General features: G+C 41.1%; 4 protein-coding genes and 2 long non-coding RNA genes across 11 annotated transcripts in view; 2 read left to right on the forward strand and 4 right to left on the reverse strand.

Moving 5' to 3' along the window:
* Positions 1-281: 281 nt before the first annotated feature.
* On the reverse strand, positions 282-36,703 carry DDX46 (DEAD-box helicase 46). 4 transcript variants are annotated; one of them, XM_081185491.1, is made up of 24 exons: positions 36,589-36,703; positions 34,153-34,185; positions 32,637-32,825; positions 32,193-32,360; positions 27,530-27,626; positions 26,847-27,012; positions 25,616-25,773; positions 25,330-25,443; positions 23,668-23,833; positions 23,055-23,175; positions 22,360-22,535; positions 21,418-21,539; positions 20,233-20,311; positions 17,815-17,897; positions 16,337-16,501; positions 15,512-15,674; positions 15,222-15,415; positions 13,660-13,797; positions 12,164-12,313; positions 10,930-11,106; positions 6,720-6,938; positions 5,771-5,915; positions 3,515-3,588; positions 282-1,889 (listed from the first exon to the last, which is right to left on the reverse strand). In XM_081185491.1, exons 1-24 carry the CDS (start codon positions 36,603-36,605, stop codon positions 1,842-1,844), a joined length of 3,162 nt encoding a protein of 1,053 aa, XP_081041617.1. In that variant the 5' UTR covers positions 36,606-36,703; the 3' UTR covers positions 282-1,841. The 4 variants fall into 4 exon arrangements, with proteins under 4 accessions (XP_081041617.1, XP_081041619.1, XP_081041618.1 ...); XM_081185493.1 differs by having other exon boundaries at positions 32,193-32,333; positions 36,589-36,702; XM_081185492.1 differs by having other exon boundaries at positions 10,906-11,106; positions 32,193-32,333; positions 36,589-36,702.
* Positions 36,704-40,722: 4,019 nt separating this feature from the next.
* On the reverse strand, positions 40,723-50,700 carry CAMLG (calcium modulating ligand). 2 transcript variants are annotated; one of them, XR_014005693.1, is made up of 5 exons: positions 50,155-50,700; positions 46,382-46,833; positions 45,039-45,104; positions 42,943-43,973; positions 40,723-42,903 (listed from the first exon to the last, which is right to left on the reverse strand). XR_014005693.1 is itself a non-coding variant. In XM_081185684.1 (4 exons), the coding sequence occupies exons 1-4, from the start codon at positions 50,330-50,332 to the stop codon at positions 43,791-43,793; spliced, it is 879 nt and encodes a 292-aa protein (XP_081041810.1). In that variant the 5' UTR covers positions 50,333-50,700; the 3' UTR covers positions 40,723-43,790. The 2 variants fall into 2 exon arrangements, 1 of the variants encoding a protein (XP_081041810.1); XM_081185684.1 differs by having other exon boundaries at positions 40,723-43,973.
* A 3,325-nt stretch (positions 50,701-54,025) lies between these two features.
* SEC24A (SEC24 homolog A, COPII coat complex component) lies at positions 54,026-87,035 on the reverse strand. Of its 2 annotated transcripts, none has more exons than XM_081185489.1 (23): positions 86,830-87,035; positions 76,853-77,371; positions 75,682-75,819; positions 74,253-74,330; positions 72,849-73,000; positions 72,141-72,313; positions 71,638-71,740; positions 70,035-70,161; positions 69,642-69,751; positions 67,833-67,945; positions 66,921-67,039; positions 66,045-66,100; positions 64,493-64,699; positions 64,162-64,282; positions 63,651-63,809; positions 62,221-62,394; positions 61,582-61,692; positions 61,002-61,177; positions 60,104-60,241; positions 59,408-59,512; positions 59,167-59,259; positions 57,768-57,871; positions 54,026-57,149 (listed from the first exon to the last, which is right to left on the reverse strand). In XM_081185489.1, exons 1-23 carry the CDS (start codon positions 86,909-86,911, stop codon positions 57,035-57,037), a joined length of 3,273 nt encoding a protein of 1,090 aa, XP_081041615.1. In that variant the 5' UTR covers positions 86,912-87,035; the 3' UTR covers positions 54,026-57,034. The 2 variants fall into 2 exon arrangements, with proteins under 2 accessions (XP_081041615.1, XP_081041614.1); XM_081185488.1 differs by having other exon boundaries at positions 75,682-75,837; positions 86,830-87,034.
* Positions 87,036-92,676: 5,641 nt separating this feature from the next.
* On the forward strand, positions 92,677-123,702 carry SAR1B (secretion associated Ras related GTPase 1B). Its single transcript, XM_081185688.1, has 7 exons — positions 92,677-92,836; positions 105,292-105,367; positions 113,743-113,862; positions 114,561-114,626; positions 116,233-116,336; positions 118,208-118,339; positions 119,832-123,702. The coding sequence occupies exons 2-7, from the start codon at positions 105,310-105,312 to the stop codon at positions 119,946-119,948; spliced, it is 597 nt and encodes a 198-aa protein (XP_081041814.1). The 5' UTR covers positions 92,677-92,836; positions 105,292-105,309; the 3' UTR covers positions 119,949-123,702.
* On the reverse strand, positions 121,488-129,160 carry LOC308582511. Its single transcript, XR_014005720.1, has 2 exons — positions 127,886-129,160; positions 121,488-127,834 (listed from the first exon to the last, which is right to left on the reverse strand). It is a non-coding gene; the product is annotated as an uncharacterized lncRNA (long non-coding RNA).
* Positions 129,161-140,703: 11,543 nt separating this feature from the next.
* LOC308582505 overlaps positions 140,704-144,179 on the forward strand; it is an 8,370-nt gene continuing 4,894 nt past the window's right edge. Inside the window, exon 1 of the long non-coding RNA XR_014005714.1 lies at positions 140,704-141,064. This is a non-coding gene — a long non-coding RNA (uncharacterized lncRNA). The remainder of the gene's footprint in view (positions 141,065-144,179) is intronic.

Genomic DNA, 144,179 nt, shown 5'->3' on the forward strand with positions numbered 1-144,179 from the left:
ATGTCTACAAATATGCACGTACTTTTCTTTTAGCAGAAGCTGGCTGACTCAAGAAAACATCCACGTCTCAAACCAAAATAAGCTCAGATCCAGATGAGAAAAATTCAACCTTAGTTTTAAAGCATTTCAATGTTTCTAGATTTGAAACTGTAGTTCTTGTGACCTGTTGCTTATCACAGAGAGCTCCTGACAGTTAACCTTCCTTTTAAAAATGTAGCTGAACTGCTGGAGTGAAATACCAAGTCTGAGCCAAGTAAGGAAAAAACCTTAGCTATTCAATATTTTCAGAAAAGGAATACACAATGACGTTTTGTTTTATTTTATGAGGAAGTTAGAAAACACACATATAATGAAATTTTCTTTACAAAGACCTTGTATTCATTCTAAAACTGAAAATGACAGGTATAGAAAGAATTAAGTATCTTCTCAAATGAAATGTTTCCAATAGCATGGCTTCTCAAAGTAGTTCCCATTGCAAAGTATTTAACAGCACAATCGTGCCCCTGCTAATCTCCTCACCTTCCCATGAATTCTTACAGCCCAGTGAAAGTGTTTTAGATTTTCTTTTAAAAACAAAACAGCTACAGTCCTACCACATGGCAAGTCAAAGCTGTTGAATAGTGAAGCATAAAATCAGTACAACACATGTCATTAATCTGGCAAAATATTTTGGGAAGTCCAACACAGTTAAAGGCAATTCATGCTTTGAAAAACACATGAGCTTGTTTTGGTGTTCCAGTTTATTAAATTTAGAGCCTGATTTATTTAGATCAATGTACATTTTACATATTAAAATTAGATTTTGCCCCATAGCATCACACTCTTCTACAAGACAGACATTTCAAAACTGGACTAATTTTCAGCTCCAATTATTACTGCCATTGTTTACACAGTGACGCAATAATAAAGGCAAAATTACAAGAATTTGAGAAAAGTTCTCTCATAAATGTTAATGTGATAAGAAGTGGAAAACAGAACAGCTTTGGAACCAGGCAGAGTTAGACCAAGTTCTCAGTTAAGTGTCTACAGGTCAGAGACTGTCTCAAGTAGGCTACCATATTCTGATACAATAGCTACCAACATTGGAGGTGATTGACAAACTATTTTCTCATATGCCGACACAGAAAAATGGGGGGAAATAATTAAAGAATATATATACACACACATTCACAATAAGCTTGACTAATTCTGTACTTCCCTTTCTCATGTAATGGAAGTACGATTTCTCTCATTAAATAATAAGTTCAATTTTTTAAAAAAACTTTTTTTGCTAATTCCTAAAACCAGACATGTATAGAAAACTTATTTAAATCTTCCAAATTTCTCATTTTGCAGGAAAATATACAGACACTACTTTTGTTATCCTTATGCATCGAAGTCCATTAAGAGTTTAAGTACTCACAATTTCCAGGCCATTTATATGGGTCTAGAAGTTCACATGCCTCTCACTGATCTATCTTGGAATGGGAGGAAGATGGGCAAGGGAGGTTTTTTCTATGCGAGGTGGGAAACTTCAACCTTTGTTGAAGTACAACTACCACCCCCTGTTTAAGATTTTTCAAGCTGAGCTTATACTAGTTGTCCATAAAAGTTGTAACTGACTTTATTCTGTATACTTAGAAGCACACAATTTTTTTAAAAAAACTTTAATTATGCCCTCCTGAAACTGTTGTAAACTGCGCAGAAAAGGACCCCCTGACAAAAGTAATATTGATCTTTAAAAAAATCCAGCATGACTACATTAAAAAATGTAATTTACAATAAGCAGTGTAAATAGCAAAGATAAACAGAAACGACAAGTTTCACAAATGAAAACTGGCAGACATATTTACTCCAAATATTTATAAAACTTTGTATCTTCCTTTGTTGGTTGGTTGGTATGAATTTTGCTGTAAGAGAAGAAAGCAGTATACGATTAATCAGACATGTAGTTAGCATACTTTCTAAGCCAACTCAACTATAAAAACAGTAACAAAAGTATATTACAGTGTAGCAAAACAAGAGTGTCTAAGGGCAAGGAAACACATAATGGAAAGCTCAATAAAGCATTTGATTGTGAGCTTAAGTGTCTGAAGTCAGCTCACCATGGAATAAACAAAGAATCCCAAATCCGAATCCAAAAGCAACACGATACAGAGCAGAAAATTATTAACATTGGTTTTGGAAAAAAAGAAAGCTTCAATTTACAAAAGGAAATAAATCAGTTGTCTTCTATGGAAAGGTAAGAGATGTTTCCAAAGAAGCACATATGCAACCCTCTTAATTTTTTTAATGTACAAGGATATGTTTGTTAACCCCTTGGAGAGATGTCTCTAATAGCAAAATCCTCACAGTATTCTGTCTCTATCTGTTGCTATAACAGACTAGCAAGAACACTGGGGGGCTGACTGGTCCAGTATTTCTGGATTTGAGGTATTAAGTATAAATAGCTTAAGGGAGCAACCCTATGCTTCTGTGGAGGGCGCCTGGGAGGCTGCTGAATAACTTGAACCTTCCTCTCCATGACTAGAAGGGGAGGACCATGCTCAGAGGCCTCGCTGGTTCAGCAGCACAAAGCCACAGCTTATTTGTCCTCTGCTCAGAAGGCAGTAAAACAAAGCGAGTCATTACAGGAGCATGTCAGGGCAGATTGGGGGAGGCACTGGCTCTCCTGGATCCAAAGCTCCTCCATTTCCCAGAAATGCCTCGAGAACGCAGGAGTAACTATACCAGTTCTGGAGCTGGTATAGGTTATTTCCCCTCCCACTGGAAACAATGGGAGGGTTTTTCAAACAAAGGAATTGGTGAGGAAGCATTAGGTAAGAAGCCACCCACACAACTATGTTTTGCCCTGTCTGGCATAAACCTGGTAGGGCTTTGGAAGTGGAGGCTGCTTCACCCCTGAGTCTCCCCCGCCCTCCATGAACTTCGTAGGATTAATCTGTCCAAATAGTATTGCGGAATTATAGCACAAGTGGCAAACTGCACCTGGCTAATCCAGAATTCCTTCATGCTCCTTGAGCAGTTTCTACACATGGGTGGGGCTGCCCACCTGTCATATGGCATCAGGTGATTTTCCTTTGAATCTCTAAGCATGCTCCTGATTTTTCCTTTGCAGCTCTAGCTTAATACACTTCTAAGATCAAAAGGAAAACCCCAGAATTCAAGTTGTTGCTGCAAAAGAAGAAATGCATTCCCGATTCTTCCTTTAATCTGGTGCTTTTTTTTAATTTGGCAGGGCAACAGAAAAAGATACCAAAGTGCCAAATTCTATCAGTGGCTGGAAAGGATGAATTGGCTGCTCTCCTATTTATTCCTTTACATTTTAGCCATGTGAATTTACCTGCCCCTCACCTGCTGTCACACGATGTCAGGTGTCGGAGAGGTGGGCATGGTTTAGACCAAACTCATGCCACATGTCAAAAGGAGAAGCCTGAAAGGCCTAATTAAGCCTGTGGGTGAGCTGCTCCCCACCGCTGATAACTGCTATGAAATACCTGGAATTTCAGACAAAAAATATGACTACTTCACCTACCAGTCTGATAAGCTCTTCTTTGATAAGCCTGGTGATTTCTGCCTTTGCTTTCTGCACAGCCAATTCATTGGCACCTGAAAGCAGAAAATAAACAAAAATTAAATCATCAAGGACGAAGCATGCCAACAGAAGAATCACATTGTGCTGGTAACCATGAAAGTGCTTCAGTAATCCAATAATTTGTATATTGTGACATTAAACCTACATTAAGTTTCAAAATGTGCTTTCTGCACATATTCACATTACCAAGAAATTCAGCAAAAACAGAAAGAAGAAATTAGTGAACAATGGAACAAGCACCCTCATGTCGCCTTAAATCCATGGGGTTTGCATGGAGTTCCCACCAAAATTAATAACAAGGATATACGTATGGGAATGTGCTTGCCAGGGTTACATATTTAGTGAGTTTTGTATGTCTGAATAGCTATGTAGAAGTGATACACTCCTCTCTTTCTATAACATTACACCAAATTTAAAAGCCATTAAAATAGTTTAGGTCTCAAACAGTGGCTTCCCATATGAAACTGCCTGCAAACTTTGATTAAATAAAGGAAACCCTGCTCTTCACTTCCTTCAAATTATCAGCTCTATCTTGTATAATTCTGATCAGTATGTGCATTTTGTGATTGATGGTGGGACTCGACTCACTTTTTCCAGCCCTGTGGGTGGTGATCTGAAAGGAGGCCTACTCGATGATGGGCTGCAAATGCCCCCAAAGAAAAGAGTGAGATGTGCCTGTAACTAAGAATTCAACATCCTGAAGTTACACTGGCAGCATCTTATGGCTATGGCTGACGGTGGTTAGATAAGAGGTAGGAAAAGAGGCTTGTAGAATCTTTTTTACCATCCTCCTAAAAAACCAAAAAGGTAAAGGACCCCTGACAGTTAAGTCTAATTGTGAACGACTCTGGGGTTGCAGCGCTCATCTCGCTTTACTGGCTGAGGGAGCCGACGTTTGTCCACAGACAGGTCATGTGACCGAGCAACGGGAGCTCACTCTGTTGTGGGGATTCAAACTGCTGACCTTCTGATCGACAAGCCCAAGGCTCAGTGGTTTAGACCACAGCGCCACCCGTGTCCCTTACCATCCTCCTAGCTGGAGCCAAAAGTAAAATGGTGGCTGATGTGCAGAGGCAATTACCTGCTGCATCCCAAGAGCCCCATTTGCTGAGATGACCTGTACATGCAAGATGTGATACAAATTTGTATATCCCTTAGAGCTTTTAATTTATTGGAGCTGGCCCTAATGTGGCTCCCCTCCCCATCACATGGAAACATCTGACAATATGGAAGATTCCTGCTCCAATAACTGAGGCTGCCAGGAGTGTCTGGTGTTGGTCTTAGAACTAGAACAATGCAATGGAGTGTGCTCACCCCCCCTTCAGTTGAGAGAAAGACAGGGAACAGGCCCTGTCTACCACTGACATTTCATCCTGCTACTGTATGGGCATTTCTGGTTGGGGAGGACAAACCTGAATCTACTCTGGTGTGTTACCCTGATCAAGACTGGGTACTTGTTTTGCTCCAGCTTAAAAATGCCACCACTAGAAGCCCTGCACTTCCCCTTGCTTTTGACAAATCCTTGCAAATATCTTTAGAAGGTCAAGTCGCTGGCTGGTTGATGGGAAAGGTGGCTTGTAATGAGCTGGCAGCTTGTTTGAACTCCATGCACCTTCACAGTAACCACTGTAACCGGAACACACATCCATTGTCCTTCATCTCCAGGTGAACCAATGGGAAGTCCAGATGGCAGTATTTAAAAATGTAAAAGCTACTATTGTTCAACTTGCTCCTTTAATTTCTTCTTGTCAGCAATTTTGGACACTCTGGTCAACAGTGAGCCCTCTGCTGGTGTGGGCACACAGGGAAATGTCAGACCATGTTGACTCTTGAAACTGCTCAATATTGCTGGTTTTCCACACCTCGTTGCAGATGTACCCTCCTGAATACTGGCTTGTGTCAAATCGACTGTGTGGTTAATCACTACAGCCAAGCGAGAGATAACTAGAGCATGCACCACTCTGGCGAGAGAGTCTGTGGGCAGATAGAGTCTTAGCCTGCGTACCAGATAGAGCTGGTAAACAGCTGCCCTGGACACAGAATTGTTAGCCTAGTTAGCTGCAATGCTTGCTAAAAACACGCCCTATGTGGCATTCATTTTACATTCACCAGACGGCTGTAATGGGAGTTTTCCCATAACAATTGTTAGACTGTACTAAATATATTGTTTTAGTGGAAATGATTAGCAATACTCACTCTCAATGGCCAAGTAAATTTTTCGTTCTCCCTCCTTGGGCTCTTTGCCTGGAGGAAAGTATGTTCCTCTGATTGTAATGGCAGCTTCAGAATATTCACTTATTCTGTGCAGGGCTTCCTTTGATGTTACTTTCCACCTGGCAGTCTGTAAAACAAAAGAAGCAAAGAAAAGGAAAGATGCTAAGTATTAAATCTAAAAAGGCTAAGTGGATTTCTAAACAAAGGGACTTCACAGTAAGTAGCGTAACAGAATGACTGGAAACCAGAAATGGGGAGATAGTGTAAGTGATTAATGCTTTGATATTTAAATTTTTTAAAAAATATTATAAATAACACTTTATAAAAAATACAATAAGCACCATTTAATAGTTCTTTTCTCTCATCACTATGCAGGACAATTTTGAAAAGCTAAACACTTCTTAATGTATCAGAAATAGTCTATATAAAACATTATCAGAAGATAATATATGTGCAAGCTTTCCTCAGATAATCTCTTATTTAAAAACCACCCTGGTGGAAGTATAGTTTTGTTCATGAATGAAGTCTCTGCGGTGAGCTTCTGAAGTGCCTTTATGAGTTGGAAAGAAAAATTATTTGGCAGAATGTCAATGGATTATTAAGTGTGAATATAGTTGACATATTTTTAAAGTAATTTTCAAGACAACAAAAAATATATTGGTCAGAAAACAAAAAGTAAGGAAATCTTATTCAGTGGAAGAATATCTTTTCCAGTGTGAAAGTTTCAATCCTTCATTAAACCACAAATGCTGCTGACTAGTGAGAAAGTCCATAGTTGCACAGCAGCAGTTAAACAGTTGATAATATTAAGGATGGATATGGCAATTAAGAAACTACGCTAGCAAGAAACTGTATACTAGATTCCCAGCTAGAGACCTGAGCTATCCAACCACCATTGCAATATGAAGAATCCACCACCACAAAATCTTGCCTGTGGGAAATCATTGATCTCCAGTTCTTCCTCATATCTTTTAAAAGATTCATTTTGTCCGCCTTCCTGTTTTTCCTCCTCTTGTTTCTCTATGGGCACGTAATTCAGCTTGGCATTGATCTTCTCAGCCAGTTGTTCTGCAATGGTCTTTGCAGATACGGTTGGAGCCTGAATGGTGCCACCCCTCAGGATAGCATTTGTAGCTTGCTGCATCACATCCTGTAATAAGGTATTTTTTTAATAAAACAAAACAAATTTCAGAAACATACCACAGCACAAGGTAGTACAAGAATTTTATCAGCATATGAATGTTGTTTCATAACCATCTGTGCATATATATTCTAAACCTGCACAAATGAGACGTCCCTATCACTGACTAATCCCAAGCCCCCTTGGATGTACAAGCAAAACAAATGTTGAATTGAAACAAAGACAATATTATCCCAGGATAACTAATCTCCTAAATTCCCAGATGGGTAGCCATGCGAGCCTGTTGCAGCAAAATCAGTTAAAAAGACTGGAAACAAAAATGCTTGTGGTACCTTAAAGGCTAACCAGTTTATTATTGAATAAGCTTTCATGGATGATGAACCATAAAAGTTTATGCCATAATAAATTTCTTAATTTTAAAAGTGCCATAAACTGCTATTTTTAATCATAAAAACGGGCCTTCAGACAGTCTTTGCATTCTAGTAGCAACTATATATATATATAAGCCCAGCACACCTCACATAAAAAATTGATACAATTATGAGCAGAACCATGCGGTCTTGGTGTTCAAAGTTAAGCCTGAAATCAAACACAGTGTAGTCAGAAATGCACTAGCTATAATCCAGGTTACAGCAGATGTGATGTGCCCAGGTTTTGGAAGGAACTGCCAGAATAAATAATGCAGGCTAGGGCCACTGCTGTGACAATCTATAGATCTGCAATACTGGATATATCTTTTATTTAGATAATAAACAACACAGTTTATTTTCCAAGAGTGATCTTGTTCATGTATCATTAGACCCTGAAATTTTAACAGTGGAGCTGCTCTCATTACAGACTTAAACTCATCAATACATTATCAACTGGGCAGGTCAGCTATGGGCCAAATTATAAGTGACTGGAGCAGCTACATGCATTCAAGTATGAAGCAGAACATCTGTCCTTTTTGAATTTTTATTTTATTTTATTTTTTGCACCTAGGAGTATATGCCAGTGAGGAGAGCTATTCTTTCCTTTGCCCGACACGGCTGGCTTCCTCTGCTGCAAGCATTTTTCTCTCCACTTCCGATATTAGAGTTGGCTGAGAGTGTTTTGAAGCAATGGAGCACAAAGCAAAGTAAGGGATGGCCTAGCTTCCCTCATCCATGTACTGTTTTTTATGTCTGCCCAATTAAGGCATGAAAGTGAGACATATTCCTAAATAAACATGGCTGCCCCATCACATCAAGTTTGGCCTAACAGAACTAAAACAGCATTTTGCTACCAATTATGCTTTTAAATGGAAATGCTGAAAAGCATTAGCAGGCTCTTGTCCAATTTTGCACGGGTTTACATACAGGTATGTCTAAAAACATGGCCTAAACTGTATTGTGTTGGCTTGTTTGCAGAATGAGCTTGGACTAACAGCTTTATAATAAGAGGAAAAGAATCTGGAACAGGATTAAGCACATTCTCAAAACAGCTGCCCCCAAGTTATGACTCCCTTTCCTAGGTTGCAACTCTGTATAAGCAACCAAGTGGTGGGGATCCAAAAAGCCCAAGGGTTTCAGGATGCTTTTGTTATACAAAAGAAAACAATGCTAGGCAAAAAACTGTATTTGTAACTCCTCTGTTCCAAACACTGCTTTTCCAGGAATCCACACCTGCATTTTCTGCATGCAATTAGTTGCATGCATCTTTGGATTCTGGCCTAAGTTTTGAATGGGGTTTTATCCTAGTATAGTGGTACCTCGGGTTAAGAACTTAATTCATTCCAGAGGTCCATTCTGAACCTGAAACTGTTCTTAACCTGAAGTACCACTTTAGCTAATGGGGCCTCCCCTTGCCGCTGCAACGCGATTTCTGTTCTCATCCTGAAGCAAAGTTTTTAACCCAAGGTACTATTTCTGGGTTAGCGGAGTCTGTAACCTGAAGCATCTGTAACCTGAGGTACCACTGTACCATGAAATACCTTCTATGAGAAAAACCCTCCGCTTCTTAGCAAAATGAATTCACCCCAAACATAAAATCCAAGGACAAATAGGATTGAATAGATTACACCCAAAAGTAATATAAAATTAGTATGGTGATGTCTTTCACTTGCTAGTGATAATCTGAATGGCATGCTATTTATTCTCTGAATGATCCCAACCAGTCACTGATCATTCAACTAGCTGCTATAACTGGTTGCTCTTTTTTTTGCTGTGACAGGAGGCTTTTCATATGGTTTTACTGCTCTACTACATTTATTTATTTATGATTGTAACTAAATTTTTACTGTTTAGTTTTATGTTATGACCGTTAGTTGCTCTGAGAGTCTGTGCTGAAAGAGCAGCAAATAAATTCTGTAGCATTTTAATGCCTCCTGTTACCAAGACAACTGAGCCAACACACTCTCTTGCCATGGAATGAAATTACCTCAGCATGCCAAGATAGAAAAAAGTGACTGAGGTGCTTCAGCAATGGAAATGCTCCCGATTTTACTGCACTGTGACAGTTTCACTGCCGCACAGCAAGGCAGGGAGCGTCCACACAGCTGCCTCAACAACCAGGGCATGTGTCCTACTCCCTTCCCTGACAGTACTGCGGTGGCATGGCCAACACTAGCCATGATAGTATGATTCCCTCTATGTTCCTTGACCGGTTAGAGTAAGTCAGAGGAGAAGATAGCTCAGACCCAAAAAATAAGTGCCAAAATACCTACAGAGGAAGAAACGAGAGTTGTGAATTGTTGCAGAGAAAAGAGATCCTGTTTAAGGTTTTCCGGGAACTTTGCATTAACTCATGATTCTGACATGTTCTCCACATTGCACACAAATAGTGGGGAAAATACTGCTCACCTAGGAAGTGGCTCATGCAGAGCAAAAAGTATATGAACAGTAACCCATTTTCAGATTTAAAAAAATCCTTCTAGTAGCACCTTAAGAGACCAACTAAGTTTGTTATTGGTATGAGCTTACGTGTGCATGCACACTTCTTCAGATACACTGAAACAGAAGTCACCAGACCCTTATATTTTCAGATATTAACTTTATGGCTGAAGTGTTGGGCCTGTTTAGCATTACTACATACATATTTATACTACTGGTGCACTTTTTGCTTATATTTTATTTTCCCTTTTCTATTTCCCTTGTTTTTTGGTCAACAAACATATTACTTAATTTTATTTAATGTCCTCTGGGACCAAATAGGCACCTATTTTTTTGCTATCTATCCCAAACTGGGTCTGAAGTGTTCATAAAAAAAAGAGAGAATTATTGACAAAAATAAGAAAATTCTTATTCGGTAATCACTGTTACTGAGCATGCTAACAGCCAACCACAAAAAACTGTTCATGCAGAAATACCATTCTACAAAGAACTTTTGTTAAAAAAGGCATATTTGCATATCAAATATGGTTAATGACTTTTTTTAGGGACCTTAAAAAATTATTAAGGTATTTATAACTTTCATAGTTGGCACAGTTATTGGCACTAATACTTTGAATTTCTGCATCAACAGTCACATCAAAAACACTTCAGATATTGCCAACATATATGCAGTGGAACTTTTGGTTATCTGGACCTCCCATATATGAATTCCTTTTCATGCCCTGTGCCCCTCTGCTCTGCTAACCAAGTCATCAAATTCCTAGACTGCCCAGCAACATCTGGTTCTTCATCCCTGCTGTAGTGGCTATTCAAAATAAATACTTCACTCCTCACTTCTGGGATAGTTACATATATAGAACTACAGAAAGGCATTAAAAGGGAATTTGAATTTTTTTACTCCTTTTTCAATAGTACTTAACTTGGACTGTATGGTTTTGTGTCAATCAAAACTGAGCATTTATTAACACAGAACTCTGTAAACAATGTCTACACCATTTTTTACCCCAGTGTAAATGTGTGTGTCTCTTAGGGTTGTCCAGATAATGAGAATTCTGCTGGATGCAGTCGGCAACATATAACATATTCAATAAAAGTTTAGAAATGTTTGCTTTGTAAAGGAGGGTGACCTTAAATTGAAAAGAGACCAATACTTGTGCCTCGGCTCCAAGATTCTTCTGTGCATTGATTCTCAATGCCAATCTCTTAGCAATTTCTAACTTTTCTGCATTTCCTGCTGTTGGGGCAGGGACGTTAGATGTCCCGCCAGATGATGCCATGTCCTTTACTCTTTTCTTTGAATTGAACATACTTTCAATCTGCTCGTCAATCTATTGAAAAAGAAAAAAACAATGTAATTTCAAGTTTCTGGAAATTATGGTCAACTCCATCAATGGAAGCCCAGTGCAAGGGCTTTTCCTTGTGTAATGGGGCTTCTCCCATCTCCTCCCCCTGTGTGACCCCTACAATTGGCTCTGGGGGAGGTCAGAACCCCCCGGAAAAGCACACAGTGGAGGCAGGATTGTTCCATCTGATGTGTGTAACTCTGAATTCCACCTATTATATGAATAAAAGCAAGAATCAGTCTCTGAAATAATTCGGCCTGGGGTGTTGACAGTCTCACTTTGAGTGAAAGGCAATAGAAAAATTATCAAAACTTGAAAACCATGCCTGACCTTCATTATAAACAGTTTCAAGAAAGGCAGATAAATTAGTTCATTGCAGGAAAAAACCAATGAGGAGCCCTGTGACTCCTTGAAGTGTAACAAATTTCTTATGACATACAGCTGTCATGGACCAAAATCTACTCCCTCAAATGCATCTGATGAAGTGGACTGGACTTTAGCCCACAAAGGTTTATGTATAATAAATTTGTTAGTCTTCAAGGTCTCACAAGGTTCTTTGTTATAAACAGCGGGTAACGTCCAGTGATGTCTGCCGAACTCTGCAAGGGACTTCACTTGTGTAACATGACTTCCCTTCCTTTCCTCAACCCTGAAGCCCCCCACATGTCCCCAAATCTGATCCAGCGGATCTGTCAATCTTCTGGAGTGAAGCCTGAGAGCTCCCAGGGGCCTACAAAAGGTGAAGACAGGAAACTCCTGCTGCACAAGGGGATATCCACTTGTGCAAGGTTGGATTCCACCCAGTACTCGGTTTCCATTTAATGTAAAGAGTATGAAGCATCTGAATGCCAAAAATCCTTTTAATTGTATATAAAAAGGAAATTCAGCTAACAAGCATGTTTTTGTGAAATCAATCAGAACAGAAGCAGAAAAAGTGAGTCACAATTCTGTAGTTACTATGTGTATATATATATATATATATATATATATATATATATATATGAAGAAAATGCTATACTAAATAGTAAATTTAAATACTTACTGAAACTGCTGTATCTTCATCATCTGAATCTTGCAAGCCAAGTGCAGCTTTTTGTAATTTCTTCCGCTCATTAGCCAAAGCCTCCTCAGTTTCATCAAACTTGAATCCTTTCCCAGAAAACCCGCTGCTCTTCTTAATTGTTTTCCCCTCCTAAAAGGCAAATCTCCTTGTTCAGAAGTCACTTCCACAATATAAAAATTCCAACTTAGCTTTTAACATGACTATTGCAAATATTTCAATACTTGTTTATGTTAATGAATGGGGGAGCTGATCCTGCTAAAGTGCTGCTAAGCACTCACAATACATAATGCAGGTAGAAAAATTCCATATACAGAAAAAGTCCAAACGTAGAAACAAAAAAGCAGATTTAACAGGTATCACACATAAAATAGAAATATATTTCACCTTAAAAAATAACTACATGGCACCTGTGGAACAAAAAGAACAAATCCACTGAACCCTTATTCTTTTTTAGATATTTCCATGCACACCCAAGCAGCATTTTAACAAAAAACTAAAAAATGAAACTGCAGTGCTTTTCAGCGTATAAATCAAGGCATGATCTACATATGCATATGTACACCACTTCAAGCTGCAGGTAGGGGGTGGGCGCTGTTTTTTACTGCTCCTTATGTATAAAATTTCCTAGATGTAAAAACAAAAACACAAGGCAGAAAGGTCAAACACAGGCCACTCCCTTTTCTAGGTTTCTACTAGTGGGAAGTTGTTGCACAAAATAGCACTCAAAAATGCCATCACCAAACCAACAATCTGAAATAAGCTACATTCTTTTACCTCCTTCTCATTATATTATTACCAAGCCTAACTCTACAGCATGGCATCCAAACTTTAAAAGTACAGCTTGGATTCAAAAAGCAAGAGGAACAACGCTCCTGCAAACAAGGACACACAGTGCTCAAGTAGGCAGGCTCTATGGCAGACCTCAAGCTACTGTTTGCTTTCTCAGAAAAGCATACAGTGGTGCCTCGCAAGACGAAAAGAATCCGTTCTGTGATTCTCTTCGTCTAGCGGTTTTTTCGTCTTGCGAAGCAAGCCCATTGAAGGATTAGCGGATTAGCGTTATTAGCGGCTTTTAGCGGCTTATCTGCTGATCGGATCAGCTGATAAGCGGCTTAGCGGCTTAGAAAAGGGGGGGGAGGGAAAAAAACCAGCAGGAACTCGCAAGACATTGTCGTCTTGCAAAGCAAGCCCATTGGAAATCCGTTTTGCGAAGCACCTCCAAAACGGAAAACTCTTTCGTCTAGCGAGTTTTCCGTCTTGCGAGGCATTCGTCTTGCCACTGTATTTGGATTAGTTTCACTTTTCTCTCCCAACACTCAAAGTGGGAGGTGTTCTTGAGCAGAAGACACTTTGGCTCCAACCCCATAAAAGCCACGTTAAAACTATGTCCCAACAAGTGCCCATCTGAAGCCTATTTAACAACTGTTTTGTCTTTGCACAAACATTATCAGACAACGGAAAAGTGGATTACTTACAGCTTTCTGCTGATCTTTGAAGTCAGTCCAAAGCTTTTCCAGCTCAGGAGGAACTGGATTACTTGACAACTCCAAAGCTTTAATTATATCACCAGCATACCGTGCTTGATCTTCAGTAATGAAGGTATATGCATAACCCTGTTAATAAAATATTTATAAACTTTGGGGGCAGTTATATTTTAGGACACAACAATCCACCAAGCTAATGTGAAGAACTTAATTCACTGTTTGGGGGCAACCAAATATATAACAAATAGGGTGACAGGTAAGAAGAGCAATCACAAGACACCAGTCTGTTTTAATCTTGTGGTGACTTCTTGACCCACAGGTGAACCAATGGGAATGTAGTCACTGACTTCCGTGGTATCACAGTTCTTTTGCTAAGGTTTCCACCGGATTCCAGGTTTGACTTTTAGCTTTTTTAAAAAGTAAGAGACGGGGGCAGCATCCAGCAAGTCAACTACACTGATGCAAGAAACCTTTGTGTGTGCAACAGCCCACTCATCAAGTCCAGACAGTTGGGGTACTCTGGAGAAGATTTTTTTTGGGGGGGGGGGGGGAGAAAGAGAACAGAAGATCTGTTGCACCAGCAGAATCCCACTGGCATAGCACTGGAAGCAACCCAGAATTTACATTTTTAAGACTTAATTTTATCTTTCTACATTTCAGTTATAAAAAGGTCTTCTTTAAAAAATAACCTCATTTAAAAAGAAACTGGAACAATGCAAACATATGCTGTACATACACATTAACCATAGTTCAGTGCAACATGAATTAGCATGCTAATTTGTTCCAGGACCGCAGTGATCTTACTGTACCTGCATATGAATATGGTTGCCGTGAAGCAAACGTAATTCTACAGTACAAAACTGGTGTGGGATGCATGGCCAAAAGAATCTGAATTATGCCTTGAGGTTACACAATGGCTTTATATGGTTACAAACCAATATAAGATTATTATCATTATCATCTTCTGATCTAACTGAGTGATCAGTTAGAACGCATGCTTGTTCAGAAAACATGAATGTCAAAATGAACTTCCTGCTGATTTAAATCATGACTTAGATCAGATTTAATATAGGTAAAGGGACCCCTGACCATTAGGTCCAGTCGTGCCCGACTCTGGGGTTGCGGCGCTCATCTCACTTTACTGGCCGAGGGAGCCGGCGTACAGCTTCCGGATCATGTGGCCAGCATGACTAAGCCGCTTCTGGCGAATCAGAGCAGTGCACGGAAACGCCGTTTACCTTCCCGCCAGAGCGCTACCTATTTATCTACTTGCACTTTGACGTGCTTTCGAACTGCTAGGTTGGCAGGAGCAGGGACCGAGCAATGGGAGCTCACCCCATCGTGGGGATTCAAACCGCCGACCTTCTGATTGGCAAGTCCTAGGCTCTGTGGTTTAACCCACAGCACCACCCGCATTCCTAGATTTAAAATACCTTTATTTAAAACTGATCCACCTGCAGTGTTCTACAAATTCTCTACCTCCAGCAAACAAAATCATCTTTATCAGAGTACTGTTTTTAGCAATTTATTTATAAAACATATTGCATACATACTTTGTTGCCTGCTCGTCCAGTTCTGCCTGCTCTGTGCACATAATCCTCATAATGATTGGGGCAGCTGTAGTTGACTACAAGCATAAGATGTTTTACATCAAGACCTCGGGCTGCCACGGATGTGGCCACAAGAAGCTTGCACACTCCACTCTTAAAATCATTGATTATGCTATCTCTGTCATACTGGTCAATACCTGTGGAGGACACATAATACAGATGTTGAGAAATGACATTATTCAGGTTTCATTACTCTAGTTATATAGCTGTAATGACTGAATAATGTCCATTACCTCCATGAAGAGACAGGCAGGGATAAGAGGCTCTCATTAAGTCTTTCAGCAATCCATCAGCATGTTCTTGTTTATCTACAAATATAATGACAGCTCCTTGTTCCTGATAATGTCCCAATAATTCAAGTAACTTCAAAAACTTGTTCTCCTCCTCTATGACAATCTGAAAGAACAACATAGTTTAAGCAGACAGCATCTCATGGATAATTGCTTAAACTGGCTTCCAGTCATATTGGAAGTAAAAATCAAGTAAGTCAATATACAGTTCTCTTCCATCTCAACTCTATGATTCTTGCTTTAATTTTGATAGTGCAAATTGCTAATTTTTGCAAGAAAAACTACAGCTGCATCTAAGCAAGTGGGCCAAGGCTCTTCTCTTCTCTTGCTTTTGGGAGTTGGGGAGTCACCCTGCTTTGAAAGAAGTACAAGAAAGAGCTGTGCTGCTAGGATTTAAAGAGCTGGTCAGAATCATGCAAAGGAAGCCACCATTAAATATAAGCTTCCTGGCACAACAGCTCATAGACTGTGCATACAAATAATAACCTTGGCGGAAAGAAAAATAAATATCCTTGGTATAAGGAAAAATAAATTTCACTACTGTAAGATATTTTTGTCAGTCTCGCCAAAGCCATGTAAGACAAGGATAAACATAATCACTATCCCCTACTTTGTAAAGTGAATGTATTTTAGAAGTCTGTTTTTTTAAAATAATCCAGAGCTGAAGCCATCTTGGATGTATAGTTTTGTATGTACAACTGAGTTTTGAGCAGTTTGTTGCAAACAAACAGATATATTCCTGAAAGCATATATATTCCTAAAACTTACCACTTTTTGTTCCACATCGGAACAGACGACACTTCTACCACCAACTTGGACTTCTATTGGCTTGCTTAATATTCGACGAGCTAAAGCCTCCATGGCTCTAGGGAAGGTAGCAGAGAACATAACAGTCTGGCGATCAGGTCTCACATTGTCTACAATGCGCATAACCTAGAGCAAATTCAAAGGGAAGGTTAACACCACAATTCTCCAAATCAAATTACCGTATTTTTCGCTCTATAACACGCACCCGACCATAACACGCACGTAGTTTTTAGAGGAAAATCTGTAGGCATGCCACCCGTAGGCATTCCCTCCATAACACGCACAGACATTTCCCCTTACTTTCTAGGAGGAAAAAAGTGAGTGTTATGGTGCAAAAAATACGGTACTTGCATCTTAGCTCATGCAATACAATGCAAAACCTTACATAGACAGTTCTGGGAAACATTTTAGTAACCAAACGTTTTTGCAAAAGCCTATGGAACATAGCAGGCATAGGCAAACTCAGCCCTCCAGATGTTTTGGAACTACAACTCCCATGATCACTAGCTAACAGGATCAATGGTCAGAGATGATGGGAATTGTAGTCCCAAAACATCTGGAGGGCCGAGATTGCCTATGCCTGGTTTACCCCAACACTTTACAGTGGTTGTACAAATACTCAAATAGCAATATGCTCTCAGTGCTTTTTCATTTAGTGAAAGAAAATCGTAATTGGAAAGCAAGTGAACATTGGGGACATTGTTTACTGTTGGGCATGGGACAATCTCCTATAAGGATTATTTTTGCAGGTCTACTTCTGTACAAATTCTGCAACAAAAAGTGCAGAACAACCCTCCTGCATTCTACAGGAAAGAAACTTCAGTGTCTACAATAGTGGTGGCTAATCTTTCTGATAAGTTTGCCACAAGCATAAGCCTTCTAGAGTTTCTTAAATACATCCCTTTTGTTGTTGCCTGATGCTATTTTGAATATAGTCTACTGAACTGGGGAGCAGGCAGCACTAAAGGGCTAAGTATGTGCCAGCCAAGCCTGTGAACTTTCCAGGCACCCATTTCAGATTAATCACATATGTTCTAAACAATGGATGGAAGAACTATTTTTGTCCTGGGAGCTGCAATCACTTTTAGGCATCTTTCAGAGGCCACGTGGGCAAGGGTTGAGGCAAGAATGGGCAGAACAAATATTAATTTTGCTTTGTACAGCAAGCTAGTTTCTACACCTGTTTAAACATCCCTCTCTATCTTCCATCCAGCCAAGCAAGTAGCATTATTAGTGTTCAAGGACCAATTGACACTAGGCAAAACACTCAAGGATGGTGCAAAGCAGGGCCAGGATGTGGTTTAGGGAGAGTCCCAAGGAGCAGATAGAAAGACCTGGAGGGTTGCAATACGGCCCAAGGTCTGAACTAAAAAGACACACATAACTTCTTCCAACTCTACAATACAATTATTCTAAGTCTGGTAGTTTCCCATTCTCACCTGAGGCTCAAAGCCCATATCAAACATTCTATCAGCTTCATCAAGGACAACGTATGTCACTCTCCGAAGATTTGTCACTCGACCTATGAAAAGGCGAGAGAAAAATAAAGAGAAACAAGAATAAATCTAAAGGCCGTTTTTTCTTCAACAGCAAATGTAAATAAAATGGTACACATTCTGACTACTGGCTAAACAAACATTAAATGTTATATTTATTTTAGAAAAGCAGTTTGCTAAATGCCTTATCTCTTGCTCCATTGACATTTTGGCAATTGTGTACTGATGCACAAGGCCCATTATTTTGTCAAACTCCTCTCTTGCATACCAGTACAGGGCCAGAAGAACCTGTAAAATTCAGAAAACAGCCCTCACCAAAACACATCATAAAACTAAGACTGAGGTGAAGCAACGAGCCACATCAGCCACTATCTGTGAGCGCCACCTAGAAAAAAACATATTAGAGATTACAGCGCATGTGTGGAAGGCAAAGTTCAAGAGCTAACTGAAGAAGCCCCACAAAAGCCTCTACATAGATTATTATTTGAAATATTTATGATGGGTGAAAGTAACCACAAAGAAGACAAGAGTTTTGTCACTGTTTTCGTCAGAAGCAGCACCTCTCACACTGATTTGAAGATAAGGAGAATCATCTAGACAGCAGCTAACAGCAAGAATTGTATAAGCCACATTTCCCATACCTTCAGACACACCTTAACACTTATAATTCAGTCTTTAAAAAGCTACCCCAATTGTAGTGGCAAATGGGCCTATGCATAGTATGTCTTTTGTCTTATTTTACGGTCTAAACTCAAAGAGTTTGTCTTTAAAAATAAATCACAACAGATTCTTTCAGAAGTGCCAATACAAAAGGCACTTAAATCTAAACTTAAAGGTTGTACACAGTAGCAATTCTACATTATATCATTGAACTGAAGAACCCCCATATGTAAGTAGAACACACTTCCCTACACACACTGCAAATGCAATTTGTGGGTTCCCCCCTCCATCAGCAGCAACATCTAAAGCCCTCCCCCCACCACTCTAGGGGGTCATGAATCAGTGTGAAGCACAGGGTGTGGATGAAAAAATAAGGGGTGGGGGTCAGAAGAACACATACACACCCTGCATTTGTGATAGTGCTTTCCACTTGGGATTTTAGGATCTAATCTCATGTGATTTGGAATTACACAGGAGCAGATTGAGTTTTAACAACAAAACCCTTGAACGCTTAAAACTAGGGAAGAATTGAAATGTCTAAAACCCACAGGTATTGCTGCTTCTATATGCTGTAAAGGGAATGGGTAAGGCAGGAAAAACCCTACCCAACCTCCTCTGAACATGGGAAGAGCAGAAACCTGACATGAAGTTTGGGGTACATTAAAATCTAAGAAAGCATGGAGCTTTCTCCACAGCATAGGGGTTATGCACTCCACCACAAGCTCCCTTTAATTCTGCAGATCCCTAGGTTACTTCCACCCCAATCATCAATTACGATCTGAATTTCTCAACTACTTATTTGGATGCTGGACTGAGTTACACACAAGGGGAGGAACACACAATTTAGCTATTTTGAAGCAAGGATATTGCTTTAAAGAAAAGGAAGAGGAAAAGCTGTTTTAATGTGGCTTTTAAGGTAGCTAATTTAAAGCGGATAAAAGGTAAATCTCCTTCTTCAGGACTAAATACATATGTTATTATCCCATTTTAATTGGCAGAATTTTCATTATTTATTCAGCTCCTAAAAGTATACATTGCTTGGGAACTGCAATGATGTACCTACCTTTGATGGCTTAAGTCTTGGAAGCCCAGTTCTATAATTCTTGAAGGAACTTTTCCCACAGAAGTCAAATGTCAACAGTTTAGTAGAGGTTTTGAAGTACAATATTTAAGCAAATCAAACATTATTTGACAAGCATGCAATACGGAAATAAAAAGCATTTTAAAGCTGCAATATCTCTGTTTAGTATATTGATTTGTACTAAGAAGGAAAACTTATGATATATGAGAGAAATTTCATGTTTTTGTTGAAAAAGAATTGTGGATTTACTTCAATTTAGAAATGTGCAGCTATATTTCCTTCAACTAAAGTTAATTACTATGTTGCATTAATGTCAACAAGCATCAGACAGGCAGCATAACTTCAAATTAAAAAACAATAATCCTAAGTAAGCCAATTTTGAAGTTGAGATATAAATCTAAAATGCATGTACTTGTTCTAAGAAATTCTTAAGAGTTACTGTCCTTCACTTATAAGACCCACATCTAAAAGTTATTGGAAAGAACCATTTTTATGACTATGTTCACGATATCTGATATCACAGCTTCAAGAAATACATAACTTCCAGAATTCCATTTATGAATAAAATGTTCCATTTATTTATCATTAAAGAAAATCATTAAATGAAAGTCTCTTCTTACCATTGTTAGCTGCTAACATGTCAATCATGCGGCCAGGTGTGCAAACGATTATTTCAGCACCCCTTTTCAGTTCAGCAATCTGGTAATAAAATAAGTTGAGGAAAATTATAACACTTATGGTATTATCAGCAATCCTTAAGCAATTATTCTACTCATCAGTGATTCAGTACCAATTCCCTCAGCTGTAAACATTAAAGGTTGGGGGTACTATTCCCCTGCAACATCTGATTAGCTCATTTTTTGTCAGTTAAAACAAATCAAAACATAGTAAGATGCTTGCAAACACCTTACTTACTATGGTGTCCCACAAAGATTAATCTGCAGTTGGCTAGCTCAGGGCGGCCTTTTGTTTGTAGAAGGCAAAGTCTGCATCCAACCTATTGTAATTTAAATTACCTTGGGTGGTATCCAGCTTTTACTGTAGACCCAGTGAAATTAATGGAGCTAACTTAGCCATGTTGATTAATTTCAATGGGTCTATTCCAAATAAAACTTAGCTGAATACTGCGCTCTTGTTTTGTGGCAGAGTTTAGACTCACTACATTCCATTTCTTGTGAATTACTAAGTGTGGGATGTCTCAAATATGCAACTGGGAAACTCCCAATTACTATCTGAATTGTGAAAGCAACTCTGCAGTCAAAACAACAGCTGTGGGTTCAACAACAAAACTGAAAGTTCATAAAATTTTACCAGAATAGGAACATATTCATTTTCATAGATCTGTAGAGTTGGAAGAGACTACATGGGTCATCTAGTCCAACCCCTTGCAAGCAATGCAAGAATCTTTTGCCCAATCTTTTGCTTGAAACCATGACCCAGAGATTAAGAGTCTCATGTTCTACCTACTGAGCTACTAAGATGGTGATTTTGCTGAATCCTTCAGCAAAAAGCCCCCTTTGCTAATGTATGCATCAGAGAAAAAATAGGAACCCCCCCCAATGGGTGTCCTGTCCCTCTTAGGGTGGGTGTAGTGTGGAATAGCCATGGAAGGCTGTTGCAAGAGGAGAGCCCAGCTCATGCCTCTCTGGATCCAAAATAGTAACCTTCGCATTCTCTCTAAATTAAACAACTGTTACAGAGAAGCTACTTGAAACCTAAAAAAGAAAAAGGATTCCAAACAAATTCTGCAGCGATAGCAACACAAATCAAGATGCTATGAATAGAGAGACAAGATTTATATGTACCTGTTCACTTATTCCTGTTCCTCCATATACACATACAACTCTAACCCCAAGTGTCTTTGAGAACTTCTTACACTCCTTTGTAATCTGTAAAGCCAGCTCTCGCGTGGGAGTCATAATAACAGCTGAAAAGAACAAAGCAGTGTAATTACAAAAATCCTGACTCTTTACTCATAAACAAATCTCACCATTTTCAGCACCTTACTTCCAACACATGCTTAAAAAGTAATGAGATTTCCTTCCACAAAAGAAATCCAATTTCTAGAATGACACAATTTTCTTTTGTGAGAGAAATCTAATATGTCATAGTAATAGGTATCTTATAGATGTATAGGATTTTATGTACAATGTAAAAGTGTGTAAAGAAACAAGGTAAATATGAATTTCATCCAATTTCTTCCCATTAAGCCAAGAACTTGCTTTTTTTAGATAACAAATTGGCAAAGCTCTAGCTTGGTGGCTTACAGGCACATTCAGACAACCATCCTTTGCATTTTGTTTCAGTTTTGTTCCTCATTTTGCTGCACAATTCCTGCTGTGCTCCATTCTCCTTTGAACTGCAACCTGGTGCTTTTCCTTAGTAAATCCTGAAGTTGCTTAGTAGCACCCAGTACCTCAATATATATGAGGCAGTGTTTGGGAAGAAAGATTGGGGAGGGAAGGAAACTTGAGGATGGCTCCATAAACTAATCCACACATGCTCTGCTAGAAGAAATTAACATTTAAGATACACCTGCAACACAGAAGCAAAGCATATCCTGTATTGTCTTCCCCTCCGCCTGGCAAGGAGAACAGCTACCAAATTTAATAGTGACATTATAACTATATAGCACAAGCAGGCATTTCCTTTCATAGTTCACTTCCAGTTCATGGTTGATCCATTAAATTAATTATTAACCTGCACACAAACAGCAAGGCATTAAAAAGAATGTCGCCATCATGTACCTATTGGACCCTCTCCTTCCTCTAGTGGTCTCTGATCCATGATGTGCCTGAACATGGGCAACAGAAAAGCAATAGTCTTTCCACTTCCTGTTTTAGCAATGCCAATCAAATCACGTCCACCCATAATTGCAGGTATAGCCTGGGCTTGGATAGGGGTGGGCTTCTCATAGCCATGCCTTAAAGGAAATCAAAGATTGTATGTTAAGAACCTGAACATTCGATTAAGCACATTTTTTAAAAAAAATTACAGAGTCAAAATTATTAATTGAAATTAAAATACATCACAACAAAAAAATGATTAGTGAACAAGTGACACTAAATAATTAAGTTACCTGTAGCTGCTAAATAATTAAGTTACCTGTAGCTACCCTGAAATCTTGAATTTGCATGGCTTTGTTAGATAATTTCTTTTACACAGACCCACATGGTAACTGTGTGCTGCAAACAAATAACTACCAAACTTTTAGAAGACATCTGAAGGCAGCCCTGTTTAGGGGAGCTTTTAATGTTTAATAGGTTATTGTATTTTAGTGTTTTGTTGGAAGCCGCCCAGAGAAATTATTATTATTATTATTATTATTATTATTATTATTATTATTATTATTATTAACAGCACAAGTCAGAAAGCAAAGACACAAGGAGAATTCATATACACTTCAAGACATGCATGCTTCATTTTGCTGTTGTTCACTTACTTTTTCATGGAATTCAGGATTTTCATAGAAATACCACACTGTACCCAGGTTTTAATTGGCTTAGGACATCCTTTACCCTTGACTATAATTCCTTCCATTTCCAGCCTATATGCATTCACCTCTGAAACACAATCCAGATTAGCATACTGATTAACTTATCCACATAAATCAATGCCCTCTTGTAAGATATTCTCTGTACATGTGATATTATTGACCTCTGCAGCAATGTTTTTGATAAAGCATATTGAGATTTTCAATAAGCTTTCTATGTTGTAAGCATGACTACAAAACACAGTAAGCCCACAACTTATGCGTAATTAACTTGTGTACATTCAGCTTTAAGCTCTTGGAGAAAACAAAAAAAATTAAAAAGGGATAGGAAGCGTGTGGGTGTTCAGGAGAAATGAATTTGGCAATCCCACCAACATTGTACCCAATGCATTTAGACTATATACAAAATTGGCTTTAGTGCAATCCCCAGAATGTAGCCCCCATGTAAGCGTGAATGCTTACTGTATGCCAGTTGTCTCCCAACCTATTTTTATCCATGGTCATCTGAAATGCAACAGCTCTGAAACTAGAGTTACTACTCTACTTTGACGATTGTTATTACCTTCCTGAGTCATCTTAGCCAGCTCTGGGACTTCAACATAGAAGTTTTTCCTGTAGGGCTCATATTCAATCTTCCCATGATCCACTGGTTCCAGCAATTTCCTATGTTTGGTCTGGTACCCTGTCAGTGCAGTCTGGAGATCTACTTCCTCCTCTTCAGAAGAATACTGTTGAGTTATAAAATAAAAAAGCCAAACATTCAGGCAAAGTAATATTCAGGCAAAATCTGCTTTCTGCAGAGCATGTTTACCTTACCTTGCTAACTGAAAGTTATACTAAGAGCAGACGAGGGCTGGGCAATAACTGCTTTCCAATATAGCGATACATCACCAGCTAAACATCATGGTACAGTGGTACCTCTGGTTAAGTACTTAATTTGTTCTGGAGGTCCGTTCTTAACCTGAAACTGTTCTTAACCTGAAGCACCACTTTAGCTAATGGGTCCTCCCTCTGCTGCCATGCTGCCACCACACGATTTCTGTTCTCATCCTGAAGCAAAGTTCTTAACCCGAGGTACTATTTCTGGGTTAGCGGAGTCTGTAACCTGAAGCATCTGTAACCTGAAGTGTATGTAACCCGAGGTAACACTGTATATCACAATATCTGATATCTGAAATAAGGAAGGAAATATGCAGAGGCGAACAGGACAATGTCCTAGCAACTGCTACTACTTACAGGTCTAAAACTGATAAATGATGATATTATCAATCACCTCATGGCCACTTTCAGCAGCAGGAAAGCCAAAATTCATCCAAATGAGACTTTTGGTCTGGGACTTGGCCAATGGTGGTACTCAGGACAATCCAAAGTATGGTGATGAGTCATAGTGAATGGAAATAATCTGGGACTCCTAGACTGCCAGCAGGCCTGCTAGATGGCAGAGGCAGCAGCAGCAGCAGCAGCCTGGCAGTGGCAAAATCAACAAGGGGGGGGAGGGGCAGTAGCCACGGCAGCCTGGCAGCAGTGGCACAATAATCAGAAGGCTGAGAAGCCTTGTCATGGCAGTGGACAGCAGCGGCAGCAGCCTGCACGGCCTTGTTGTGGTGGCGTCAGTAGTGGTGGCCTTCAAGGCCTTGCCACAGTAGTAAAAGTGGCAATGGACTGCAAGCCTTTCTCATGGCGGAGGCGGCAGTAGCCACCTGTAAGGCCTTGTAGTGGTGGCAGGAGAGCTAGCAGAAGCAGAGGTGGCTGCAAGGCCTTGCTGAGGCAGGCTGACACAGCTTCTACCACCACCTCCCACTACCGCCAGGAGGATTTGCAGGCTGCCGCCACTTCTTTCCACCATGCAAGCCCCACTGCTTATGTCACCATGAGGCCTCATAGGCTGCCACTACTATTGCTGCCCTCTTCTGTTGCCACGATAAGGCCTCGCAAGCTGCTTATCCTAATCCTTCTCACTTCTAATTATTATCAGTGACTCTGCAGTTCTGAAAGTATAAATCTCAAAAGGAAGGTATTAAGTATAGGCAAATGCCATTATATTTCACAATGCCTATTACAACTCTTCATTTTTTCTGTGGGAAATATACAATTTTGCATATAGATTGGTGAACATCACTAAACTGGGTTACATACATGGTTAAAACAAACTGTTTTATAAAATCTATAAACTTGATAGGGGATTTCATATGGCAAAATAAACAATTTGGCATGCTGTAATTACCTCCATTGCATCTTGGTCATTCACCATAAGTTCTCCTTTCTTCTTTTCTGTTTCTGGAGATGCTTTTTTGGTTTTCACCACTGTTACTACTTTAGTAACTGTTGGCCCAGATTTCTTTAAAAAGAAAAGGTCATAAACATTAGAAATTTTACAAGCCATCCTACTAGCAAACTCTATATACTAGTTTTGATTTCATATATTTCAGATTTAATACACAAAAAACTATTTTAAGACCTGTACATCATCATCATCATCATTATTATTATTATTATTATTATTAATTTACCTTTTCACTTCCACCTCCACCTCCACCTTTAACACTTCTCATATTGAACTTCTTAACCTCTTCTTTCACTTCTTCCATATATGCATCTAATGGATCAAGTTCTTCATCTTCAATCTCATTACCTTCCTTTTCCCCTTCTGCAGTTTCTTCATCATCATCTAATGCGAAAAGAGATTTTAGTAGTATTTAATACCATTTTGGGATACAAGTAGTTTGTACAATTACAATTCATGCTTTTATAAACAAATGAATCAAATTGTTTCTTCTTGCCAAACAACTTGGAAAACTCTTAACACTTGCATGCATCCATTTATCATCATCGTATTTGTATACTGCATTCATCCAAAGATCACGGGGCGGTTCACAACATAAAAATAGAAAATGAGAACACAAATACATAATAAAATAAAAACAAATTCCCTCCCACAAACACGTTTAAGAGGCCATAGAATATTTAATCAGGCAAAGGCCTGCTTATAGAGAAACATTTACACCTCGTACCTAAAAATATGCAATGAGGGCACCAGGCAAGCTGCCCTTGGGACAGCATTCCACAAACAGGGAGCCACCACAAAAAGGCCCCCATGGAGGGGGCACACAAAGGACCTCAGATGATGATCACAGGGTCTGGGTCAGTTCATACAGGCTCAGAAGCTTAACATGGGCCCAACCCAATGGCCCGGTTTGCACATCACTGTAAACCAAAGAATGATTTATCATGACAATGCAAAAATGCTGGTTCCCAACAAGGAGCTTGCACCTATTTTGCTCCTCCCCAGGATGGGATGGCAGCTAAGCCAAGGTTTGGCTTAGTGTGTTGTCCGAATATGGGATTGTGGCTAATGTCTCTCCTACCCAACCAGGACCCGTAACTGCAAACCTTGGCTACATATCATAGTTCAGGAGAGACCTTAACCATGATCCTGGGTTCAGACAACACACTGAACCAAACCTTGACTTAGCTGCTACATAGCAGCAAAGTCTGGGAAGGAGTAAAGCGGGTGTTATTTCCTCCTCAGGAGTTTGCATATTTGCATACTATCAGCCATGGTTTGGGCTTAGCATGACATGCAAATGAAGCCTATATCTTCCCCTCTCCCTTAACCACTTTGAAAGCAAAAAAGTAAAGTACATATGACATTGTACAGCACGTGATCTTCCACATCTGCACATGTTCAACAGCAACAAAAAGGCTTCCCTCCCCACAGTTAGTTACATAAGAAGTTAATACCATCATCATCTTCTAAGCTCCATTTTTTCCCCTGCTTCATTTCTTCAATTTCTTTCTTTAGTTCTCCTATATTTTCCATAGCTTTTTTTCGCTGTTCTTCTCTCCATTTCTCTACTCTTTCTTTTCGCTTCCTCATTTCCTCTTCTAGTTTGTTCTGATCAAAATTCTGAGGGAGAAAAAGCAACCGTATGCAGTTACTGATCACTGACATGAACTGTTTTTCCAAAAGGAGATGAAAGACATTGCCAGTCACATCCAACATAAAATCTTGGGAAACTCATGTGTAACAATACAAGTTCACTCTCTTGGAGAATTAAGTACTGTCATTCTGTGCCTTGGACAGCTACTGTGTTTCATTCACTAATGAAGCAAAACATAAGTAGCAGAACATAGGAAAAAGCAAGCAGGTTCCAGCTGCACGGCTGTAATTACAAGAGACTGTTGTTACAGCAGCAGTAAGTAAATGCCCACAGTCACAACACAAATGTAGCTTATGTTCTACTTGTTAGAAGTCCTCTATTGAGCCACTACATTCTGTCCAGAAGGATGATTTAGAACAGATGTTTGTGCTACATGCAGAGAAACAAGACTTTATACAGCATTAGAAACACTATCAAGTGCATAAACTACAGTATTGTGCCTATTATTGAATAATGAAACTTTACAATAGTTACTATACATACATTTACATCTTGACCCTTTTCTTCTTCTTTGTCCTCTTTCTCTTTTTTCTTTTCTTTGTTAACTTCCACACCTTCTACTTTTTCTTTAGATCGTGATCTGAAAGACAGTATCAAGAGTTGCATATGACTGATGGTGAATGCCAGCTTCCCTTAAGAAGTTTTAGGTGTAGTGAAGGAAACAAAAATGGTATTGCACATAAGTAATAATAAACTATGGTAAATTATTATTTAACACTGGAATCCCCAACATGGCACCCACAGACACAGTCTTTGCACCTGTCAAGGCCCCCTGCCTCTCTCAATTTTTGCTGGGTGTGAGCTGCCTGCTTCTTTCGTGTGCATTCTGTTTGTTTTGTCAAATGTGCAGGTGCTTTGCCTTTTTTGAGAGGGGGGTTCTGAGCACTGCTGGTTTTTCTTACATGAAGTGGGATATTTTGTGCTGAAAGTAATAGTTTTACTTTCCTAAATGTGCTCCGAAACGCAAAAGGTTTGGGAATAATGTTATTGCACTCGCAGAATGACTTCCATTCACACAACAGAAATTCCCATCCCTCTCTTTTCCCAGATTAGGAGAAGATTAGGAGATTTGCACTGTAGAATCCTAAGAGCAGATTTGGAGGGGCACACAGGGGGAAGAGAGGGAGAAGTTCCATTGAACAAGTAGAATTTGTTCAATAAGCATGCTAATTTGATGGATACAAACCCGTTTATTAAAAAATAAGACTACCATGTTCAACAGGATTCACACCCAAGTAGGTGTGCAAAACATTACAACCATAAAATATAATCTAAAGCACCCTCCCCCAACCTTGAAATCCCATCTACCTTGATGGACTACAACCCCATCATCCCTAACTACTGTCATGCTGACTGGAGAGGATTACTTACTTATTTGGCGCATTTATTACCTGCCCTGCACCACAAGGTCACAGAACAGGCTACACAGCAAAAGGACAGTACAATATAAAATAATGACAGCTAAACTCAGTTCACCATAACCAGTATACAATCACAAACAACCAAACACTCCCAAAAGCTGTACTTTAGCATGCCTTCAAAATATATGTAGAGTTGCCATTGGCCACACATCTAAAAATAGGTATTTCCAAAATGTAGAAGCTTCCACTGAAAAGGCCCTACTGCATAGCACTACCCCACACACTGGTGCTTTTTAACTTGTTCAAAAGCAATCTAGAGTACAAGTATAAAGTGATGCATTTCACATATATGCTCCTGGGGTCTGAACTAGCAGTGACTGACCAGGAATGAGACCTTGGGGTTATAGTGGATAGTTCAATTAAGGTGTTGATCCAGTGTGTGGCAGCTGTAAAGATCATTAGGAAAGAAGCTGGAAATAAAACTACTGATATCATAGCAGCATTACACAAAGCTATGGTATGAAGACATTAGGAACACTGTGTACAGTTCTAGTGACCGCACATCAAAAAGAATACTTTAGAGTTGGATAAGGTTCAGAAAACGGCAACCAAAATGATCAAGAGGATGGAAAAACTCCCCTAAAAGGAAAAGTTGCAGTATTTGGATTTTTTTTTTAATTCAGAGAAATGGAAAGTAAGAGGCGGCATGACAGAAGTTTATAAAAGTATGCATATCAAGAAGAAAGTGGATAGACAAGCTTTTCTTTCTGTCTCATAACACCCAATGAAGCTGAATTTTGGAATATTCAAGACACAATAAAGAGTCTTCCTTACACAGTTCAACTATGGAATTTGCTTTCACAGGAAGGTGTAATGGCCACCAACTTGGATGATTCTGAAAGAAGCTCAGACAAATTCATGGAAGTGAAAAATAAAAACAACCATTGGCTACTAACCATGATGGCTCTGCTTTGCCTTCACAATTACAGGCAGTATGCTTTGGAATATCAGTTACTAGAAACCATAGGGAGGGAAGAGTGCTCTTGCACATGCCCTGCTTGTGGGCTTCCCATAGGCATATGGCTGCTACGGTGAGAGCAGGACACTGAACAAGATGGCCTGCTCCACCAGGCCCTTCTTATCCCCATGTGACTCAAGGGGCTTCAAAAGGAAAAGAAAACTGTCTGCATCGCTCTGTATTTGCCTCTTTAGATCCTGGCCTTAATCTCATCATGCACATAATTTCAGACATTGACAATTTATAGGCATATACCAAGTGTTAGGCTCCATTTTGATCTTTTCTTACTTTCTTTCTTTTTCTCTCTTTCTTTCTTTTTGAAAGCAAACACTTATTGAAAATTTAATTTCCAGAATACCTACGCGTAACTAATAGTCCCAGTGTTTATTTTACACCTCCTTGAAGGAAACAGCTTGTGCAAATCAACTAAAAATGAATGCTTGTTTCACTTAGTGATTTAGCACTTGCTTTGGAATTGTTAGTGTCCTCCAAGGAGTCACTGCTGGCTAAAATGAATGTTTTAAAACACACACCTTCCCTCAGAATCTGACAGACTTGGCTTCAATATGAAAGCCATTTATCATGTTTATTATGGATTTTTATTATTCCCACCTCTTCTCCCACAAAAAGGACAAATCCAATTCAAACATGTGCTAACCCTTGGCTATAAATGTAGAAATCATTTTGGTTGGTAAAATCTTATAAAGTTCTCTTTAGAGCCCACTGAAAGGTTTTAACAAAAACCATATGCTTATCTTAAACAACAGTTTATGTCACTGAACTTTCAAGACATTATCTTTGTGACTTTAGAATAAGGTTGATAAAGCTAGATGGATATATTTCTGAAATGGCTTACATATTTTTATTGTATACCTTGACCACATGCTTGCTTAATACTTTTCATTTAACACACCTGTTTTTAATTTTGAGAAAGCAGATCTGTAGAACAAAGAGGACTCCTTCAGGTTTTCTAAACGTAGTGATAGCAGCACAGAGGCCCCAAAGGAACAAGTTATAAAGAATGGTTTGATTTTCTAAGAGGCCAGAGAATCACCAATGCCATTTTCTTGCAGCCCAGCATACCAAAACAGCAGATAAACACAGTGCCCAGCAATGAGAGCACCAAGATCATTCACTAGGTGGAGCATGCACACAACTCTCTCTATAAAGAGCAGCTACTCAACAAACAACAGAACTAAACCTTTTCTTACATAGTATTATTTACAGAAAAATAAAAATAAAGGGCTCCCTATCATAACGGTTGGGGACGAGGGTGGTACTGTGGGTTAAATAACAGAGCCTAGGACTTGCCAATCATAAGGTCAGCGGTTCGAATCCCCGCGACAGGGTGAGCTCCCGTTACTCGGTCCCTGCTCTTCCCAACCTAGCAGATCGAAAGCACGTCAAAGTGCAAGTAGATAAATAGGTACCGCTCCGGCGGGAAGGTAAACGGCGTTTCCGTGCGCTGCTCTGGTTCGCCAGAAGCGACTTAGTCATGCTGCCACATGACCCGGAAGCTGTACGCCGGCTCCCTTGGCCAATAAAATGAGATGAGCGCTGCAACCCCAGAGTCGGCCAGGACTTAACCTAATGATCAGGGGTCCTTTATCTACCTAATGATCAGGGGTCCTTTATCTACCTTTATCATAATGGTACAGGTAACAACACCGGAGTACACAGATTAGAGTGTATGCAACACCAACCCCCTGTCAGGAAGGATGAAGGGAGGTTTTTGGATACAAGTTAAGAACCTCAACAAAAAGAAATGGTTCCCTCATTATGAAGCCAGATACAAAAAGTACTCTGCATTACATGTCCCTCACAATACTCAACATTTCCTGTTTTGTGTCTTTGCTGACTCTCTGCAATGCTGTGTACATGAACACTGCCCATACATGCTCTTCCATTTTTATTGGGATTGCTTTAAAAATGTGTGGATACAGCTTAGGAATTTGGGGGGGGGGAGAGGGAGAGAATACAGAACTGAAGTGTATGAGGTAAATAAAAGTTCTAAAAGGAGAAAGTCCACCAAAGTGGAACAGCAGGTCAAACCTAAGAAGTAGGCAAATGCAAAACATCTGTCCTGGATCTCAGCAAAATTTTAAGTTGTTATTATCATGATAGTTTCTGCTGCAATTATGCCAAGTTCAGATGAGACAAACATATGTTAAAAAATGTGGAGCTCTTCCTTTTTGGCACTGTGATGGTGGTGGTGGTGAAGCAGATTTCAAAGCAGTCAAATGAAATACTGTAATAAAACTTGATAAAGGAAAGGACTCTATAATGTAGTATTTCCCAACAATTAATCTTCTAATGTCAGACTCTGAATTTTCAGAACCTCGGCATTTCATCTCTAGCACTAATGGTTGCAGCAAAAGCATTAGAAATTTACTTGCAGTTCACACCAGGACAGAGGGAAGGGAGAAAAAAACTTATTAACTGGATACCATACAGAAGCAACTAGGCATAGTTCCCCAAAGCTCTTCCCTAATCACTTCATTTACTCACTTGTTTCTTCATATTCAATCTCTTGTCCCTATTCCTCACAAATGCAATACAATCCTCCTTATTTTTTATTCTACCATGCTTATCTCCATGCCTTCCTATATGTTGCTCTCTACCCAGGGACATTCTTCTTCTCTCATTGGTATTTATCAATGAGGTTTTTTTCCTTCCCAAAGTCTATAGAAAGTTGACCATAATTATAGCTATTCTATTAAAGTATTCAAATATTTAACAAAATGGCATGCATTAGTATGCCAATTACCTGTTTTCTACTTTCTTGTTCTTGCCAGGGCTAGAAGATCGGGACCGTCGCCCTCTACTTCGGCTTCTGGATCTTCTTCTTTCTCGACTGCGTGATCGTCTCCTTTCTCTGCTCCGTTCCCGCTCTCTGCTTCGTGAACGCCTACGCACAAGCAGATTTTGGGTAATACTGTGTAAACAAAATATTATTTCTAGTTTAATCATTAAAAAGAGAGATAGTAGAAAATATTCATTAGTAATCTAAAAAGATTTCATTAGTAATCTAAAAAGAAAACAGGACAAGCATTAATACCAATGATTACAGCTTTTCAAGGAAAATGACCAACTGAGAACACTTCCTACTGAACACACCGTCTAGTTAGAGGCAACCTCTTTCACCAGAACACACCCAGTATCTCCCAGGGGAGGAATGTTTTAATAAGTTATTCAATTTTCCATTGCTTACCTCACACGCTTTCGATCACGTGACCGAGATCTCCTCTTGTCCCTGCTCCGTGATCTTTCACGCCTACGTTCTCTGTCCCTGCTTCTAGAACGTCTATCTTCTCCACGTTTTGCTCTTTTGTCAGATGGAGAGCGACTCTTAGAACGGCTACCAGAACGCCCTCGTGATGAGGAGCGCTTCCGATAATGCCTGTGGTAGCAACAGAATGGTCAAGATATACAACACCAAAATTGGAGTTTAGCGTACACAATCACAAATGTTTTCAAAGAATACAATCTTTAGAGCTTTTAAAAAGGTTAAAAATTAGCTCTTGACTTATCTTCACATGCTGGACAAGGACTGAGGAGGCACAGCTGCAAATCCCACTCAACCATGCATGAGCCAGTCTCTCTTAGTCTAATCTACTTTTACAGGCGGGTGAGCGATTGTTGATAATTCCCCCCCCCCAAAAAAAAGCTCAACACGTCTGGGCAATACCCCCCCCCATTTCCTCAATTTGGAGTCTCAAAAAATAGGGGTCGTGTTACACATGGAAAAATACGGTAAATAAGATAAAATTCAGAACTCATAAGAGGGGCTGACAATGTCATTTTGGTTATTCGAGCTCTATTATTTTGTATTTAAAGTATTTCCTTTTCAAATGGAAGCATGGCTCAGAGCAAAGAAGCATAACAATAATAGAAGGAAAGCAGTTTAGGAGTTAATAAAACAGTGAGTAAAAGCAAAAATAAATGATAAACTAACATCCTTTGAACCATTTCCAGGCAACTAACTATTAACACTGTTAATTTCTAGGGCTGTAATGTCCTGTAGATTATAAATTAGGACAGAAGATAACATTAGCCAGTTGTTGGCAGCTTGATCAAGCAATCCAATCTCTGGATAATTGTATACTCAGCCCCTAAATTACAATGGGACAGCCATTCATGTCAGCGTTGCCTATTGTTTAATTTTTAGATGGGGTAGACAGAAATAATGCAGTAGAAACAGTAGTATTTTTATGCCCAAAATGTTAAGAATTGTACTTTCCCTCTCCCATATATCATAAATTAGAAGTATTGGGTTAATATCCAAAATACATGCCAAACATTCTCAAGAGAGCCACTAGCACCCTATAACACAGTTAAAGCTGCTAAGCAAATCATACCAAGAAAATGAAACATAGGGTGAAAAGAGTAAAGTAGTACTTAAAACACTGCAACCTAAATAAATATCTTGCTAAAACCTTTTGTGGAACTGAAAATATAGAAAAATTAAAGAACTGTATCTTGTAGTACTATGAAAAACTGGCAGGTCCCAGCACTGTTTTCTTCCTTTGCAACAAATGCACTTCATCTTGAGCAGGAAGAACCCACAGATGTTAGAAAAGAATAGGGGCCCTGTGAATATCCAAATTGGGCCCCATAGAGATATACTGAAAAAGGATGAGAACTTTACTAACACAATCATTAACATAGTACATCTGAGCTTAGAAAGTGTGAGATCAAAAAGTATTATTTTAAATAGGGTAACTCACTGTTTTTGTTTGGACACCTGTTGCTTTGTTGATCTAAGGAAATGAGAGAGATTAAGATAAGCAAGGTGAAACCACCTACTAAACCAGCATGAAACCTTTCACACTATGTGACATAAATGGTCCAGACTCATGCCATGCAATGCTGGGATTTTCCCTAATGTCATGAAACCATGTGTTACTGTGAAAGTCATTACAAGCTTATTACATAAGTCTTCAAATCATGTTCCATGCCAGTCAAGAGTTTTCTTTCATTTGGTCCAAGAAGCATTACACTGGTTTTTAAGAAATGGCTAATATGGGAATCCATTTGCCTTGAGGCCAAGCTTCACCTGTACAAGACAACCAATCTGCAGAAATTGTTCCAAGAGTATAAATAATTTCCAGGGCAAACCATAGAGATGTTGGAAAAGAGAGAGGTCCAAATATTATAAGAATTGTCAGTAATCAGCTATGAATTCCCAAGCACAAAATACACACGTTGTCCATTAAAACATATACACATATATATATGCATACACACACTATTTCAATTCAACATACATGCAGGTAGAGACACAATCACCTGTTGTATTTTTTTTTTTTAGTATGGAACACAGTTAAAAACACACACATGCACAATTCATACTTGTTGGATAATGTGCATTTTAAACTCACGGAGTGGGATTGACCTAATGAGGCTTCCCCCTGCACCCACCCCCCAATTAGCTTAAGGGGAGTCAGGAGAACCTTCAGAACAGTGTGCAGGTGAAAGAAGGGAGATCATTCTAGCTGATGATGGTTGTGCAGATGGAACATTTGTCATAGTACAACACTGAATTTCCTTATGTATTCGTGTCCATGTACTACAACAAAAATCGTAAGAAGCAGCCTTGTGTTATTGTTACTGGTTCAGTGAACAGTCCGAGAGCCTCCAAGGCTGTAATGATGTTAAGCAGGGATGGATTAGATCAGTGCCTAACAGACTACTGTGGGCCCCACAAAAGTTGCCCTGAGCTTCCTAAAATAAGAATGAGATATAACCAAGAAAAATAAAAATATGCAATCTGCCAAGTCACTATTAAGGCTCTCTCTTCAAATTATTTTGGATCAGGTATACTACAACCATTCATTGCTAGCCTTGGTTCAGCCTAGCTACCATAAACCTGCAAATCTGTTTCATCCCAATATTGATTAACAGCAGTAACACAGTGGCAGCTAATGGCATATTTAACTTTTAAAAATGAACGAAGTTGACCTTGCCACAGGGTCTTCTCAGTAGTGGCGCCCACCCTGTGGAACGCCCTCCCATCAGATGTCAAAGAAATGAACAACTATATGACATTTAGAAGACATCTGAAGGCAGCCCTGTTTAGGGAAGTTTTTAATAACTGATGTTTTCATGTATTTTTAATTTTTTGTTGGAAGCAGCCCAGAGTGGCTGGGGAAACCCAGCCAGATAGACAGGGTAGAAATAATAAATTATTATTATTATAATTACTATTATTATTCTGTACTCTTAAAGTCTGTTAGAACCTCTCTCATAACAGTCACATCGAGTTTGCTGTTCATAAGCACAGGTCATCCCAATTTGCAGAGGATTATGACCAGTCTGGATAACTAATGGCCTGGTACAGGTGAGAAGCAGCAACAAATTAGAAATCAAACAATTGAGTACAGTGGTACCTCGGGTTGAGTACAGTGGTACCTCGGGTTAAGTACTTAATTTGTTCTGGAGGTCCGTTCTTAACCTGAAACTGTTCATAACCTGAAGCACCACTTTAGCTAATGGGGCCTCCTGCCGCCACCACACCGCCGGAGCATGATTTCTGTTCTCATCCTGAAGCAAAGTTCTTAACCTGATGTACTATTTCTGGGTTAGCGGAGTCTGTAACCTGAAGCGTCTGTAACCCGAGGTACCACTGTATTACAATTGATCTCATGGACATCAAAATTAATCCAACCTTGCACGGGAAATAAGTGGCATTGCCCTTTCTGGATGAAATTCATATTTAGAAGACCATTCTGTTGGGTCGTTGAAGCTACTGCTATGGACCCCCGGCCTGGGGATGAGGTGGGTTCAAAAACAGGGACAGAAACATTCCTGCCCTGGGGTAGGACGGGAGAGAAGGGTGGCCATCAGCCGCCTCAAACACACAAGAGAGAAGCAGAGCGAAAAATGGCCCCGATGATGCCCCGTCGAAAGTTGTAACTCACTGTAATATAGAAAAATAATGGCGGACTCTATGAAAGTGTCTGAAATAAAATCCCGGCCCGTTTGGCAGTTGCGACACTCCCGACGGCGAGAAGCTCGTGGAGAAACTCGCGACCCCCGAACGGCCTTCCTCCCGCGCGGCTCCCCCTGAGGCGGCCCCGCGAACGGCCGGCCACTTTTGTCCCGTGCGGAAAGGCCGACGCGGGCAGGGCCCGACCCGCTCCCGCAAAGGCCTCCCGGCTCACCTGGACTCGCGGCCCATAGCGGCTTCTTCCTCCTCCTTCCTGACTTGATCCCTCAAGGCTTAGCGGCAGCGGCAGCAGCGGCAGCCATTTCCGAAGGAATAAGCGAAGCGGAAATGAACCCGCGCTACGCAGAAAGCGGAAGGAAGGGGCCTTCACCCGCGTTTCCGCCAGCCGGGCACAGCGACCCCTAGCGTCCGGAGGGCCGAGCTTTCACAGGCTCTGGCCGGGACCTTCCTCTCTCCTGCGTGTTTGTGTGGAAGAGGCGGCAGGTGGATGAGATCGGAAGAAAAGCCCCTTCTGGATGGGTCCCAAAGCCCATCTAGTCCAACATCTCGTTCTCATAGTGACCAGACGGATGTCCATGGCAAGCTGATGTTCAACCTACGGATTGCAATTGTAATTGAGCAAATTGTAATCTCTTCTGACACGGGGACATTCCCAGGGGAACCGAAGGAAGCAGTGGTGTGTCCACTCTTAAAGAAAACTTCATTAGATGCCTTAGATCTATCCAATTACCGCCCAGTTTCAAATCTTCCATACCTGGGTAAGGTAATTGAGAGAGCGGTTGCTGAACAGCTTGGTAGGTTTCTGGAGGAAACATCGGCATTAGATCCATTTCAGTACAGTTTCCGTCCTGGTTTTGGGACGGAGACGGCTCTGGTTGCCCTAACAGATGATCTCCGTAGACAACTGGATCGAGGCGAGTCAGGACTGCTGATCCTTTTAGATTTGTCAGCAGCCTTTGACATGGTTGATCATGATCTTCTGGACCACCGCCTCGCAGACGTGGGGATACAGGGCATAGCCCGTAACTGGTTGTGCTCTTTTATCTCTGGTCGGGGACAGAGGGTGGCACTAGGGAGGGAAATGTTGTCGCGCCACTCCTTGGTGTGTGGAGTGCCGCAGGGCGCAATTCTCTCCCCAATGCTTTTTAACATCTTTATGCGCCCCCTTGCCCAGATTATCCGGAGCTTTGGGCTGGGCTGTCACCAATATGCTGATGACACTCAGCTCTATCTGCTGATGGATGGCCACACCGACTCGGCCCCGAACACACTGACCAGATGCTTGGAAGCTGTGGCTGGATGGTTTCGTGGGAGCCGATTGAAACTAAATCCTTCGAAGACAGAGGTCCTATGGCTAGGTCGGGACTCCCTTCTCTTGCGGGGGCCCAATTAGTGCCATTGCCTTCCATTAAGAGTTTGGGTGTAATCCTTGACGCCTCCCTTTCCATGGAGGCACAAGTTACAGCAACAGCCAAGGCGACATTTTTCCACCTTCACCGCATCAAGCAGTTGGTCCCTTACCTTTCCCGCCCTGACCTGGCCACAGTGATCCATGCGACGGTCATCTCCAGGCTTGACTACTGTAATTCGCTCTATGCGGGGCTGCCCTTGAAGCTGTCCCAGAAACTCCAGCGGGTACAGAATGCTGCAGCGAGGCTCCTCACGGGGTCTCTGCCATGGGAGCATATTCACCCAGTGCTTTTCAAGCTGCACTGGCTCCCGGTGGAGTACAGGGTCAGATTTAAGGTGCTGCTTTTGATCTTTAAAGCCCTTCACGGCCTAGGACCCGCGTACCTACGGGACCCCACAGAGAGCCTCAAGGTCCATAAATAGCAACACCCTAGGAAGTTAGATTGGCTTCAACTAGAGCCAGGGCCTTTTCAACTCTGGCTCCGGCCTGGTGGAACGCTCTGCCTCATGAGATCAGGGCCCTGCAGGATCTGATTTCTTTCCGCAGGGCCTGTAAGACAGAGTTGTTCCACCTGGCCTTTGGCTTGGAGCCAATTTGATTCCCTCCCTCCCTCTCTTTCTTTTTTCTTTTCCTTCTCCTCCTGCGATGAGGCTACATTTTAATATTTTAATGTTCCATTATTTTCATGTTGTATTTTATTTTTGTTTTTAAGTTGTAATCATTCATTCATCTTGTTTTTATTATTGCTTGTAAGCCGCTCTGAGCCCGGCCTTGGCTGGGGAGGGCAGGGTATAAATAAAAAATTATTATTATTATTATTATTCTGTAATGGACGGTGCTGAGCTAGGAGACACGTTCCATTTATCAGCTGCTTCGTGATGTTTGCATTTAATACTGACTTGTCTGTGATTCCGTTCTGATTTCTCAGCCACCTTGATAAAAAATAAAATTCACGAATTCTCTTTTTAGCTACAATACGGTTTGATGCCAGAGACAGAAAATGCGGGTGTTACCTCCAGGAGAACAGAAAAGTAATACACCCAATAAATTTATAATGTATTTAATGCATTGGTCTTCAGCTGGTGAGGAGGGACACACTATCATGGCCTGATCTAAGTTGGGTTGCGAAAGCAGCACTACCACCCCAGAAATTAAGAAATTGTTCCCCAAAATGTATGCCTGGGTGCTGGGTTGGAAAAAGCTGAAGGCAATTGCTACAATGCCCTGTGTACAACCATCTAGTATTAATATTAACATACACAAATACCCAAAACTAGCTAATATGATGCGATAGCAAATACTTCCTACTTACAACTTGGATTCATGTCTAACACAGACCAGGTATGCAACTATTTATCTTAATGGAGATGGTAAGAGTATTGCTATAGGATTGGGTGGCTTGTTTGGCTAATGCCTGTGGATCCCAGCCAAGTCTGTGATATTTTTTTATCTATAAGACTGTAGTCTGTGGTAGAAGGAACTGCTGAACTGGCCAAACCAGTTTATATTTTTTTTAAGTTAACAGCCTAGCTGGGCTGCTAAGCACCTTTTTTGTCATAAGAATAGAGAGTTGGCCATGTTGCAATAGGAACAAGAAGCTAATGGTGCTTCCAGGAAGAGAGATGACATATTGTAGGTAGGAGACTAGCCAAGAGCTAGTCACAATTTTTAGTCTGGGCTGAAGCTGCAAAAAAACAGGAGGCCTGACTTTCCCTGTGTGCTTAATCCAGAGCTATGGGTTTGGAGATCTCCCTATAAACTTAATGGGGAAGCAAGATCTATTCATGAGTTAATACCCTGTTTAGTGAAATGTTTGATGTTCTGTGCTTTTGATTCTGTTAGGAGCCACCCAGAGTGGCTGGGGAAACCCAGACAGGTGGGCAGGGTATAAATAATAAGTTGTTATTTTGTTATACTAAATCATATATCCTAAAATCACCAGTCTCCAGTGACCTTCACTGCAAGGAAACTGAATTGAGGTGTGTGCAACAGTATTACAGTGAGCAGAATCATGGGATGAGGAGACCTGGGATAGCAAGTTCTTTAATTGTATGGAATTATTGCTATTTCATGCTGCTTTCAGTGACTTTAAATGCAGAGACATGCTACATCAATCTGCTTTAATTCGTGTGTCTATAGATATACTTTTTTAACACAGTCACTGCTTAAGCATCTTACAAATATGCTAAGATGCTCCAGTACACCATGTGACTAATGGATGTAGATATAAATAAATAAAACAAACCACCAAATCTGGAGAGAGACTGGACAACTGTTGACCTAGTAGTAGTGCATTGGTATAGCCTACAGTAAAAAGCTACTTCGTGGTTGTGATGGAACTGGGTGGGTGAGACGGGAGCAGGATTGGCAGAGAAGCATGCTCAGTTTGTTAGTATGACAAAGGGTGAAATAATCTTCCTTTTTTACAGATGTCCAAACACAGTGTTCCGTAGTTCTCCAGATGTTCTTTCAGGGTGGAATTGCACAGTACAGTACCACAGTGTACATTTTTCACAATTGTAAATAGAAATATGACATTTCTTTAATTCTCTCATTAGTTCCTGTGTTCATTTTTCTAGAAGGGTGACATGCAATGCTTGTTGCTACCAGCTGTTCAGCATAACTCCCATTCTGGTCTTTCTACACATTATTGTCCTTGTTCAGCTGGTAGATGGCATGTTGCTATTGTGGTGTGTAAACAGATTCAACAGAGCTAGCTGCAGTGTTTAATTCTTTCCTTTCTAAATCATGCTTGTCCATAAGTTACATGAACATATATTCTATAGTTGGAAATGAAAATAACATTGGAAAGGTATTAGTAAAACACTTGACAACCCAAGTAGTCTTTAAAAATGAATTACAAAGGCATGCCAACAAATAAATGGTTAACAGACTTCATAGAAGCAGTCTAGAAATAATTACACTGGAGGACATACATGACCACATGAGGTTTATTGGATTTTGCAAAATGAGGTTTTTGCAAAAGGAACCACATACAAAACACCTTTTTACTATTCACCTGCTATCCCACCCTATACATCACTTTTCATAGCGGAAGTGGGCAATATGGGAAAATTCTATATTCTACCCATTAAATTTTAGACTTGATACTGATTTATCACTGTTGAAAAGTCCAGCTTGGCAAATATGAATTAAAGAAATTCAGAAACACCAGCTGAAAGGTGTTTTAATGGTTAAGTCTATCAGCTTTCTGAAACTATTAGTTGGGAATGATGAAAACTTCAAAGCATTTTGAAGGTGTGACACAGATACAGTATTTCTGCAACAGTCACTCCTTACAGATAGAATTATTAATGCCAGCTCAATTTCAGCCCTCACTTGCAAAGCAATTGTTCTGAATCTTTTGTATTACATCCATTAGCTTCAAATAGAACCTTTCAACATGTCGACAGAGATATAGTCAGACCTTAGCATATACAATTAGATGCTGAGAGTTTATCGTAGTGCAAAGTCTACTGAACACAATAGAATATATCATGGCCCGATTCTAGGGAGGAAAGAAATACATGCCCAGGAAAGAACTCGGATACAAACAGGGCTTTGCTTGCTGTTTTTGCCACAACCGTTCCTACTGCTAAAGAGTAAAGTTGGTTTTTTAAACTGAGCAGAATCATGTCCTCAGCGCGGGAAACTGCCATGGCAAACACCTCAATCCAAGTGCACAGATGTCTCCAGTGCATCCATATTTACTCTAAAAACTCTTTTCTTCATATAACAGATACAATTATAACAATGAACCTTGGGTCAATGAATGCAGTCTTAAAACTGTAACGGAGGAAAGAAGCAAAATAAGGAAAACAGCTTATTTTTATTATTCAAAACAAAAACAAAGAAGTGACCGCCTCTAAAAAGAGAAGCTACATTAGCCTCTATAATCACAGAATGATTTCAGTAACTTAGGGGATCACAGCTACATGGGTAACACCTATTGTTTACGATGGCCACTGTACCTCCAGAACATTTAATCCCATTAATTCTTAAGGTCCCAGGCAAATATCCACTCATCCTTCAGCATAAAGGGAACTATTACATAATAGCCTGATTTCTCCCAGCCTAATTTCTCACTGAATACCTAAGCCTGGTGCCAATTACATGTCAGGGTGGCAGGTTCAGAAGTGAACCAGGGATCGCAAACATTGCACACAGCACTGAAGCAGAGCAGAGAAAGATGGGGAGGGAGAAAGGAAGGTTGGGTGTGCATGCTCTCTTAATCTGGGCTTCCTCTGAACCAGCCTTTAAATATTATAGGGTTCTTAATTTATTTTTATGTATATTTTAGTAATAAAATCTGTTTTTAATGGTAAACAACAACTGTGATTTACTGAAGGAACTTAACTCTAAATAAATAAATAAATATGAAGGACCAGCAGCTAAAACCAAGTAAAGACTTGTTTTATGGTACTGACCAATAGAACGGAATCTTTCAGAAATGAACCAATCAAGAGCATTTACCTAGAATTGCCCTAATGATTTTGATGGAAGACGCTTCAAGTATCTGTTTCAGATGGGTTATAAAAACTTACTTGTGAGTCAGCATTCCCATGTGAAATGAACATGTAAGCAACTGTACAAACTAATAATTTGATTAAAATTGTGGTTAAAATCTGGTCTGTACTCTTACAAGTCACATTTCCCCCCTGCTACTGATAAATGTAATGATCCCTTGAATCTCCAGACAGAAGAGGCTGGACTCCACATGCAATATTCTTGCAACGGAAGATATAGGAAATAGGAAGCAGAAACCTGTGTTAGTTTACACTACAATGAACAAAAAAAAGCACTTGTCAAGTCAGAGGAATGAGCAAAACTTGTGACATTTTTAGGTACGAAAGTATAGTTACCCAAGAGAGCAGCTTTTAAATCTGCACTAATGCTGTATATTGCATTAGATCATGTAAACACAAGTAATTAAGATTCCTAGTCAGGTTAAAAAAAGATAACAGGCAATATCCAATGGAAGTCAAACTCAAGAGTAGGCTGACTGAAATGAAGGACTAAAATCCACTGATTTTAATGAGTCTACTTTGAGTAAGATTAATGTTTGATATCACCCAATGAATGCTTAATGGGAACACATAAAGAAGCTGAATTTCACTGCTTCGTCTTAGCTCTTGCATTCACATCCTAAAATCAAACCTCCCTAACTACAAGAAAGCAAAGAGAATACTACCCCATTTAAGGAAGACATAAAATGATGACTTATATCCAGCCTAATTCTATTGTAGAATCAATCTTGGCGCTGGCTGTATTTTGATAAGACTATCCTGACTGCTAAAATGCATGAATTGAGGGATATAAGCTAATAAAATAGGATATTCCTATGATAAGCTTGTATTCAGAGCTTTCCTTCCATGAACAGAAAGATCCATTTGGAGGAAAAGAGACCCGTCAGAGACTCCTGCTGGGAAAAGGGAGAGGGTAACAATTTTTCTGATCTCCATTTCCTCCTGTGCCACCCCCGCAAGTTCTGGAGAATCCCCAGCCCTCTGGTATAGGAGGAACACAAAAATCCTCTCCCCCACCTTTCCTCCAGCAGGAGCGTCTGATGAGTTGAGTTTTGCTCATGGAATCCTTGGATTCACCCATAAAGACTAACATAATTCTATTCAAGTAGGAGACCTCAGCTGCACTGTGCTCTCAAATCATAGAGCCAAAGGGAAAGGTTACAGTTTCAGGGTGATTCTTTTTAATTGGGGTGGTGGACAGAAAGGACACATTTCAGTTTTACAGAAAAGTGTATCATTGGACCGTTGACCAATATTTGCATTTGACCGTCCATATCTGAGATCACTCTGTACTGTACTCAAAATCTACCAATTCAGCTTCAAAGCCAGGACTTCAAAGCTCTTCGCTATCAAAGCTGCACTGAACCAAGTATTGGATATAGGGTTAACACTGTTTATATATCCAGAGACATGTATGAAATCAAGAGTGACGCAGTCCAGCTGAAGTATTACACCAGGTTCCACAGCTATCATGGCACTTCAGGAACCAAAAAACACAAGCAGTTCATGGCAGAAGATGAAAGTAAAGAAATAGACACAAAGGTCTGTAAAAACATCCCCCATTTTGCTGTAAGTGTCCATGGAACGACTAATCACTTCTGCAGGGATCCCAGACAGTAAAAGAGCAGCAGTCAATACCGTGGTCTTCGTTTTCTTTTCACTCTGTATAAGAAATAAAAATTACTTCGTTTTTCACAGCTTTCATCTTTAAGCACCTTATCAGAGCTTTAATACATTTATTTTTTATTTTTATTAGGTATTTTGTGGTTTTATAACTTGATTTTATTCTGTGAACTGCCCTGAGGCACCCGGGTATAGGGAGGTATATACATTCAAATAATAATAATAATAATAATAATAACAATAATAATAATAATACATTTCATAATATTACCTAATATTTTACGATACACTTCTCAAAGTGCATTTAAAAATGCATCTCAAAGGTATTTTCCTGTAATCTTGGTTGCTTGTTTCTATTATGATGAGCTCTTTCTGTTCACAAATAGCAGCTGGAGCTATTCTCTTACATTCATCAGGCAAGGGCAGAGGCTTCAGTGATGAAGTAATAACTTTGGGACTTGGAAACAGTGTTATCACACTGGAAATTGTTCCTTTCTTCAAAGTTCCATTACATTCGCTTGCCAGTTGTCTATACTAAAAGGGACTTTTGTCCACTGATTGTTACTTAATAAGTCCCTTGTCATCCACATTTGGTAATTCTCATGTTTCACTCAATACTGTCACAAAAACAATGATGACAGCAAAGGAAAGTTAGCTGAAAACGTCACCAGTTTGAAAGAAAAGTAAGATATTTGATCAATACACTAAAAGGTGAGAAGACATGAGGCTGTGCATCAATCCCTGGGCAAAAATGTAAAGCAAAGGGGACAGAAACCTCATGCCAGGGCTACAAATTCAAGGCCTTTAAAATTTACTCAGAAGTAAGGTATTCTATATTTGAATGTAACTTACACCCATGAAGATCCTCAGTACTGAAGAGTTTATGCATTGTCTCTGTAGCTGACTACTCTCAAGTATTCAAAATGTATATACACAAAATGCAAACAATTGCTGATAAACCTAAATTAGCATTGTACTGTATTGTCATTATCTGCTATACTGCATAAAAGCTAAGAAAATTCTAACACGGAGCTTTCTCCATCATATCTTTTTTTAAGTTAACACATTTTGATAATCCGTTTATCCTTAAAAAAAAGGTCTTACCTTTGGGAAATATTTCGACAACCCCATGTATGCAAGCTGTAAGGTAAGAAATGGAGCAAATATTGACTGTGGGGGGGGAAAAACAAAGAAGTTAAATGAAACAGAAAGTAGTAACAAGAAATTCACATTGCTACATTATTTCAAGGAAATAGTCTATGAAGTGTTTCAGCCAATTGATTGGAAAATATAGAGAAGAGAACCAAATTTGAAAGCACCACTGTCAAAACAGACTGAATTTATATTTAAGGAAGATCCAGAGAAGTCACTAACATATATCTAACGTACTGGTACAGACCTATAGGGTTAGAGTGCTATAGTAATGTCTAGGAACATGTCCATTCAAAAAGTCCCCAAGGAAAACTTTCATATGAATCATTCAGTAAATAATCATCCTTGCACATAATTAAACACTAACATTCAAATTTACTTTTGAATAATTTAAAGCCACTTGATAGTAGAAATGATTAGGCATTGCACTTTATATAGTTAGGAAATGCTTTTCTGCTGATTACCCAGTTCCCATAAAAATGAGCCTGGGAATCTCCAAATGGTTTGGATAGTTTTGTATGATTTTTGACAGATGATTAAGTAATTTAAGATAGCAGTCTTCTTCATTTTTGATGTCTAGAAATTTGTGTCCATATCTTGCCAACTTGACCTCAGTCCTAAAATCAGACGGTTACATCTTCCTTAGGGGTTCTGATGGCAAGAAAACTTTAGTCCAATTGCTTTGGAGAGGCTGATTCATGTGATTAGCTCACAACAGGATTAAGACAAGGTGAAATCTAGGCATATTTTGTAGTTAAGCTTCATGCATAAGGCCACGTTTGTTCCACTATTAAATGTTATCACTGGCTAGTAAATTGTCAGCTGTGTTTTAGCACACAGTAGTCAGCAGTACTTGGCACAGCCTGAAAAGCAAACAACACTGCTGGCAATCCTGGGCTTCCAGGACTACCCATAGCTTAATTATTGCCAATACAGAAGAGCGCCAAAGTACAGTAATTTCTTGATGCTTTTGCTAGGCCAGGGCTTACAATTTCTTGTGGTTCTGATCCTCTTGCCAAACACCATGTGTCTTAAAATAATCATTGCTCAATCATCACTACTTAGGGCAAGCCACTGTTGAAGAGTGGACAGAATTATGGATTTGGGCTTAAATCCAAATCTCTACTTAACTATGAACTTGATGGGTGGGCCTAGGGAAAGTTATTACTTTTCTCAGCATAAATTCCTTATCTGTCAAATGCAAATTCCACTGTCAAACTTTCTGGGCTAATCAGTAAGGCAACCAGGTCAAATAAACAAGAAGAACTAAGTTACTAAGACTTTTCTTTACTCACCAAGTATTTGCAGACAAAAGCTCTAACTCCAATGGCAAGTAGCGCACACCCCACTAATCTAAAAATGCGGAAGGAATCAAATTCCTCCACCACATTTCCATTTTCCTGGCTTGGCTTCTCACTGATAAGTTGGTTTCTTAGCTTCATCGCTTCATCAAACCTCGAGAGATACTGGTCTAACCCGTGGCGAGGTGCTCTCTGCGGAACCTCCATCAGATCCCCTCTGCTGCGCTGTCGGAGCTCGCCAGTGCCATCATTTCCAACCTCGGGAGTTATGCTAAACAAGTCCTTTTTCTCTCCCTTGTGCTCTATTGCACTGCTTGCGTGGTCGGCTGTTCCTGCCAAACTGCAAACAGTGTCACCTAGCACAACCCGTTTGGAAACAGGAGTGGGAAGAGTGCTTGGTTTATCTTGTTCCAGCTGAAGTTTTGATTCTGAATGGCTGTCATCATCTAAAGAGGAGGTAAAGAAGAAAAGAGTCACTATGCTAAATATTGTAGGTTACTCTACAAGACCTAGGCTAGTAGTCTTCCATGTTTTCAAACCTGGGACCCACTTTAAACCAAAACATGCATCTGTGGAACATTTTCTTCTTATTTTTTTTTAACCATATATTTGTACAGCAGTAGGGCTGCTGTTGTGACCATCTGAGATCAGGTCATAAACTGGTAGTGGATCCCTAGAGACTAAGGTCCTAGGCCATGCAGCTGTGGAACTAAGCACTGTAAGGGAAACAGGGGTCAAACAAGAATGGCATATACTTTTCACATTGAGCCTAATAACACTCCCCCTTCCTGCCCCAGCTAAATACCTGCTGCTTCTTTCATGTCTTTGCGCATTAAGGAAGTGGCCTGTGCAGTGATACACTGACAGATAGCCAAGGCTTTAGTTATTTATACTGATTGTTTTATGAGTTTGAAGTACTGGTTGCTTTATGTGTTTTATTGCAGTAACCTGTCCTGGAGAGTCATAGGGCAAAGGGGAAGGGCATAATTTTATTAAATAAATAAAAATGAAGCATAATACCATTTCAAAAAGATACTAAGAGTTGGTGCCCTTTCCCTTGCAGACCTCAGCCTACAAAACAGCTCCCTTCAAAAGGACACAGGACAAGTTACTTGCTGGCTTTTGAAAGCAACACAAGGACTAGGTGTTCAGTGGTAATTTTAAAAAGGATTGCACTGCTTGCGTTTTATTGCTGGTTTAATTTTCATACTATGTGGACAGCAGCAGAATTTTTTTAAAAGTCAGATAGAAGCCAACTTTCACAATCAGAGCTCATGTCTCCACCTAATTTGGGGGATCCCCTCTCCCACCTTCATCCCCCTGCACTACAGCCCACTCCAACCAAAAGTATTCCCTAATCCTCAAGAGCAGGTTTTCATGAAGCTAGAGTGGTTACTTCTACCAACTCCATTCCATGTGCTTTCCTCTGGTTCCATTCCAGTTACAGTAGTTTATCGAGGCCAAATAACCAAATAATAAATTTTCCACACATATTTTTTTCCTGAGTCAAATAGATTGATTGCAGAGAGACTTTTTGCCAAAGCTCTTTAAATAACTCATTTTGCATATAACAGTGGTTTGGAGAGAAACAAGTCATACCAAGATGGATTTGTGACTACAAACTGTAGAAGGAAGAACAAAAGTACAAACCAGAAATGCAATCTTTAATCTTTTAAAAGTGTAAACATTTCATGCCTATTTTTTCCAAGAACTGTGACAGAATAATTAAAAACACCATTCTATAGGCTTTCCAAAACTGCTTTATAGCACATATATGAAAAGTCACAAAGCCTGCCAAGGAGAAAGCTGACCATAATGGGTTAGTTTGGACAGAACACTAACCCACAGTTTAGCGTTGCGAAAGCAAGTCTATATTTCTCCCAGGCTCACATGCTTTCACCCAACCTCTCCCAGAGCTTTCAATTTTTTATTAGTCACAGCTTCTCATGTCATCCAAGCTCAGTCAAACTGTGTTAGGATAGTTAACCATAGTTAAGATTAGCCATAGTTCAGGGTTTGGACAGCAAACTAAAGTGGTTAATCTAAAATGAAGCATCTGTTCCCCTTAGTGTTGACCAGGAAGAAGAGAAGGAAGGAGGGCATGTTTGTGGGGAGGAAGCAGTGCTAAACCCTCATTTAGCACAGGGGTGGCTGCCCCCCAGGCCAGCTTTGGTTTCCCCTAAAAAAAGCTCAACTAAAAAAAAAGTGGGTGTTCCTGCAACTCTTTTTCCAGAAAAAAATTACTGGTAATGGTGCTACAATGATAGAAAGCTGTAAACCTGATGGGGATGAAAATCACCCTCTCCCTGGACTTCAGACCAATACTTTGATGACCAAGAGTTGAGGGCAAAGTATACACATGCAAGTGTGCATGAGTGAGGGTATGGGGTGGTCACATCCAGTGCTGACCTGCAGCCTCTAGAGGTTTGGCCAATACTGAATGTGACCCATGGGACAAAAAAGCTTTAGCAACACCTGGTTCAGGGACTCTTAAGTGCTTCAAGTTGTCATCTTTCTTCAGAGGATTACTAGCACCCTTAAACTAGAAAGAAACGATTTCAATCTCCAATATTTCAAACACACTAGAAGGAAGAGAATGACACCAATACATACTGTGGAGTCTCAGCTCTGAAAATATTAAAGAGTACTGTAAGGACACAGAAAGAATCAAAGCACGTAAACACCTGCAAGCTCTAATGATTTCCACAACTCTCTTCCTCCTCTTCTTGACCAAAAAGTACTAAAAGCAGGAGCTACTGTACAGCTTCCCCACCTAAGTGTTAAGCTACATTCTCTGCTTTTAAATGCAGCCAGAAGCACAGCACATTAATAAAACTATCTACATATTCAATAGGAAATCAAGGAACATGACAAAGATTCATTATGCAAGCAGTAGGCAAATCACCATGGTCTCAGTTCCACATTTAAAAATGGCAACACAAGGCAAACAAGTGTTACAAGTTATATTGTGAACTGGAAACATTATCTAAATGATAAATAACAGGAAAGAGACCAGTCTGCGTGTTATACCGGTTAGGGTTAAAGGAGTAGAAAGATTCAGATTCCTGTACTCTCAAAGTTCTCTCACATAAAGCTCTTGCGCAGTCAGACGCAAGCTTATTGCAAGGATACACCCACCCAGGGCTTCTTGGTGGTAATAGCTGTTTTAAACCCATATGTCATCCCAAAAAACTAATACATTGAGTGAATAAATAAGCAACAGGTGGGATAAAAACGATTCAGAGAATAGAATTATGAAAAAAATACTGATTTCATTCAGTAATAAGTATTGAAATGATTCAGCATGGTTTGTTGGCACTTTCGCGTCAAATATAAGAGCGTTCAGCATTCTCCATTGCAAATGGAAGCACAAATCCTGAACGAAACACACTTTAGTTTATAAATTGTGCATGATCTGTTCTTCCCAAAGGACGTAGAGGCAGGTGTGACCATTTTCAATGCTGAAACAGCCATCCTTGGATCGCATGAAAGAACTTGATTTATCTTCAAACAAAGCACCTTTACCTCAAATAAGACGAATGCGATATATCACTCGGGGAGGAGGGGCAGCGTCATTTTGAGCTATCAGATTAGCTTGTTAATATACGGACTATGTTAACCCATTGTTCGGGAAGGAGAGGAGGACTTGACGAGGAAAGAGGGGCGCGTGTTGAGCTCCCACCCCCGACAAGGAAGGAAGGAGGTCGTTCATAAGCGCCCAGCGCAGTCAAAAACCGCCCCCCCCCAAAGCCACGCTCCGTCCTCACCCGCCTTTGGCCGGTGGAAGCCCATGATCCGGTTGATCCGATCCTCCGAGTTCATCAGCAGTTTCCTCCGGCGAATCTCGGCCCGGCGCTGAGAGGCCGTGAGTCCGGGGGCCGTGGCCGAAGTCGTCTTAGGCCCCTCATGGCCGCCGCCGTCTCCTTCCAGAGGCTCCGTTTCCATCCCTAGCAGCACCGAGGCGGCGGCGGCAGCGAAAAGCCCTCGAGCTTCCTCTCCGCAGCAGGCACACAATGGGGAACGGCCAGGCTCCGCTCTGACAACCCTTCGCTAACGCGCATGCGCCGCCGGCGCCGCCATTTTAGGTACCGCCTCCAACCGGTGGGACGAGCGGCGCCATCTTGGATGCGGGTTGTGGGGACAGGCTTTTACTTGTAACCGCGAGAGCTTACGGCAACCCCCCTCGACGGGCTCGTAACCTGAGGCTGTTTTCGCTGGAGGATGGCGCCCTTCGCAAAGATGGCGAAAGCAGCCTCGCGAAGAAGTGCTTGCGCATGCGCGCTGGAGGGACAGGCATTGATAGCGCCGGGGCGGGGATGAGGAGTATGCAATGACCTCATACAGCAAAGGGTGGGTGGGTGTCACAATCGCTCCACGCTGTAGCATTTGTCCTAATGCAGGAGATGGTGGCATCTTCAAACCTGACTCTACAAATGTATTTGGGGGAGTGACACAGAAAAATACGACAGTTACTCGAGGAAATGTAGTCTGCAAATCCTATGCACTTGGGAGTAAGCACCGGAGGTCCACAATCGGATTTATTTTTGGAGTTAACATTTATTAGCCCAGCCTGATCTCGATTTATGAACGAACAACTGCCAACATCTATTGTATATCGATTTTTACTTTTGCCTTTCTCATTGAAACACAAATTTTAGTGTTAATTTTTTTCGTTTTTTAAACAGCCTTTGTTTTCTTTAAAGAAAAATCATCAGGCACCCATTTTGCTCCTTTAAAACTAATATTCCCTTTTAAGAAATTTTGAGCAACGTGCACCTTGTGGTCTTTTATGGAAACATATATTAAACAGAGCAGTAAGTACACACACACAAGGTTTTATCTCCCTCTCCTATCATGGGTGTCTAAAAACACCTGGATGTCTGGGGGACTTCTCCAAGATAAAAGCAGGAAGAGCTGTATTTAGTTAAGGAATCTAAGATTGTTCCAAGGCTCAAAGTGTAAACTGACTCAGCTATGCAATGCATACAAAGATATTTCACATGCACAAAATTACAAAATATACATTAATCTCTTTACTCTTTCACAACCTTAACAAAATCTGAAGTAGACCCGCCAGAATTTGGCATGTGAAATCATAAACATGAGCAGTTAAAATATAATAAAGTGTTCCTTGCTATGGAGTGTTAAAAATGACACTGTTAGAATTAAACCATGCTTTCTGTCATCTTGCTTGAAGTTCCAAACCTAAGAGCTGTTTTGCAAACAGACAAAGTGCTCTGATGGTAAGAGCTATTTGACAGTGGAACAGACTACCTGGGAAGGTGGTAGACCAAAACCTCAAATGTAGTAAGCAGGTTGGATGGCCATCTGTCAGGAATTCTTTAGCAGTGATTCCTGCATTGCAGGGAGCTGGACTCAATGACCCTTTGTGTCCCTTCCAACTCTACAATTCTATACAGCCATACCTCGGTTTAAGAACAGCCCTGTTTATGAACTATTCAGTTTATGAACTCCGCAAAACCAGAAGTAGTGTCCCAGTTTGCGACCTTTACCTCACTCTAAGAACAGTGGAAGGGCCTCATTAGGGAAAGCACGCCTCGGTTTAAGAACGGACTTCTGGAACAGATTAAGTGCGTAAACCGAGGTACCACTGTACTAATAAACTTACTACAGCATCAGTCTTCCTAGTACTGTTAAGAGAAATATTTTTCTATGGTTTATATTCTCCCTCCTCAGGCAGAACCATGAATTCCCTCTGCTTACAAAAAGACTAGCACATACACATTTACAGGAACACTTAACTACAACAGTGAAGTCATTTACAGACAGTGTCGTCATATGGATAAAAGAAAAAAGTCTAGCAGGTGAGATCATTTGGTCCAGCTAATAACTTAGAAGTTAAAATATTAGTGCCCATTTCAAAACCCTACTGTTGCAATAAAACATGTCACACTTAGACACCTCTTCTGTGGCTTAAATTTGTTTTGTCACACCTTTGTAATTGCAATATTTTGATTTAGAGATCACCATATTTTTGTCTGAATATAAAAGGGACTGCACCATTCTTACTGGAATTCTTGAAGGGTGATTTTAGAAGTTCTAAAGCCTTGTCAAGTAATTTGAGAAAGTGACTGTGTCATTGTGTTAATGTGTTCCAAAGATAACACAAAAAGACATACTCAGGCACCTTCCATTTAATTCCATGTGTTCCCATTCTACTTTCTTTCCACTGCTCTCTAGATCCTCAAAACCAATTAGGGGTTGTTTTTGTTTGCTGCACTCAGCATCCCCACCAGCAATCTCTGCATAAACACCCAAGTCTTCTACTCACACTTCTATGGTTACACAAGTAAGGAATGGTGTCGCATCCTGCTATGCTATTATAGACTGGTTGTTTCCTAAATATAGAAATCCTTACAGCTAGAGGATAATATTCATGAATTGCATTAAACCTATGCTTTTCAATTAAACAAAAGACAGCAGTAGAGTCGTTATACATTAATTATAGGCATCAAATGGGTGCCAAGGATGTCATGACGTGTCTTTTTGTGGGGGTCATATATACCTGATAGTTTCTGGTTGTTTTTAAAGTTTTGGTGAAATATACCTTGCCATTGTAAATGCTCTTTCCTGAGATTTTGTCAGATTCATGCACCCCCAAATCTTATGCATGTTTACATTATATTCTGTGGCTGTAATCCAAATAAGCAAGCAGAGGATTACAGCATTAATATTTGTACAACATATGAAGCAATTATGCTTTTACTTGCCAATTTTTTTGTCCTTCATTCCTCCCCTCCTTCTAAGTAAGTGTTGTGCCAATGCCCATACCACCCCCTGAACAAACTTTTAGTTTTTCCTGGTTTCTGTGTGTTATATAATGAAGACACTTGCTTTTAAGCTCCTTTTTGTGCACTAATGACTCTCTACTTGTAACTTGTGAATAGGGTGGTAGGCAGTATCCTCATGGGAACACTAAGTCCAACAAAGGCATCTGGAGCACTGGATCAGTTTAGATTATTGCAACCTAAGGGTGTGGGCAAGCTGCTTAGAGAAGTGTAGCTGACCACAGGTCTCATTGTCCCTTGCTGATTCTGGATTCTTAGAGCTAGCTGCAGGGAGTTGATTAGGTGGGTTCAAGAAGTGATTAATTCTTCAATAGAGAGTGAGGAGTACCATCTGTCATAGATGAGGCAGTGATGCATCTCCTCAAGAAAACCTACTTGGACCCAGAAGTGTTAATCTATTGCACAATGGTGAATATTTCCTTTTGGGGCAAGGTGGCCAGGAAGGTGATGGCAGTCCAGCTTCAGGCATACAATGGTACCTCGGGTTACAGATGCTTCAGTTTATAGATGCTTCAGGTTAGACTCCACTAACCCAGAAATAGTACCTCAGGTTAAGAACTTTGCTTCAGGATGAGAACAAATTGTGCAGTGGTGGTGCAGTGGCAGTGGGAGGCCCCATTAGCTAAAGTGGTACCTCAGGTTAAGAACAGTTTCAGGTTAAGAACAGACCTCCAGAACAAATTAAGTACTTAACCCGAGGTACCACTGTACTTGGTAGGAAACTGATTCCTTTGATCCATTCCAGTCTGGCTTCAAGCCTGGCTATGGCACTAACACTGCCAAGTTTCCTGTGGCGTCCAACTTCTGTTTGTAAAAAGGACTGATGAAGTTCTGTGTGAGCTCTTTCAATTAATTTTATTGAGTAGCCAAATTTGATAAATTAGCACAGCTAAAATAAGCATTTGCATGTGTTACAAATGACTTTATACAGGAATAAAACAGTGAAAATTACAAACTGTAAAAAGGGGAACAAGTAAAACCTTGCCTCCAATTTCAGAAGAGCATGGTTTACAATTTCACACCGAATATCAATGTCTGAGTTCAGAAAACAAGGATTAATATTACAATATTTTACACTACTTTACAAAATCAAATTTACTACGTAAGGATTTAATCTGTAACTGGTGGACAGAAGCTTTATGTCACATTTGATGGTCCCTTCACATTCTGTATGATTATATATTCTGTTAAATTAATTTTGAATAAAAATAAACCTCATCATTATTGCAAATTATGAAATTACAGAAATGCAAAGGCTAATTAAAATGGATGGTTTTGATGCTGACTGAATTTAACATATCCATCAATCATACTAAATTGTTTAAAAATCTTAAAACTAGAAAAATAGAGAACATCTGTTGTGAACTGCCATGCTAAGATGGAAGCATCAGGGCCATTCTTGCCTAGTTAAGTTGTGACAGATCTTAAAAGAGACAGTTGTAAGTAAAAGTATAGCATAGGCAATTTTACACATGGGTCTGCCCTGCAATCCCTATTATTAAAAAAGGAGTACAACTTGAAGCAGATGTAGTTTTGTCCATCATGAGGAAAATTAGAAAATTCAATATTGCAAAAAAGAGTATGAACATTCTAAAAAGCATTCCTATCCAGACAGTATAATGTGCTCACCATCCTTTTTATTTTTGTTAAAGAGGTGGAGATTAGGGATTTATTCTTGAAATCATTTTCTCCCTCAGTTAGGCTAGTTCAGTCAAGGCCTATCATCCTGCCTTACATGAAGTGAAACCACGTTTGAAATATACACACCCCATGACACACTCTTCAAACTAAGTATTTTTGTGCACAGGAGATAGCTGGGCATGGTGCTACAATTAAGGGCTCCCACCACCCCAAGGAGTGCAGTCAAGCCTGGCGACACCAGTTATCTGTTCAAAATATTATGCGTGCAGCACAGGGAGCAGTTATTCACCCAAGGGGTGCTGGATGCATTTGTTATCCATGCACAGTACCTGTGCCTGAACCAGAAAAATAATCTAAGCACACAATCTATGCACCAATTGTTCTTGGTATATTTTGTACACTTTTGTTTAGAAGAGTCCATGGAACTATGGTCAAAATAATAATATTCAGGTTTTGATTTCCAGTACTCACAAGCACGCACTGCATTATGATCACATGCTGAAAATGTGCATATCATTCTCGATAGCAACTTCCATAACTGGATTACCACTTTAAAAAAAGAATGACACCAGCAATAAGGAACTTCTCTTTTGCAGATTTCAACAGGTATTTTAATCCCTTTTGAAGAGGGAGATTCACCCCCCCACCTGTAACATGAAAGTAAGCAATTCTATAAGCAACTTTTTATAGACCACTCTGACACACTGGATAGATTAGCAGACAATGTTGTTAGAAGTAGATAAGAGTTGGTATTCCGATTCGAAATGCTGGTTTATAAACACCACAGTTCTTTAGAGAACCTTAGTGGCTTTTTGTGCATGTAATGCTTACCCATGCCCATCACTGAGGACATTTCAGTTAATCTTCTATAACTGAACAAAAGCAACGGTCTGAAAAAATGGCTGCAAAGTATCATTCCACAAAAGGAACACCAAAGAAGAAGTGCAATGGAAATATATTTCCGATCCACTTTTCTTGGGAGAGGAGAAGAGGTGTGAGAGAAAATAGAAATCCAAGACAGCTACAAGTTGAAGTTCTACCATGGATGAAGGATGATACTAATGCTGGCTGCTTGTGTGGTAATCTACATAAAAACACTAATGCTGTTTGCCATGATTTATTTCACAGTAGTTTCCTGGGTATGAGTAAAACTAACATTTATTATTCTTGCTTATACTATGCAGAACTTGGGATTCTTGCCTATTAAGTGGGATTTCTGAAATCTTTTTCCATTGTAGCCACAAAAATTCTTCCCTGCATTTTTCAATTTTAAATGGCAGCATGTTAGATGCTCATCTGGATTTTAGACAAGTTACTCGACACTGTTTTTAACGTGATGATTATGGCTTAGTGTCACCATTAAGCACTCGTATTAAAAATCTTAACTGAATATAAAAATGTGACTTTATATTTAATCAAATGCAACCCATGACTTTTGGTTGAACAGTCTGTTCCCCTATTTACTTTCAATTAATGAATTAAGACTTACACACATCATGTTACTATCAAAGACAAGAATCCATGGTCACCATTTTTGTAGCCGATTCAGGCCATGTGATTATAATTCTCAATGGACATAGTGCAAGTTCATGGTTCTTTCAGGTACTAGAATACTGGTGCATCTTAAAGCTTTTTAAATGAATTGTTTCATATTCATTTAAATCCAGCCAGATCCCTTCACGTTTACTCTGCCTTGCTTATCATAATCCATTTTGAAAAGCACTAGAAACTAAATATTTTGTTCACCACAAATTGTTTCATTGCTTCTTTAAAAATGTATTTTTAAAAAAATTAGTGATACATATTGTATAAATCAAGACAATATAGTTTCCCTGCAACTCAGTCTTGGGAGGTTTGAAATATAGCAGCAAAACAAAGCAGAAAAACAAAACAAAAAGTTAGAAACATAGTATTTTGAACAAAAAAAAATCTTGTATAAAGGTTCAGCTCTTCAATATTGCCTTTATAATGCTACTTACAGTGAAACATTCTGCAGCAAATTAAAAAGGCATCCAACATGTTCAAATGGATTTTAATTGTTTGAAGTACAAGATTTGGTGGTCCTTTATTTGCTTTGTTTTTCCTTTCTTTCTGAAAATCACAGTGAGATTCTCATCAACTGGATCAGGCCAAAAACTTTATAGGAGCATTACTAGCACAAGTGTTCTGTATGCAGGAACGGTCCTTCGAAAGGGACTCATTTATTCACTTGCTGCTGAATATGCAAAAGGAACTCATAGTACGATAATGCAGATTCTGTTCTGTCTTCTATCATATTTTGCAGGAAACTTGGTTTCCATGGACTTTCATCCCTTAAAAATAAAAGCAAACAGAATTTCATGAGCATCAACACTTTTTAATGCTTCATTCCTAGAAAATATTTACAATGTGAATTGTCTGATAAAAGCAAAATCTATTTTGTTAACATGTCGGGAATCTACAGCATTAAAGATACTCATGCTGTTTGCATGGGCACAAACTCTGATACGTACATGGACCAGAGGAAGCAAATACTTCATTCATGGCAGCACTTGGGACAGCCCTGTAGCTGTTCTTCCTATTGAAATGGAAGGGAACTACTGGCTTGTGTGGGAATTCCATGCATGCCACAAGACTGGCCATTTCAGGTAATTACTTAAGGGTCTGAGCATCCCTCCATTTGTACATTCCTTAACATTCCATATGCCACCAAATATCAGTGTTGCCACCCCTTTTTACTTTCGTTGAATGTGGTCTCACTCTATCTCTGCCAGAAGCAAGCAGGCAGAGAATGTTCCTCTTTTTAATAGGCGGGGGGCATGCAACAGAGGAAGTTTGTAACTAAGCTGTTCACAGAGAGCCAGTTGCTACCTGTCCCAGGTGAGCAGCAAGCTGCACGGCTACCAGGTCTGTATGCTGATGTAGTCTTCTCATATAAAAATGCCACTTACCTTAAAATATACAATATAGGAAAGAAGGGCCTTTGCTCCCTCAGCCAAGAGATAAAAGCAAGCATTCTAGAAGACTCAGCCGTATCAAGTTCTGGAAGTTGTGTCTGTTACAAAAAGAGCTACTGTGAATACCAGTCAAAAATAATATCTAAAGTACTCAGGTTATTTATATTCAGATCTATTCAGGTTGATATTGGCCCCCAGACACCTTCAAGAATATGCATAACCCCCATTTGTTTGAAGAAGGCAAAAACTGTCCCCACTGCATTTTTTCAGGCACTGCTGCTCAAGTAAACCTGCGTTGTGCAAAATGCCATTAGCAGTCTGTCAGCAACCCACTATCAATCAACCATGGTGCAAGAGCAGCCCTTCTGAAACTTAAAAGATTTAGTCAGCAGTAGGATTCGCTCTCTGCACTGTTCCTTTATCTTCAGCTCCTGGCTAATTTGTAGTGAACAATGTGTATACCTAAACAAAGAGGCATTCAATGGGGTTCACTTGCATGTGCAATAGAAATTCGCTTGTGTAACAGGATTCCCACCCCAACGCTCTGGAAGCTCCTCCAACTCTCCAGCGCAAATATTGGGGTGCACGGGACAGGAGGAGAGGGGAAAGCTGCAGCGCACACCTGCTTGCACTCCACTGGATCCTATCCCAAATGTCTCCTTCAGGACTGGAAGTGGATCCCTCAATCACCTGACACCATTGTGACATTATGTGACAACGTCAAAGGGACTTGCCTCTAAAGTCCCTATGCAAGCAAGTTCTGTACCATCCACTTGCAAACAGCCTTAAAAATGATGGCAAATCACAGAGTCTGGAGATTCCCTACCCTCAGGCCTACATAGTGGAAAATCTTTGAGGAAACATTTTTGTTCCCCTAAATAAGGAAATACAGGGTGTATTCAACATTGTGTTAAGCGGATCATTCTATAAGTGTAAGGGTTTCTTCTCATGCAATGGAACCATCTCCCCTTCTCCTCTGCCTGCACAACTCTTAAATCTGCTCTGGGGGCTTTCTCAACTCTCTGGAGCCAATCTGGAGGAAAAACATCCCTCTGCACTAATGCAACTATTTCACTGAATGCTGCCCATAAATTCAGACACTTGTGATGGATATCTAAAGATTAGAACAGGTAAAGTGAGCTGCCTGTAAGCCAATCCTTAAAAATACAATAGTTTGCACAGCAGGAATTTTAATTGTGTAGCTTAACTTTTTTATGTAGTTCTAAGGAGCCAGAGGTTCTTCTGAATTACAGAGGAATCCTCACTTACGTGGGGGTTCCATTCTGGGATGTGCAGAAGTCCATTCTGACCCTGTTCTGCCCCCTGCACCCTTTCGGCACTGTGCACCCTTGTGCAGAGTTTTGCGAGTTGGGAGTTGCCTGCACATTCTTACCATATTGTGTGGTATTGATGCATAGTGTTGAACTCCAAGGACACGGCTGATAAAGTTCTGTCCACAATTCTTTCCAACCCACAAAAACATCACCTGTAAAGACAGACATGGATAACCAGAAAACATTACTCTGTGCATTTTACTCCTCTCATACACTTTCTGGCAAATGACAGCTATGAAGCTTCAAAGAGAATGAGCCACATTTTGCACACAATACGAATATTAGCAGAATGTAACTTACAGAGCCAGCATCCATAAGGTAGGCACCATCTCTATTTATCTTTTCCACAGACAGCTGGAGAATGGGAGGCTGAGGTATTGTTTTGTCATTGACGTTGAGGGCTCCCTAAAGAAATATGCATATAATTGATAAGATATGAAGAGGCTACAGGTCAGATCGTGATTAACAATAGGAATAAAGACCTTTATTGTGTAAAAAGGCACAATGTACCGACCCGTATGTTCCAACTGCATTTTACCCTTCAGTATGATTAACCTTAAGGGACGTGGGTGGCACTGTGGGTGAAACCACAGAACCTAGGGCTTGCCGATCAGAAGGTTGGCGGTTCGAATCCCCGCGAGGGGGTGAGCTCCCATCGCTTGGTCCCTGCTCCTGCCAACCTAGCAGTTCAAAAGCACATCAAAGTGCAAGTAGATAAATAGGTACCGCTCCGGCGGGAAGGTAAACGGCGTTTCCATGTGCTGCTCTGGTTCGCCAGAAGCAGCTTAGTCATGCTGGCCACATGACCTGGAAGCTGTACGCCGGCTCCCTCGGCCAATAAACTGAGATGAGCGCCTCAACCCCAGTCGTCCGTGACTGGACCTAACGGTCAGGGGTCCCTTTACCTTTACCTATGATTAACCTTAATCATGGCAAAACCTTATCGGGCCTAAGAGGTGGTGTTTACAGGCACAATTTAGAGAAAAATGACCATACCTCGTCTGTGAGATTGTCAATTCGGTATAAATTAGGATGCATCATAAGCATGAGGTACACTAAAGGTTGGTTCTTCACTTGACACATGGTAAAGATGCGATCATCTAAACGTATGTTTGTCCCGGTTTGGAATGCTTTCTGTAAATAAAAGTAGCATCATTACCACATCCATTACTCAGGAAGTAAACATACACAGCATAGCATACAATTTATATCCCATTTGGTAACATATGTAAGAGAGGAAGATGAAAGGACATCTCAGAGGGCAACACACCAAGAGCTATGGGTTGCAGGCAAGCCTGCACTCAGAATCTAGAGTTTCAGAATATCCAACAAAATTGTTCTGTTAGCACCTGTGCAATGAGACTTTTTCTCCTCACACACATAAAGCCATCTGCTCCAGAGGATTGGGGGAAACCCCTGGAATAGATTTAGGGAGGCACGGGGACACAGGGAGAAGCAGTCTGTTGTACAGGCATAAGTCTTTGCAGTGGATAGGACAACTTTGCTGGCAAATCTGTGCTCTGCTTATTTGTTTGTATAAAATTCATGTTGTGTTTGATACAGTCTGATTTAAATACAGTTAATATATTTGAAAGTGCAACAGCAACAAACACTAATCAGTCTGGAAGGTAGGATTCATTAGTCTAAATCCAGAGGGCCAGTTTCTCCTCACACACCAGGACTTGAGGAACAACCTCCTATCATAACCTGCTGTCAAAAAGCTTTAACCACAACTTGTAAAGTTTCAGGGAAGCCAAAATGGAACACTGAAAAACCACTGGAGCTGCAGTGGACAGAGGAAATGGCAAAAGCCAGTGTTTCCATGTATTTTGGTGCACATCTCGGGACCTTCATATCCTGGATATTATGTTTTCAATTTCACTTTTGTCCTTACCTGCTTTAAGAGAGCCAGCACATACAATGGGAAGAGACGTAATGAAATTGGAGCCATGAGTCCAGGCTGCTGAATGGTTAGAACAGAGGACCGGTACGCAGACAGGGAATCTATTACAGCATTCACCAGTGCATCTCGAGCATCACTCAGGCTAGCAGTAACTGACCGGTCAACAGCTAAAGAAAAAAAGTACAAACTCATTTTGGATACTAAGTTAGGCGTTCTTGATGATCTATGGTTCTACAGTTGCTTAACACTCTCTCTCTCTCTCTCTCTCTCTCTCTCTCTCACACACACACAGACACACACACACACACACACACACAAAATAAGCTAGGAAGAATGCAAACCAGAGATGGCAGAATGTCAGCCCTTCACACAGTGAATCATTGTTTCAGTCACTTGAACCCACACAGCTATAGCAGAATGCTATGCATTCTATGTCAATATAAACCAAAAACATTCACCACCACCCTCAGTATCTCAAGAGCAATATGGTGGTAATAAAATAATAATTGTTCAGACATTATTATTCAAAACTACAAATACTTTACATTCAAAAAACAACCAAAACACTTACCCATATTGGCTAGCAGCCCGGTAATTGCTTGCACGTCAGCTCCCAAATAAACATCACTCAGCTGGCTAACAACTGGTAAGCACAAAGTGTGAACACGAATCCTCCTTTCACCTGTACAGGGAAATCCATAACATCAGAGCTGCATCTAACAAATGTGTCCAGGTGATGCTTCAGAAACCTTCACAGATGTAGCCCAACATTATAATTAATAGTTTTCCCCCTGCCTTAATGTAGTTATTCATGTAAGTCAAATACAGGTTGCAGTTTTTCAGCCAAACTTCCACCACGGACACTTTAAAAGAAAAATAATAGAATTATAGATTTGGAAGGGACTCCGAGCATCATCTAGTCCAACCCCCTGCAATGCAGGAATCTCAACACAGAATCATAGAATTGTAAATACTACAATTGTCCATCTTCAGTTTAAGCAGTCGTTCTATTTAACAATGTGCATTCTGGCCTGGAGTTTATTAATGCAGTAATGAAAAAACTACAAACAAGCTAGTGTGTGCTAATTAGTCAGATTTATGAAGACTCAAGACCAATTAATTTTTTCTTCACAAAACATGTAGATCAACAAGCATGTATATATTTTGTAGCAGATACTACTAGTGGCAACTGATGCCATGACATCCTTACCTTTACTAGATGTATAGAGGAGAGCTGACTGGAAGCAGACAACCTGCATGTCTGTGAGATTCTCCTCTACTGACATCTGTACTGCATATCCTGCATCAGGGTTCACATTGGGTAAAGACAACAGATCTGTTGACCGTACAAAGAAGTTGCCATGGAAGGTATGAATCGAAAGGCCTATGGAAGAGAAAAGTGTTTCAGGAATACTATTTCAACTCAAATCTTGCACAATCACTTTGACAGCATTGTCTCCTTAATGCTGAAAACTAATATTACTTTATAAACTAAAGTTGTTTTGACTTCTTGCAAAGAAAGTCATAAGCACGTCTGAAAGCTGCTGAAGTTCAGTAATTTATCCAGTTCTCCAGCATCAGACCAGCCTTAGGCAGTGCCACTAAACACGTATTTACTGGGTGTCCTCTATTCAGAGAACTTGTATAATGTAATGGCTGAGATTCAAAGGGCCATATGTGATATTCCATGGACATACTGACGCTGTATAGCACCCATTTCCACTACAAACTCTCGCATTGCTGGAAAGTTTTATTAGAGAAATATTTAACATAAGTGCAAAGGGCAACAATCCTCCTGTGCTGATGTGGAAGCTATTTTGGCACATGCAGAGAGCTCTTTGGACCAAGCCAATGTCTCAAAGTCTCAGTCTCAGTGACTAAACAGATAAGTAGCACAATATCTTAAGGAATAATTACACACATGTATTAACACTTGCATTATCACAGGGAGTCCATCAAGTCCTGTAAGGGGGACTAAGGAAAATAAAATAACGCTCTCAAAATAAAAGACAGAGAAGCAACTCCATTACTATTTCACCTGATCTTGATTTAAAGATTAACACTCGGGGGATAGTCTCACTTTATTAACAAATTTTTCCACTGGCAGAACTGTCTGAAGGTTATTTTAAACTAGACTTGGTAGACTCTATATGTAAATCCAGGGCAAGATCACACAAACAAACATTTACCTTTCTCAAGGCTAGTTAGTTCAATAATATTCTCTTTAATTTTGTTTTCTTTATTTTTAAAAGTAAATAACAAATAGACAAAGGTGCTATTTTTTGTATAAGGAAAGATTTAAAGACCTGTATCCATTAAAACTGAAGAGGCAGAAATCCAGCTCTAGGGACGTGGGAACTGCTTCCTGACTCCAAATTCAACTCACCCAAGTCTTTTCTTTTTGGAAACAGCCTGGCCTACTCGTCGACAGAGAGAACAACCACCCAGTATTCTGGACCACTGGATCACAACACACTGGGAGAATCTAATACATTCACAGATGCATGTTCACTGTTCTAAATATTATAAATTCACGATGCAAAGCTTTTAAATATTTGCATGTGCGCTTCTGCCAATTACTTATTTGGGCACTTATGGAAGCACTACTTTGCTTAACATTAGCAAATTTAATTGTCTGACCTTTCGTACACCTTATTCGCATGACAGCCTCAAAACCAATCTTCCGAGTCAAGTATCGTTTCAGCTCTTTCTGTAGTTTCTCCACCAGAAGAGGATTGTGTTGTTGATGGTAAGATTGGTAGTAATAGACACTACCAGCTGAATACCTCGATATACAACCTAAAAATAAAAATCCAAGGATAAATTGAAGGAACAAACTACAGTCAACACAATAAATACAATCTAACATTGATAGTATTAGGAAATGCACTAACAGTATTCGGAGAAAGTATGTGCCAGGGTATTTTAAAATATTGTAGAAATGTTACAGTAAGCCCACAACTTATGCACATTTAACTTGTGCGCATTCAGCTTATTGTATTAAAATTTAACTTCCTATACTCCAACTGGAACCCAGCATTAAGATTCAGTTTTTACTATTTAAAACGTATTGTTAAAACTACCATGCTGATTTCTTTTCCTTTTCACAATGAGACATCAGAAAACACAAATGTGAAAATACCTTACTCACCTAATGAAGCCAAGTCAGAGTACTGCCCGCTAAGGAGGAACAGGTCAACTGCAACCTGCTGTCCAGAACAGTCCAAGGCCAACTTTTTATAGAAGTCAGTAGATGGTGTAAGATGGATATCCTGGTAAAAAAGTCAAAATGGTAGAACTTCAAAATACACGTTTCTGCTGTTCTTCATAAACTTGCATGGATTGAAGCAGTAGCTCAACTTATCCGTAAAAGAGACTGGGCATGGGTTCAAAAGGGTGTTTTGAGGGATGCAGTTGCAGCCAGTAAGACAAGTTAAATAAAGGGTTACTTAAAGAATACATAGAAAGCAGCTTTTGCTAACCTTTGCAGCAGCTTTTTGGTTAGGCTCTTCCCGAGGTTTGAGCGCACCCACTCCTACAGTTGGAAGTTGTGTCTGGAAGACAGAAATCCGACCACCAGTGGGGGACATCAATTTAAAGGCAGCCTGTAGTGCAGGTCCCAGAGCACTCTGAGTTTCGAGGGAGTTAGTGAACATTTGAGGCAAAGTTTTCAATAAATCTTGAATTAGCTGGGGGTGAAACAAGAGCATTAGAATATTCAAAAGACATGTCTCCCATAGAATTCAAAATTTCATTAGAAGCATTCATAAAAGACATTTTGTTAGCAAATAGTAAGCCTTGCCATTTTATAGCAACTGGTCTCTGAAGATTCCCAACCCACCCAACCTCTTCCAAGATATACATTCTTTCAAAATCAAACATAAGCCCACAAATTCAATGAACTGTCCTTTCTATCTTTCATATACTTGTGCAAAAATGTGGTCCAATCTCCAGCCCATTACCATCCTCGTCTCCCTGAATATAATTTCAAGATAGACTAACAGAAGCTTCAATATCTGCAACACAGGTGGGCGGCTGGATAAACAGAATTTGGGATTCTTTTTTTTAAAGGGGGGAGCTTAGTTATTGTGCCTATAGCGTGTTCACCAAGGGTATGAGCTTAAAAGTAATGCTAAATTCCTGAAGTGAAGTCTCATATAGAAACACTTTAATAAGGATTTAAAGTCCTCTTGATTAATATTACAAAGTATCTGTGCTTTAAAACAGTCTTGCAACTCCAGTAATATGCATTATATCCTACCTATTCACATGCAAGCACACATGGAACTTTGCTTTGTATCAAACTACAGTGATACCTCAGGTTACATCTGCTTCAGGTTGCAGACTCTGCTAACCCAGAAATAGTACGAGTTAAGAACTTTGATTCAGGATGAGAACAGAAGTCATGCTCCGGCGGTGTGGCGGCAGCAGGAGGCGCCATTAGCTAAAGTGGTGCTTCAGGTTAAGAACAGTTTCAGGTTAAGAACGGACCTCTGGAACGAATTAAATACTTAACCCAAGGTACCACTGTATATGGCAGCATAATCTAATAAAACTGAAGACTTGTATATTTTGGGAAACACTAATACCACATCATTTGATAATTTGGGAAGCACCTGCTTATACCATATTTGGTTTCTTCTAGAAAGAGGGAATCTATACCAAATACACATGAAGCATAAAGGAAATATTTTTTTACTTTGAAGATAAAGATTGGACACCACTGATTTAAAAGGATTTCAAACTGAACATGCTCAAGTATAACTGTTAAAATTTCAGAAGTCAGCTCCCCCCACTCCCTCAAATTCAGATTAGCGGTTTTATCATTTATTCTGTTCTTAGAAGAGATGTTGCCTAGTCAGTTGCCAAAGAACTTTGCACTGTACATATTTGCGCAACCAATCAACTGGAGTGGGCAAAAAAATTTAGCTCATAGCCGTAAAAGGGCTAGGGGGAAATGATAAAAAGGACAGAGTTAAATGACATCTGTTTTAAACATATACTTGCATAATGACTGCATAATATTAATCTTACCTCTTTACTTTCATTTAAGTTTACTAGTAGGTTTTCCGGCATTGGGATAAACACATCTGTAAGAAAAACAAACATGCGATGAAAGCTCTCTGAATCAGTTTGACTGTTTAAGAAGTATTCTTAAATATTCCCCACATCTACGAAATGCATTAAGTGCTTGTAAAGCATTCTTTTCATAATAGTCCAGGCAGGTGGGAAGGAGATATCAGACTCTTCCACAGCAACAGACACTTCAGTCAAGGATATGGTATGCAACTGGACATCTTTAGACTGTCCACTGAGAAAAATGCTTTAGAAGAACTGGTTGGTTAAGCTGCTTTGGCAATTCCCCCCCCCCCACACAAAGGCACCTCTGTAAGAAAATGAAAAGTTGGTTTTACTGCAAAGTTCCATTCTTGTATGTCAGCAGGAAACAGTTAACCCATTCTCCAGTCAAAGGCAAGACCAACAACTTTGATGTCCCTTCCAAGAGGAATGAATGACCCCCAACACAGTAGATAAAAAATGAAGATGCAAAAGCCTTGAGAGTGGCAAGTGAGGTGCTCCATCTCATTCTTGTCAAAAAGGTGGTTTGACCCATACTGAAAAAGGCAGCTTCTGAGGTGGCAATGGCACAAGGATGTCCCATGTGCTGACTCAGGCAGCCTTTTCAGGAAGCAGCAGTGCCTCAATTTTCCATTTACTGGGGTAGACAAATGACAGGAGAGAGTCAATAAAGTTGCCCTTTCTTTTGAAAGGGGCTGTAATATCTGAGGAACCAAGTGAATGAGCAGCCTCCCTGCACCTCTACAGCAGCAAGTCTATTACACCAGTTCTGATTCTAGGAATCACAAAGCATACTTCATAAATCTAATGCTACAGATTATTTCTACTTACCTTCAATATCTGAAACTATCAACATCTGAGGCTGAGAGAGACCTTCCTGAAGGCTATAGAAATGGATTGTGCTGTCAAATGTTATAAAGCCTATTTTTGTTCTAGTGTTTCCTGGAAGTCTGAAAATTAAACATAGAAACTTGGTATCATGTTTAATAAGGCCCTAGGTGCACATTCATGTCAGATAGATGTATTTTCTTTGGGAATAAATGCTTGTAATGCATTACCCTTTGCTTAATGCTTCATTTTTGTTGCAAACAGCTATCAAAATGTCATTCAGGGTAGCAGCATTCAATGTTGTAGATTAAAACCTTATGCTGATTTTATTAAGGTAACAAAAACATATCACCATGCAAGGCTCCATGTTAAGGAAAAATAATCTTGCAAGGAGAAAAAATTTGGAATGGGTTGGATCTAGGTTAGGGTTATTCCAAGCATATCTGAAATGCACTGAAGGTTCTACAAAGATTTCATTTGTTACACCAATATATTTACATTTGTTTATTGAAAAAAACAATACAAAAGCACAATGTTCCTAATCAGAATGCCTCTACGAAGTACCTGCATTCGTTATTTGCCTGAATGTGCTTCTTGAATATATTCTTTTGAAATCCAGTACAGTACCACAAGAAAAAAGTCCTTTAGTTGCTTTAATGAAAAGAAATACAGTGCAGCAAATTGGGGGTTTTAATACAATGAGCTTGAGAATGTAAATTGTTTCAGTGATGAATACAAATTTGGTACCTGAAATTCACAGTAAGTGTGTAGGGTGCATATTATGAAAATGGCAGCTTGAAATAACACCAACTGATTTTTTTTTAGGTTTGGCACATGAAAGGATTGGACTAAACATGACAATGACATGAACATTAAAAACTATATGGACAGAGTGAAAAGATGTGCAGGACTTACAAATCTAGATTGTCCAACACGGTCTTGCATACAGTGTTCAAGTATCCTGTTTCTATTGCATTATGTGACACATCAAACACAAAGAGGTACACAGGAGGCTGAGGTGGACGTAGCTGAAAAAGAAACAGTTACCTTAGTTTAAATTTCTAAACCTTGTCACAACACTACTCCTAGTTGATTTTAAATTAAAATTAGAAGCACAATTGGAAAAGGTAGGTATTTGCTGGAGAAGGGGGGGGAAACAAGCTGAGAACAACCAGGCATTGTGTGTTTTCATCCATCACTTGAAATATACATGCCAGGAATGGAATGTGGGAGAGGAAACCAAATTTCTCACACATTTGGAATACTGAGCTACAGCTATCTGTGCTGACATCCAATATTATCCCATGTCCTGTCCCAATCATGTACAAGGTTTCAAATATGTTTTGAAATTCTGAGGCTAGTATCAAGGAACAACAAGCAGTTGCTCTTTGAATTTTTTAAAAATAAGGATCATCTTTTCCTTGGAAGGCACAATACACATGGCTTGTCTTCCTGACTCATCGCTGGGTTAAGTTCATTATGTGACAATGAGGGACATTGTCTTCCCTGTTGTGGCACCAGATCTCTGGAATGTCAGAGTCAATACACATTTACCGAGGCTTTGTGAAGTTTTAAAGTTGATTAGTATCCAACCTGTTCTGCTTGACATTGTTTTTATGTACAAATTTGTTGTTTTATGCTCCATTGCATTATAATGAATTTGCTTTATTTGTGTTTGTAAGACACCTGGTATCTCAATTGCTGAAGGGTGGTCTGGAAACATTTAAAAATATGTCATGTTGGGGTGCATTAGGTGTTTTCTCTACTAAAAATGAACATCTTTATTTGAGAGGATTTTCATTCCTTTTCTTGGTGTCATATTAAGACAGAGAAAGGCTATGCCTGATAACCAAGCCAGATTTGTGACTTATGGGTCACAATTCTATCATGGAAGTTTAACAGAGTGAATACAACCAGTCTATTGCATTTATAGGCAATAGGCTTGCAATTTTACAAAAAAAGCTATATTCAGTGGGCAGCATCCATGGGATAGATTTGGTGTGCTGCATGTCCTCCAGGGCTTATCTGTGCTCCCTTCTGCATGCGCACACACACACACACACACACACACACGGATGGGGGGAGCCGTTCCTAATGGCAAGGACACCACCAGGGAACAGCATTCAACATGGTGTGAATGCTATAGTCAAAGAAAAATGGGTAATCCCTCATTACTGAAAACATAAGCACTTATGCTTATGCTTGGCACTGTGTGGATCACAGCCATTTATCCTAGACTAATACAGTGCAATATAATCAAAATGAGAACTATACTAAGATAGCAACTTTTTCCTAAAGCAGTACACTTACCTTGACTTACTTTTCTTTTTTTATTATTTATAAATTGCATTTTACATGTTTTGCCAGATGATTTCCATGCATACCATAAAAACAGCTATTTCTTTAATAATAAAAAATACAACCCCCACCCACCCCCTGAAGACAGGTGTTCCCTTGATTTGTTTTTAAACCCAAGGCAGTCGCCTTTTCATCCATCTGGAAAAGGCTGTCATATCAAAAAGGTCTTCAGTTGACTCCCAAAGTACAGATAGTGGACACCTGTTGTACCTCAACAGGGATGCTATTCCACAGAACAGGGTAGTCACTTTGAAAACCCTGCTTTGCATGTAAAAGACAGGGAAGGGAATAAGGTCTTCTACAGAACAGAAGCTGTTTTTAATTGGGTTATTATAGCAGGCAGCTAGCTTGGGTAAAGGACCTTACCATATATTCAGAAGGAGCCATAAACTCAATTGTGGCATTTTGAACTTCAGGTCTTTTATGAGGTTCTCCATAAACTCTTGTCACAGGATTGTACATAAATTCTTCAGGAACTGCAAGAGGGGGAAAAATATAGTGCTTTACTACAAGATACAAGCATTCTAGGGATTGAATATTCTAGATATAGTCGTACACCTAGCATTCCCTAAGGTTATCACATAAAATTTATCCCCCTAACATGTTACATCCTCAAGCACTAAACCCTTGAAAGAGCTAGCAATTGATACAATGATGTCCCACTGGAAGCAGGTAGCATATTAACATACAGCAGGTATCTGATATCAATACAGTTGATGCTTTTAGTGGATTTATGCTCATTTGACAAAGAAAACTCACCATCATTCACTCTGTAACATAAATTGCACTTCCATCTCCTTTGGTCAAGAAAGCTGACAAAAGGATTGATGTATGTCCTACAGCTACGACATCTCACAATTGTACTGGAGGTTACCACAGGCAATTGCTGGAAAAGAGAAATGCTTTTGTAAGTCATGTGTTGGGAATACACTAGCCACCTTGAGTAATTTGGGTGCCTACCTCTGGCCCAGATGTAAACAGATATGGTACAATGGTCTAAGCACTAGCGTCTCTGTCAGCTGAAGGTGGGTTTCCACATGTGTGATAACAACAATTATTTTAACTGCGGCTCAGTGTTTTATTTGACACCGAGACATACATGAATCATGCTCTGGGATGGGAAATGGTTTTGCAAGACCACCATATTATGTTAAATCACCAGTTTTACAAGCAAAAAATTATCTTAAGTGACAATGCACAAAGTTTATTGCTGCAGTAAAATGGAAGCAGAAGGACTACTACGGTTGTATCTAATGGTACAACTTAGCTTGTCCCACAGAACTTCCTTTCCCTCTCCTTCCTTACCCCCCATCAACTGCTGCAGAGGGTTTGAAAAACCCCAGAGCAAACTGGGGCAGTTGTAGGAGGAGGAGGAGGAGAGGGAAGGGAAATTCCATTGCAAGAGGATGTTGTTCCACTGGTGCAATGACTTTGTAGGATACAATCACAATCCCTCCTTTTATCAGGAAGTGCTGTTTAGTTTTGGCCACTAGTCCCCTTACCAGCATATTCTTAAACTGGAGTATTAAACTTAATCCTGTAAGGTCACATTCAAATGTACATTTACATAAAAAGGAAACCCATTATAAGAAAACAGGGTAGAGTGGCTGTCTACAATGATAACAACCGATGCCACAAACATTTCCCACTAGGATCAAGTAGTTATTCCCCAGCCTAGAAACCCTCTACCTATTTGCAAACAGCAACCTATTCACAGCAGGTTAAAAATCAGGGAAAGGCGGATTTTGAATGCACTCTTTGATTTAAAGATTAGCAACTGAAATATCTGTTAAGAATAAACCTAACACCATACGGCTTTTGAAGGCTTCAGTGCTGAATGACACACAAAGTTACTACCACAAGGGTATAGATAAGATGTTGAAGAATTGGAAGGTCTCCATTAACAAAGCTCCTTTCAAGTGGGGCTCTGAAATGTCATCTTGCAGGAAATGTTATTTTTCTAGGGCAAGGCTAACAAAACTATTTATACTGGCTGTAGTCATATGATCTTCTAAAACAATGGTTTGGGGAATTTTGACCACACTCTTCCTTCCCTTGCACATAGGGCCTAATTCCTTACTTTCTGTATTGAACCAAATCACAAGCTGCAGTGCCACCCAAACCACTGAACTGCCGCTTTGGGTGATATTGCGTAAAAGGATCTATCCTGGTTTGCAATCCTGATTTGTAGGTACTGGCCACATCATTTGATTCAAGCCCTACAGAAGAAATGGGATGTGGGGGGAATGCATGTGCACAGCGCTCACACTCCATCCTCCAAATATTGTTTGGAGGATTATTTGAATGCCTTATTCTGAAAGCCAACTCCCCATCACTCAGAGTTTTACATAATGTATCATACCGATAGGTCTTTGAAAGGATGAAGCAGGAGCCCCAAAGGAAGTTTGGCTTTGTTCAGTAAGGCCTGAGTTTGAGGAATGTTAGTCAAGGTACATCGGAATAACCTACATGAGGGACAAACGGTGAAAGTCACTATTAATTGCATGCACCACCCCTTCCTGATCAGGACAGATAGTTTTCCTTATGACCCTCTCTTACATAATGTTTCAGTCAAGCAATAAGCTCAGATTCAGTTTTATGCGGTGTGACAACCACCAACAAATGCAAAATCTAAATATAGTTTATAATACCCCAGGTGAAAACCACAGGGACACACTCTGAAGAGGGTATCTAGAGAAGTGTTCTTCTGTTTACTATTAATCCTACTTGAAAAGCAATCACAGGCTACATGCCAGCTATCAACTAAGCTCTCAACAGCAGACAGGCACACCTTCACGACATATGAAAGTGAAGCGTCTTCCTTCCCCCAACCCTCAAAATAAATAATTTTTAAATTGGCCTTACTCTGGATTACAGTTGACCTTCTGGATATCTTCGTGCAAGTTCGGAATAGGTGCTTGCAAAGGGGTTGCAGGGAGAATATTTCTGTCTTGAAGAAGATTAATAGGTCTTAATCCTTCTGGTTGAAGGCTCAGTCCACCCATAGATGCAGCTAAGGAATTTGCTCCCAGGCCAGGCTAATGAAAACAGAATTGCAAGGTTAGCCGTTTGAATCACCTTTAAAATTCATTCATATCAACTGGATGGAGGACTGCTATGTTTGCAGACCACTTTCACTAGAGCGTTTAAGTAGAAGTTGATCTTGCCTAAAATGCTGTTTGAACTAAGAGCCAAACTGGACATGAAAGGCCTCATCTGATCTCTTTGTACTTTCAATAATTAAATAATTTTTGGAACACATATTTCAAACAATATTCTTTTACAATATCAAGCAACAATGCTTGATTGTTGATTATTAGAAAGGAATGCAGAAAAGACTGGTGGAAAAACAATGTACCCAGAATTCTCAATTGGTATAGATATTGGACTCACTCAAGCTCTCTGGAATAAAGAAGGCTGACTTTCAAAGTCAGCTATGTCTTTATGTAAATGTATTTATTAGTTAAATTTTTATTCTGTGTGCCCCCCCCAACAAATAGTGCTCAAGGCAGCTCAATGAACTCCCAAGATAGCTTACATAGTTAACATTTTAGTAAGATTTTAAAGATTTACTTGAGGAAACTGTGGTGATCCACCTGGATACTGCATTCTTGGTCCTGCAGATGGAGACGCATTCTGGTAGCCTGGTGCCAAGGTGGGATAAGCACTCCCAACATGTCTGTTTGTTTTAAGATTCTGAGGAGCAGAAGGGGGATGTGCAGTTGCTAAAAGAAGAAGGTACTCATTAAAATGCAAGCAATAACACTAACATTCCAGTCGTAACAATGTGGAACTCTCTTCATATTTTTCCCCCTATATTGCAACACCAATATGCACACCACTTTACACGTTCTTTAAAACTCTAGCTCAGTAATGAGGAACCTGAGACTGTGAGTCCAGATGTTGCTGGACTACAAATCCCATCAGTTCCTGTCAGTATGGCCAATGGTCAAGGATGAGATACACACACCCCCAGTCCAGCAACATCTGGAGGGCCACAAGCTCCCAATAATCAATACAACCCATACACTGCTGTAACTGAAGTAAAAACACTTTGACTGAACAGCTCTGCAGGATGTGGTTTAAAGACCACCTAAGGCTTGCACTTGGCTAGGTCATACAGCAGCAACAATATTATTACAATATAACATTAAAGTATTTCCATTTCTAACTTGCTAGTCTTAATTTAGGAATACTGTATATGGCCAGAGGGTTTTCATTAATTAGCCAATCAGGAAAAGGAAACATGTTTCAGCTCCTGATTTGCCAACAGCAGCTTAGTGACTATAGTTCTGCAAGTGTCAACTAATTCCATTTGCCTGTTTGTCTTCATGCTTTGTGTTTGACCAATTATGTCCTCAAGCAGCACTAGGAGGTCTTAAATATAATCTGCAATTTCCACCTGTAGTCAAGACTTTATCATCTTGCCCAATATAACGTGAGTTCAGTGAGTGACTTAATACTTTCAGAAATATTAATCTTACCTGTTAAATTATTAAAGTTTATTAAAATTAAAAGGAAGTCATTCAACTTAAAGTGAGCTTAGCTTTATACAATGTATATGTTATGTTCACTTTCTAAAATAAAAATGTATTCATAATGTTTCTTACTGCCATTCTACCATAAGATCCCAAGGCAGATTACAATATAATCAAACAAGCCCAGTAATTTCTACCTTTATAAAACAAGTAAAACAGTTCCAAAAAAAAAGCATCACAGTGTTCATTAAAAAATAGGCATTGCTAAAGAGCAGAGGCCAAACTATTACAGACTTCAGTCTCTTGCACCAGAAGGCTTATAAATCTTTTCACCCAAGGGCTTACCTGTCACACCATTGCATGGATATTAAACAGGCCCATGTGTTTAGGTTCAGAATGTCTGAAACAGTTAACTCTCCATATATTTCCATTTAAGCAGGAAGCTGCTGTCATGAAGTAGCAATGAGATGGCTGATAAATTGAAGAAAGTATGTCTTACCCAAGAAGCCTCCTCCCTCTATTGTATCATAATTGTTCTGGACCAACAATCCATCACTGGCAGTGGATGCAGGATCACCTGCCAAGAAAGGCATCTGTTAAAAGCAAATTCTTAAATCTAGTACTTGTGTAGTTCTTGCTTATTGGTCATTTACCACTAAAAACAATTCTGGATGATATGCAAAGGTTAAATGTTGTTAAGGTTAAATAACCCCCATTATGTACAGCTTTTCTCAGTCTGGAAAATAATTCTTCAGAACCCCTACATGACAATTCTACCCATTCAAGCAGTACAATATCCACAATTCATCAGGCTACCTTTCTGCAGCATGCTTTCATGAATGATGAGAGAAGGGATGTGTAGACGTCACCTTTAACAGACTCTTTCTAAATGCACTTTCTGGTACAGAAACATGTAAATATAGAAATACACAGCCTGATAAAATTGGTGGATACCCCTTGGCCTCTGTCGTGCAGTACTGCAAAAGTAAGGTTAACAGTAGTCCTATAAATCCAGTAAGGCATAAGCTTTTTGGCATGTAAAATAACACCCTGAGTTTAAGTCAGATCCTAAGGGATAACTATTTGAAAAGCAAAGCTGCTTAAGAGTATTCAAAGATACTTGCAGCCATGATTTCATTATTCTGGCCTATTTTGAAAACAAAGGTGGCCTGTTCTTCCCTCCAGATTCCTTTGATCAGACTTGAACCAGATGAATATTTCTTATTTTAGAAAAATAAGAGTGAACTGGAAGTTATGAATGGATAAAGACTGTCACCTCAAGTTTACAATAAGTCAATGAAATCCTATGCATGATAACTCAATAGGGCTTACTCCCTAGTAACCATTTAGGATTTCAGAATCTTGCATAGATTTCCTTCCATATAATAATATTTAATACATAAGCAACAACATCCAAGTTATAACATTCAAGATATAACAAGAGCTGAAAGAGGATAGGGCAAGGCTATGGACAACATTAAAAGTAGAGATACCCAACCCTGATTTCTGCCGATTCCTTCATCCCATGCCATGTGGGAGGGTCCCCTGACTGCTGTTGTCAATGGTCACTCCAGAGGTTGTTGAACTATAACTCCCATTAATCCCAGCTGACATGACCAAGGGATTAGGGATTAGAGGAGCTGTAGGTCAACAACATCTGGAGGGCACAAGGTTGAGGAAAGCTAATTTAAGTTCTAGTTGAATTGCTAAGACTATACTTTTAGATTTTTAATGCCATCTTTAATCCCACCCATCCCCTACACACCTCTGGATCTATACACTTGCCTTTAAGAGCTTATACCTGTATAAATATATTATGGTGCAACAAGACTCTTGTTTTTGCTGTTTAATAGAGCAACACTGATACCCTACTAATCCTTAGTAGTAACATTAAATAACATTTCCTTATTACAGGATCAATTCCTTACCTCCTTGTGTATTTGATGAATTCTGTAAAGCTTGGGGTGTCATGCTTGCTGGAGGAGCCATAGGCCGTGTAGAGGCTGGACTGCTAACTGGAGGAGGTCCTAAAGGAGGTCTAACTGGCGAATATGTTAGCTGATTACCTGGAAGAGGAACAGAACCTGCAAGAATCATCAGAACATGGAGTCAACCTTGCTTCTGATTTGTTTTATTTTTGAACAGAACCAACCAAGAGGGTTTAATAAGTGCATTAAATTTCTTCTACATGAGGGATATTTTAGGTGACCTTAATAAAATTCAAAGCCAAACTCATTCTACTCCCCTTTTCAATACAATCTGCATATTGATCCAAAGAGTAGGTGTAGGAATATGCACATAAGTCTTCGTTAGGCAGAATGGCCAGGGATGATAATGATGATGATAATAATAATATAGTGATAATAAATAAATAAATAATAATATAGTGATAAGGCATCACTCACAATGCAATCATGTCATACAAAACTGCTGGGACAGGTTGAGGGAGTTCACTTAGAATGTTGGTGCTAATTAGTGTAGCGTGAATATTGTGAAATGTATTTGGCTACCCACACCACCAGGTTTAGCCCTGTTCATTTTGTTTCGTACAAGTGTAACAAATCACTCTGTAGGTAAGAGCTACACATGGTGTAACCCCCATCCATATGACACATTCTGTCTATAATGATACAAGGTACAACATATACCATGATGTAGCAGGGATAAAGTGTTCTCCCCACCCACCTTTTTCTCATACCAGCAACAATGAAGCATCTACTTGTCTGTTGCAAAATGCTTGCACTACTGGAACCATCATAATAGCACAATGTTGAATTTCATCCAGTGCTTTTTATCTTAATAAATGTTCAGGGGTACGCTCATTTTCCTACTCATATTGAAATACAGCCCCTCAATGAGGCCAAACATAGATTCACAAAATGTTTAGGGGTATGCGTATCCCTGCATCCCCCCAGAAAAAAAGCACTGATTTCCACCCACAATACACATGAGAACATTTATTCGTTTTTCCAGAATTGATTGCTTTTAAGTACATCATTATTTCAAAAGTCTGGACTCAAGAATGCTCAAGATGAATGACAGTCAATATTCTTTGCTACTCCAGTTGCAGAAATATATTGGGAGAATTTCTTTTCTTACCTGGCTTTGTATAGCTGTTTTGAACTGGAGGACCTCCAGCAGAAGAAACATGATAGCTTGCTGATGGATTTGTACTCCCTGATGAAGGTAACAATGGCTGAGTTCCCCCTGCATGAGCAAAATGGTTTGGCTGAGAGCCCATTGCTGGCTGAATTGAAGGAGCCTGTCCGTACTGCCAGTTTGAGTGTGCTGGGAGATTAACTCCAGAAGGAAAGCTACCTGCAGAGCTTGATGCAGCAGCTGAGTTCTGCGATAGAGGAGGCATCTGGGCAACAGGTCCCTGTTGTGCTGTTGCTAGAGAAGCAGATCCAATAGGTGGCCGATTAAGAGTTTGCCCAGGTCCCTGATAATTACTAAAAGGTGAAGCGTTCTGAGGTGCACCATAGTTATAGGGTCCAGAAGATGTATGCACCAGGTTCTTTGCAGGCGCTTGCTGAGAATACATGCCTGGGACAAAAGAATTGTATCCCTGTCCACCTGGTAAGTGTGATGAATTCACCATTGGGTTTTGTACAGGACCTGGGGAAGGAGGAAAATCACGGAATGAATGCTATATATTCTCGCCATTGAGGAATGTAAACATTTCAGTAACAGAAACTAAATTTTCCTGAAGATACAAGTTAAAGGCAGAGAGAAAGCCACCGGGAAAAGCAGTAATTATATGCAATTTTTGCCGATTTGCTTCACATTAATTATAAAGTCCCCATATCATTGTTCACAATGAGGTATAATTCCATATAAAGAACTAACATGTTTAAGATTTTGCACAGTCAAACAAAAAGGTATGCAATCACAACATACAAGGGCTGCACAAAAAGTGCTTGGTTGCACAAAAAGAAGGGAAGCTTACACCAAGTCAATTCGCAACCCACTGCTCCTCACTATATTTCCCTGTGACCTTAAAAATCTTCTCCAAAGGTTCAAAGAACCCTTAGTAAAGGCCTTTGGTGTGAGGTGGGGAGCTACCAGAGAAGACAGGAAATAGTCCCAAATCAAGCAGAGACCCTTTCCATTAGCACTGTAGCATTATAGCAAGCTGGTTGGCACATGGTTACACAGGGGAATGGAATTAAGTCATGTTAACTCCCTGAATCATCAACCCAGGTGTCATGCAGGAGACATGTGAAGCAGGTCTGTAGCTGGGATAGGGGAGATTGCCCCCCAAATTCTCTGACCCCCTAACTTTTAATGAACTGATAATTAAAGTTATTTTAGAAAATGAACATGACAATCTTTCTTTTTCTTCTTAAATATGCTCTTATTTTGGGGGTGGTACTGGATCAGAATCTTCCTACCATTAAGCATCATGTGACAAGAGTAAGATGCTTTCCATTAAAATGGAAAGGCGGAAGATTGACAGAACTGGTCAATTTTTTCTTAAGTATCTACATTCACCAATTAGGTGAGTTATTGACCATTGCACTCATAAATCAAAAAACACATTCAAGGAGACATACAATACTGTTATATCTGTAGCTTGCAAACATTTGCTCAAGCGCTGAATGAGGACAATTTGAATCCACTCATTGAAATACTGAAACACAACCCAGACTACTTGAAATCAGAGCCTGAGTTAGTAAAATCCCTTACTGATGAATGTCCATCGTTGGTGCAATCTGCATATGAGCTCACAAAATATGGAACAGCATTTCCAGGACATGGTCTTTTCATTAAGACTGCGCTGACTATTCTAAGCAGTATGTAAACAGCTGAAATCTGCTTTCCTAATTTAACACTAGTTTTAGGTTCACAAGGGACGCAGGTGGAGCTGTGGTCTAAAGCACTGAGCCTTGGGCTTGCCAATCGGAAGATTGGCGGTTCGAATCCCCACGACGGGGTGAGCTCCCGTTGCTCAGTCCCAGCTCCTGCCAACCTAGCAGTTCGAAAGCACATCAAAGTGCAAGTAGATAAATAGGTACCACTCCGGTGGGAAGGTAAACAGCGTTTCCATGCACTGCTCTGGTTCGCCAGAAGCGGCTTAGTCATGCTGGCCACATGACCCGGAAAAACTGTCTGCAGACAAACATCGGCTCCCTTGGCCTGAAAGCGAGATGATTGCCACAACCCCATAGTTGCCTTTGACTGAACTTAAGATCTAGGGGTCCTTTACCTTTTTTTTTTTTAAAAAAAGGTTCATAGCTATTGCCAGTACTGTAATAATGTAAAGCAGAGCTTGCTCTTTCAAGCAGTAACGTCATGACAAAAGCATTGGTCTTAGATTCACTACATTTTGCAGCATCGAAAACAAGAAAACGTTTGTTATAAACTGTAAGAATACTGTTGAAGCTCATTCTTGACTTTCTACTAGTAGTTTCTCTTGTTTTGTTACCTTTTTTGTTACTGGTAATTGATTGCAAGAAAAGTAGCAATTGTCGAAGTTGCTTAGTGAAATATTTTGAATGTACACAAGCTGCAGTACAGTTAAAGGTTAAATAAAAACAGTTTACAATTTTGTCTTTAAAAGTCCTACAGACCAGATAAATGCCATATTGCTTTTTTGGTGCCCCTTCCCAAAATGTTGAGGCTCCCTATGGGCATGATATGGAATGCATCACAACAGTTTTGATTGTTACTTTAATGCAGCCATAGAGAGCTCCCTGTTTGATCAGAACAGTGGGAAGGGGATGCTTAGCCCTAAAAAAAATTCCAACTCTCCCATCCAGGATTTTTTTCTCCCCAAAGAGGAAATATTAAGTTGACCTGATGTCTCCCCTACAAATGTGAAAGAAGGGGGCATGACCATCCCAAACTACTGCTTTGATCAAATTTAGAACCTGCTGCAACTGCATTAAACTGAAAACAGAACAGGAGCTGTCAGCAGATGTTCCCCATGTATCCTGTGTCACATCTGGTTTGGCTCCAAGCCGCCATGAGGCAGTAAGAGAGGGGACCACGGTATAGTTAATTTGCTTCAGCCACAGGCCATACACAAACAAATGCAGGCATAAAACAAAAACACAAAACAGGCAGAAACAGATAAGATGAAAGAACAACTAACTCCAGGAGTCTTTCCTGTTATTGAAGAGTCATCGCAAATACCACCACCCTGATCCAAGTAACAGATCAAGAGCATCAGGCTCAAAAAGAATTTTGCCAAGGAAGATGTGGGGACTGTGCAGTCTGCTTATATTCATTATAAAAGGACTTGTTTTGTAGATTTTACCAAATTTATCAGCTGGAGGACAAATATATTTCCAATACTTGCAGTTGAAGAATAACTAAGCAAGTAACGAATAATGCCGTCAATTATGACAGACACAAAGGTGCAAACTGAAGGGGATTTCCAGTATTTCTAATGCAGAACTGCATGTGGTATTTTGTAGAATGTGAGAATGGTAAACACTTGGGTTGCTCAACATAACAGTTAATATCAGTTAAATAATTTTCAGCAACATTTTAGTACATAAACACAACATGGGGCCATTTTCATGTAGCCCATCCATCCCACTAAGAATTATTGCCTTTAAGTCCCAGCATTACAAAGGATGCTCAAAATTGAGAAAGCTCATGAACAAAAATCCACATGATCAAAACATCACCGCAAAACTCTTGTATCATATGACTAACTGGTAGGCTGAGCTGAGTACATTCTGTACAACAGATTTTGGGGAGTCTGCTTTGGATCTATTAGCAATATAACTCAATACTTGAAAAGGTTCAAATGCACATACAATTCTACCCCAAGTATTACTTCACTTCAGAGAAAATACTCATGGAGAGCTGGGGTGCCTAGAATAGTTCTTAAAAACTTTTCTGAAAAAAATCAGTATCAGAAAACCCATCATTCTCTCAAATTGTAGCTTAAGACCAGAGGCATAATTTGGACAATAATCTTTAATAAAGGGCAATCTGCCAAAACAGTTTCCTCAGAAATTTTGGGCATGGATTTTAATTTTTCATTTTTAGATAGCTTATCTTGAAACAGATGTTTATTTGTTCAGTTTCATGGCTGGTGCACAAATATAAGTTTAGTTTCGTCATCAGTAATGTTCAGCAAAATACAATCTGTTTCTGAAAAATCAACTCGTTTTTTTTAAAAACAAAATGCTAAGATCCATGAGAAATAAGTTCCACATCTTCTATTTTACCACTACTGCGTCCTGGGTCTCTGTGATGGTGAGAGTCGAAAAATGGGTGTGAGGGACCTAGTTTTAGATAGGTAACAGAGTAAATAACTACCAGTAATTACAACAAGTGATAATCTGACCAGTACAGAGTAATTTTGACAGAGCTTTCCCCCAAGGGTACAGACATTTTGACTAGTCATCATTCAGAAGGCTGGCAGTGTCTCTAAAATACATTTTGCTGAGGTTTCATGGGCCTCTGAATCTTAATGTGACTGCAGGGCCAAGTCTGCCTCCTTTCATGGGAAGGACTGGAATCAAAGGTCCACAATGTCATTGCTACAAAGCATGTTCGTTATTCTGGCAGGAACTCTTCTCATCCTTCTCTGGAGAAGGAAAGAGGCTTGGGAAAATCTCTCATCTATGCTGGGCTTTGGATGCAGTAAGGAATCGTTTTGCTTCCAACTGTCACCGACGGCCAGAATAAGGTGACAAACATCATGCCCTCTCTCCACCCCCTCCCCAATGCTTACCTCAGTAAAAGCTCTGCTCAACAGTAGTGGGCAGATTTTTGTGTATAATATGAACAAGTACAAATCAAATCTATATTGTGGAATAAAGATATTAAATAATACCTACCACACAGCATAATTTTTACGGGGAAAATCATTCCCCATGCATGCAAATGCCCTAGCCATTAAAATATTTAGCCAATAAAAAGTAGCCAATAAAATTTTTAAGGTGTGTGTTCTATGTATAGTGTAACTGCCAAACATAAGTAGCCTAAGATACTCTTTCATATTTGATTTTCAGTTTCAAGATGACAACTCATCAATTCAGTCAATTCTCCAACTGATCTGTACTTCCTGTTTTTCAGAAAGCAGCAAGATCCCACACTTTCAAACAGTCAAGTGAGCTCTCATTGATTTCTGATTCCTCAAGCCAGATCTCATGAAGAAAAGTAATCAAATGACACAGAGTATGTAAAGTTGCCATAAGACAAAATTACCTGTGGAAGGACCAAACTTATGTGTGCTATGAACAGGGCTATACCAGAATAGAAATGCATCTGTATACATTTCAAAGCTGGAGTTCAAAGCTGAATTCTGCTCTTCCATTCTTTAGAGCTTGCCACTCTTCTATTATATACAAGTCTTGTAAGCATTCTTTGTTAAGAAGATCTGAATCAAGCCAGATGCTTTCTGGAGACTATCCAGATATCCTTGTAATACTTAGGGTAAGCGATCAGGCAGTTTTTTAAAATGATTTTGTTTAATATTTGTATGTCATTTCCTCAGCAACTAACTTGAGCTCAAAGTGGCTCACAGGAGAAATAAAAATACTTCCCAATACAAAACAAATATACAGTCAATACTTGGTTCCCGAATGCCTCCTCTTTGGAACACATTGGCTCCCAAATGCAAAAAACTTGGAAGTAAATGCTCCGGTATTCGAATTTTTTTTGGAAATTGAACATCTGACGCGGCTTCCGCTTGAATGCAAAAAGCTCTTGCAACCAATCGGAAGCTGGGCCTCGGTTGTGAAACATTTCGGAAGCTGAAGGGTCTTCCAGAATGGATTATGTTCGTCAACCGAGGTTTGACTGTACCGCAAAAGTATAATAAATAAAATAAATGAATCGAAACAATACTAGACAGCAAAATTACAAAATTCAAATCAAGATAAACAGGATTGGTATCAGTATAAGGCAGTTATGGGGAACTGGGCATCCATCATGATGGATCCCCAATCCACACACAAACCCCCGGCAGGGTAACTTTGACAGGTGAGAGACACCACCTACCTGTCATAACATAAGGCTACAGATGGGAAGCACACCTTCAAAGGGGTTTGCTATAACCGAACCTCCAAACTGCATTTCCCCCTCTGCATGCATCTGCAGAAGGATCAATGCACCATTTGGAAGAAGTGGTTTGAATTCAGCTTGCTCCAAACAGATAAAGTTAGTCCCCCTCAACTACACTATTTTGGTCAAAGAACTCCCTAGTACAGCCAGTCGGAATGGGACTCCCTGCCAGTAGCTATCAGTTGGCACTGGCAGGGAGCACCACTTCCAAAAGAATGATCAGGACCTCAGCCCTCATTTGTTCCTTTGTAGCCAAATCCATACCTGCCGCACACCTGATACCACTAATTGCATGAGATGTGAGGCAAGTGGGTGTGTTTTGTGGATAAAGGCCTCAAAAACCAAATTGGGACTCATGCCAGGCTTAATTAGGCCCACAGGCTGGAGGTTTCCCACTGCTAGAGTATGTTGTCCCAGGAGTCATGAGAATAAATGAGAACAGCCAAAGTAAGAACATCAAGAGATGCAAAGTATCAAGGGTAAGTCCAATGAGAATTCTGGGAATGAAATGAATCACTAGAGTATAAAGGATGTGGAGGAATAAATACGTGTGTCATGTAAGGCTGGAACAGGCACGTTTTGCTGGAATCTCAGGTCTGCTCAGAAGCTCACAAACTGGAAGACCTGGAAAGTTCTACATCTACATTCATCCTTACACACAGTCTTTAGATTTTTGGGTCCTATTCAGACTATTAAACATGGCCTTCCAAACAGCAAACCACAACATCAGCTCACACAATGACTAGGGCTATTCTGCTGGCCTTGCACAGTGGTGGTATGGGTGTTAAAGGGATGTGGGCCAGCGGTATGCCTGACATGTGTAAAGGATGGATATTTATTTACTCTGCCAAAAAGTTCCTTTAAGATGTTGTTGTTGTTTAGTCATGTCCAACTCTTCGTGACCCCATGGACCAGAGCACACCAGGCACTCCTGTCTTCCACTGCCTCCCGCAGTTTGGTCAAACTCATGTTAGTAGCTTCGAGAACACTGTCCAACCATCTCGTCCTCTGTTGTCCCCTTCTCCTTGTGCCCTCAATCTTTCCCAACATCAGGGTCTTTTCCAGAGAGTCTTCTCATCTTATGAGGTGACCAAACCAATTCCTAATTCCACAAGAAAAGAACACTCCCATTATTGGGAAGCATCACACTAGCCTGATATTTTGCTCCTTTCCCTCACATATTCCAGTGGCCCAGGGCCTCTCTAGGCATAACTAGAAACCTTGGTTTTCTGCTAAACAAATCTCCTCCAATTATGCATATAAATAAATAAATGAAGGGCAGGAGGAGCTTGTTAATATTTCCCATTATGTCTGATCCAGGCCACTGGTTTCCGTTTCAGCTTGTTCTAAACTTACTTCTTCTTTACTCCATCTATACTTACATATAATTAAATTCATTTGTTCAGAACTGTGCATTTTTAACAGCAGCACTTTTTTGGCAACCTACTCTCTGCTTGTAGATTGTTCTATTTAGAGTACAAGTTGTTCAGAAGAAGGGCTGACTTTATGCTATATGAGCCATTCATGATGTTGGCAAAACACAAGCCATATTCATGTATCCAAATTATACTTAGAATCTCTTATGAGACAAATAATTAAATGATGATTTTATAAAACAACAATCTTTTACAGCTAGCCATTTCAACTGCAGATATTCAAGTATAAATGTGCAGCTATTTAAGCGTAGGAGCTGTACTTCGGGGGGGGGGCAATCAAGATCCTCCCACCACCACATAAACATAGTGCCACATAGGCAAACCAAGTTCAAAATGGTGACTGATGCCTCAATGATATTTCAGCTAAGTGAAGATATTCCAAAATGCCACACTGAATCTGTAACCTTATTTCCTCATTTGATTCCAAAACAAGAAATGTTCCTTTTTAAGGTGCTACACAGATTTCAGATACTGTTTAGAAATATGATCAAGAGTGAGCAACTTGATTTTATGTGAACTTAATGTGCAGCATTCTGCTGCTACATAGAGGCAGCATTGGGACATATAGGCAGCATTGTCCCAGGGGTCTGCAACCTTTAAGATAAAAAGAGCCACTTGGACCCGTTTCCGAAGAAAAAAAAACTGGGAGCCACAAAACTCGTCATTATAAAAATAACTTTTTTGTCACTTTTTATTATTTCTTTGTTTGACCCCTCAGAATTACTCCTCCTCATAGAAATAAACGTTAAATTAACAAGTTACCTTTTTTTGTGTGTGTGTTCTTCACTCCCCTTCAAAACAGTGAGCAGCGTACATGCCCCCTTTCAATGCAGTGACCAGCGTACATGCCCCTTACAATGTAACGGGCAGGCGGGAACGTGACGTCGGGACGGTGTGTGACTAACGCACGCACCACCCCATGCGACATCACAGCCAGTACAGCGCCTGCCACAGTGGGGAGTGTCGGGGCGCACAATGCGCCTCCTCCCCTCACTAGTATCCGCCCCGGAGCCACGGCAAAGGTGTAAAAGAGCCACATGCGGCTCCGGAGCCGCGGGTTGCAGACCCCTGTCCCAGAGCATTATATGCCATGGTTTACAAAACTCTAGACACGACACGTCTCAGCAATAATTCCTTGGTTTGATGTTTGCTAGCAAACCAGGATGACTGACATTAAGTTAGAGTTTCCCAGTTGGTATTTAATGGGAACTCTGGCTTAATAGAAGACAGAATGTTTTTGCTATAGCTAGCATGCAACAGGAAGAGGAGGGATAGGGAAGAACATACTTCCATGGTGCTTGTCTATGGTTTCATAAGCCATGGCTTATGAAACTGTAGATATTCCAAATGTTGCCACCAGCCACAGAATTTTATTCCAAATAATGAAGTTCTGTGGTCATTCCCATAAATCCTGAAACTGGGGTGCATAAGAATAGCCTGCTGGATCAGGCCAATGACCCATCTAGTCTAGCATCCTGTTCTCACAGTGATTGCCTGTGAGAAACCAGCAAACAGGATTTAGGCACGAGAGCACTCTCCCCTCCCATGTTTTCCAGCAAGTACAATTTAAATATATATAGCAAATGCATATTATCAGCCCCATCCAACCGCATAAATGCAGTGTGGACCAGATCTAAAGGTTACAAATTGTGTTGCTTAACCCAGAAACATCTGCAGGTGTACCTGTGGGTGAAGGGGCATAGTTCAGACATGTATCAACCCAGTCTCAGATTATAGTTATGTTCCACGGTAAAAGAAGACTTGAGCAATCAGTCAGATAAAAGAGATTCGATGTTATACTTTGTATCCAAATACTCACACAAGCAGTTCTTGGTCATGATCCACCTAGATTCTTTGTAGCAGATGAAGAACACAAACTAAAGCTACTACCACACTGCATGCAGCCCTCCTCACGTCAAGCCCTTCATTCTTACAAAAAACTGTGGGGCGGTTATTCCGAAGACGCAACTTATCATCGATCAAGTGATTGTGAAATCGAGAAACTACCTTTAAAAAGTTACATGAGCAGCTGGCTTGTACAGAGCAGTCACTCGACACTTTCTCCTTTTGTTCTGCATTAAGGTACGTGAATATTCCGGCAAGGAACGTTTCGCTCTTAAGGGTGCCACCAGGGCTCCGAACCCACGCCATTCACAAGCCTCCCAAGCAGGAAAACACTAAGGTCTGCCATGAAGCCAAAACCGGATATCAAATCAAGCCTGAACAATAATAATAAGAGTGCTACTGCTCAAAGCACTTCCCCATTAGTCACTCGCTAATAGAGAAGCCGCGACTGCGACTTAAGGAGCCGGTCAGGAAACGGAGCCTTAAAGGTCTGGGTCAGGGTTAGGAAGTAGAAACCCTCCCAGGCAGGCTCCGAAAGCCGTGTGAGTCGTCTAGCAGCAAGAAAACCCAGCGCTCCTCATTAGACACATCTAAACACGCACACCCCTCCCTGCCTTTGCTGGTGGCGCTCACTCGCCTCGCGCCCCGTCCCAAGGGCCCTTCCAGGCACAAGACGGGCGTCAGCGCCGGCATGTTGGGGTCCTCCGCGCAGTCCGGGCGCTGCCCCCACCCGACCCCACCCGGACGCGGCCGGGCCTCCCTCACCGTTGCTGTACGGCTGCTGCTGCTGCGGCTGCCCAGCCCCGTTCTGGCTGCTGTAGGCGGCGGGTCTCCCTGGCTGGGCCATGGTGGTGGCGGCGGCGGCAGCGGCGGCGGCAGGAGGGTCGTCGGTGCGCGGGCTCCCGTGACTGCGCGCCCGGCCCCAGCGCCAAGCCCAGAGTGGGAGGGCGGGGAGGCGCTCACCCTCCTCACACCGGAAGGGACCGGACGCAGCCGCGCAAGCGCACTCCGTACACGTGGCACTTCCGGGGACAGAGTGAGCGAGAGGGGTCGTGGGCGGGGCTTATGGCTGAAGAGCAGCGGCCCGGGAGAGATGGAGGCGGGGGTGCTTAAAGGGACAGGACGGCGAGCGCGCTGCCCCGGACTTTTGCTTGTTCTTCTATTCTAGCCCTCCAGATGTTTTTGGCCTACAACTACCATGATCCCTAGCTAGCAGGACCAGTGGTCAGGGATGATGGGAATTGTAGTCTCAAAACATCTGGAGAGCCGAGGTTGAGGAAGCCTGTGTATTCTGTATCAGTTCGTTGCAACCGAGCTCGCCAGTGTCTATTTTCAATGCAAGACCTGGCCCACAGTAATTCTGCGCGACGAACAAATATTAGGGTATCTCTGAGGATGTGCAGAGTGAGCTTTCTTCGCCGTCGAATAACCACCACCAGCCAGACCCAGCGTTTTTGGGCTTGGGCCGTGTGCGGGGTGGGGGTGTTCTTGTTGCTGCTTGTTTTATAGACACTGGTGTTTGAATGTACTGTATTTCTTTTAGATAGTTATCTAAATGTTGAGGGTATGGTTGCTTATGAGTTATTTTGCATTCTGCAGGCAAAACGGTCACTTCCAAATCATTCTACATTATCTTTTAAGAAACCTTTAGATCGTGTGGACATAACTACTTACTCCCTGTTACATACACTATATTATTTTGGGAGTGCAGGCTTTGGGACCTGCCTGTTGGTATAAGTTGAAATGTTCATTATACAGAATCGTCAATGAGTTAAAAGTTATTTTCTCCCCTCCAGTGAGCTGAAACAAAGTTGAAAACTTTTTTCAGGCCACTCCTCATATAGCGGCACCAACATGACAGTGATAGGTTCCCCCATCAGCCAGAGGATTCAGGTTTTCAGATATAAGGGCACTCCACCACATTCTACTCTTTTTTTGCTGAAAAATAAATAAATATAAACAAGCATGTCAAAAGTGCTATCAAGTGGCTTTTATTTTCATTATATTTAAAAAGGAAACCAAGATACTACACATCTGTGGTCTTTTTTTAACCAATTGATTAATCATATCATTTGTTGAAAGAATTCAACCACTATGATGTATTTAAACATGTGCCTCAATCTAGTATTTCTATTATAAATTAACATAAATCATTATAATAGTTTCAGGTAGGTAGCCGTGTTGGTCTGACGCAGTCAATATATATATATATCACACTTCTTCAGATACCTAGTAGTGTTAATGCATTAGTTCCTTCCTCAGAGTCATGGCATTACACAGAAAAGTATAAAAGCTTTTTATGTCTTCATCAAATAATGACTGCCACCCATTATCTTCTTGTAAAGTAATGTCAGCCTTCACTTCTACAATGATGTGAATTCTCCACTCTCTTCTAATATATGTATCAATAGAAGTATAATAAGCATGGTGCCAAGTCTGTTTATTTTCCTGTCTGGGAAATACTTTTTCAGGGAGGGTGGTTTCTAGTAATATTTTGTTTTCTGGAGAAAGTACAGTGGTAGGGAACCTCTGCATCAGCAGGATTTGACTTGGAAGACCATTTTCACACCAACCTGCTCTACATCTCAATTGTGGGCTCAAAGCAATTTTGCAGGCTCTGCTAATCAAATGTACCTCAGTGTTTGCCAAATCCTTGTGCCTATAATAATTGTGGTTTGATTTATAATTTAAATGCAATAGATACATTTGTGCTGCGTTTCCCTCCTAGAAACAACGGTTAGCAGTTGGGAGGATGACAGTCCATGGACTCTACAGTATTCCAGCCCAGCCTCCTTTTTATAGATATATGGAATGGAATGTAAATGCACTCCATGTTTTGCATCTGCCATCCAAATTGTGATTTAAGCCAGTTTGAAGGTAAGCATATACAGTGGACACTCAGGTTGCAAATGTGATCCGTGTGGGATGCATGTTTGCAACCTGCAGCGTTCGCAACCCGCAGCCGTGCGCCTGCGCACATGAGTTGCGATTCAGTGCTTCTGCGCATGTGCAAAGCACGATTTAGCGCTTCTGCGCATGCGCAACCCCCAAAACCTGGAAGCAACCCGTTTTGGTACTTCCAGGTTTCAGCAGGTCCGTAACCTGAAAAAACGCAACCTGAAGCGTCTGTAACCCGAGGTATGACTGTACATATGTATTGCTACACACTACCCCAATCTCTGAGTGGTGCAAAATTCCAGGGGTTTCTAGGTGCTTACCCAGGGTTCATGTTTCATTCAGGAAATGAGGGGTAGCAGAGACTGTAGTGTCTTTATGATATATGGTTTATTTACACATATATACAACCTGGGACTACAATGGAAAGGTTCTCATCATCACACTCCAAGAGGATCTAGCTTCCTCCATAGCTGCAGCCTTGGATTCAAACAGAAATCCAACATGCTCTCAAACATGGTTCTGACCCTCTCTCCAACTTGCTGCATTTTACAGACTGCAACATTGCTGCAAAAACCCAATCCTAAAGTCACCTCTAAAACTCTACCTCAAAACTCTCCTTTGTCTTCCAAACTAAATCTGGGTTGAGGAACAGACCCCTCCCATTTTCTGACTTGCAAAAAGTGCCCTCTGTCTGGCTTTCCTAATGGCCCATTACCTTCCCTTTGTCTTTGGTTAATGGCTAATCTCCCAGGAGATTTCCTGAAAATAGGAAGCTAGTTTGGTCAGTATTTTAACTTTGCTAAATTTTGTGTCTGGCAACCAAATTTAACACCCCAAACACTGATTAAATTCTAACACCTATCAGACCCAAGAATTTAGGGGAATCTTGTACCCACAACTCATAACACTATTATTACAAAGACAGTAGCAAATAATGACTGTTAGTGCACACTAGAGGCAAAAACATTCCTCTTCTTCCAGGCCTTTTGCTAATAAAACAATCTATGGCCTTTTAAACTCTGGGGGTTGGTTTTTTATTGTTGCTACTGTTATGTATTTTTGTGGTTTTAATATTTAAAAGGGCCCAGTGATCCTCAGATGAAGGCTAAATAAATAAATAAAATAAAAGTAGCTCGCTGGTAGGCTTGAATTTATGCAGTTCTTGTGTCAATTTTTTATTTTTTTTTTAGATTAAACTCTGTCACAAGAAGTAAATTCTCAGCTTCAGAGAGTCCCAATACATCCCTTACCTGGGTGGGGATGGAAAGGGTGGGGTTGGAAAATAGGTTTTACAAGGTAATACCAAAAGGCAAGGAACACATCCCGCAAGCAGAGAACTGTGATACTATCAAAATGAAATCAACAAGATTCATTCTGGCTTTTACTGTACACCAAAAAGCGTCCTTAGCAAGTGACTTGTGAAAGAAGACGTTTCCAAGATGCAATCTTTCTATCGTGGAGGAAGGCCACAATCATTTTTTGTGTTTAATGAAGGGAGTGTTTAATGACGCGAGAAGAACATGGTTGGTAGATTCCTATGACCGATATCCTGACAATGTTTCTGATGAACGTGGCACATTGGCATGTTGAATTTTCTACAGATGGGCCGTTCCCCTGACACAAGGCCACACTGACTAAGCTTTATCCCTATCCCATTAATTAGTCAAGTCTTATTTACCTTGTATTTTCAGTTTTTTTTCTGAAAGGGGAGAAACCAAGCATGAAACTCCAAACCACATTAATTTTACTTATAATTGCCCTGAACAATACAAATGTTACCTAACCCTTTTAAATATTTGCCTAGTAAAGCATTTTCTAATCACAGAACTATTTTACTTTCTAAAATTATTTGGAATGATATTAGTAGAATGATATAGTTTAGTGCACTCCATTCTTGGCCCCAGTTACAAAGTTACATGTAAAGATGCCAACCGCTTGAGTTATTTAATACTTGAGTACAGAAGACATTTGTTGATCAAATACTGAAAACTTAAACTATGCAACAGCTGAAAGTTAAGGAAATATTATACAACGGGAAGAATCAAGGTAATCAGGCATTCTTTTTCTCATGCTGCAAACAATACTTTGCAAAATAAGACTACCAGATTATTTACCAAGACTTCCTGAATGCAGCATTTCAGTGCCCAGATTATGTATTATCTTTACATCCAGCTAATATACCATGCTTACAAAGAAGAACCTAGCAATTGGACCTTACTTATATTCACATCCTAACCACAATTCAGCACACAGTTAAGATGATCTAATGAAATCAGTGGGCTTAAGGCTATGATCCTTTGCAGAGTTGCTAACAATCCCTTTGCACCCTGGAAATCTACCTAATTTGATGTTTGACTGAAGTGTCCCAGGGTGTAAGATTAGCATTCTAAAAAACAATACATGACCAAAAACAGATATATAATTATATAATGCTAGCAAAATGCTTAACATTTCAACAAGTGAGTCATTTCGAGGAAAGGCTTGTATATTAAAGGGTAGCGGGGCACCCCACTTCACCAACTACCTCGCCCCAATGTTGCTTGATATCAGGTAGCATCCCAACAGAGCTAAATGCCCAGTGGCCTCTACCCTCTGCTTTTTTCCCTTCTTCCCATCTCTCCCCGCCCCGCCCCCCCCCCCCATCTCCAAATGATTGCTTCATGTACCCTGGCAACAACATGCACCCTTCGAGCCTGTTCCTTCAGTCCAGAGGATCTGAATGAGGAAGGGCTATTGTGTCTGAGCTTTTCAAGTTCTCTGCTCCCTACTGAAAGTCCCATTCTGAGGGCAGCTGAAGCCAGATCATAACAGTGTGAGGCAAAGGGATTCCTACTTCCCACACCCTGGCAACAAACATACAAACACATGTGGCAATATCAAAGTCCTTATTGCATAGCATCTGGGGTGGAGGAGATCCTGAAAGGGAAAGGCACAGACTGTGTGGGACTGCAAACCAGCCATCATCATTGGTTATTTTCTGTACTGCTTTTTGGTCATAACCCCCAAAGTGATGAACTGATTACTACAAACAAAATATAGCAAAACTACAGTAAATACAAAAGCACAATGCAATAAATATAAAATAAGATAAGATAGCAACAACCCAGCCATACTAGCAGGGCTCTTGTGAGTTACAGTGGTTTGACAGACCCCAGGTAGCAGGAACACTTTCACCTGCTGCATAACTATTACCTGGGAGTAAACGTAATTTAATTCAACAGGACTAACTTCTGAGTAGACATGGTTAGGCTTGCGCTGCAAAGAACTCAGCGCAAGGCCTAGTGATCTCTAGGACCACCAGATCTAGTAATATCTCTCCCGTGGTAAATATTGGGGGGGGGGGGCCTTGGAACCGTAAAACACCCAACTATAATAAAAGGGTGAGGAAATAAGGAGTGGGTGCAGCCTGCCTAACAAAGGATCTGAAGGAGTAACCGCGGATTTGGGTTGAAGCCGCAGCCCTCTTTTCTCCAGCGAGACCCCCCTCCCATAAATACTCTTGAGGGGAAAGGACCCTCTTTCCGAATAGACCCCTTGAAAGCAGCTATAGGGCGATGGTGGCGGTTGTTTTCTGAACGAGAAGCGTCTGGAACAGGAGCAGCCTTCGTTGGGGGGCGGGATGCTCGAGGGGGACCCAGCCAGAGGCAAAACGCCCCACCAACCATCCCCGATCATCCACAGCAGAAATAGGAGGCGGCGGCTCAACTACCGGCGGCGGCGGCTGCCGTAATCCGAGGGGACCCGGAAGGAAGGAGCCGGCGAGGGGCGGAGCGGAGGAGAGGAGAAGAGCCGAGCGGAGCGGCCTCGGGCTCCTGTGTTGGTGCCGGGCGGAGCTGAAGACGGACTGGCCCGGATCCCAGGCTCTCGGTAGCGGGTGAGTGTCGCTTGGCGGCGGGGCTGCCGGCCGGGAGGGAAGGTGGTTGGCCAGGGACTGTCTCCCCTTTCTCTCGCCGCCTCTGGCCTGTCCTCCCCACAGAGCCCCGCGACGACTCTCCGGCCCCATAGCCCCTCTCTGCCCGGTCTGTCCTGCTAGCCATATGCTCCCACCACCTTACCTCTGCTGCCCCCCACCCTGTGCCCAGTCCTCTCTTGCCCGACCCCTTGGCTCTGCTTGTGCCCTTAGTGCTGTCTCTGATATTTGTTTGCCCCTTCCCGCAAAAGATCCCTTCTTTCGCCCCACTGATTCTTTCCCCTTCCCACTAAAATAATAACAATAATAAGCTCGTGCTGTTTCTTCCCCTCTCCTTTTGTCACTTGCCCCCAATACCCCCGCACCCTCCCTGTCTCTCGATTGCCTGCCCCCCTCTTTATTTCTTTATGTTCTTCCCTGTTTTGTTTATGATGGTGGTTTTTATTTATTTATTTTAAAATAGATGTTGGTGGCTCCGTAGTTCATTAGTGCTGTCATGCATTTTGCCTAAGTCAAGGACACTTGCAATTTAGAAAGGAAACCAAGTGTTATTAGGTGCCTTGCCCAGTTGTCACATGATGAGTCAGTGCAGGGAGTACGAAGGGTGAAACTGGGTTGGTGATTTGACTAGTAGTAACCTTTGCTGCTGTCACATATCAAGTTGCCACTAATGAATCAGTGCTATAGCACACATAGCGAGCTAAAACATGTGTGGCGGTTTCTGTTTTTTTTCACCCTTGACAACAGTTCTGTGAGGTTGGCCCTTGTCATTTCCATATACGGATGCGGAACTCATAGTGATTTGCCCAGGTAACCGCCCACATAAACATAAGTCGGGTCAAGCCAAGCGCGCTACCTCTGGACCAAGCTGGCAAGCTGTGCCCATGGCCACACATATTCTCACTGAGGACATGATGTTCTCAGATAAGATGTCAGTTGGCAAATTCTTCCAGTTGATAATTATGAAACAAAAGGCTTAATACTGATACATTCTCAGTGGTGGGAAGCTCAGAAGACACACCACTGGCTGTAAGGGAAGAACTTGGCTTAATTGAAAATTAGAAACTGCTGCCTTGGTGCTGGTGGGCTATTATAGTGTAGTATATATAGCAGGTTGGGAGAAGGAGAAAGCACACGCCATAATTTTTATAATAACCTTTTTTGTCCCATCAGCTATTTTGTACAGAATTAAATGCATACATGAAGTGATAAATAGCCCATAAACTTAGTTTGTTTAATATTTTGTCAGCTCTTCACTGCTGTTTCTGGGGCGTCTGAAGTCACTTAGAGTAGGAGTGATGAACCTGTGGCTTTCCAGATACTACTGTATTAGACTCCAGCTCCCATCAGCCCCAGCCAGTATGATCAATCGTCAGGAATGATGGGAGGAATGATCTAGCACCATCTGGAGTATCACTGGTTCCTGCAGCTCTACCCTAGAAGCAAATCAAAAGTATTGTTGGATAGCAATCCTAACACTACTTGCACCAGGAAGGAAATCCCATTGAACTTTGTTTGCTTCTAGCAAATACAATTATAATTTAGCTATTAAGAAGTGCTTCCGTTTGCTTGTTTTCCTACAACTGGTATTAAAACATATTTCATTACTCAACCAGCTCATTAAAATGTTTTCATGCTTCTTATGTGGAAGTCAGGCTAGGAGGCTTTTACTGAGGACTGTGTTCCTTTGCTAAAAATAATAGGTATGGATATTAAGGTTGTTTAATACAAATTAGTTCCCCCTGAACATGCTTTAACTATAATCACTATAAACTATATTTGTAATCAGGATTTTCGAGACTCACCCTCCTACTTTTAAATTTGTTTATCAATGAAGTAGGAATGCAGATATCACATTAGTGGACCTGATGTTTGGTGGCAGGAATTTTAGGTGAATTAATTTAGAACAAATGAGTAAAAATTTATGTATGTGTCAGAAGTTCAAAAAATGAGTTGTACCAGAAGGCAAACTGAAAAATATTATTCACTGATATAAAGCTTCATATATTTCTAATATTTAATGTGAAAAAGAAGGCAGGCATTGTGTTACATTGGTAGAAAGTTACAAAGTCTTCAAAGATTAACAACAGCAAAATAGTATACAAGAAAGAGGTCTGTATTTAAAGAAAACATCAATTACTTGTAGAATGTAATGCATACCAAATCAATATGCTAGTATTTAAATGGACTCTGGAGTGCACTAAACATTAACCACACGTCTATTTAAAATTGTAAGTCCTGCTGTGGGAATCTGTAAGAAGTTGTTTCTTACTAAGAAGTAATTTTGCAATCTTAGTCATATGTAGGTCACTGTAGGTCAGGCATGGAAGTTTCACTTTGATTTCCTAACATTTAAGAATCTGATGACATATGTCAGTGTAGATTATTTTGCATTACTAACTCTACCTTTTTTGGGTGGAAGGAGCATTAGGTGAAATGGAATGAATCAATAAAAAATGAAATTCATTCAAGGTAAATTGAAACAGTATTGAATTACTTTTAGTTGATCACTATTACCACCTCATTATATAATGAATACAGAAGTGCCACCATCTCTCTGATGGTGAATCTAATTGGCATTAAAATCATTGTGTTTAATCTGTTATACATATATACCACTACAAAGTGCTATGAAGCGGACTAGCTTTTTAAGAATGTGTAAAAAATAAGAGTTTGCATGGCATGACCTATGTACTTGCTTAGCTTTAGTAGTAGTGCAACTTCAATAAAGGTTGCTGCTTACATGTTGAAAGGTAGGAATGCAGTTGTGTTAAAAGGTTGAGACAGAGATGATAGAGACGCAAGGCAGCCAAACAATTGCAACACCACTCCCAAGGTGTCCTTATACTTCTGATTACTCAAAACTAATCAGTGAATGACAGGGGTTGGATTACTAAATGATTGCCTTGAGCCTTCTGGTATGTTTCTTCCAAATCTTCCAGCATTGGCCACGGTCTGAAAGTGACAAAACACATTGAGTGCCATACATAGAAAACTAACACACAAACACACACCTCTACTAGCCCAGCCATATGTTCTTACAAAAGGTCACATACAGTACATAATAGTTATAAAATGTTACTTGAAATGTATATTATATGCAACAGTTATTGTGACTCATATTACGCCACAATGTGCAACTTACATACCGTAAATATGTTGTCATATGTGTCATTTAAATCCCTTCTTAGGACTGTCATAATTCCTTCCCTGAAAATTTAATAATTATTGGGCCTATAATTTGTACCATGTAGGGCATCTTATGGAGGTTTTGTAAGAAGCTTACAATCTGAAAGACAGGTCGGATGAGGAGTGGATATATGTTACTGCTTTCAAGAGAGAGACAATCTATTTAATAGTTGGATAACCTTTTAGGTTAATTATTAGTAAGTTCAAACTAGGTGTCGTTTGGAAAAGTGTAGAATTGATGTTGCTACTAGAATCCCACCCCATTTCTTGAAGCATATAGGGGCTTCTATCTTCTCCTCAGATATATCCCCCTCACACAAAAAATACCTCAGGAGCTGAATATATCTTGCCTTGCCATAGGGAGCCATACAACCCTGTAAAGGTTGAAAACAGGCTTGAACACAAAGTGTATATGAAGTTTTCAGGTAATTTAAAATAAGCCACAAGCACAGGAAATACTTCCCCTATGGAAAATGTGGTTATCCTGAAAGAAAGTGCAGAAGCAGAAATAGTCGCTGAAGTATTGGTGTCAGCTGGCAACTTTGTTGTTAAGTTTGAGGCAGGGAAATTGAAATGAAAATTTGTTGGCCAAATGATGCCAGATTATATTCATCAATATGAAATAATCATCTTAAAAAGGGGATTTCTGTGACCTTTGTTTTCCCTGCAAATGATGATAAATGTTGGGTTGAAAAGAAACAAATAATGACATTACAATTTCCCACATGGACTTGATGCTGACCTACAACTTGTCAATGCATAGTTAAATGTCATATACATAGGCTCTTGCTTTGGAGGCATTTATTTGTAAGTGTCTGTCATTGAATTGTAACAAGTTATAGTGGTCACAGATCATTTGACAGAAAACCATTTTTCCACAGTTCCCAAGAAACATCATCATATGTTTGACTCTTGTCCATGAAACAATAGCTTTTTACATATATTGCTGCAGATGGATTTCTTTTTTTGATTGGTTTTTTTAAAAGACAATAACATTATTGAAGTTATAGGTAAATTCTTAAGGTTGCAAGATTGTCATGTTGGTCACATCTTTTTAAAAAACAAGAAAAAGGAAGTATTTAAATTAAACATACTTCTTGATTTTGTTTTGGAGGGAAGATCAATAAAGTTACCACACAAATAGTTTAATGTTAATTGGAGTTCAAATAATAGTAGCTAAAACGTAAATGTTATGTACATAAGCTTCCAGCTGTTATATTGGTCACTGTGGAATTACCCTTCAATAATAGAGTGGCAGTTTTCAAACTGTGTTCAAAAAACTTTGGAATTCCATAAAAGCTTGGTAGCTTCACAATGATAGGATTATTAGTGGTGGGTGAGCTGAATGATAGACAGTTTGTCTGTCATCATTAGTATTGCAATGTGCAGCTATGAAAGGGTTAAGGTGTGTGTTCTAGGAAGGCTTGTCAGCACATATGGGGCAATGACTAGGTCGAAACATTAACACACAAGGATTCAATGGAAGATGAGCAGAGATTCTGTGAACAGCAATATGAAATGGGATCACTGAAGGTCTGAGAAATTTGAACCTCAATGGTATAGACTATGACTATGTTCATTCATAGGGGACACACACACACACACACACACACACACACACACACACACACGGTGCAGATGGAATAGTTAGAGCTCACTGTTTGTTTATAGCTCCATCAATGCACAAAAGTAATTTGCAAGGTATGAGTGGCATGGGCCCTGTCCCATGGAGCGTACAATCTAAAAGTTGATACAGAGGACAGGGAGGGAAACAGAAGTGGTGTAAACAAGATGTACATGATATAATTTCATTACTTGAGCATAGTCAATTTCTTAACTATAGTTAAGAGACTGGGTGTGAGCCATTGCAGGCTGGGTGTCATATACCTCCCCCCGCCCCCAGTTCTTCTGTTCTGGTGCGTGAATTGTCATTGCTCCTACCCTGTCAGCCTGAAGCCTACCAAAATCTCCATTAGCACTAATTGCAGTTAAGGTTTACCAGGATTTCATTTTACTTGGCATTTGAAACTTAACTGGTTATTGAGACATCAAAGATTGGTAAGCAGTATTCAGTTACAGAAATTACATAAAGATGCTTAGCATAGCTTGTAGAATTAGAAGCCTGCAGGTTCAGGTCAGCTTCTGTTTTTCAAATAAAAGGTGCTACCTCACCCTTTGGTAGCTCTCAAATAATGCATGACTATCTAATAGGTTTCACTACATTGTACTGTAACCAGATAGCCATAGAAAAAAGGCTTACATAAATCACAGTTTTGATTTATATGGAAATATTTCATCTGGAAACTTTCTTGTTCTCCAAGGTAATTGGATACTACTTAGCTTCCAGAGACCATAATATATTTCTGCTTTACTTATGATGGAGTTTACAGTGGAATAGAACTCAATCATCAATAGAAAATTAGTTGAAAATACAGGCAGTTCTTAGAATGCAAAGTTCAATAAAACTGCTGTGAGTCTTGCAGAGTCACACAGTAGACTTTAAACTTTCATTTGCCAAGCTGTTTCTAGAAGACTGAATTTCTACAATTCTAGGTGCACAAAGTACAATGGCTAAAGTGCAATCAGGTTGTATGTTAACTCTTTCCATAAATTTTCTTAGAGGAGTTTTTACTTGATATTTTGAAACAAAGCTGTTGCTGTTATCTAGTGAATTCTCTTCTAGTTATTATCATAGTTTTGAGGGGGGAATTTCCAAAATAGTAAGTTATCATTTACTACATTTATAAAATAATTACCTTAGAATTGTCATTCTGTATTCTGGCTAAGGGGAAGCTATGATGTTTAGCCTTGGAGAAAGCCACTGTTTCAAATATCCCTTTATTCTAGAATGGGAAAGGGGGAACCTGCTGCCCTCCAGATGTTTCTTGCATCGTCCTTGACCATTTGCTGTGGGGACTGGGGCTGCCCTCTTCTCGAGGACTAATATAAAGGCATTTAGAATGCATTTTAAAATGTATGCAAGATCCTGTCGGGTTAAAGTTGTTTAGATTTTAAAAAATGACTCTGCTTTCTGAATGTGGTAGCTAGGGAGCGAGGCAAAACCTTGGGTGCATATATGGTGGAGTGGAAGGAAAGTGTGTGCATGTTTCCATGTCCTTGTGCAGACAGTGTAGAACAACTGTGAACTTCAAAGACCGCAGTGTAAGAAGAAGGCATTGGATAGAGTTATGTGGGCTACGCTTATGCAATGTTACTTTCTTGAATCTGCCCTCTCCCTGCCACCCCATGCTAAGTGTGGGCAGCAGCAACAACAAACATTATACTCTTTGTGAAAGGACACCTATTCCTGGATCATTTCCCATAACATTTACTTGCCTCTTGCTATGTTCTTAATAGTCGTAGCCATAGGTATTCAGGCAGGAGTGTGCAAATCACATCAGTATCCTTAGCCTGCAGTGAGAGGTTTGAAATCAACCTTTCAAAAAAGCACTGCTGTAACTTGATTTATATCTGGCAAAGCCATAGCATTCTGAAATAAAGAACACCAGCTGTGTTTTGTGGGGTTTTGATACTCGATCGGACCTGTGCAAGCTTCATTGAAAAGAAGAGTTTTAACCACAAGAACCTTGGTCAGGCTGATCCATTTCTCTGGATAGCTCAAACATCACTGCGGAGGCCACATTGCACAAAACACATAGTAATAGACATTAGAATAGGACATTAGCAAATACAGTATTGGAATGTGCAATAGGTAATCAGCAGTGAAATGGGGGAAAGAATGATGCCCTCCCTTACCCTTTGTTTACTTCTTGTGATGAGGTGTGGAAGATTCCTGACCCATTCCACAACTTCTGCTAGAGGCCAATGTTACAGTGCATGGGAGATCCCGGGTGGGCCCAGTATCCAGACCTGGTTCAAATTCTTGCTTAACCTAGAGTGACTTGGATGAACAAATGGTAAAGCTGTGGTGGGGCTTTCCTTCTGTGCCGCTATCTCTGACACTCCTCATGCAGGAGATGCCATATGGGAACTTAGCGTTTTTCCGCAAACAACTGCATATGTCTTTTATTTTGGTTAGGCTTGAATATGCCTCAGCATGAAAGACCCAAACAGGATTTTTATATAAAGATATCTGGTGACAAAATCCTTAATCGTGCATGCCAATAGTACTGCACTATTGCACTTTTGTGGTTCTTTCTCCTCCTCTTTTCCATGGTAGATATATTCAATTTCACTCTTGTAGATTGTTGTTGTTGTTACTACTGCATCATTTCTATCCTGTCTGTCCTTCTGCAAGGAGCATAGGGCAGCAGTTATAAAAGAACAAACTACCTTTAAGTATCAAGCTTCTCAGTAAGATATGTAATTTCCCATTTAGCAATAGAAATGTCCACTTTGGATGCTGGGTATCTTCTCTACTGTGCTCCCCCTCCATAGTTTGTTTCAATCCAATATATTAATTTCCTCTCTTATATAGCGTGTTGCATTTAAGTGTAACTTTAAATAAAATCTCCAGAGGCCTCTGTTTTGATTTACAAGATTGCTTAACCCAAAAGGATCCTTCCAGCTCAACTTCCTAAAGCCTAGTCATGTTATTTTCCCCTCTGAAATATGAGCAGTTATTTTGCATCACACCCTGTGGACTGATTTGTATGTTACTTGAGTAGATAGTTTTTCTAAACCTCTTGGAAGCTTTTCCTGTTCGGTATTTTGTTCAAGCAATAAATAAATCAGATGACGTGTATGTACTGCTGTGTTTCCTTGTTCTTGACCTTTGCTTTTCAGTCATGTCAGTGTCAGTTTTAGACGTGCCGTTGTGTAATGTGGAGTTCATGTGATGAGCGTGTTCTGTCCTTAATGTTTTCTTTCTAATGCATCTTGTATCTAATCAGTTCTTGTATAGTATAGTTTAGCCTAGCCTTTTACAGCACAATCCCATGCAGTCTTACTCAGGAGTAAATCATAACAAAGTGGTACGTAGTTCTGAGTAAACATAGGATCAGGTTGTCAGTTTTTTCTAATAAGGGGAAGCACAGCATAGGTCCTAATATTAGTTTTTTCTTGTTACACTCCATGTGATAGATCTTTGCTTTTTATGTTAACAACAGAAGGTTCTGAGTTTTTTTTATAATTATTAATAGTGTTCAGGAATCTAGGAAAAGCATAGGTCCTCACTCCTAATAACAGTGGCTATAGAACTGTTTGTGGGACGCGGGTGGTGCTGTGGGTAAAACCTCAGTGCCTAGGACTTGCTGATCGTAAGGTCGGCGGTTCGAATCCCCGCGGCGAGGTGAGCTCCCGTTGTTCGGTCCCAGCTCCTGCCCACCTAGCAGTTTGAAAGCACCCTTAAGTGCAAGTAGATAAATACCGGTAGGTACCGCTTTATAGCGGGAAGGTAAACGGCGTTTCCGTGTGCTGCGCTGGTGCTGGCTCACCAGTACAGCTTCGTCACGCTGGCCATGTGACCCGGAAGTGTCTTCGGACGGCGCCGGCTCCCAGCCTCTTAAGTGAGATGAGCGCACAACCCTAGAGTCGGACACGACTGGCCCGTACGGGCAGGGGTACCTTTACCTTTACCTATAGAACTGTTTTAGGTCTTGAGCCACTGTTGAATTTTGCTGTGGCTACTTTGTATCATAATCGGTAAGACGTTATCCCAGACTTGTAAAGAGAAACTACCAGATCACCTATGGTGATTATTATTTTATTCCTGGTGAGCAGGGAGAGGAAGTGTTGTAAAACAGATTTTTTTTCTTATTCAGCCTTTCTATGTTTCCAGATAGCTAATATTAATGAGGCAAGTGGGATAATAATAAATTTGTGGCCAATGGCTATTGTGGATGTATTGCAAATCTGTGAGTGTATATATTTTCATGGGAGAGGCCAGTATATAGGCATTGCTGGGAGTGAAAGGACATGAGTGCCACCTTTGCAGTTTGTTTGTGGTAATTTAAAGTATTTCAGAAGTTCAGAGTATATTTGAGAGATGTAATGAGTTCTAGAGACTTTAATAAAATAAAGCAGCAAGGTTGGAAACAGTTGTTTTTTCTCCTCTTTCAAATGTTTTTCATGCGTAATACTGAGCACTGCAGTTCTCAAAAGAGAAAATAAGGATCTAGTCATCGCGTTCTGGATATAGTTTCTGGCTGCTTCAAAAAAACTATTGACCATCTATCTCCATGTTGCAACACCAGGTGATAGAAAGGTTTAAAGTTTCTCTTATGTGGCTTTCTCGCAGTTTCTATTGTCTTGTCACAAAAATGGACATTGGAGCCTTCTCTGAGTCACTGAAGTTTTGATTACACTAGACTGCAGCCAAGGGACTCTGAACTCATATCACCTGACCCAATCCACACAGATGTTAGGGGTGAACATTTATAAAAAGTTATAACCACAGATTCCTGTGCCATCAGGGAAACTGAACCCAATCAGTAATTATCCTGGTGGTGTTGCAATCTGTTTCTGAGCAGGCTATAAATGCAAACACTCAAGGAGCTGAAGACATGTTTAATTTTGATTAGAAGTAGGACAGTGCAGTGATAAGGAAATAAGAGTGCCAGGGTCACTTGGATCCATGTGTTTCCTTAGACACGACAGTGGTGATAGTGAACTGCTCCCCCAGCAACTGTTTTAATTGTGGTGCTTCTAGTTGGCATTCAAGGTGAAAGGATCTTTCAGGCCTGGCTGCACTCATACCAATTCATCTCTTAATGGCTGATGCAGATGCTTTGTGCAGTGTGTCTGGACCACGGTTTGCTATTGGTTCTGGAGTTCCAGAAACAAAGGGACACTTGCTGTACTTTTATGTTTCCTCCCAGTTTTACATTGAAACCCTATAGATATAAGCCCAGCCTGGTACTTTCCACATGTGTTGGACAACTATTCCCAGAATGGCCAGTGGTCTGGCATGATGGGAGTAGAAGCCCAAAACATGAATGGCAGCAGGGAAGGGATGGATGGTATAACCCTAATACAAGTACACCAATCTCATGCAATCTAAACAATTAAGAGTTAAGACTGGAGGGAAGTGTTCACTGGCCAGTAGATAAGAATCTGTAAGTCCTGTAGGCTTCCTAGTTTGTAACTAATAAAACCGGCTCCTCCAAATGAGAGATATTATCTTGGTTTGCTCGAAGGATGTGTCCTTTGCTGAAGGCTGTTTAAGACTTAATTCCATACCATGATGTGCTCAGAATGTTGATTAGTTTCTGTAACACATTTTTTGGGTGAATATTTTTGGCATGGAAAATGGGCTTTCAGGGTCTGTTAGGTGGTGAACCTATTTGCTGCCCCACTGATTCAAAACCATTTTGTGTGTTCTCTTTTTGAGGTCCAAACCAGTCATGATTCATGTGGCCACTATGATGTCACTGCAGCATGTAGATTTAATTAGTTGGTGATGTTACAGAAGGCAAACAAAGTCCTTAGCTTTGTCTTCACATGGAATGGAATGTGAATACTTTTGTGTCCTTCGGAGCCCCAGCAAAAAATGGCCAAAAAGAGTGCTCTTTTTCAGAGTGTGTGAAAATTTTAATGATTTCCCCAATGCCCCCCCCCCACAGTGATACTCAGCACTATTGTCAAAATAAAAAAAATTCCTTCCAGTAGCACCTTAAAGACCAACTAAGTTAGTTCTTGGTATGAACTTTCGTGTGTATGCACACGAAAGCTCATACCAAGAACTAAGTTGGTCTTTAAGGTGCTACTGGAAGGATTTTTTTTATTTTGACTATGGCAGACCAACACGGCTACCTATCTGTAACTCAGCACTATTGGTTACTTTTCTGAGAACTTTCAGACAGCACATCAAGCTGCAATAGTAGAGTTTAATTTGAATAATATTGTGATGTCTTCTCTTGTGTTACCTGGCTGGCTGGAGAAGGTCACATTCCTTGTATTTTGAAATGGAGATGTCCCACCCAAAATTAGATGAAATTGATTATGCTATGCTGGGAGAACTACTTATAAACAAATGACCTGATTTTCCTCTGGGTCTTTTACCTAGTTAAATAAACATGAATAGCCATGAATTTAAATTATGATTCACAAAAAGTACTTCCAAATTTTCATATGGAAGGGAGGAGTGTTAAACTCTAAGGCATTGTATTTTACCACTTTTATCAAAGTAAATGCTTATTTCGTAAAACATCAAAGAAGGGGTCAACAATCCCTTGGCAGAGATGATACCTCTTTATCTCCTCTGGATGTGATATTCCTTACCATTCATTGAAGTCTGGAACCAAACTAGATTTATGCTGTGCCACAATAACAGTTTGGGATGTGGAACCAATGCTAGTCTTAGAGTGAGATTAAAAAGTATAATTGGTTGTGTACATTTTAAGCAATGTTACCAATTGTGTAAGAAGATACATGCTTTTATTTGGAAAAAGATGAAACTGGCATTTCTGCGCTTTGGGTTCTACTCAATTCCCTGTTTGTGCCTTCTGGATTCTGTGATTTCTGAATCCAATCCTGTTCTCTCTTCATTGTTAATAATACAAGGGGGGAAGTGACTTTTGTGCATTAATGGAGCACTTCCACATTAGCAGACCTTGGAAACCCCACTAAATATGTGTGTATCTGGACTGTAGCCACACAGTCAATTCACTTTTATTTTTACATGATCCAATTATATTACAATAGCTGCTGTAGACTTGGATCCAAGTAATTTCAGATGAAGTCAAGGGGTTTCCACATACCCATTGAGTCTTTTGTGTAGCACAGATGCTTGGCATACCACAAAACTTACTTCAAAATGCCTTTTGGAGATATCTTCTGATGAACAGATTTATGCTAGAAGAACTGTTCCCACAAGCACTCCAAGTTGCATTAGTCACAGAAAGTCACAGAAGACTGCAGCTTTTCTTTCTACTTTGTACTGTTCTTGCAGAGAAAGGCTGTAGGTGAGCAGATTGTATTGGTCTCACATTCATGCATGCGCACACCTATTCCGAGTGCAAGGGATGGAGGACCTGAAAAATGACACTTCAAACCCTGTTGGACATGAAGAACTAGTTGTGCATTTCATTGGAATGTGGCCTTAATCTATCTTTCTTTTTTAAAGCATCAAAACAGAAAGTTTGCCTCTCCAGAATAATTTTTAAGATTCCAATCCATCAGTATTGGTGGTTTCACAACTGAAGAATAAAAGTGATTTATCTCTGGATATGTTATTTCTGTCAAGTACTCCACATTTCTCTATTCATTTTCAACGTTATTCAATGTTAATGCCATTTGATCTATGGGGCTTCTCTTTTGATTTCTTTCAGAACCTGCAAGATTTGGACATGTCCTTTATATTTGACTGGATTTACAGTGGTTTCAGTAGTGTACTACAGTTTTTAGGTAAGACAGCTACATATGGAATGGACACTTCTGATTACTGTATGATTATATCCATATATTCATGGATGGCTCTTTGATCCAGCAAAGGCTTTCATGAATGGAAGCAGGAGAGGTATTGGGTGGGTGGGGGTAGATTCTCCCTTTCTATTCAATTACCCATCTGTTTCAGAGACTTGTGGGACCCTCCAGTTTGGGGAGCAGAGAGAACTATGGAGGGGAGGGAAACCAGCAAAATATACCTCCCTCCATCTTGCCTTCAAAGAAACCCCTGCTGATTAGAGAGCTGTCTGTGGATGGAAGGATGGCCTTGGATACAATCAACTGTCATGATACTAATCTGCTAGCAGTCCACCTCACTAATGTTCCATTTCTGGTTTAATTTTTCCTTAGCCTATGCCGTACCATGCAACCTATCTTTACTAGACAAATAAATTAACCTGCTCCTGGCAGTTACAGTGGAAGGGGAGCCACAGAAATACACAGCACTGTTATGACTCCATGTGCCATGTTCTTCTCCCTTGCTCTGCAAAACATGAGAAGCTGGAGTGGAAAGCACAGTACTTCCAGTCGGCAATGTGAGAAAGGAAGCTGCTTGACAGCTGCCAAATTGGGCAGCATCCTTCTGAGAGCTGATTTTCTTTTCTGAAAGATGCCAACTGTAAAGCGTGTTGTGCTATTAATAAAATCATAGGAACCTGCTTTATACAGAGTTGGATCATTGGTCCATGCAGTACAATCAAGTGACTAAGTACTATCATAGAATCATAGAATTGTAGAGTTGGAAGGGACCCCAACGGTCATCTTGTCCAATCCTCTACAATGCACTAGTTCAGGCTTCCTCAACCTTGGTCCTACAGATGTTTTGGCCTACAACTCCCATGATTCCTCCTAGCTAGCAGGACCAGTGGTCAGGGATGATGGGAATTGTAGTCTCAAAACATCTGGAGGGCTGAGGAAGCCTGCACTAGTTAATAATCACTATGGTCTACTCATTACAGACTGACCACTACCTCTATAAATTAGCTTCTGTACCACAAATATATACTTTGAATTGGGGATAGTAATAAAGCCTCAATTAAAAACTAAAATGTAGTAGCATTTTCAGTTTGGTCTATAAAATGTTAAAGCGGCCTGTCGAAGCCTTAACAATGTACTTGTTCGCAAGTCTTCCTGAAGAGAGAACACACCTTTTCTAATTGATTGAAACTGCCACTGGTTATTGTAAAATGCTCTTATCCCTGCTGAATTGCCTGCACCCCTGATAGGCCTTCTGACTTTGTCCAGTTTGGCAGCAATAAAGGCACCTTTGTATCATAGTACGCTTAGCAGCAGCGAACTTTGCCCTTCAAATCATTATGAGCCACAGTTTTGCTTGGGGCAGATCTTTTGTAACAGATGAACTCAGACTGCCTCTTAAAGCTATCTAGGTTACTCACTAGCATGACAAACATAATAAATTGTACAAACCAGCACTGAACTGCAGATTACACATGTTTACTCAGAAGTAAATTTAAACTATGTAATGGGGCTTGCCTTGCTCAGAAATAAAGATGCATGGGATTGCAGCTCTGGGTATTGAAATGGTTTAAGATGGCCCATTTGTAAACTCCTAAAGGAGGAAAATACATCTTATTGAGAAGAATAAATCACTTTAACTTTACATATATATATATATATATATATATATATATATATATATATATATATATATATATATATATGCTTTCGTAGATTTTCACGGGTACAGGAATGCAGGTTTTGGTGTCTTCGGGTGTCTTCCCGTGTAAGAGTTGGGGTGTCTAGGCGACGTTTCGACGAGGTCTCACTCGTCATCTTCAGGCTGGTGCTTTTGGCTTCTTGTTACTAGAACAGAGCAGGATCTCAGTGTTTGAGTTCCTATAAATACTGTTGAGGGGGTGTGGTGTATAGCCTCCAACGTTCTGGGCAGAGAGGGAGTTCCCAGGTTAGTGTGCCTTTTCTTCTTTTGTTCCTTAATTACTTGAGGGATATCTTGAGTGATTTCTTGAGTGATATTCTGAGTACCACTTAGGAGGGTCATTAGGTGTGGATTAGTTGCTAAAGTTTTCGTGTCTTGACCTCTTGAGCTTGTGAAGAGTTTTTCTGAGAAGATGGCTGTACTGCACTTAGTTGTGCTCTGGCTTGGCTTCGTGTATAGGGGCGAGCTGTGGTTTTGTGCCCTGTGCCAGCCAGATCTGTGTAGGGATTGCAGGGGGGTGCAGCATCCGGAGGTGCCACTATGGTTTGGCTACTGGATGGTGTCTGTACTTTATCTGTGGAGAGGGTCTGGGTTTGGGTCTGGTGTGGTTGATTGGAGATGGCGTTCTGTGTGTCTCTGGTTCTGGTGTCGGTTTTTGTGGGGAGGGCTAATTTCCAGATGTCTGGCAGGCGGGACGTGTCGTCACGCTTGTTCATGTTGTGAGGGTGTTTCTCTATCTCGATGGCTTCCATGATTATTCTCTTGTGGTGATGTTCCATGTTAAAGAGCAATTTGGAATCTGCAAAATTAATTTCGTGTCCTGTTTCTTTCATGTGTTGGTAAAGAGAGGAAGTTTTTTCTTCTTTTTTTGACGGCATTCTTGTGTTCTGCGATACGTGCATTTATTCGTCTGTTTGTTTGTCCAATGTACGTGGCTGGGCAGACTTTGCAGGGTATTTCATAGACCCCTTGGTTTTCTAACTGGATTTTATCTTTTGGGTTTCTGAGGATATTGGCTATTTTTTGGTTGGTGCAAAAGGCTGTTTTGATATTGTGTTTATGGAGGATTTTGCTAATTTTATCTGTAGTGCCCTTGATATAAGGAAGGAGGGCCATGCCATTGTTTTCTTCTGTGTCTTGGTTTTTGGGGGGTGTTTCTTTTTGGATTAGCTTCGTAACCCTGTTTTGTTGGTATCCGTTGGCGATTAACACATTTGAGAGATTCTGTAACTCAGTTGTCAAGTGGTCTTTGTCAGCCAGGCGTTTGGTTCTGGAGATGAGAGTCTTGGCTACGGAGTTTATTTGTGCAGGGTGGTGGTGTGATTGTGCATGTAAGTAGCGGTTGGTGTGTGTTTTTTTCCGGTAGATAGTGTGTCCTAGGGAGCCATCAGGTTTTTTGTAGATTAGGACGTCAAGGAAGGGAAGTTGGTTGTTGGCTTCTATTTCCATAGTGAATTGTATTTTGGGGTGTAGGCTGTTGAGATGTGTGAGGAAGCTATCTAGTTTTTCCTTCCCGTGTGGCCAAATTACAAAGGTGTCGTCAACATATCTGAGCCAAAGTTTGGGTTTGTGTTCTGACTTGTCTAAAGCATTGGTTTCAAAGTGTTCCATGTACAGATTTGCGATGACCGGTGAGAGGGGTGATCCCATAGGTGCTCCTTCTATCTGTTTATATCTTTGTCCATTGTGGATGAAGTACGTGTTGGTTAGGCAGTGGTTGGTCAGGTCCAGGATGTATTCGGGGGGATTGTATTTGTTTTGAATGGCTGTCAAGGCTTCATTAATGGGCACTTGTGTGAAGAGAGATACAACATCGAAGCTCACAAGTAGGTCATCGGGATGTAGGTTTTGCTTCTTTATTGTTTCTATGAACTGGAAGGAGTTTGTAATCGCTTCACACGTTACAAACTCCTTCCAGTTCATAGAAACAATAAAGAAGCAAAACCTACATCCCGATGACCTACTTGTGAGCTTCGATGTTGTATCTCTCTTCACACAAGTGCCCATTAATGAAGCCTTGACAGCCATTCAAAACAAATACAATCCCCCCGAATACATCCTGGACCTGACCAACCACTGCCTAACCAACACGTACTTCATCCACAATGGACAAAGATATAAACAGATAGAAGGAGCACCTATGGGATCACCCCTCTCACCGGTCATCGCAAATCTGTACATGGAACACTTTGAAACCAATGCTTTAGACAAGTCAGAACACAAACCCAAACTTTGGCTCAGATATGTTGACGACACCTTTGTAATTTGGCCACACGGGAAGGAAAAACTAGATAGCTTCCTCACACATCTCAACAGCCTACACCCCAAAATACAATTCACTATGGAAATAGAAGCCAACAACCAACTTCCCTTCCTTGACGTCCTAATCTACAAAAAACCTGATGGCTCCCTAGGACACACTATCTACCGGAAAAAAACACACACCAACCGCTACTTACATGCACAATCACACCACCACCCTGCACAAATAAACTCCGTAGCCAAGACTCTCATCTCCAGAACCAAACGCCTGGCTGACAAGGACCACTTGACAACTGAGTTACAGAATCTCTCAAATGTGTTAATCGCCAACGGATACCAACAAAACAGGGTTACGAAGCTAATCCAAAAAGAAACACCCCCCAAAAACCAAGACACAGAAGAAAACAATGGCATGGCCCTCCTTCCTTATATCAAGGGCACTACAGATAAAATTAGCAAAATCCTCCATAAACACAATATCAAAACAGCCTTTTGCACCAACCAAAAAATAGCCAATATCCTCAGAAACCCAAAAGATAAAATCCAGTTAGAAAACCAAGGGGTCTATGAAATACCCTGCAAAGTCTGCCCAGCCACGTACATTGGACAAACAAACAGACGAATAAATGCACGTATCGCAGAACACAAGAATGCCGTCAAAAAAGAAGAAAAAACTTCCTCTCTTTACCAACACATGAAAGAAACAGGACACGAAATTAATTTTGCAGATTCCAAATTGCTCTTTAACATGGAACATCACCACAAGAGAATAATCATGGAAGCCATCGAGATAGAGAAACACCCTCACAACATGAACAAGCGTGACGACACGTCCCGCCTGCCAGACATCTGGAAATTAGCCCTCCCCACAAAAACCGACACCAGAACCAGAGACACACAGAACGCCATCTCCAATCAACCACACCAGACCCAAACCCAGACCCTCTCCACAGATAAAGTACAGACACCATCCAGTAGCCAAACCATAGTGGCACCTCCGGATGCTGCACCCCCCTGCAATCCCTACACAGATCTGGCTGGCACAGGGCACAAAACCACAGCTCGCCCCTATACACGAAGCCAAGCCAGAGCACAACTAAGTGCAGTACAGCCATCTTCTCAGAAAAACTCTTCACAAGCTCAAGAGGTCAAGACACGAAAACTTTAGCAACTAATCCACACCTAATGACCCTCCTAAGTGGTACTCAGAATATCACTCAAGAAATCACTCAAGATATCCCTCAAGTAATTAAGGAACAAAAGAAGAAAAGGCACACTAACCTGGGAACTCCCTCTCTGCCCAGAACGTTGGAGGCTATACACCACACCCCCTCAACAGTATTTATAGGAACTCAAACACTGAGATCCTGCTCTGTTCTAGTAACAAGAAGCCGAAAGCACCAGCCTGAAGATGACGAGTGAGACCTCGTCGAAACGTCGCCTAGACACCCCAACTCTTACACGGGAAGACACCCGAAGACACCAAAACCTGCATATATATATATATATATATATATATATATATATATATATATACTATCTGCAAACACAGCACAACCCCACTGTTTGCATTACTGTAGTGCATTGTACTTGGGGTTGCCTTTGAAGGCTGTTTAGAAACAACAGTTGGTTCAAAATACAGTAGTTACATTACTGCCTGGAACAGAATGAATTATAATCCAGTTCTTTAAAAAAAATAAAATCCCAATATATTTTCAAATACATTTTAAGGGAGGGGTAGAGAACCTGTTACCTTCCAGTTGGTTTTACACCCCCAAAATCCCCATCAGTCTCGACTAGCATGGCCAACCATTAGGGATGCCCCAGAGCACACCTGGTCCAAGGAATTGTAGGAAACTAAAATGGCAGCTTTCATTGGGAAACAGAAATGGTGGTGTTTGTATGCACACTGGAGGGCACTATGCTAGGGACCTTCTCAAATCTGGTGCAGGCCCTGGATAGGTCTTTTCTGAGGTAGCATCCTCACTTTTAAATTATTTCCCTGGTTGCAAGTCTGGGGAGGAAAGGAAAGATGAAAAAGATTTTTATTCCCCCCCTCCCCAGGTTTTTAAAGCTATTAGGTCTTTTTAAAAGCTCTGCTTTTGGTGGTTGCTGTCTTTTAAAAAAAGTGGTGTTGTTTTCCTGATTTTCATTGTGGATTTTAAATTTCATCATAAGCCGATTTGAGAATCTGTTGAACTGAAGAGCAGGGCAGCAAAAGCTAAAAATATAGATTGTATAAACCATTTAGGACCAGCAGTGTGAAGAGCTTCACTGCAATTTTGAAGCAAATGTGTGACATCATTATGTTTATGACACACAGGAGTTCATCTTCATCTAAAGGTCTGCTGGTGCTTTTCATCACATCCTGAATGTGTCTAAAATAGTATTGTGTTCATAATTCTTACACAGAGATAGTCTATGTGTGAGAAGCATCATTTGTGAAGTTAGCTAGACTTTCAGAGCTGAGGCCCCAAGCACCCTGGGAACTCCCACCACTGCCCCCCTGGTGATCAGGAGGAGCATTAGTGGCTGTCATCACCTGCTGCCTTTTACATGCTTCTGAGGATTGGGGCCCTCTGGTGGGAACCCTCCTCCTCCTCCTCAGGGGCAGCAGTAACTACGAGAAGGGCTGTGGCTCATTGGTTCAAGCACATATTTTGCATGCAAAAGTTCAAAAAGCAATCCTGCTGCCAGTCGGTGTAGACAGCGCTGGCTATAGATGGGCCAATGGTCTGATACAGTATAAGGTAGCGTCTTTTATTCCTAGACTGGATGTTCAGAAATTTTGCCGGGTAAGCAGAGCTCTCTGAAATCCCCTGCAGCTGCTCAGAGAGAACATAGGAAGCTGCCTTATACCATTCATCTAGTCCAGGATTTTCTATGCTGACTGGCAATGGCCCTCGAGGGTTTCAGGTACGGGTCTCTCCCAACCCTAGGTGGAGACACCTGGGATTTATGGCCCTTCCCAGTCAAGTGTCAAAATTCACCGTTTATGGGTAAGTTGTTAAAAGTGAATAACCCCTGTTAGCTCAGTTGGTAGAGCATGAGACTCCTAATCTTGGGGTTGTGGACCTGAGCCCCACATTGGGCAAAAGATTCCTGCCTTGCAGGGGGTTGGACTAGATGACCCTCGAGGTCCCTTCCAACTCTATAATTCTATGACTCACCTTAAAAAATCAGTACATGGATAAAGCATGAATTTTAAGCTAGGATGTTTTATTTTAGGCTCTGAAACGCATTCATTTTCCATTCCTTTTGTGATGATGCATGCTAATGGAAGGTTGTTTTTTAGCCTTTCAGGCTACATTTTGTTATGACTGAGGGAAAAGCACACTCAAAACTGACTTTGTTCTGCAGGCCTTCAGAGCAATACATGATTAGTAATTTTAAATGTTTCTGAAAAGGAGATTGGCACTGTGGGGGAGGGGTAATTGACTGAGAACTCACTGAGAAAGGAATAACTTTTAGAACTCAACAGATGTTTTATCACTTTTCATCTTTGCAATTTCTGCTTGAAGATTTGTGTGCAGCTCTGAAACTTTCCCTTTCTCATTTCTTTTTTCATGGTCAGCTTAGTTGGCTCAGTAAAACTCAGTTCAGTTGACTCCTATTCTCTATTATTCATTATTCAAATGGGCTTAAATTAAAAACGGCATTTTAGAAACATAACTATAATTGCATTATAATCATAGTAATGTGTTAGGAAACATCTGAGGGCTGACTTGTTGTTCAGCTAAGGAGAATGTCTGCCTGGATCAAAACACAAACATTCATAATGTAGATATACATACCCAAGTGACTTCGACTCCCATTATTCCTGACCATTGGCCATGCTAAATTGGAATTGATGGGAACTGAAGCCAAGCAACATCCAGAAAGCTGCAGGTTCGCTATTCCTGATCTAGTTCAATAGTCTACTCTGGCAGTGGCTCCCCAAGATATCAAACAGGTTTTCCACATCTCTTGCTATTGGATGCTTTTATCTGGAATTGTCAGGGAATCATCCTAGAAGCTTAGCATGCCAAGCATGTGCTCTGTCACTGACCTATGACCCCTTCCCAAATGTTGTGGAGATCTTAGTTGGAGCCTCCTACGCTTGTTGTACTGCATTCTTCTCTTAGTTTTAGCAGATAAACTTGAGCTAGAATGATATCCTGTCTTAAAGGTGTCATCCTCTTTTCATCTTTTCTAGAGTAACCTGATCCTGAATACTTGCATTGACATATGTAGAATGTTTTGAGATTATGTGATGACAGGGTTATGTGATGATAGGGAAATTGTTGTGTTCCATCCTAAATAAGCATTTAGCAAAACTTAATCATCAGACATTCTATTATGATGAGACACTTGTGAAAATTAGTACTTACTCATCAAATACTTTTATCTTTTCCAGGACTGTACAAAAAAACTGGTAAACTAGTATTCCTTGGTTTGGATAATGCTGGGAAAACGACTCTCCTACATATGCTTAAAGATGGCAGACTGGGTCAACATGTCCCCACACTACATGCAAGTAAGTCAATATATCCTTTCTCTCATACAGTGGTACCTCTGGTTACGAACTTAATTCGTTCCAGAGGTCCGTTCTTAACCTGAAACTGTTCTTAACCTGAGGTACCACTTTAGCTAATGGGGCCTCCCGCTGCTGCTGTGCCGACGCCTCGCAATTTCTGTTCTCATCCTGAGGTAAAGTTCTTAACCCGAGGTACTACTTCCGGGTTAGCAGAGTCTGTAACCTGAAATATTCGTAACCCAAGGTGTCTGTAACCCGAGGTACCACTGTAATATGCCCAGTGCTGCTTTAAATCTCAGGACTTTAGTAGACTATTGAACTAGATCAGGAATGGGGAACCAGAATAAACTCTTCAGTTCAGTGTGAGTTAGACTGCAACCTTATGCAGGCTTGCAGGTGATTAGTAGCATTTACTTCCGGGGAAGCATGTATAGGGTCAGTTTCATCACCTTGTTCTATATAGTGGTACCGCTAGTAACAAACTTAATTTGTTCTGGAGGTCCGTCGGCATACAATTTCCGTTCTCATCCCCGGGCAAAGTTCTCAACTCGAGGTAACTCTTCCAGGTTAGCCGCGTTTGTAACCTGAAGCGTTTGTAACTCGAGGTACCACTGTAATGCAGTATGATTATTACCTTTACTAGAGAATAGTTTGCTGTAAGATAGGGTTTTGAAAAATAGTATTTTCTGTTTCTGCAGCTGCAGAAGAGCTGACAATTGCTGGTATGACTTTCACTACTTTTGATCTAGGCGGACATACCCAAGGTAAGTGATGCCAACATGCAGAAGGCTTCTTTTAACATGTTAAGCTTCCTTTGTTGCACATCAAAAGTTATTGCATTGCAAAAGGGTTGTGTATTTAATTCTGAAAACATTCCTGATTTTATTAAATTTTTACTGTAGTCTACTTGTTCTGTTATATACACATGTAAGGTGTGTGGGATGTTGGACTTTTTCATCAACACAGACTGTGCACAGCGACTGGAGTGTAGAAATAAAAGCCTGTCCGCAATATCTTTGCTTAGTTTTAATTTTGAAAATGTAACAGCCAAACGCTGCAAGCCATCACCTCTCCTCACCAGTAGCATACAAGACATATGATCAACTTAAATACAGTTTTCAAATAATCAGTTATCCTATCACATCCCTTCCTGCATTCGGTGCAGAAAGTAACTCCCCTTCTAATTAGGCAAAAAGTTGAGAGATCACAGGTGTGCAGCTAAGTAGGTCAAACTGCAAACATACACCTGTGAGCTTCAATTAACCAACCCCATTCACTGACCACTTTAAGATAAAGAAAAACCAACACACTGACTTGAGTGTGAGCTACAGGATGGTTCAACTGCAATATTTGTACTTAATAGAATGGAAGCAGTGCATTACACTTATGGTGATAGAATTTTCTAACAGGTCCAGGATTATTGCAGCATTTAATTTTCAATGCAATACTAAAAGTCAATGTGTGCCTTTAATTAGTCTCTGATTCTTTGGAGAGCTTAAAGTTGTGAAACACCTTTGTTTTCATTATACACAATAAAAATAGGTTAAGGCAGCAATTTGATCAAGTGGATTTGAGTTAATAGTTGTATCCAATGCAGTTCATTGTGTTCCTGGAACAACTTCGGCTCATGCAATGGAATTCTCCCTTCCTCTCCTACCCCTGTGACCCCAAAATCTGTTCCAATTGGATTGGGGAACCCCCAGAGCAGATTTGGTAGGCTCTTAAGATTTGGAAGAAAGGAGAGAAAGGGGAAGTTCCACAATTACATTGGATACAACCCCCCACCCTTACAGTGAACTGATCCTCAAATATTTCTTGGTTTTGTGTTTAAATACTTCAGCATGGATACTGGGTATCCGGTGGATCAAAGAGGGCATTTCCTAGAATTTGTTAGAGGCTGAAACAGAAAATATGTTATTGTCTTGGGGTGGTTTAATTTTTTAGGAGATAAATCTTCTTCTTCTTTGGCGATCACTTGTAGCCGAGAAAGATTGTCTTCCATAAACACGTGTTTAGGAGATAAATATTTCTAATGGCGATACGGCCATTTTGTTGTGTTTTTTAAGTTCTACCACGAAGTTTAGCATTCTTTTTTAAAACTTGCAAGCCATGTACTGTAGCACACATTTAGAAGTGGATTTATAGCTATTAAGGCTGTTTCTTGCAGTAAAACTAATATGGTTTTTCAGTTTTAAACCCAGTACTTCACACTGTAGAACAAAAGAGAGTGGGCTTTTAAAAAGCTTTTAAATATATCTCCTAATGCCCTTTTAAAAGTTTCTGCTCCTTAATGAGGTGTTACTATGAATAGAGTTAGAAGAATAACAGATAATTTCCTCTTGCAGCTCCTTTATAACTCTCTTTTGTTAGCTCGCAGAGTGTGGAAAAACTATCTGCCTGCCATCAATGGGATTGTCTTTCTGGTGGATTGTGCAGATCGTGAAAGACTGGCTGAATCAAAGCAAGAAATTGATGTGAGTTAGTAATCTACTTGGTATTTGTAAAATACTAGTGAAGTGTGTGACATTTTGATGGATGGGGAAAAGAGGGAGAGTCTGTGTTTTGCAGGGACGGGGGTGGGCATTGCATCTGTATGGCTACAGCATCATATATGACTCAATAAAATAAAAATAAAAAGAGAACTTTTTGGGGAAAGGTTATCTTGCTGGAGACTGGTGCATAAGAGCAAATGGGACATTGCCCCACCAGTGTTAGTCTTCCTATTTAAAACCACCCCAGGGGTGGTACTACCTGTCAGCTTAATTCTCCTTAGTCTATAGCAGGGGTAGGCAACCTAGAATCATAGAGTTGGAATAGACAACAAGGGCCATCGAGTCCAACCCCCTGCCAAGCAGGAAGCACCATCAGAGCACTCCTGACATATGGTTGTCAAGCCTCTGCTAAGGCCCATGGGCCAGATGCGGCCCAATCACCTTCTCAATCCGGCCCGTGGATGATCCAGGAATCAGTGTGTTTTTACATGAGTAGAATGTGTTCTTTTATTTAAAATGCATCTCTGGGTTATTTGTGCGGCATAGGAATTTGTTCATTTTTTTTCCTTCAAAATATAGTCCGGCCCACGAGATGGTCTGAGGGACAGTGGACCGGCTGAAAAAGGTTGCTGACCCCTGGTCTATAGGTTGTCCTTGTAGAACTCTGAAAATAGGATGAAGGGAACAAAACTAGAATTGGTTGGCTCTGGCTCCACCTACTGTTAGTCTCCCTGCCTTCTGCCCCATCAGTCTCATTAGGCACAAGCCGTCACTGGATTATCTGATTGCATTTGATTTTCACAGCTTTCTATCATATTTGGTATTTCTACTGGGTTTTTTGTGGTTTTTTTTTAAAAAAAATTAATCATTTTTTCAATACAAACAACACCACCAAAAGACACATACAACAAAAACCATAATAACACTAATAACACAATTTGACAATTCAGATTTGAATACTGATATACCTATGACTGGTGCGCGGGTGGCGCTGTGGGTAAAAGCCTCAGCGCCTAGGGCTTGCCGATCGAAAGGTCGGCGGTTCGAATCCCCGTGGCGGGGTGCGCTCCCGCTGCTCGGTCCCAGCGCCTGCCAACCCAGCAGTTCGAAAGCACCCCTGGGTGCAAGTAGATAAATAGGTACCGCTTACCAGCGGGAAGGTAAACGGCGCTCCGTGTGCTGTGCTGGCTCGCCAGATGCAGCTTTGTCACGCTGGCCACGTGACCCGGAAGTGTCTCCGGACAGCGCTGGCCCACGGCCTATAGAGTGAGATGGGCGCACAAACCCCAGAGTCTGTCAAGACTGGCCCGTTCGGGCAGGGGTACCTTTACCTTTACCTTTATACCTATGACTACACCTTTTTAACAATATTTCCCCACCTCTCCTCCCCCTACTTCCCACCACTGCCCACCTTATTGCTTAAATATTCCTTCCAGATTTCTTCATATTTATCCATTCTTAATTTACATCGACATGCAATTCGTTCGTATGTAGCTAGTCTGTCCATATTATCAATCCATGTGCTCAGTGGAATCTTTCTACAGGTTTTATACATTTCTTAAATATGCAGTTCTGTAAAGCTTTATTTTACTTCCCTGGTTAATTAATGAATCTTTGTTTAGTTTAATGGAGGAAAGCCATGTTATGGTTGATTAATATGTAGCCATTCTCTCTATTTTTGAATATATTTTGGCCTTGATGTAAGAGTGAGAGAGAGATCCTTCAATGAAATATTTTTAAAGGTGTCAGAATTTTCTCCCATCTTTTCTCCATTGACTCTATGAAGCTTCACTTCATGTATGTTGTATGTGAATGTATAAAACCTAACACATGTGTCTTTCCTCTCTACATAGGCACTTATGACAGATGAAACTATTGCTAACGTGCCTATCCTAATTCTTGGTAACAAGATTGACAGACCAGAAGCCATCAGTGAAGAAGGGCTACGAGAGATGTTCGGTTTGTATGGCCAGACAACAGGAAAGGTATTAATTGTCTTGTTCCCATTACTTCAAAATACGTAATTTCAATGTGCCTATCATTTTCTCCCCCCAGTGTTTCTGTGGTCTGCTTTACTGAAAGCTTGCATATATCATATTTTTCCATCTAAGATGCCCCCATGTATAAGACGCCCCCTATTTTTTGGGACTCAGATTTAAGAAAATGGGGGGAGATGGCCCAGAGTATGACACGCCCTAATTTTTGACATTATTTTTAGGGGGGAAACCTAGTCTTATACATGGAAAAGTACAGTAATTCTTTGTTGGTTCCATATTGTTCTCAAGATGCATTTTTAAAAGGATGCTTACAGGACTTCATAGATTCCTTTTTAAAATAAGTCACTAACAAGTAAGCCTTTACAGATTACTTGCTCACCATAAAGCCAAGCTGGCTTTGTTAAATTGTACTTTTAATATAATACAGATTTTTTAGAGCTAATTGTCTAATGGAAATCTGAATTGTTGCCTTGTGAAATGTTCTTGCTAATGCCTCTAGCAATAAACCGAAGGGTTCCAATTTTAAACAAAGTTTATTTTAAATATTTTAATTAAATATAATTATAACTTGGGTTGTGTCATTTACAATAGGCAATTTTGAATACCAGAAGCAGATTTCTCTATTATTTCTTGTGCTTCTGAAAATGTTACCACCCACTCATCTGAAACCTACTTTTCTATGCTCAGGAAATAAGCCCTCCCTGAACATGAATGACAATGGAGAGAAAGACACTTGCCTTCTAGCGCTAGGAGAACCTATTCCCTCAGTGGTTGTGTCTTTATGGAATCACAGAATTGTAAAGCTGGAAGGGGTCCTGTTGGTCATCTAGTTCAACTCTCTGCACTTTATTCTGCTAGAGGCGAGAAATCCTGTTAGTATAGTGGAGAGGCCTCAAAACTAGCACAGAACCAAAACATACAGCAGTACTGCATAGGTAGCAGATCACCCTTGTAAGGTACTTGCAGGGTGGGTGCAACAGAGATGGAACCTGAGTTTTCCCAGAAAATGAGTTTTTATTGAGAAAGCAAAATAAAAGGCAGTTGTGTGTTAACCAGGCTTCCTCAACCTCAGCCCTCCAGATGTTTTTGGCCTACAACTCCCATGATCCCTAGCTAGCAGGACCAACGGTCAGGGATGATGGGAATTGTAGTCTCAAAACATCTGGAGGGCCGAGGCTGAGGAAGCCTGGTGTTAACTGTTGAAGACAGTCCCAAAGAAGAGAGGGGTAGAGGTGAAAAGAACTATAAGGCTGAATTGTTTTCAATTATAGCTCCCTACCCAACTTCTAGGTTGGATTACTGTAGTGATCTTTAACAGGGTTTGGAGAACTGGCCAGAAGAGGGTTACAGTCACCATATTGGTCTCAGCTGATAGGAAGTCATTCAGTTTGGCTACTTGAGGCTCAAAAGGTACAGAGAAATGGGAAAGATTGAGTTTCAATTTATTGACCCACCTTTTTCTTTTTTATGTCATTTTCAGGGGAATGTTTCAGCGAAAGAATTGAACACCCGACCCTTAGAAGTCTTCATGTGCAGTGTGTTAAAGAGGCAAGGCTATGGTGAAGGATTTCGTTGGATGGCACAATACATTGATTAATGCCAAAATCACATTAGTACATACTATCCCAAGCCTGTTCATTATTTGATCTCTCAGTGTACATAACTTGAACTCAATAGACTTTGGTTACAATAGCGTATTTTTTTTATTATTGTATCAATTGTGTTAAATTTTAAGTGTAAAGACTGAAAATGGATTTTAAGCAAGTTTGTCAATTTTGATCTTGTAACATTAGTCTCTAGTCCTATAAAACCACTTTCTTTTGGGATTCATAGCTTGTCTCTTGTCTGCAGTCCTTTTTTGTGTGACAGTGACTTTCTAGCTCAGTATGGTTTTTTTTAATGCACTTTTTAACAGCTCAACTCTGCAGATTTGTTGGTCATATATAATGCTCATCATGTTAAATTTTTATGTACTTTTTTCAAAACTGGTTTTATAAATGTAGAGTGTATAACCACCTCTCAAAGAATAGTAATGAATCAGCTTACGGATAATTGCATGATGCCTTACAGTTTTCAATAATATACTTTCTTATGCAACGTCATGCAATAAAACTAAATCCCATTTCTTGACATCTTTAATGGGAAATACTTCATTTTAATGTGTCTTAACCTAGTAAGGATGTCTCAAAATGTGAATATGTGGGGTAGCTTTTTGAAATGCAGTATAATTTCAGTGCACTGTAGATTTTTTAATTTATTTATCTGATTACTTTTTTGCTGGGAATTAATCCAATTAATTTTAACCATGTTTTCTGAATATCAGCATTCATTCACAGTTCTCCACGTTGTACAGCAAGAGGTACCATGATCTCACTGTATCATAGTACTAGTGAATGCCTGGATTTCGTGCAGGAATTTAAAGAACCACAGGAAGAAAGAAAGGCTTTGTGCCCTGCTGCATCCATAGGTTAAAGAGTGTTTTGCACAAGCTTCTGGGATGTGGCAAAGGTGGATAATTTAGGATGGCAGTCTATTGGCCTAAGGAATAGGGCAGTGTATTCAGCACTTAAGATCTACAAGATTTTGTTTTTCTGGGTTTTCTAAATTTTTTCTAGATTTTGTTCACTAGGGTTGAGGCCTCTGAGTGTTTATACCCCCTACCTTGGGCAGTTTTCATTCCTCTTGGAAGTGTTTGTGCATTCTGTTAGTTGCTATGCAGTGTTTGTTATCTCTTATCAGCCAGTACTCCTTAGGAAGGAGATTCCTAGCTGCCCATTTTGGCTATGATACAATGCTTTCTTTAATGAACTGTTCATGGGTTGATGAAATTGATAGCTGTCGTGCAGAGAAGAAGCTTTGCAGTTACCTCATTCATGAGTAGGTACTACGTTGTGATTTTTGGAATAGTTTAAGATTCTTGGCAGAGGTGATTGATCTGGGGTACTACCTACAAAAGTAAGCATCTCCTTAATGTAAGAGTCATGTGAGGAGCAGGGACTTGGCTCCTTCCTGTCACAATAAACAATTATTGTGGCACCCAAACATAACCTATGTCATGTAATACATCAAATACTTATTTTTGAAGTATGGCCAGAGATTGTTATAATGTTGAGACTTCAAGGATAGCTTTTCTATGTATCTATATCCGAGTATGGCTGCTGCTACTTGGTACCTGATTTTAACTCTGCTTACCACTGTACTATGCAAGTAAAACCATTTTAAACTGGTTTAACTATGTGGCATTCCCTAGAGAAAACGATGGACTGTAATTTTGAGACGCTGCTAAGAATTTTAAGATTTCTCCAACTTCAGTACAAGGTTACAGTTTCTACAGTTCTCGCTTGGAAGGGAGGAACTGACAGTTTGGTTATACTTCCCATATTGCTCATTCTGCATATTTCTTCTGTAGCCTTGTTCAAAGTGAGTGCTCCATTTTTTTCCATGGAAAGAAGAGTCTTTGTTTATTTAGAAGGCTTTCAGATATTGAAGACATCTTTTCAAGAAGTACAAAAAATTCTATCACTAAAATCAAGTGAGGGCAGATGTAGTGCTTTTGAAAACAGCTGCCTAAATATCAGATGTTGCAAAAGAACTTGAAATATGGCTTATTGCTGTTAACATGTGTTTAATATTTTTCTTGATTTATCATTTTAAAATATAACACTTCCAGGTTTGTTGGTGAGAGGCAGAATAATTCTTTAATTTACTTGTGCTTGAATCACCATCTGAGTCCCAGTATCGTACCAATAAAGTTAATTTAGGGCTTTGAATACATTTATACAGATTATTGTTGATACTTTTCCTGGGTGTCTTGACTTTCATTGGAATCCTTTCAGTAGTCAAATATGAGATGTTGTTGGGCTCCAGCTTCTGTCAACTCCAACAAGTGTGGTGAATGGTCAGGGATGATAGGAGTTACAACCCATCAATACCTGGTGGGTCACAGGTTTCCCCATCACTGAATTACGGACTGAACACACAATCATATTAGCTGATAGACTGGGCAGACCTTCATATATGAGTGTAATTATCACATAATATTTCACGCATGCATAAGGAAATACAACAGCTAAAGGTTTCCACCTTGTGACCTAAACATTTTTCTAGGGTTTTAAAATAGTGGTGTGACGACAAGAGCATTTTGGAGACTAGGCCTGTCATGTAACTAGTGAAGAAAGACGCTATCCTGTCAAGATATGTTGTTTAGTGGTGCAGGAACGCCTTATCAGTCTCATTCTGAGCTGTAACAGTAGGGGAGAGGTATTAAGAATTAAAATGAATAGGCTAATGCTTTAAGAAGCATTATGTAAGGCTTTGTTTTGTTTTTTAGCACATGCCCCTATTATTCTTCACACCCTAGGGCCCCAATTTCAGGACTGCTCCACACAAGGCATTAAGAAATTAATTTCACATGTGGGGAACTTTCATGGATCCCCAACTGGCAGCAAAGCAGAGGCTTGATACATGGGGTATAACAAACATGTGATAAGCATCAGTAGACGCCTGTATTGGCAATTCATGTTCCAGCCCAGTGTTGTTGTTGTTTTTAATGTGATATGATCATCCTTTTTCCCTTTGGGTTTTTACAGTCTTCTCTTGGAGTACCTTGTCAGTATTTATAGAATGAGAAATCGGACACTGGTTATGTTTGGACATAACACTAAACTATGGTTTAGTTCAGGACGGTGAATCTGTGGCCCTCCAGCTATTGGCCTACAACTCGAATCATCACTGATCATTTGCCATGCTGGCTGGGGAGTCCAAAAATGTCTGGAGGACCACACATTCTCTATCCCTGGTTTAGTGCTTTAAAAATGAGCCTAGACTCCTCCTGGGCTTGTGTGCTCTCTTCTCCTTCTCCAGTGTGATGGTGAGGAAGAAATTGAAAGCTTCTGTTTTAGATTAAGCACAGTTTAGGGTTCAAGCTTGTTTGTATTCATTAATGATAACCACTAGTTATGATAACCAACTCCCCCTCACAGCCATACCAGAGAACAAGGGGAAGGACTAATTTAGTGTTTTGTCCAAACCAGCCACTCTCCTGTTAACAAAATGACTTTGTTAACAGGTTTAGGTAGAAATGCCAAAGAAAGAGGCGAAGGAATTATTCTCCCACTGCTTTGGTTTCTTCAGCATGGGGCAGTTTTAGTTTATTTTATCAAGTTAAGCATTTATTTCCAGAAAGCAGACAGTTCCTAAGGTTATTTAGCCATTATTTCTGTGTTTTGCGGGGGGAGTTGGCAGTGTTTCATACTTTATTTTCCACTCAGTTGGCTTGCTAACTCATTTAAAAGGATAGTAACTCCTAAGACTGTGCTGGAAGAAACTCACTAATAAAATGTTAATATGAATGAAGTGTGTCTAATTTAATTTTTCCTACAGTAGTTTCAGGTGCCCCATGCATGCCGCTGTCATTAGTGAGACTAAAGCATACATATTTGTTGAGATGCCTGCTTTGCAGGGGGTTGGACTAGACAATCCTCAGAGTTCCTCCCAATTCTATGATTCCTTGTATTATAGTCACTAAATTGGGATTAATATTTGGCTGTACAATACTGATATATTTTAACTATAAGTCTTTCTTGGCATTATCAGTATTGACTTAATAAATGCTAGACTGAAAAGTGGGTGGGTTGTGGTTAGATTTGTGGGTTTTTTAAAGATTTAGAATTGCTTCTCATTAATTGCGGGAATATAGGCTAAGAGGAAGGCCAGAAGGTGTAAGAGAAACTCTAGCTATAGCTTTTTCTATATATTAATGTTCTATCCACCAAATAAACGGATCTTTTGTATACCCTCCCTTATTGGTTCTGAATTATCTCCAGGCTCCATTCGCAGGCGTGAAATGAAGAAAAAGCAATGGAGAAAGCAGCCTGTTGAGTTTCTGCATGTAAGGCAGAATGTCAGCAAAAGAAAGAAGCAATCTTATCCTTGGAGTGTTCTTTTTCAACTGTTTGCGGAACAGTTTTTGTTGTGTGTGTTTGAACACTTCCTTTGGATGCAATGACTGTGGACAGACAATACTGTAGTGGAGAGTTCCTGTGTTGTGCCTCTTTAAAAATTCAAGAGAGCTATGCTTAGTGTTGTGATAATAACTCTTCGCACTCAATAGGTAGTCTTTCTGCTTAAGCTGGAGTTTGGAACTGTGACGTAGCAAACTTCCCGAGAGCAGTCTACTCCAGGAATCAAAGCTGCAGTTCAAAACCAGGACTCTGCGGAATAAGCTTATGGCACTGAGTATTTGACTGTCATGGACACCAGCCTTCTTGTCTTACATATCCTTCTCTAACCTTATGCTCCTATTTCAGCACCTCCTCAAATGTGTCCTTAATAACTGACTGACGATACTCAAGTCTCTTTTCTGGAGCTTAGCGATTCAAATATTTTCCCATACTGGGAAACGCTAGTTAATAGCCTAATATCTGCAAGATTGTACAGTAAGAGGAAGTGGTAGACTATCAAACAGCTGATTCTATATCTGGAAATGTAGTTGTAGCCTTTGATTTAGATTTAATCTATGCTGGATGAAACCAATACCTTATGGCTGCACTGCCATTACATAAATTTCAAAAGCAGGAGAGGGTGTGTTATAACCACAGCAGAGATGAGCTTTGCCTGCTCCTCTTTATTCCAAGAAAATGAAACTAATCTTTCCCCATGTGACAGCATTATCAGATCTATTTATATGACTGTAAACATGAAATCCTGCATGGTTGTGTTTTTTTTTACTGAAGTCCTAACCTGACCTATTAGGAAGTCCTAATGTGAACTGTTAGGAAGGCTGCCCTACAAAATCAGTGGATAAAAAGAATTCACCAGGACAGTCTGATTGCACAGAATATAAATTTACTGCAACTATTATTTCCAGTGTATTCCTGGAGAAGAGATTAAAAGATTTGTATATCAGAGTTGATTCCAGATACAGACTTGAGGTGTACTGCACAACTTCCAAGTACAAAGCTTAGCATTATGGTTCTGAGCTTTAATAAAAAGCAGTGCTTTATAGTGCTGCCCGTTACCTCATATCCGATCCCTAACTGGGACAGTCATGTGATTTAAGCCAGTCTTTCAAATTTATATAACTGAACAGTGAATTATCTAACTTCTGTTGCTCTCTTGTATCGTTCAACTTGCAAACCAAGTTGATAATTTGAAAATGGAGTACCTGCAGGCCTTTCCCCTAAAACCAACCTGCTGTTGATTTTAAATATTACAATGGGGTGTGGGATTTGGAAATAATAGTCTAAGAAATTATACAGTAAAAGACCACAAGAAAGTTATGAAATGGCTAATTTCATAACTTTCACATGGTCTTTTACTGTATAATTCTTCATATTCTTATATATTAAATATTTAATCCACCTTCCCCCTCCCGACAGAAACATCTTTCTGCTGTTAAGAGCTCCATATTGTGCACTGACTTTTTAAAATCAGTATTTAATTTTTACTTTTTAAACACATAGCCTCTGCTATAGAATGCATTCTGATGCACTTTGCACTCTTAAGGGCCATGCCCCAAGCAGGTTTTAACCAGAAATGTGCTCCTGATTATCACAAAAGATACTGCCCAAGTCAACCATAGGGAACATGGTTAGCAGCCAGGTTGGGCTGACAACAAAAGACAAACTGAACTCAACAAGCAACTGATGTCTGCTTAGAGGAAAACATGAAAGGAGTCAAGGGTGTGACCCTGAGTTGTTTAAGCAGGGAACCTTTCATAAGGGTAAGTATGACAAATGACAAACATGCAGGATACAGGCATGTTAGTATCTGAGGCAAAGAGCAGCATGGATAGAAAGAAGGTATAGGAATTAAACTGAAAGGCAGCATTGGAAGAAGGCCATGGGATGTTTTGCTCAGGGAAAAGGTGAAGTATCAGCCAGAGGCTTCTAAGGCCCTATTTCTGCCTTGGGGCTTAAGCCATGCCCAATCTGCAACACAGCAAACAAAAATAGTGGAATTAGCAGCTGCAGGATTCCCAGTTCAAGCCCCTGGTGCCACTTATGTTAACTGGAAGATAGAACAGCCTTAAGGAGGGAGATTTATTATTAAAAACCAAATTATTGGTCCTCTGCCAAAGATCATAGCACATGATTACAAATCTGTTATGTTCTTTTAGTAATCGTGGTTATGGTGGGAGCAGACTGGGGACACAACCTGCACCAAAGATTACTGGATAGGGTGAAACGTGGTGGAGGGAAATAGCGGACAAATTCAAAGTTCAAAAACCTAACAGTTGTGGGCAGTGATATGTGAAGAAGCTTCACATGTGAGAAAATAGTTCAGGCCCAACCACTTCTGCTTGAGGAAAGCAGTTGCCTTCTGTTTCACCAGACAGCTGAAGCCTTGACAATTCTCTGGTGCAAAATAGCTCTTGTCTAATTGCATACCTAGAAGGAATATTCACAGTTCTAGAGAAATTTCTCTTCATGTCTCTCTAGTTCCTTCCTACTTGCATCTTAAAAACTCCCCCAGTGTCAAATTAACCCCATTTCCCTTCCTCTTCCTGGCTTCTTATTTGAGGCTGCCCACATAGGCTATGCCATGTCCACACTTATGCTCCAGCTTTCGGGCGGGGGGGGGGGGCAGCAGAGGCATAAGTAAGCTATGGCAATTCCTCACTGCAATGGCAAGCCCCCCCCCCCCACTGGCCATTTGTTGTTGAAGACATGATATAATGCAGAGAAAGCTATTTAAAGGGTTTTTTCAGGGTGTCCTTATTACTTCCCATCTTTAGGTGGCAGCAACCCATAAACACTGGGCCTTCTCTCATTTTACTGTGGCTGACTTCAGCTGATAATCAACCGCAGAAAATAAGTGAGCAATTTCCAAAAGTATTTTCTGATTATTGGGGGGGTGGAGAAATTCCACAAAAACATTAATTTAAACAATATCCATAGGTACGTATTGCAAATATATAGGAGTCTACCTCTTGGAAGTCTTTCGAAAGGCAAAGGGATTTTAGTTTTTTTAATAGCCAGAAATGCATTTAATTTTAATATGCTTATTCCGAGCTGATGCAAAGGGTATAAATAGGATGGGATTCTCACATAAAACACAGAGCCACCCCTTTTAGCATTAGTGTGTTTTTTTAAGGCAAGTAAAGTGAAGAGAAGCTGTACATGATGCAGAGAAATTTGAAAGGGATTTTTTTCTCCTGATCTCATAATCTAAAGATGCCAAATGATAAACGATTCAGGATACAGTTGATGTTAAACGACAGAATTTGCTTCTGCAGACGGTTGGAATAATGGCCACCAACTTGGATGGCTACTTATCACAACGGCTGTATATTATCTGCTGCATCTGAGGTAGTAGGTCTCTCAGTGCCAGTTACTGAAGAACAACTATGGGAGAGGGCTTTGGCCCTCATGTCCAGCTTGTGACCTTCCCATAGGCAACTAGATGATCACTGTGAGAGGCAGCCTGTTGGATTTGATCAGTCCAAGTCACACAGGGCTCTTCTTAGGCTCTTAGCCCTTCCTTCCACGTCTATGCATTTGGTACAAAAGTCTGTAGGCAGCCTTCACAGGCCACATTCACACCATACATTTAATATATGATCCTGCCTTAAATAGGCATGTCCTCCTCCAAATAATTCTGAGAGCTGTAGCTTCATTAGGGTGCTGAGAGTTTTTAGGAGACCCTACTGCTGCCACAGAGCTACAAATCACATGGTGGTTTAACAATCAATCCCTCTACACGGGGAACTCCAGGAATTGAAGCTCTGGGAGGGGAATAAGGGTCTTCTAACGAATCTCAGCACCCTTACCAAACGACAGCTCCCAGTATCCTAGTGCTTTAAATATATGGTGTGAATATGGCCACATATACTTGCAGATGGAAGGGGTGAGACAAGCAGGAGGGTGTACCCTGGGGGCAGAGCTGGTCAACATGGCCGCATTCCCTGTGCCACCTTTGATAGGACATATTAGCAGTTCACCAGAATCTTAAAAGCCCTCTTTCCTTTCTTCTCCCCCAGTTCACTTCTTGGGCACACTTTCAAAAGCTGCTCTAGAGGGTTGGAGCAGATTTGAGAGCATGTAATGGGAGGAAGGGGAAGTCCTGTTTCAGGAGTGGAACTGCACACACACACACCTCTGTGCTCCTGTGAATCAGTATGTGTCATAATACCAGAGTGTGACCCCGCCAGGGATCTTTGTTTCTTATAGGCAGTTCATGGGCCTTGTCAGACTTGCTGAGCCTCCATCTCTTCCCTTTGCTTTCCCACCAACATCTCCACTGCAGTATGTTTGCTGTTTCCAGTTACTGCCAACACCAAGAGCGGATGTTACTGGACATGTCATGGGTGGTTCTGCTCCCCCATGAAATAACTGTATGTTGGAATACAACCTCAATTTTTGCCCTGTGAGCAGTGGTGACGTGACCCATGAAAATTGCGGGAGGAATACAATGCAAAACACCCATAATTTTCTGGATTAATGGAGTTGCAAATGGATTTTTCTAGTACTTATGGAAAGAAATGCTAAACTTCTGCTAGATTCCACTAGAATATTGAGAAGTGGCTTTTCTGTCATGTGAAAGATCACATAAAATAAAATTATCCGGTAATGAAATATCAGGAAAAATAAAATGCTGTCTGAATGCAGCCATATTTAAGGGTTATTAAGTTGTTTTTGTTCTAGTTTTTATTATGTATGTTGTGTCTTTTATCTTGTATGTATGTTGTGAACTGCCCTGAAATCTACAGATAAAGGACGGTATACAAATTTAATAAGTAATAATTTTGAAGGAGATTACTATTAAACTTTTAAAAAGGGGTGTATTTTGACCATGTTGCAGATAGCAACTGGGGTAAGAAATGTAGTGTCCCCCAGATGTTTATCAGCTCTAGCCAGCACAACTAATGGTCAGGGGTGCTGGGAGTTATAGTCTAGCAACATCTGGAGAGTACCACGTTTTCTGTGCCTGAGACAGATCTTTAGCTAGCAACAACTGTGCAATTCTACTTCCTGGTATTACCAGAATTTTACTTGTTGAAATTTGTGGAAATGTCAGATAACAACAAGAAGCCTATGTCTTATGACAGGTATTGAGACTCAAAGTTAATTTCTCATTTTGGTGTGCTCCTGGGTCAGGTGCCTCTGTAATTGGCCATGCCAGCATCTATTAACCCAAGTCATTATCTTTCACAGTATATTCCTCACTAATTGCTTAGTAATTTATTCACATATATAAGGTGACTCATCTGAACAGGCTTTCTACCAGCTTCCTCTGCCTGCTGCATTAAGTTTTAAATATACTTAAGAATTACATTAACTTTTCCCTGTGATTGGCTGAGTTTAGACACAACACTAAACCAAGTGTTTTAGTGTTATGAGAGCAAATCTCGGTGAGCCTAGGCTCATGAGTCCTCTTCCTCCCCTCCAGCAAGATCACTTCTGCTTAAACATGGTTTAGTGTATTTTCTGAACTCTAAAATACGATGGATCATAACTATGACTAGCTGAAACAGCTCAGTTCCATGGATAATGGTCTAAAGTCAGCTTGTTTCAACAGACTATAGTATCAATTAACCACCATTTGTCTGGATTTAGACATCATGGCAAACTGAGGTTAATCTAAAGTGGAGTGGAAGCTTCTGTTTATCTCCTTGTGACCACAATGTATAAGTTGGGGGAGAGCATGTGAGTCCAAGGATCACTGTCACTTGTTCTCATAACACAAAACAATGGATTTGTCGTGTCTGAAAAAACTGGGAGCAGACATTTCAGTTTTGCTAGTGACTTGTCAACATAGCTGTGAATCTGCTTGGTGATTCTGCCCATAGAAATGGCCCAAATCATTACAGTGGTACCTCGGGTTACATATGCTTCAGGTTACAGACTCCGCTAACCCAGAAATAGTGCTTCAGGTTAAGAACTTTCCTTCAGGATGAGAACAGAAATCGGGCTCCGGCGGCGCGGCGGCAGCAGCAGCAGCAGGAGGCCCCATTAGCTAAAGTGGTGCTTCAGGTTAAGAACAGTTTCAGGTTAAGAACGGACCTCTAGAACAAATTAAGTACTTAACCGGAGGTACTACTGTATATCATTCTTAAAGAGAAGAGCATTTTGCTACATCTTTTAATTCAGTACCAGGCATGGTAGAATGTGATCACAGCAGAACTCATGGGCAATGGATGCTCCATTGCTTTTGGAACTTCAAATCCCTTTGGTCAAGATTGGCTGGGGGGAGTATTAAGATGCTGCATAGTCTGGTAGTGTCTCTTATGTACTTATCTGCCTTGAAAGAACTTAGCTAGTTCAATAGGGAGTAGATGGATAAGATTTATTCATTTACTGACATCTACAGTAGGACACCTGGAGGCACTGAGATGAGAAGAGTGGTTTTTCCAAAGGAAGTTAAACCATCCTTTTTGAAAATTGATTGCACATTAGCCATTCCTTTGTATTTTAAGATGTGTCTATATTAAGGACAGTTGAATATGTTTTCTCATTTTCCCATTCTTAAGTTCAGTTGTCCACATTTCCATATCAGTTTGTGATTTTTTTTAAAGTGAAAATTCAATAGCAATTTAGTGCAAATTGCTCCTAATATGCAGTTTTTAATACATTTTTTCCCCTAAAATACACATTTTTGCAAATTAATATAATAACAAACACTTTATCCTAGTACAGTGGTGCCTCGCAAGACGAAATTAATTCGTTCCGCAAGTCTCTTCGTCTTGCGAGTTTTTCGTCTTGCGAGGCATTCGTCTTGCGGGGTACCACTGTATATGCATTTTTATGCACATTACTTTGCTGGAGAAATGCACTGCATAATTCAGAAAGTGTAAATTTGAAAGGATGGCTGTGTTTCAGTTCACATTTTTTTTTTGGAAAGTGAGAATTAGGTATATTGTGAGAATTAGATATATGTTTTAAATTGGAACTGAATAGCATTCCTCCCCTGTGCCTAATCTCAATGTGCACATTGTAGCAGTGAGCCCACAGTGGAAGCATCCACCATGCTTTGTTCAGAAACCCTCATGGCCCCTTCCAACTTTATGATTCTATGAGTCTAAGAAGTACTCCCTGAAATCAAGTTCGGGGGGGGGGGCGACACATAATTTCTGGTGGTGGGTAGCACTGATTGGTTGGGATCTGCTGATGTTACTAACTTCCTCTTTCTTCTACAAAGAAATTTTTGTCAACATTTCAAAATTTTATTCTGCCCTTAAAGGAAAATAGAAGAAGAGGGTGAAGGTACATTGCATTTAATAACAGTAAACAAATTAAAAATTGGACAGTTTGCCTGAAACATGAGTAAAAAGAATAAGGAGCCAGAATGTGATTCATTGGCCAGTGCGTCTATCAAATGGGTCACAAATTCAGAGAGAAGCTGGGCTCAAACCACAAGAGGAAAAATCATTTTGAGTCCTGATTTGTGTTTACATGTCCATGCAATCTTAGTGTTAATGCTGATTCATCACCCACAAGCTAAAGTGGTCTAAGATGAAGCTCAGCTTATTCACTACAAAAGGAAAAGAGCACCAACAGCTCATGGAGACAACCCTTTACTTCTTCCTGATGCCTTAGCCAGTCTGCAGAGTTTCTTCTCCTGTCACAATTAATTCACTCGCAACTGTCAGCTTCCAGAAGATGGCATCTTAGTACACAGCTTGCATGCTGCAGTCTGTCAGCACAGCGTGAAATACTGCCTGAAAGGAAGAATAAATACCTCTGCCTTTCTAGGCTGAACTCAAAGTTCCTGGATTAACAGTAGTAGTAGTAGCAGGTGACAGGAAGTGGAGCAAAAGAAAAGGATGACTCAGCAATCAGTCATCTTCCACTTTTTTATCTCTCTTTTGCTGACAGCGCAGAGCAGAAACAGACTGAGATATAAATGCCATCGGTGAGATGAGCTTAATCTATAAGAAGACCATTAAGTAAAGTTGCCATACGTCTAGCATTTCCTGGACATATCCAGAATACTGCAGTCAGCAGCAGTGTCCGGGTGGAAATCAGCAGAAAAAGGGGGGGATCCGGGGAAATCCAGTTATATGGCAGCCCACGCTGGCAGTGTTGCTTTGGCCGGTTTCCCCCCAAACCCAACAACTTTGCCAAAAATGGCTCAACAACTTTTCTGTCTGTATTCTTACTGTTTGAAATATGGCCACCCTACATTAAGACATGCCCCCAAACTCCAGTTGTCTAGATCCTAGCCCACACAAAATGTGTTGGCCTTTAAAGTTTTCATTACACTCCAAAAAGAGAGACATTACAGTTAAATATAGTTGTTGTGGGGTCTATCTGTGCAGGGCTAGTGCTTCACCACACAATCAGTAAAAAGTACGGTCAGGAACTAGAGAGGCCTCATTAACAGTTCATAAATCATAGAGCTGAAAAGACCTACAAAATTTATGACTGCGACTCCATAGAGATGCTTAAGGACATTTAGATCAAGAGACTGAAACATGCCTAATGCTGTGTGAGATTATGGCCATCCAGTTCCACCCTCTCTCCCCACAACCACCACCACTGCAGATTCTTTCACATCTTACCACTCCGCAACATCTCCCCTACATAGCCCCAACAACAGTGTGCCACTGATAATGCAATGGGACTTTGCTCCCCTCTCCTCCCCTTCCTCCTCCCATCGGCTCGGGGGGGAAGCAGGAGAGTCCCCAGAACAGGGTGCAGTGGGGAGAGAGGGAGGGTCATTCTGCCAGGCAAGAAGGAATGCTTGTGCTGATGATGTTGAATTCCTATGATTTAAAGAACAGCAACCACATTCTAGCTCCATGGGAAAATTACGATATAGACCAGGCAGAAACAGAAGGCACTGATTTATATGAAGTCAGACCACTGCTCAGTACTGTCTGTAATGACTTTCCAGGGTTTCAGACAGGGAAATTTCCCAGACCTACCTGGACATGCCAGGGACTGAACCTGGGACCTTCTGCATACAAAACATTTGCTGTACCACTGAGCCATGTCTCTTTCCCTAATGCAGGAGTTCCCAAGTAGTACCACCAGCTCCTTTCTCCTTTGCTTGCTTTGGAGGAGACCTGTAGTTTCCAAATACCACCACAAATTGGCACTGTGAATGGCTGGGGAGTGGTTGTAAGATCATCACTGTGAATGAAGAGGGTGAGGTGAGGAGGAGAAGAAATAGACCACTCAACTGGTCCCGAAGGCACCAAGATGCCATCTTAGCTAGCCTATAGCAATGAGAAAGGAAAGAATATTCCCCAATATTTTGGGGAAAAGAATATTCAAGTGGGTGTGCTAAAATGCCTCCCACTTACTATCTTAAGGCTGGATGGGATCTGATGAGCTTGCAACTTTATTGGAAGGAGTAGTTAAATTTCCACTCTCCTTTTCAGATATTGTGTTTCAAGATTTGGCCTTTCCCTCTTGAGAATAGGATCGGGCCACAACGGCAATGTCACGTGGCACAGCATTTCCCAGACATTTTTCTAATTAAATCATTAGAATTTTCTACCTAATTGCTTTATACATTTCCCAGGAATAAAGCTCGCATTAAGATTTAATAAGACTCAGCTCCATTCACCCCAGAGCAGCTATCCAACATGATTGCCTCTCCTAATGTTCTCAGCGATTCCTCAAGAGCCAATTGTAATGATCATTAAGAAATAAAGGCCCTTCCGCCGGGTATTAAGTGTACCTCTGTGCACCTGGTTCCCTGCAAATGATCCACAACTATACACTACCTAAGGAATAATAATAACAAAGATGCTAATTACCCCATGGCTGCATCCTGAGAAATTGTGTCATCGATTCTTCTGGGAGGAGGCTCAAACAGTACCATTTTCAAGAAAGGGACCATTCTCAAATGTTTCTGCTTTGGAAGCCAAGTAGCTCAGATACATGCATTGTGCACACCCACCATCCCACTCAAGCAACACAGGGGAAGAACCCTCTCTCAGTAGCAGAGCAAATGCTTTGCATGTGAAAGGTCCCATATTCAATCCCTGGTGTCCCTAGATAGGGCTGGGAGCCTTTGCCAGTTCAGGTTGGCAATATTAAGCTAAATGGACTAATAGTATGACTTGCTGTAGAGCAGCTTCGTATATTTTCCCTTTCCAGTTGGCATCTGTTCCTCTTCTCTGTCACACATGTACATTGCAACCTGACACTTCCTGCCTTTGCTTGACAAGATCAAATGTAAGTTAGGAGCACAGCCAATGAGCCTCTGAGAGAGGTATAGTAGGGGTCCAAAGGGAAAAGCAGCATGGCCTTAGAAAAGGAGCTCTTAGAATATACAATGAACGCTGCCTGTTTGCTATGTGGGAATGTTTTCTGCTGTCACATACATATTAGCATTATTTTGGCATGGGGAATGAGTCACAGTAAGCTTTAAAGATCGGCACTAAAAAGAAAACACTGTCAATGGACTCTGCATTGCCTCAAGCAGTCAGCATTATTCTGTTGGAAGCCATTTTAGCTATTGAAAACAACATTCACCTCTAGGGGCAGGATCAAATGATGTGAAGAAAGATGGTCAAGACATGTCAGTGAAGAAGCAAGGCAATAACTTTATTGTCTCTCTTAAACAGGAATAGAATAGTACCTGACTCCACCCCAAGTCCAATGGCACCAGTGATTAAGGTATATAATTACATGATCCACTAACATTTCTGGGCTGCTTAAGAACATAAACAAAAAAAAAGCCTGTTGGATCAGTCCAATGGCTCCTCTGGTCCAGCATTCTGTTCTCCCATTGGCCAACCACATGCCTGTGTGAAACCAGGGAGCAGAACAGAAACACAAGACCCCCTCCCTTAGTTTCCAGCAACTGACATTCAGAAGCATTACATGTTTTGCCATGCTAAATCTCTGCTGGGGTTCTCTCACCAAAGAGTACTTGCCCCAAACTTGGATCTTGGCTTCCAATGAATTTTTCCGTCAGAGACTATGATCAGATTCAGACCTTATGGCATCCACATCAGTCAAGTTGTGTTCCCCCGCCCAAACCATCTGGCTTGATGAAGAATTTTGGATAACTCGAAAGCTCACACCCAGTATTTTGTGACATTTTGACTGGCCTATTAAAAACATTGCTTCAGATCTCACAAAGCAACGGCACAACCTCTTTCCCAGCTGCTTCCTCCAGTTACAAACATTAAATTCTCTCTGCTTATCTCTTTGTCCTAATTCAAATGACCAACTACTTTCTTTTCTCACACACATACCCCTGAGCACACACCCTCAGACCCCATTTTGCGGATAGATTTGGGGTTTTTTAATGAATGAGTCATTTATTTTCTCCCATCGAGGAAAGATCAACCAATCATCTCTGTTAAAAAGCAATCAGCTTAACAAATATTGAACATCCATAACACTATTCAAGAGTGGACTTTTAAGCAAGAACGACTCCGTGTAATAAGGAGGGATACCAGGCATTCCCACCAACATTGTCTAGCACAGGCTTCCTCAGCCTTGGCCCTCCAGATGTTTTGGGACTACAATTCCCATCATCCTTGACCACTGGTCCTGCTAGCTAGGGATCATAGGAGTTGTAGGCCAAAAACATCTGGAGGGCCGAGGTTGAGGAAGCCTGGTCTAGCACCTCATTTTCTTCTCTAGTCTTCACTCACAGTATATTTGTATCTCAGGGGTGCCAACTTGAATAAGATATTGTGGAGGCCCAGATAAGCCCCGCTCACATAATCAATTACATGATGCAGTGCACACACACCATTTGAATAACAATGCCCATCAACTTTAGGAGGCCTGGCCCCCTCAAGTATTTTATTGTGGGGTCCAAAGCCCCCAAGGCCCCTAGGAGTTGGCTCCTATGTTGTATCTAATGTGTCTAGCAAAGTCCTTGCTCGCCTAATAATGGCCACTGAAACTCTTTCACTACCCCCACTCCCGCCAACTAGTTTTCATGGACTTTCATGGATCTTGCTGAGGGCCCCCCACCCATCTTTGCCCACTCCAGCCCTAAAATGTGAAATGGCATCATTAAACACCATCTCATCTCCTGGTATTCACATGTCACTTAGTGCTGATTGGCGCAGTCCCCTTCGCTTCCACTGTTCTGTGACCTCAGCCAAGCAGGGCTCGCTTGAACTTTTCATGCCAAGGGCATATGTTCTTCCTTGGATTCTCACGCTTGGAAATGCAGGAGCCAACAAATGTCCATTGCCCCTGGCTCTGAAGGCCTTACCAGCTGCTCAGAAAAAGGAGAAGATTGCAGGGGGGGGGGCACTGGAGTTGAGACAGCTCAATATATTTTGCTTTGGTGTGCTGAGTCATCCTTCCACATTTGCCTATGTGGGTGGGGGAGGCTGGATAGAAATTGGTGGCAGGGTGAGGCAGAGGGTTATTCTTCTTCTCCCACTCGCAAGCTGGGAGAAAAACGTCCTTCATTCTTGTCTTTCCAAAGCAGCTTGAGCCAAGAGCTGCAAAGAGCTTTGCAGCCACTGCAGTAAAGAACTTCAGCTAGATTTCGCATGCACCCTTTTTTAGTGTAGTTAAATAAACAATGTGTTTTGTTTTACTGGCCCTTGGCCGCCCTGTATGGTGCCAGTACTATAAAAGGCACAAATAATCTGTCCTTTAAAGTGACTAGTTCAGATCAAAAGAGCAAACATAATTGAAAGTGTGTGTGTGTGTATATTAAAATAAAAGGTGCCGACCATTAAAAAACAAATGAAAAAAGTGGCTCAAAAGGAGGGGGGTTGTGCTGTCAAGCTGATGCACATTTGGGCTGCTTCGGCAGGCAGGGAAATGGGACCCCGTGTCTCTGGCTGACAGAGGCAAAGTGTGTTGCAGAGATGACTCATTCATTTCACAGGGAAGATGATGCTATCTGCTGCGAGAGATCAGTTCTCCCGCTCTGCTTCTATCCTCCTCCCCCACCCCCTCAGGTGAACTTGCTACAGCATTCTCCTCCAGCAGTTATGAGCAGACAGATGACAGGGAGGAGGTGGGTAACGGACTGAGATTTAAGCAGGAAGCTCTGTCTGTTGTTAGCCTTTGTTAACAAGGAAACTGATCTCCCTCCTTCTCCCCCCCCCCAACACTCCCCCCCCCTCGCCTACTCAGGGAGCAGGGTTTGGAAAATTACTTGGGATTCTGGGCCCAAGGCCAAAATGCCAGATGTGTGTCAAAGGCAGAGCTAGCTAAGAACAGGGACAGGAGCCGCCATGCCAGGACAAACAGCCCCACTCCATGCTTCTCTAACTCAGTGTTTCCCAAACGTTTTTGGGCAACGGCACACCTGTTTACCGGAAAAAAATCGCGCGGCACACCACCATTAAAGCCCCGCCCCGTGACGTCAGCGCGCAGCGTCACGCCGGGAGGGACGCACAAAAGTGAAAGTTTTTTCCCTTCCCCTTGCCGGGGTGGGAGGAGGCAGCAGAGCGAGGGACTGAGGGACGGCGGCAGCTGAGGCGGCGGCGGCTGTTGTGCTGGTGGCGGCGATAGCGGGCGGAGGAGGAGCCGTCGCCGGGAGTTGCTGCTGCTGCTGTTGCTGCTGCTGCCCGGACATGCCGGCCTCCTCCTCCTCCGCTGTCTCGCAAGCAACCCACCCTCCCCCCGCTTCCCCAGACCGTCTCCCCCCCCCCACCGCCGTGTCCCCTACCTGTGCTGCAGCCCCACTAGCCCCAGCGTGATCACATGGGGCACGTCCAGCTCCGTGGGCCACAGGCCGGAGGCGATGCACCCGAACACGCCGCACTCCTCCCGAATCCCCAGCTCCTCGAATTCCATGGTGCCCGAGCGAACACGTGTTGTTGTCAGCGCAGCTGCTTCTGTTATTGCCGCTGCTGCCTCCTGCCGCCGCCGCCTGGGTTTGAGGGGGGGGCGGAGGAGGAGGAGAAGGAGGCGGCGGCCTCAGAGGCGCGAGTTCCTCTCCGCGCCCACCCCTTGCGCCCGCCTCATTTACATGCATTACGAAGGGGCGAAATTCCCCGCCTCGGGGCTGCTCCGCGTGGTGGAGTTGGTTTCCCCACCCCAGAGGAGCAGAGCAAGAGAGGTCGCCTTCGGGGCGGGGGGGGCTACTTTGTATCTGCCTTTGGACACAAGTTAGCTCCCGCTCGCTCTTTCTCTCTCCCCACAAGTTAACTTTGTTTCCCTCTCTCTTTCTCTCCGCGCGCGCGCGCTTCTGAGAGCGAGTTTTGCCCAGTGGCTCCGAGAGTGTAAACGGCTGGCTGAAGTGCTGAGGAGACCGCGAAGGGCGGAGGGAGCTGGGCTTTGCGCGCGACGGAAGGGGTTATTCCCCCCCCTTATGGAAACGGGGTTTGAGGGAATAAGGGGCAGGGAGGAGACTTCGGTTTTTGCGCGACTGAGCAGGGGAAGGGGGCGTCGGCGGGCGCTCGCCTCAGATTGGAGAAACGCTACCAAAGGGTTGTGAGGGGGGGGGGTGTGTTAAAAACATCCCTCCCTCCGTGGGTGGAGGAAAGGGGGCTGGGAGGCAGGATGTGGCCCCGGCGGAGAGTTTTAGGTGGCCCAACCCCTTCCCTTTCCCAATGAGGTGGAAGCATTGGCGGGTTTCTGCAACCGCGCCCCGCCCCCTTCCGCCGTCCGTGCCCCCCCCCTTCGTACGCAGCCCCAAAAGTGCCTCCGGACTCCGAACGCGCTTCTTTTTCGGGTCGCTTCCCTCTCGCGCGCTGCTCACTTGGTTTTGTTCTCTCCTAGGCGCCCGACTCGCCCGCCTCCCTCCCACGGCACACCAGCCGGTGTCTCACGGCACACTAGTGTGCCGCGGAACACCGGTTGGGAAACACTGCTCTAACTGGCTTAAACCAACTAGAGCTTTCTTTTCAGATTTGGGCAAGATTCTACCCTGGTGCCCGCAGCACTGACCTTGCTTGTACATTCCTCCCAGCAAGGATGATTTGATGTAGTGGCAGCAAGCAGTTATTATGGGGTGTATTTCCCCTGAGCATGCTGTCCTGTCTGTCAGCAATGTGTGAAAGGATAGCTTAGACTAAAGCTGAAATAAATGTTCTTCCCTCAAGTTCTCAAAATTGCCCCTTGAATTTTGTTGTTGAACATTCTCCTGCCTCTCAGTTGTCTAAATATTTCGTCTGCCCACTCTAAGAAGAATAGAGATGTTGTCTGGAAACAATGTGCAAATAAAGAGTTGCATTCTCTTCCCCGCCCCTCTCACATACCCCTCTCACACACAAATACACAAACCTTTTCCAATCCTGCTTGTCCCTACAGAAGTGGCTTTTCTTCTTTATTGTAGGTTGTTAGGCTTATGTTATGCACACCTGCATGCACTCTCTGGTTGAGCCTTCTGAACAGGAATATGAGGTAAAAATACAGACCATACTGTGGCACCAGAATCCACTGTTACAATCCTCACTTCTGTATAGTTAATCTAGAAACATAGTGCATTGTTAAGCTATTGAATTTGCCACCAACTTGGGCAACTTTAAATGGGGCTCCGGCGAATTCATGGACAGTAAAACTATAAATGGAGACTAGTCATGATGTCTGTATACAACCTCCAGTATCAGAAGTGATATGCTTCTGAATATCAGTTGCAGGAGGGGAGGACATGGGTGGGAAAACTGCTATTGTGTTAATGTCCTGTTTGTGGGCTTCCCACCTGTATCTGGTTCATCAACGAGAGAACAGGATGCCAAACCAGATGGGCCTTGGGCCTGCTAAAGAAGGGCTTTACTTATGTTCTTTTTATGTACTCGGGGCTGTTACTCCTGCTTGTTCTGTTCACCAACCCCACTTGCCTGCCCATCTGCTTCCCACACACCTAGCCAACCACTGCTCCCTTTACACTTGACCAACTCCCTCTCCCAGCACACCCCCACTCTATTTTAAAGGAGAGGGGCAGGCACATCTGAGAATGGATTGCCAAACCATTTTTGGAAGCACCTCCCACCCTCCTTTAAACAGTTTGCCTTGGCCCCCTGCCCTGCTTGCTCGATCACCTGCTTGCTGTTTTGTCTTCACGCTATTGGAGGCCACATAAACTGCAGCATGACAACAGCATCGCAATTTTATTATATAGCCCAGTAAGATAAGCAGAGAAACCATTGTTTATTGTTTGCATGCTGCTAATGTTTTCTGTCACTGTTCTGAGGGAGCTTATGCTGGTATTTTTTGTTTTTGTTTTCTCTGTATGAAATATTAATGTCCTCTATGATCTCCCTCTTCCTTTTCTATAGTATAATGTATTTATGCATATATATTTGGACCAATAGAGGCTGCTTGGAGACCCTTTGGGTCTCATAACTCAACACTACTGACAGTTCACTACTGTCATGGACTGACTGGATGCACAGGAGCGATGGGAGGCACCAGCTGGGGGAACCCCCAAAGGAACTCTGAAGGGAGGAAGGCTCAGAGCCAGGGAATTGTTGGTAGGTCGATGGTGAGTGGTCAGAGGGTGAAGAGGGAACAGACTTGGAGGAGGAGGTGTCAAAGCTGAAGAGGCAACAGTGAGCAAGAAGAGGCTCTGGCAGAGAGCAGTCCAGACTCAGAGGAAGGAGAGGAGTGGGGGCGAGAAGATAGAGATGAGGGAGGCTGCAGAAGAATCTAGGAAGTCTCCTACTCCTCCTGCAACCAGCTCCCCTCTTCCCATGTCTCCCAGAACATGCAGAGAAGTGAAGAGAGCAGAGTGAAGAGAGACAAGACAAAGGAGTCTTAGGCTGCTAGGAAAGGAACCGGAGGAGGAACCTTAGAGAGCGGTGGGAAGGCAGGGATCTTCAGTCCTCACAATTGCCTCATTGGAGCAAGACCTACTGGGAAGAGTTGTTCTGATTACTAGGTCTGTGCTGTTTTTGTTTCTTTGAATAAAGAATTAACTTCACTGATCAGGGTTTTTTTTTTATTACTGACTACAGCATGGGTAGGCAAACTAAGACCCAGGGCCCGGATCTAGCCCAATTGCCTTCTAAATCCAGCCTGCGGATGGTCTGGGAATCAGCGTGTTTTTACATAAGGAGAATGTGTCCTTTTATTTAAAATGCGTCTCTGGGTTATTTGTGGGTCATAGGAATTCATTCATTATTGTTTTTTTTCAAAATATAGTCTGGCCCCCAAAAGATCTGAGGGACAGTGGACCGGCCCCCTGCTGAAAAAGTTTGCTGATCCCTGGACTACAGCTCCTGACAACTGTTTTATTTTAATTTATTTCAGATTTTACAGTTTTAACTCATTTTTAAACTCATTTCAATCTCCTGTATACTGCATAGTCAAGTGGTATATAAATTGTTGAAAATAATTAATTAATTAAAAATATGATTCAGATTAAGATCTCAAGCATAAAGGTGAAGCGTCCATGCAAGTATCTGACAAGAGTAACTACGTAATTTATGGCTTAATTCTACCCTCCTTTTCAGAGGCTCTAGCACCAGGAAGAACATGCAGTGCATCTTCTCAATTGTGGGAACCACACACATCCAAGCTTATAAAGAGCTGCTTTACACCCAGATTAACAATCCACCCAGCACAGTCCTGAGTATTTTAACTGGCAACAGCTCATTAGAGTCTTTCCCAGAACTCCTACCTGAGAGATCCTTTCACCAGTATTAAACATGAGACTGCATAGATGCACAATTTAGCAAAATATAACTGAGATACGTACAGGTCCTGGCTTCTTATAAGCAACACAAAGTCTCTCTGTCTGACTGTCTCTTTTTCTCTGTCTCACACACAGCCTTTACTGTGCCAGCAGAATTGTGGCTGTTCTTAGGATGCTGCATGAGGACACAGGATTCTGGCAATGCACAATTATAGGGCCTGTTCACATATTTTGCACACAAAAGAACATTCTCCATCTTTCTCCCAAAATAGAGTCTTGTCAGGGAAGTTGTATGAAAATATACCTTTTTTTATTTCCAGAGAGAAAATACGAATTTTATTGATTGTAGGCAGGGGCTCTCCATGAAGTAACTGAGAGGCCCAACTGAAGTATTTATTGAATCATTCATTTATTTTTATTTTTATTTTTATTTTTGTATATGTACTACAGTCTACCTTTCAGCCAGGAGTCTAGTAATGTTATTATTAAGTAGTGGGTTGACATAGCAGCCGGCACAGCGATTTCTTCAAGTAGCTCTTTTATTAAGATAAGCTGGAATAGAACTGACTGCGAACAGCTCAGCCGGCCTGTATTTATAGGCAGCCGGCTGTCAACATTGTAACACAACAGCTCAGAGTTCCCGCCTAAACTAACTGCCGCGGACCTGAGTGAAAACTATCTACAGACCTGAGTGAAAACTATATACAGTATCCCCCTGTTGGCCCAGGGTGAAAATACACTACATAACACCCCTCCCCACCGAGATAAGGCGTTAGTTACAATCGTAATGGTTTCCTTATATACAGCACTACGCGTAATGGTTCAATTAGGCACAAAAGCATATCGGTTACATTTCCCATACTTAGACCAACAGTGATACCTGTCCAACAACGTAGTCCTTTAAATGAGTTGGCCGCTTGGAAACTCTGCCAGACCGCCGGGGACTGGTAGCCAAGTCCGGAGGGCCACACAGTTCTCGCTGAGGCTGTGGTGCGACCCTAGGTGGCGTTGGAACCAACTCCCCTGGATCCACTGCTGTGGGTGGAGCCTCCGCAAGTGGAGTGGTCTGAGTCTGTTCTGAGACGGCTTGGTTCGGCTCCACGCTGGCAGTTTGCGAGGGAGGTGTAGGTGGGGCCTCACCATCTGTACGTGTCTCTTCTGGAGCCGCAAGCGCAGTTGGGGGCACCTCGGTAGTGTCTAAGTCGCCAACCCTGCGCCTAAGCTGGTCTATGTGCCGTCGCCACAAACGTCCGTCTTCGAGTGCCACCTGGTACGAGCGAGGTCCAGTGACTCCCACTACTGTGGCTGGCACCCAAGGGATGTCCCCCACATAGTTCCGGGCAAAGACCTGGTTTCCTGGGACAAATGACCGTGGCGCGTTGGCACAGCCTGGGGGTTCAGCCACGGCAAAGTCTGGGTGTAGCCGGTCGAGCGGTGACCTGAGGCGGCGGCCCATAAGCAGTTCAGCAGGACTCCTCCCTGTGGCCGCATGAGGCGTGATGTGTTGCACGAACAAGTATTCGGCGACCCGCTCATGCCAGTCTCCCCGGTCCAGGCGCGCCAGTGCCTCTTTTGTCGAGCGCACCATTCTTTCCGCTTGCCCGTTGCTGGATGGATGAAAAGGTGCCGTTAGGGCATGGCGGATGCCCAGTCCCAAAAGATACCGCTCAAACGTGCCTGACGTGAACTGCGGTCCGTTGTCAGAGACAAGGACATCAGGACACCCATGCGTTGCAAACAGGCCTCGCAGCACCCGGATGACAGCTTCGGTAGTGGTGGAGGGCATCAGGGGGACCTCCAGCCATTTGGAATAGGCGTCCACCACTACCATAAAGGTCCGACCGTGAAAAGGGCCAGCCAGATCGATGTGTACCCTCGACCAGGGTGTCTTTGGCGTCTCCCAGGTGTGTCCCTTAGCTGCCGGTGGTGCAGGCCTCGACTCTTGGCACGCTTGACAGGCGGATACCCAGGCAGTGATGGCATCGTCCATATTAGGCCACCAGACGTAACACCGAGCCAACGCCTTCATTTTGACAATTCCCGGGTGGCCAACGTGCAGAGCCTCCAGGACGCGCTGACGGAGTCCCTGGGGAATCACGACGCGGTCTCCCCACAGCAGACAGCCGTGATGAGCTGAGAGTTCATGTTGTCTGGTTGCGAAGGGCTGGAACTCCGATGCAAAAGGCCCTTGTGGCCACCCCCTCCACACCCAGTTGAGCACCCGGCTGATGGTGCGATCCTGGGCAGACGCGGAGGCCACAGTGGCAGCCGATACAGGCGCTGCCGGAAGATCCTCAATCAGAAGGAGCGATGAAGCTGGAGCCGGGTCTTCCACAAATGCTGGAAGAGGGCAACGGCT

This window comes from Podarcis bocagei (assembly GCF_964188305.1).
Source record: "Podarcis bocagei genome assembly, chromosome: 2".
Classification (NCBI taxonomy): domain Eukaryota; kingdom Metazoa; phylum Chordata; class Lepidosauria; order Squamata; family Lacertidae; genus Podarcis; species Podarcis bocagei.

Excerpts from the sequence above, each read along its gene's own strand:
- SEC24A (XM_081185488.1), bottom strand. The coding sequence starts at position 86,911 with ATGGCCCAGCCAGGGAGACCCGCCGCCTACAGCAGCCAGAACGGGGCT. Across the intron at positions 66,101-66,920 it reads GATAGTTTCAGATATTGAAG|ATGTGTTTATCCCAATGCCG; the intron begins GTAAGTAGAAAT and ends TTTTTCTTACAG. Across the intron at positions 63,810-64,161 it reads CTCTGACTTGGCTTCATTAG|GTTGTATATCGAGGTATTCA; the intron begins GTGAGTAAGGTA and ends TTTTATTTTTAG.
- SAR1B (XM_081185688.1), top strand. The coding sequence starts at position 105,310 with ATGTCCTTTATATTTGACTGGATTTACAGTGGTTTCAGTAGTGTACTA. Across the intron at positions 105,368-113,742 it reads TAGTGTACTACAGTTTTTAG|GACTGTACAAAAAAACTGGT; the intron begins GTAAGACAGCTA and ends TATCTTTTCCAG. Across the intron at positions 113,863-114,560 it reads TGTCCCCACACTACATGCAA|CTGCAGAAGAGCTGACAATT; the intron begins GTAAGTCAATAT and ends CTGTTTCTGCAG.
- DDX46 (XM_081185490.1), bottom strand. Across the intron at positions 17,898-20,232 it reads CATGTTAGCAGCTAACAATG|GTCGAGTGACAAATCTTCGG; the intron begins GTAAGAAGAGAC and ends GCCTTTTCATAG. Across the intron at positions 11,107-12,163 it reads ATGAAGATACAGCAGTTTCA|ATTGACGAGCAGATTGAAAG; the intron begins GTAAGTATTTAA and ends CTTTTTCAATAG.
- CAMLG (XM_081185684.1), bottom strand. The coding sequence starts at position 50,332 with ATGGAAACGGAGCCTCTGGAAGGAGACGGCGGCGGCCATGAGGGGCCT. Across the intron at positions 46,834-50,154 it reads CTTCCACCGGCCAAAGGCGG|ATGATGACAGCCATTCAGAA; the intron begins GTGAGGACGGAG and ends CCTCCTCTTTAG. Across the intron at positions 45,105-46,381 it reads CTTTTGTCTGCAAATACTTG|TCAATATTTGCTCCATTTCT; the intron begins GTGAGTAAAGAA and ends CCCCCCCCACAG.